Source organism: Anser cygnoides, chromosome 1, assembly GCF_040182565.1.
Source record: "Anser cygnoides isolate HZ-2024a breed goose chromosome 1, Taihu_goose_T2T_genome, whole genome shotgun sequence".
Classification (NCBI taxonomy): domain Eukaryota; kingdom Metazoa; phylum Chordata; class Aves; order Anseriformes; family Anatidae; genus Anser; species Anser cygnoides.
In genome coordinates, this window is record NC_089873.1 from 58,023,449 (window position 1) to 58,145,344 (window position 121,896).

Below are 121,896 nucleotides of genomic sequence, written 5' to 3' on the forward strand. Positions count from 1 at the left end.
ACAAAGACTTGGGGCTTTGTTGAAACCAAGAATATCACCCTTGGAGTGTGAAAGTAAAGCTTGTTGATTTGAGAAAGCATATGAAATACCGTCTTTTAGTGCCATGAAGTTCAGTTGTTTGTGCTTTTCCACTTCCTTCTTGGGAAATATTTAAGAGCCAAACAAGAACATTTAACTAACAAAGCACAGTGGTGACTAAGATGGCTGGGTTTTATTCCTCAGTGGGAATGAAATTCAATGAGAATGAGGTACCTCACCTAGGAATCTCGTTAGATAGATTAGATAAATATCTACGTACTTTAATGATAAAAAATCTGTCTTCTGTTGTTGTTGTTGTTTTATATTGATTTTTAGTTGTCTGTGAAGGAGTAGCTAGAAAAAGCTACATTTGCAGGAAAAACTAGGACACTTTTTGGAACAACTTTAGGATTTGTGACTCCAGCTGTCTGTTTTGCATAACGTAACATTGCTACTTTAAAATAATTCTTCATTTTGTGTCAGTTAAAATAGAGAAAACCAAAAAGGCGTAAGAACTAGAGATGGAAAGACCAATTAAAGAGGGATTTTCAAAATTTGTCAGAATGTGGATTGTGTTTTCAGATTTATTCATTTTTCTCCTGAAACCACTTCTTTCTGCGTAGTATATTGGGGTAATTTCATAAGGATTCCCTCAGAGAACTGATATCAGAACAGGACTGATGATGCATTTTGTCTCTTACAGTTCAGAAGTCCCTTGAAGAGCAGTATTTTATGAGGTACTTGGTAGATTCTGAATTTGCAGCTGTTTGGAGTCTGGCCTCATCAGTCACAGCACAGTCACAACACAGAAGTAAGACTATTAAAGGGTTGAGGGGTTTTGTTTCCTTGTTTTATTTTTGTTTGTTGGTTTTGCTGTTTGTTTGTTTTATGCATTTGTATATTTTCTGACAGATTTGGAATAAATTGTTGAAAGGTGATCAAGACAATGTAGTGGTTACTGGAAATTGAGGAAAGATCTTAGAGGCCTGATTACTTTAGAAACTAGCAAGACCTTTTTGCTACTCGTTGGTTAACGTGGTTTTGTTAATGACAGGTACCATGATCACATTCTTAAATCTTGGAAAAGGGTGTGCCACTCTCCTCAGTGTTAAGGCCTGAGTAAAATTACCACTGTAGGCCCCTAATAAACAATTCCCTAACACAGCACTTGAAAGACCTAAAGTTGCCTTGAGAAACAGCTTTGTTTCTATGGAATTGAACAGTGCCTATCACTGTTGGTGAAAAATAGAATGAATGCAAGAGTTTTGAACAAAGGAATCTTAATTTTGTGCTAGAAAAGTGTAATTGAGAAAAAAAAAATCATTTGTCGCTGCTTTTGTGAAGCTGTTTTATGTGGTTGTGTCCCACCACATAGCGGCTCAATGTCTTGCTTTGCACTCATACTATGCTACAGTCTCTTGCCATGGCACCCTTCTCTCCTCCCATGTGATCACAGTGTAATTCTTGTGTGTGTTTTGAATTTACCATTGCAATCCTTTCTCATGAGCTGATTTGATCAACTGCATGTATCAGTGTTTGGATTAAGTCAGAGGCTTATGTGTATATATAAAAAAAGGATGCTGGTTTTTAGGACAGGCATGCTCCTCCTCAACAGCTATTGCTCTGACATATTCACTCTGCAGGAGGTAGGATATAGTAAAATAAACCAGCCAAAACATGGGTGGGAAAGCGTAGGGTAGAGTAGAACCATGCAATTTCACCAATAGCTGATGCCTAGCAAAGTGCTATCCATTAATCAAAAATCTCTCTTTGCTCCCACATTCACTGCTTTGTGCAGTAGACCACTGGCTAACCATCCTGTGACTATCCACCCTTGTTCCAGTCTCTTTGAGGGAACAGTGATAGATACAGATTTTTTGTGACTCATGGTGTGCATCATTTACAATAACATTTGCATCATAAATGTTGTTAACAGGTCCCTGTGACAAAGGTGAGAAGATGCTAAAGATGTGGTATTCTTTGCTGCTGTGTTTGCTGTTTTTACAACTCGAAGCTAATCCTGGTCTTAAAGTGAGGATTACTCAGAAAGGGCTGGACTATGGTACGTCTTGACATTGCCAAAAGTTAATTTGGGATGAATGTTCTATGTACAGAATATAGTTCCTTAATAAAGGTGCAGTGTAGAAACCAAGTCCTTAAATAGTGAAATAGAATAAATTCCTTCTGTCACATCGCACCAGGAACATCCTTTGTCTCTTCTCTCACTTACTCTCTTGCTTTTTGTGCACCCCAGGTGCAAATTTATCCTTATATTGGTGATTACATTCTCCTACAGTCTAACGGTGTTTCTATTACACTCATATTGATCTACTCTCTTAGAACCAGAATGAGATGGTCATATAATTGTTCCTTTTGAAAAAGTGCCAATATCTTGATTGAAAGTGCAATATTTAATCGAAGATAATGAAGACATAATTGGAAAAAAAAAAAAAGCTTGCAATTTTGGAACAGTCACATAACTGCATACTTTTACTGTCAATCCTCCATTTGGGGTGGGATAGCATCTGCATGTGTTGTTCTTTCGAAAAATCTTAACCGTCTGCTGTAATTCTGCCCCTTAACAGAACATCAGCAAGCTTCTGCATGGTAGTCCTAATATCCACAAAATATTTTCCTAATTCGTTCTATTCAGGCTAGCTCTCACTGTCTCACTTAAGACTTACTCCATGGGTGTGGAGAGCACTTAGTACAATTTTGATTGTTTACAGAATTAGTGTTAATAATAAAGGTTAACAAGGTACAAATTCAACAAAGGCTGGGTCATGCTAAGGATTAATCGTTACTTATGTGCTGAACACCCTGACAGGTAGACAATGGACTTGTGAGATGAAAAGTAGAAGCTTGGGGTTACGACTTCAAGATGAAAGCAAGGATCAGGTCCACTTCTTTCTCTGTATAAGCATTGTTTTTAAGGCTTTTGAGAAGTTGAGAAGTGCAGGGCAAACATCAGTCATCCAAAACAGAACTGATCTGTGTATCTTTTTATGACACAGGTGAAAACGCTCCCTAGGCATCTCTGATACCTTTAAAAATGAGGACTCAGCCTGGTGTTTTTTTAGTGTGAGCCCAGCAGTAGTTGTGACATTCAGGATGGCTTTCGAGTGCCAAAGGAATAGACCAACCCTGCGTTAGTAGTTGAGGATAAGGACAGATGTTAACAGTGCCCCTCCCAAAGGTATTTCTCATATTTGCAAAGCATGGTACCTGTCATGCCTTTTCCCTTAACATGAGATTTGAGGGCTGAGGCAATAAATTCTGCCTGCTCACTCCTTACCTTCTTCCAGAACCTTTACAGATAATCCATCTGAGGTCACTGGCTGCTTTCATTTACAGTGGTAAGAGAACTTCGGGTTATTTCTGTCAGACAGAGTCAATTATTTTGCTTTGGAGGCAGAATTCGCAGGGAATCATTGTAAGTTATCATGGATCTCAATTATTTGCTTTTTTTAATACACTGAAGTCTGGGAAAAAAGAAAAAAAAAGTTTTTTATTCAGCAACTGTGAGGCTCCAAAGCTAAAGAAACTCAAGTCAAAAATATGTTCTGAAAGCAGGACATCATTCGGTATTAAAATTTTAGTGGTGTCTTCATCAAAGTTGAGCAAAAAGGAAGAAAACAAAATGAATTTGGGCTTTAAAGATGTAGTGTTTGTTGATGACTTATTCTACATGTGTCATCAATGCACAAACAGCATTGAAACATTCAGGAAAACACGGATTCCTTTAAGTAAGGAAAGAAGGTAACAAAATAAATCAGAGATCTACAGCATGCTGTAAAATATGTACTCTGAAAGAAAAGGGAAGGAAACATTTTAAAGGGTTGGATTTAAACCTCAAACAATTTCCTCTATACAAGCAACAATTCAGATAGTTCTCCATTTTACATACCAGCACTTCAGATGCATATATTGGCACTTTTTATGAAAGCAAGGACTACATATGTAAGTCATCTTGCAAATACCTAACAGGCCTTTTTATTTAACAGATGTAAGATAATCTGAGATAAACGCGATGACCAAGTGTTTCTAAAGCTATTCACATTGTGTGTGAAGTGAAAGAAGTATAACAGTTTCAAAAAACAGATGAGAGTTCTGGAACATAAAATACAGGTCAAAATCATCTTGGGTTAAACTGTATGTGGGCTAATAGAAGCTAAAATGTGGATGTGTAAGGGGTTGGAAGTAGGTCTAGGTAAGGGCTTAAGAACTGAAGGTTTTTAAGAACTGAACATTTTTAAGAACTATGTTAAAAGTGATTAAATTATTTATCAGTATATCTGGACCTTTGCATGCCAGAATCTGGCCTGCAAGGTATGTGCTTTCCTCTGTCCCCTTATAGGCAGGAAGATTGGGATGGAGCTCCTGAAGCAAGCAGTATTGAAAGAGACCTTCCCAGGCTGGAGTGGGCAGGAGAGTTTCTTAGCTATGAAGATCAACTATATGATTTCAAAGTAAGTGAAGGAAATGCATCTCAAAGTTCTAGGATGAAACAGTTTATTATATTATTACTGCATAGTAATAATTATGCAGCCATTTTTTTTCCTAAGTGCAAAATTATAATGGTTCATCTAACTCTGCTCCCTCTGCCAAAACACTGATTTGTTTTAAAAGTACTTCCTCATACCATACTCAGAGATGAGCTTTAGAAAGCCTCTGAAAGAGCACTTCAGCTGTTTTATTAGTCGATTCGTCTCAGATTTTGGGGCAGGACAGTTGTATGCATGGCTGTGACACACCAGGTGAAATGGATGGGAAAGAGGGAAGAACTGGTGTTATTAAACATCTGCTACTATGAAGGACATGTAGCAGTGAAAGGAGTTTGTTTCATGAGGAAAAAGCCATCAACGAAGGCTAGGATGAATATGTGTGCATGGGGATGATGCGTTTGAGCTGATGAGGCAGGAAGATGGCTTCTGCAGAATCTTTTTGGGTAGATTTACAACGGCTAAAATAGAATTTTGATTATGTAAGTCTCCACTTCTATTTCCTGCTGAGGAAAATCATTGTACTAGGAACAGCCAGTAGACTAACAGGTTTATGGAGCTTCCTACAACATCCCCAAATGAGGAAACTAATAGAAAAGCAGAGTTTTTTACAGCCTTCATTCCCATCTTCCAGTTTAATCTTTTCCAATAGGCTGTAACCTGAAAAACCGTAACTTCTGATCCTTTAATACTACTTCCGAGTAAAGCTCTGTTGCCCAATAGTATTTTACTTTGTTTTCCTTATAAGTTACCCAGGGCAAGAAATAACAGTCTGGGAGACTTCATGATTTTATGCTGGATAGGGCCTGCGTCCTGTATCTATACCTAATATTTTGCTAATATTATAATATTCATTGTATTGTATCATCCTTGAGACCTGAATCCTTGCCCATCCAAGAAAGCTGAGTTTGGACAGTCTGGAGAAGAAAGGACTATGGGGGTAGTAGGATGTCTTAGTGCATGTCTTCCACATCTGCTGGATGGTGGTTATAGAGGATATGGAGCCAGATTCTTCCTGGAAGTACCCAGTGAAACGATGATGGGCATCAAGAAAAACTCTAATTAGAAGTTAGGAAAAATGCTGGGGCGCACCACAACAAGAGCCCAGAGAGACTGAAGAATCTCTATCCTTGGAGATGTTCAAGACTTAAGTGGACAAGGCCCCGAGCTGGCCCATCTTGTAGCAGGAGTGTGATCCAGAAGATCTCCTAAGGTTCTTTCCAACCTAAACTATTATATGATCTTCAGAATCCAAATTCATTCTTCCAGCCAGATCTTTAAATCTTCCCAACAGACAATCTGATTTTAGCTCACTGAAAACAGGTTATTAAACGCAGCCTTACTGCTGCCCAAGATGTTATTGGAAAATTATGGTCATTTTAACTAAAACTAGCTGGTACCTTCAGCCCCAGGGAAAGTAGATTAAAGGTAGTTGTTTCAGAGATCTCTGCCAGATACCAGGAAACAATGAGGAAAGTCAACTATGTGATAAGGTTGCAGCTGATATCTTTATGATGTTCAGCTTAATTCAGCACACCCATTGCAAGACAACATCCTTGAGTATCAGAAATATTTCTTTTCATGGGGAAATCTTTAAGATTTTATTTAGAAATACTGAGCCACTACAGAGCCCTTTGCTGAGGCAAGGAAGGGGATATAGAAGGGGAAAGAGAAACTTTGATCTTCTTAAGCAAATGCAAATTCAGACAACCTGGGTTTATTTATAGATGTAGCATATGGGTTTAACACACACTTATTTCCCCCAGCGAGCACATTTCCCCTTAAGGACTTTGTTTTTCTCCCAGGAGGAGGTTTTAGTTTTGGCCAGGCATCCTTTTTCCCTGATCAGATATCAAGGATTCTTTTTCCAAGGATGCTACTCAGTATAAGGGTATAAGTATCTTTCCTAAACTTTCTGAGAAATACTGCAAAATTCTTCTACCAAAGCATAGACTTTGCCTGTAACAACAGAAGAGTAGTAGTCCTTCTTAACCTTCTAACCTGCTATCTAATATCCCACGTTCTGTTTTTTGTAGACTCAGAATTGGTGCTGTAGATTTCCCAGAAACTGCTGCTTCCTTTATTCCTGGGATTGGCATTAGTCTATCCATGGCACATGCTTCTGCTACGATCAGTGCAGACTGGAGAATGGAAACGTGGCTGCTGTAAGTATTGTACAGTGCTTTGGGAGTGGGGGAGACAGTTCTGGGAGAGGATTAGGAAAGTAATTCAGAAATTTAGTTGCTAGTTTTAATTTTTTAAGTCAGATATGCTTTATCATTTAACAGCAGTCTGTTTAGATGAACTTCTCAAGAAGGAAACATTCCCTGCTAACTAATATTTAGTTTGGTTGGTTGGTTAAGTATTCTACACCGAAGTGTGTCTCTTTGGGAAGTCTCAAGTCAGACAACTGTTAGCATGCTCAGTTTGTCCAGACTGTATATGATATGAATATTCAGAACCATGGAGTTTGTGATGACAACATTTGTTACTTTTTTGACTCTGTAGCCAATTATCTATTGGCTAGTACAGTGTATATTGTCTTCCAAAGTGTTCATATTATAAGGAGAGTACTGTCAAAATGCCAAACACTCAGAAATTAGGAAATTATACAGTTCAGGTCACTGTGGAAAACTGACTTGGCTTCAGGTGCCTATGCAGTATGAGGTTGTCTTCGATTACATGATCATATACTGATTTTTCCACTTTTTTATCTCAGCATTTTTGCTATAGATTTTTAATATTCTAGATTTTCTCTTTTGTTTCTTTTTTCTTTCTTTCTTTTTCTTTCTTTCTTTCTTTCTTTCTTTCTTTCTTTCTTTCTTTCTTTCTTTCTTTCTTTCTTTCTTTCTTTCTTTCTTTCTTTCTTTCTTTCTTTCTTTCTTTCTTTCTCTTTCTTTCTTTCTTTCTTTCTTTCTTTCTTTCTTTCTTTCTTTTCTTTCTTTCTTTCTTTCTTTCTTTCTTTGTTTTCCTTCTTTTTGGAGAGGGAGAGCTAAAACATCTGGGGTATCAGCAAAGGTTGCAAGGTGCTAATCTCTACCATTGGGGTTAATGGAGTAACTGATAACAGCAGTAGGCAACACTCTATTTGTGAGAGAGATAGTAGAGAAAGATGGATCACCAAGCTGAGTTTCACAGCGTGCCCTGATTTCAAAGCAGCACACAGCTTTGCATTTTTAGTTTTTAGTACTGGCAGCTGGAAACTGCTGTCACAGTGGCCCCAACCTGTCTGTTGTTCCTTCTGTCATACCAGCATTGTGAGGAAAAGGATACCGTGTTCAGCAGGGCAAATCAATTGTTCCCAAACACAAAGCCACCTCTCCTTCATGCTGAAGGGCGAGGACCTGGGCATAATCTAAAGGGACCCCAGAATTATAAAACTCTGAAGGCTTCACAAACTGCAGTGGAGACAGGGAGCTGGCATGCAGGGTTTGGGGGAGGAGGTCAAAGCCACCTTTGTTGGAGTGCAGGGTTGTGAAGGAGATTTCTTGCCTTTTTGAAGGGCAGGGAGAACACTCTATGCTCTCTGCTCAGTATGTTTTGTGCATAGCTGTAGATTTACATAGATCCCAAATATGCCCCATTCTTCAGTCCTACACATTGTTTTCAGCTTAGAATAAGAGGGTGCTGCTGAAAATAAGCTTTCCAAGGGAGACCCTTGACAACCCAGTCTTCCTGGGCTGTTTCCAGGGTCAAGAATTCACAGAATCACAGAATCGTCTAGGTTGGAAGAGACCTCCAAGATCATCTAGTCCAACCTCTGTCCTAACACTAACAAGTCCTACACTAATTGGGTCTTATCCTAGATTCTTAGGTATCCCTGGGTTCCCAGATCTCACTGTTGCCCTCCTCTCTACAGTGTCCCAGAGCACTCTGCCAGTCACAAAATCTCCTGGCAGGCCCTTTGCTCCTGGAGGTCTGGAGCAGGGACCCTGCCTCAATGAATCATGTCCTGGAAACTCATGCGTATAATCTGTTTTCAATGCAATGTGTGTCCCTAATAAATGTTAATCCCTAAAAAAAAGCAGTCATTCTAGATGGTAGAAGCAAGAAGTCCTTTCAAAGTGGATTTATAGATAGTTTCTTGAATTATTGCCTTATAGAACATGTTTCCCTGACTGATGGTCTGGTTTTGTTTTGTTTTGTTTTTCTAAGCAGCAAAGACCAAGGAAGAATTACAGTGTCCATCTCAGGACTGTTTATTGCAGTTATCTTCAAAGTATCACGGGACAGCACAGGCCACTTGTCCATATTGCTACAAAACTGCCAGCTGAGAATTAGTAGGGTAAAAGTCAAGTTAAATGGAGGATCTAGGTATGTACAGGAGAATTTCTAATTGCTGTGTGGGAAATAGTAGAGTTTGTCACATGAAGCCACTTTCAGATTTTGACTTTTAGGGATCCAGTTACAGGATACAATTATCAAAGGTTATCAAAATAGGTTTTTAAAGGTCTGTTTTCAAAAACAGGCTCCTCTGCTGAGTGTGTGAAGTGTGGTTAATCTACATTTCTCTGAGCATGTGCCAAAAAATGAGCTGACTGGACATAGTGCATATGAAAAATTTGCAGCTTGAGTATATTAAAGAGTACAAGATTGCAAATAGAAATATTCAGAAGGGGATCTAGATTGATCATGCATTGTTACAGTCTGACCTACAATTTAAAAATAAAACTTTTTATTCCAAAATAAAATGCGAAGTAATGTTTATAGTTCTCGTTATTTTGATTTTCTAGAGAGCTTTATGTCGTACATAAAGAGAAAATATGGCTAATTGTTATCATCAAGTTTACATGAATATTCTCAACTTTGCAGATCGCCTTCTAAATAGCTCCCATGAGACTGAGAACAACTAGCATTTTTCTGAGACTCACAAATTAATAAAAACAATTAATTGTACAGTCTACCAATATTGCTGTAATAGCATTTCATTAATCTAAATGATATTAATGTTCCAGTCTGGTAGATTTTATATTTCAAAGATTTCAATCCATGATAAAAAGTCTTTGTGTTTGTTTCCTTTTCTCCAGCTGGATAGCCAGCTTCCTGTCTGGTTATCTCGAGAAGCCCATTCAAAACAAATTGGATGAAAATGTAAGTTTCTAAAGATAATTTCAGCTAGTGAAGGGAGGATTTCAAATACAGACCTTACGTTACTGACGTCTCTCTCTTTTCATATAGCTATGCCTAAATATCAAATACAAAATACAAATGATGGATGTACAGCTTAGAAAACATAAGGGTGAGTTGTTGAAAATAGGTTTTTAAGTAATTTTCACAGTGCTCAGTTTGTACCATTTTTGTTAGATGCCAAACCTTTCCTGTGTTTACCGCACAAAAAAGCAAAGGGATAAAAACAGAGCCATTTTTCTGTACCTTATCCTGTTCCAGACTCTTAGAAATCTCTTGCAAGAACCTTATATACAATATTCAGGTTTCTTCTATGCTCATAGCAGGTCACCTGTAATCCTTCTCAGTTTGTTCCAGCTGAACATGCTTAGATAGCTTAGATTTTCAAGCTGAACATTTTCACACTGATCCTTTATGCTCTTGGTACTGTGGCCATAAGAAAACCTGAGTAAGTAGTAACCCACTAAAAAGCTAATAAACATCCCATCCTGCACTGCAGTCCTGCAAGATCTTGCAAACTTATCATATCTTGTTTTAAACTTGTCTTCAGTGAGATAATAAAATGCTGCAGGATGACAGTGTCACCTTAACATATTTCTGTTCACATCAGTAACAATTCCTGTGTCACTCTTGTAGAGACATGGAGACAATAGATAAATATGTTCAAAAAGCATGTAGGATTTTCATGATTATAATCAATAAGTATCCCACAACTTTTCTTTCTTTTTTTTTTCCAAGACTAAGAATATCTAACTGTAGCTTTCACCAATTCAAATTTATGTAATTCTGCTGTTGTATAATTCATGTCAGATAATTTGTTTCTGCTCTTCAAAACATTTCAATTTGCATTGTGGATATAGCTGTTATCAGCTTCATATTCAGAAGCAGTGTATGTAGAAATTGTTTTTTCCTACAATGGCTTATACCCACCATGTGCCAAGCACTGGCAAATATTACTGAAGATCATGGTCATCAAGAACATTATCTTACACAGTTGTTACCCAAACACTTCAGGCTGTGCTGTCATACTGAGGAGTTAATAATCTCTGTGTGAATTCACCATTTCTCTTTAAAACCATCTGATTGTATTTGCGGTATGAACAGACCTACAATGCAATCAGAAACAGCAATCAGTCTGAAGTTGCATGTGAGCACCTTTCAGAAAAAAGGTCTTCAATCATACTGTCTGATAAAGAGCACTCTATTGTTGTGAGCAAACATCTCTTGTCTTCAACACTGATATGCATAAAAATGTGCAAACGTCATCTTCCAAAGTATTTAGTACTATGTAGTATTATTTAACTAACCATATAGAATTTTATTTCTTTTGTGCAAACAAATAACAAAAAAAGGGGACCCTGCCTAGGTATTTCTTTTACTGCATGGAAGCAGATTTCTGAGGGGTGTATTCAGTTGTGAAACAAGAGAACCATGCCTTCAGCTGGAGGAATTGGTGACTTTCTCTGAGGGGATACTCTCCCTTTTTCCCTTAAAACATTTTTTTAAACTTTCTTCTTCCTTCTCCCACTGTTCTCCTTCTTCAGATTCATAATTTCTAGAACATCTTTGCCTTTAACTAAACAAAAGCAGTTTGTGATATTTTTGTAATAATGCTTGTTTTGTTTTTGTCCATTATTTTTCTAGTCTTAAGCCAGATAGATGCCTTTGCACAAATAGACTATTCCCTAGTTAGTTCTCCAGCAGTCTTGAAATCACACATTAACTTGGATTTGAAGGTAATTTGCCATTAATATTTCTGTGCTCTCTAAGACTCTTCTGATACTCTTTTGAATTGATTCATTTTCTTTCACTACAGTCTTACTCAGCCTCTCTGCTATTTAATTAGAAAAGCCATAAGACATTTGGACGTTTTGGGTAACAGCCATTTTAGAAACCAGATACAATTGTTTATTTAATAAAATAACTGCATTGGTTAATTAACCAAAGTTATTATTTAGAATTAAATTATTTCAGAGTTGGAACTTCTTCAGAGGTGCTTTATAATCAGTGATATATAATCCATGATGGCTACCAATGTGACTGCAATTCTGAGTATTTGTTGTGGGATGACTTAGGTCTTGTTTATGTACAGTCACACCCCAAAAAAAGACTTTTCACAAAGAGTTCTTGAGCAGCACATAGCAGGTCCTCCTTCATTTGTTTTTCACGTTCCCTGGCAAGAGATATCCCAGCAACACCCAGTTGTTCCAGCAGCTTCAATAATCACAAAATCACAGAATCATCTAGGTTGGAAGAGACCTCCCTATTGCTCTCAAAGTGGCTTCACTTTAGATAGATGTGCTAGAGTTACAGTTGAAACTCTCCCTCTGGTTATTCTGTTCAAACAACTGTTACCATCTAAAAAAAATAAAAATAATAATACTCTACAAACGGGGTATACACAGCTTAACAGTACTAAGCAATTATTATTCAGCTACTGTAGCTAGCTGGAACTTACAGGATAAACTTTTTAAGCTGACACCCGTGATGAGATACCAGATGAGTCTTAGTCAGTTATTAATAAGGTAAGAAAGTTATTAGCCTTCAGTGTTCCTTGGATCAGGCTGATTTTTAATGTTTTTGAGTTGCTATCTTCCAACTCTCAACTCTCGTTTTAGAGTTAGGTGGTTTAAAAGGTTCCTTTGTGTCCCTCTCTTAAACTACTTCCAGTGCTTTTGGAGTGCGGGGAGGGGTTCCTGAAGATTTTAGTTGAATGTCACTCTTAGAATTAAGTTAACAAATATATCTTTGCAACAAGAGAGAGAAAATTCTGTTCAAGAGGATTTTTTTTCTCTCTCATGGTAGCAGTTCAGAGTATTCACCTGAATGCTCAAATTCAAATTTAGAAAGGGCAGAAGCCAGTTTTTTTCTGTGATTCCTGTGTTTTTCCAAAAGTACTTTCATTTGCTGATTTTCAGGGCATATAATCAACTCGCTTGCTTGCTTCAGGTTTTCTTTAATATCAAGTTTTTCTTCAGGTAAGAAGATGGAATAAGAATTCTTTCTGTTGAACCACTGCTAATGCATTCTGACAAATACAAATGTTTATAAGTAGAAATATTTGTTAATAACTCATTGCAGGGCACAGTTTATCCAGTAGGAAATCACACAGACCCTCCCTTTGTGCCAGCTCCATTTGGTCTCTCAAATCGTGGTGATTCCATGCTCTACCTGGGAGTCTCCAATTATTTTCTTAAGTCTGCTTCACTGGCTTACTACAGAGCAGGGGCCTTTAACATCACCATTTCCAAAGAGGTGAGTGTAATTTGCATGTAGCAGAATTGCAAATATCAGGAGCATGGATAGTCAGCAAAGGAGATTAATACATTGGGTTTGCCATTTCACACAGATCTGGGTCATGCTTTTACCACTTGTAAGAGTGATCCAGGACATTCATTCCATATTTCATCATTTTAGATAGTCAAAGCCTCCCTCAGACCTGGGTTTGCTGGCAGCTCTAGGCAAGGAGTGACAGATACAAATGTCACAGAGTCAGTGTGCAAGGGATGGCAGAAAGAACCAAAGAAAGCTTTTCTCTGCATGAGATACAAATAGGAGAGGAAAACGTAAAATAGGAAAAAGCGTACTTAAGCCACGGTCTGCTGCATCGAGGCCCACAACAAACGTATTGGCTGTGCTGAGAGCTAGAATAAACCCTCAGATTTGGCAGCAGAACAAGGCAAGAAGAAGGTACAAGGAAACTAACCTTTCAGTTGCAGGTGAAGAACGTATAAGACTTCTCCCAGAAATGCTGTTTCCACAGTGACAGTAGACTGGGATTCCGTCAAGTTTTCCTAATTGAAACATTGCTAAGAAAGCCTTTATAAAAAGTGGTGACACAAATGGCACTGACAAACACTGTCATAGTGGTCAGCATCTAAAGGGCAAATGAGATTTTTGAGTCTTGTCTCCAACAGATTCAGTATATTCCATCCAAGAAAGTCCCAAAGGCAGGAAGTAAGCAGCATGCCACGTCGCTTCTTTCAAAGAATAATGTCTACTCACTATTTGGTCAGTGACCCAGAGACATGAGAAAGAAGTCCATGAGAAAGAAGTCTGTCACTCTTCTGTCCTGCAGAACACTCACTTCCCTAAGAATGATGTTGGGGCAAGGAAATGCTAAATTAAAACATGGTTTATTTAAAAACAAAGTAAACAGAGTATGTTTTTTCAAGGAAAACCTCATTTTCAAGCTCATATAATGATGTCAGGTTGGAAATAAGGGGAAATTTCTTCTCATAAAGAGTAGTCAGACATTGGAACAGGTTGCCCAGGGAGGTGGTGGAGTCACCATCACTGGGAGTGTTTAAGTAAAGGTTGGACGTGGTGCTTCGGGACGTGGTTTAGTGGGTGACATTGGTGGTAGGGGGACGGTTGGACCAGGTGATCTTGGAGGTCTTTTCCAACCCTAATGATTCTATGATTCTGTGATCTAATTTATTTAATTTGTTTACAGCTTGCTGCTACATTTAACCTAAATACAGCCATACTTAAAGATTTTGTTCCTGAGGTGGGTACTTCTGCTTGTACAGACCTTTTAAGAAAGAATGGTAGCTGGTGTGTCCTGTGGATATCGTCTGTGTACTAGCTCATTTGCAAAAATTTGGAGGAGATAAGGAAACTGAGCTGGTTTACGCGTAGTGGAAGATTCAAACGTACATGTCTGGCCCCTCATAGCTCTATGTTCTTCTTAACTATGTCACACTACTCTGAAGTCATTCTCTGCCCCCATAAGTGCCAAATTTGCTCTCAGTCTCTGAAATAATTAAAAAGAGTATGTAGTAGACATCTTCAGGGAAATCAGTCTCCTTTCCAGGCATCGCTGTTCTTGGCAGCCTGACTTCTCTACGTCAAGATATCTGCTGGCTGCTGGAGATTATATCCAATGGGAAGTAATGGTCATGAGGAGCACAGTTTATAAATGTGATGCAAGTCATTAAGATACTATGAGATGCTTTAACAATTCCTAACGCGACAACATTTACTATGAATTTATGAAATTAGTCATCTATGGCACTGTAAACTAAAGTTTTGTCCTCTAGGAGTTTCTCTATTTTTCAGAAAATTGGCTGTTCTGGAAGGCTACCTCTCTTCCAAATTCTTTATATTGGCAGGGTCATTACTTTTTTATTTACATGAATCACTCATTTCTTTAACATGTGTTGCCAGTCCCCTCCGTCTGAAGTCACTTAAATTATTTCTTCAGATATGTTCAATATTGGTGTGTCTAAAGCTTCATTGTTTATGAGCTCTGAAACTCAGAGTATATGCCATACTAATTTAAACATTTAACTTGGTGTAATTGAAATGGAGTATTTTGAATCTAGTTTAATTAACTGTATTGCTGGATAACACCTGATTATGATGTAGCCACAGAAACTATAGTTTAAGAAAAGCCTAAGGTGCAGGAACGCCACATTCAATCTTTTCTTCTCTTTGAAACCCCACAGATTACTCTGCATTATGTAACAGCATGCCCAGTGCTTCTGAAACTGATGGCTACATCACCACCTGTGGTCAGTTTGCAGGCAGACAGATGCAGCCTACAGATCTCTGGCTGTGTAGAAGTGTTTGCTGTTCTGCCAAATTCAACTTCCCAGCATATCTTTACAGGGAATCTAGTAAGTAGCATGAACTAGAAGGTAACATTCAGTGCTGGAGCTGAACAAATCACACAGGGATTTTCCAATTCCTTCACAAAAATGTATACTGTTCTGTTGCATTTCACGGGGAGGAAAGATGCACTACATATTGTAGAATTTAATATGCAGGTACAAGAAGCTATTTATGAAAGCTCTTCTTTCCATGTGGGGTGTTGAGTGATTATTCAAGAATAAATTTTACTATATATAAGTGATTATCTGATTCCCAGTCTTCCTAATTTATTTGTTATAAAACAGTTCAATGTGTCCCCATGACTCTCTTCATTAGGTTGAAAATGAACGAATTATGTCAGCCATGAAGGAATTTAAATGATCCTAATGATAAGGAGGCAATCAGGGCAGTACTATCACGTCATTCAGACAATCCCTGTTGCTGTCAGAAACTGGCAAATTCACAAATGATTTCACTATCTACGCATACTGACTAAATAAAATGTTTAGACATTGTGTTTCCAATCACAAAAAGCAATTACATTTGCGCCTGTATCTAGGACAGTATCTGTCTGTGTATACAGTCACAGAACACTATTTTGTTTTTCCCTTGCAGACAGCAAGTACCAGAGTTGATTTGACAATAACCAAACAGAAGCTGATAATCTCATTACTTCTGAAGAGGTAACTAAGGAAAATTCAGAAAGCAACATTAATGATCCCAACATTAGGACTTACCAGAACTTCATTGTGTCAGCCTGACAGTGTTTGTTTCACTGTAAGAAAAAGAACATTACCCTCTTTCTCACAGGGGCTCTAAGATACTCTGACTGCTTAATCTATATCGTGCAGATGAAGTATAATAATACCAGGGAACAACAGTGTGTCTTGTGCGACATAATATTACCCCTTTCTCAAGGTTAAACACCCCTCAAGATGGCAATGTATTAGTTACCTTAAAGGCATCTGTTTAAGTCTGTGCTAATGCTGGAGAACAGGGTTCAGTAGTTTATTCTAAACCTTCTACATGTATTTCCCATGCCATGTCAGCATCATAAAAAGAACTGCCACCATGAAAACACTTTACAAGAGCACTACAGCCAGCTTTGTATGCCTTTACATGAGGGGAAGGGAAAAGTGAGACTACAAAGTAACCACACTTGCTGTTTTTGTGGTTATATACAGTTACGGGTCTTCTCAGATGGCTTACAGTAAATTTTATTCACACTTCAAACTGGGCTATATTTTACAACTCCTTTCTCCCTAAAGACACAGTTGTGTAGAAGCACAGACTCTCAAGCAAGTAGTCCCTACCTGTGTTTCTTCTTGGCAGTTCTGCACTCCACGCTGGGGCAGAATTCCAGAATATTCAGAATACATTCCAGATATTTTTTAACCGATTACATTTCCATTAAAGAAAAATGTAGGCAGCCTTTTCTTAGTTTTGATCACTGGGCCTTTTTAACAGGAAGAGGGGACTTGGAGTGATCAGAGCCTGTCATATGAGTTCAAGAAATAATGTTGCCACTCAGCCAGGGCTTTTGACATGAGATTGTGTTCTTCAATATGCTGTCCTTTTTTATGTGTTTGTTTTCCCCAGAATTATGTTTACAACGACCTGAGGTTTATCGAAATCATAACAAACACTTGAGGAATGTGCAGTTCAGCCATTGCAGGAAGTAGTAATTCCAGAGAGATTTTTCTTCCCAAGTCTTGTAGTCACAGCCCAAGACTACACATGACTGTCGAAGGAGATTGTTATCAGAAAGATCCTAGTAATTCTACAACCAACTTGTAGTTGTGCCAGTTTTGATTAAAAGCTGTTGGGAAACAGAGTCTTTGGCAAAGTGAATTAGCGTGAAATCAGTAATTGCACAAATGAGATGTAAAAGGAAATGCAAATTCTCACTGCCTACTATACTTTTGCATTTTATTTCTGTACATACATTATGCAGCACTTAAAAAAAAATCTTTTTTTTCTTTTTTTTTCTTTTTCTTTTTTTTTTTTCTGGACTGCAAAGGTGTGTTTCTTCAAGACTGTTCACTTCAGATGGTCTTTCATCTTCAAGCAGTGGCTGTGCATAACTTGTGCCTTCATCCTTTCTCTCAATCCTTTTCTTTTGCTTCTTCCCCTTAGGCTCCAGTTCTCCCTGTTGAATACTACTCTTGGCTTCTCTGAGGTAAGTTGATGGCTTCAGTGCCTAGGAAAGGTACCTGATCTCTTCAGAGATAAAAGCAATTCAACAAAACTTGTTGCTGGAAAATTCTTGGTCTGACTTGGATATCATCTGCCATTGCTCTTTCTGCTTTGAAATAGTATATTCTCTGCTTCTCTTTTTCTTTCCAGTAAGAGGAAATACCTCCTGGAGTGTTTTCTTTCTCATCAGAAGCAGCAAATGTTGTTATTACCAAGTAATATTAGTTGAAACAGAGAGGCCTGGGGCTGCATGACCTAGCAAGCTAGTTGATTTTGCTTCTTTCTGTATCCAGCAACACAAAGGCAAGCATGGGGCTAGAACATCTTCTAGCTGTTTGTCAGCCAACCTGAATTTACAGGTGGATTAAGAAGGCCTAGCAGTAGGAGTAAGTACAAAGTCAAGCTTAAGCTCAGTTTCAAATATCTTGAATCACTTCAAACAAATAAAAAGGGAGTAAAAAATAGGGGTTAAAAGAAACAGCAAGCCACTGGTTAGATCTTTCACCATAGGCTGAGAAGTGGTCAGGGTGACTCTGCAGCAGCTCAGCCCAACCTACATCTTTAAGTGGTGGGAGGAAAATGCTAATCACGGTAGCTGAAGACAGAGCACCGGAACAGGGGCAGTTCTTGCCACACAGAACGAAATTCAGTTCTGAGAACTGAGACTTGGAAGCTGAGATGAGGTTAAACAGATCATATTCTTACAGTTAAGGTTGATCCCAGATACCTGACATACAGAAAAAAAATCACTTATATTGCAAGAAATGTGAACACCCCACCCCGTTGCCTTGTAAATTTTGCGTTGTCCAAATGCAACTTAAAACAAAAAAAAGTTCTTTTTAACCTGAGATTTTCTTTGCCAATTTCTGTTCTGGTGTTCTTGCATGTTACTTCAGTTCTAACCCTCCATCTCCATCCTCAGGTTACAATCCCCTAGGCATCACACAATAATCACCAAATGTGTTTTCCCCCTTACTGCAGGTCTCACTGGTAAAGAATTTTCTGTCTCACGCTTTACGGAATGTAGTGATCCCAGTAATCAATGGTAAGGATCGTGGCCAGTTCCTGAGCACAGTTGGTGGGAAAGCAAGACTGAAACTGTGAAAGGGAGTGCCCAGTTTTAAAGAATGTTACAGGAGGTTTTTTGTCAGTTTGGCTAAATCTGGACTGGTGTGCTCTGTGCTGGACTCTCAATCACCTGAATCAGGCAAGGGCTGGAACAGAGTGAGTCTCAGCATCCTTCCGAATGCTGAGCCTGGGTTTCCGTCTCATTGAATGCAGTGCAGCAGCAGAGATGAGACATTCCTGAGTCTCATCCCCACAGAGTCAAGCCATGACCAGAGAAGGGCCCAGACTTGGGAAGCTCAGAATCACATCTGCATCCTGGGGGCTACAGGATAGCATCAGGAACGTTAGCACTTCCCTCTGCCTTTGCACTCCCCTGCTGCCCTAGGCAGGACAAAGTAGAAAATGGGCTCAGTGGGACACAGACAGTGAAGGATGATGAAGAAGGAGGTAAAGGTGGAAAGAAACAGATTGAAGAGTACAGAAGGTGCCCATGGGGTAAACAGAACCAAAGAGACTGCTGAGGAAGGAGGTGAGATATTAATGAGGAGAAGGGAAGAATGGAAAGAAGAGACACAAAAGTCAGATGGCTGGAAAAGCATGTAGCAGTAAAGCTGGGACTTGATCCACGAAAGTAGGGATAAATGCGAATAAGAGGGACTGACAGGATTAAAGGATAAGGTAGAGAAGAAAATGAAAGGAAGAGAGAATAAGTCAGAATGGGAAACAGCAGAAAACAAATCCCATGGGGCAGTTAATCTGAAAAGGAGCGGAGGCAGTCAGGTCCCATTGTCATACAGCTGAGAGATGTAAGAGTGCTACTTTTTCACAGGACTTTTTAAATTTTTAGCAAACACAAGTAACAGCTCCCTTGCAGAGGCACAGTGATGGCTGATTAAAGGGAAACTGTAAAACTAGTTTAGTTCCTACTGAAAGATGCTTCTGAAGTGTATTTTATTATTACCTAAAGATATATTTGTATTTGTCCTTTTCTAAGATAAACTAGGAAAAGGATTTCCTATTCCTAACTTCGCCCACACTACCCTGATTGGACCTGTAATAAAAATGAATCAGGTGAGAATCACAATTTCTTGTTCAAGAAAAATGCTTATTTTTCAGGCCTGTGAATTTGTGTGTATTGTCATGTCGGGTTTCTAAATGTAGTTAATAGTAAAGCTTTAGTGTAACTATACACTAGATTTAAAATCCAGACTTTGGATGCACCCCACTACCACCACCACCTTAGGGTGCTTTGGGTAATTGTAGGCTATAAAGGGTTCTCTAGCCCTTTGGGGAATGCCAACGAAGTGAAAACACCACAGGGATAGCTCTGCTATCCCCAGTAGGTCTTAGGAGCTTTGAGTGCGTGAGTTCTCTCTACTCTGCCCTTTCTGTAGTGCTAAGAGGCAACCTGGGGTTAGCATTACCCAGCCTTCTGGAGGGGTATGTTAACTCACATTAGAGCCTGTTCATACACTGAGGTCAATTAAATTGCAGGAAGCATAAAGCTACCCTTATCTCCTGCAGTGCTGAGGGGTTTACCGTGGAATCTACTAACCTTGAATATGTCCATCTGAAATTTACATGTTCTTCTTTCCTCAGGGTCATCTGTTGATTTTCACTGATGTTCACTACAAACACGAGGAAGGGGAAGATGAGGACCTTCACAGTCAATCCTAATGTCCCTTTATTTTCAAACAACAATAGAGAAAAATGAAGTCTTCCTTCTGTTGGCTTGTATGGAGTAGTTGCTATAAGATTAGAAGCATGGCTCTTGGTCACTATTTTTGGTGTTTTGTCACTTTTCATGAACTGAATCTGTTGTTTTTTAGTATAGCAGGTGTAGCTGACTGTTATTGATATTTTAGAAAACTTGTTGCAGTATGATGGAAAGGAGTGACCGGTTCTTTTTACTAGTGCTATAAACACCAATGTTTATTAATTTCAGATACCAGTTGTTGCGTTGTTCAACTTATCTCCATTAGTGTTAGCAAAACTTTATGTAGAGTGAGACCTTATTCTTTGTAATATTTTCACAATGCGTCCCTTTGTAACTGTATTCCATGAGTGGGAACAGATTATGAAATCCAGTGAATTATCATAGAACTGCAGAATCATAATTTATGTTGGAAGTAACCTCCAGATCTAGTCCAGAGACCAGTTAAGAATAGGACTAGGTAGATCAAGTTGCTGAGGGCTATTTACAGGTGAGTCTTAAATACCTCCAAGGACAGAGATTACACAACCTCTCTGGGCAACCTGCTTTGCTATTTAACCCACCTCAAAGTAATTTTTTTCCTGACATCTAATCAGAATTTCCCATGTTCCAACTTATCTTCATTGCCTTTTGTCCCACCACCATGCACTTTCAAGAAGTCTGTCTCCGTCTTCTCTGTATCCTCACATCAGGAAGTTGTAGACAACAAAAAGGTTGTGCAGGCGTTCTCCCCAAGCTGAACAGACTTGGTCTTTCAGACTCTCCTAGTAGGTCATGTTCTCCAGCCCCCTAACCATTTTCATGACACCTGCTGGACTTGATCCAGGATGTCAATATCCTTCTTGTACTGGGGAGCCCAAAGTGGACACAGTAATTCAAACACAGTCTTGCAAGTGCCAAATAGAGAGTAAGGATCACTTACCTGGATCCTGCAGCTTTATGTTCAACTTGTCCACTAAGACTCCGAGATCCTTTACTGCAGAGCTGCTTTCTAAACAGCCCCAAGCCTCTACTGATGCAGGGCATTACTCCCTTTACTCCCTCACAGATTCAAGACTTCATGCTTGCTCTTGTTGAACTTTATGTAGTTCCTGTCAGTCTACTTCTACAGCTCATCCAGCTTCCTCTGAATTGCAGCCCTGCTCTCCAGCGTATTGAGTGCTCCCCCCAGTTTGGTGTTGAGCACAAACTTCCCAAGAACATACTCTGTCCCCTCATCTGGGTCATCAGCGAAGGCATTGGTCACAGTACTGATTCCCGTGGGACATCCAGTGGTTGCCAGTCAATATTTGGACTTTGCTGATCACAACTCTCATTCTGGCAGTGCAGACAGTTTTCAACCTACCTTCTCTAGCCTATATGTCACCAATTTAATGATGAGACTAACTGATACTGTTTGAAAGGCCTTAATGAAATCAAGGTAGACAACATCCACTGCTCTCCCCTCATCCACAGAACCACTCAGCTCATCTCAGAAAGTAGCGAGGTTGGTCCGACATGATCAGCCCCGACAGGGAATACTTGTGCAGGCTGTTTCCAGTTACCTTCATGTGCTTTAGAAATGTCTTCTAAGATATTTTGCTCCATGTCCTTTTCAGGGACTGAGGTGAGACTGACTGTCCTGTATTTCCCTGAAACATCCTTCTTGCCCTTCATGAAGACAAGTGTGATGTCTGCCTTTTTTTCAGTCATGAGGAACTTCTGACTGCCATGACTTTTCAAAGGTGATAGCAGCTTCTTGCTGACATCAGCTGTGCAGCACCTTTGGATGCATCCTGTCAGGTCCCATGGATTTGTGTGTGGGACAACATAAATTCTGTCTTCCTCTGCTGCAGATAATACCTCACTCCCACAGACTCTGCAAGGAGCCCAGGGACCTGGGAGTCCTCACAACAGATCTTGCAAATGAAAATGGCTTTCTCTACATCTCTTGTCACCAGTCACTTGGCCCCCTGAGCAATGGGCCCACACTCATCTTAGCCTTCCTTTTGTTGTTGATGTATTTACAGAAACATTTCTTGTTGCCCTTCACCTCCCACACTTGTTTCAGCTCCAAATGAGCTTTGGCTTTCCTGACTTCATTCCTACATGTGCAAGGAATGCCTTTGTGTTCATTCCAAGTAGCTGATCCCAGTTTCCATCTTCTGTATGCTTCCTTTTTGTATTTGAGTTCACTCAAGAGCTCCATGTTCGTCCACTCTGGCCTTCTGCCACACTTGCTTAACTGTCTGAACATTGCAATGGACTGTTCTTGTGCTCTGAGGAGGTTGTCCTTGAAGATTAGCCAGCTCTTCTGGGCCTCTGCTCTCCAGGGCAATTTCCCACAGATCCTGCCAAGCAGGCTCCTGAAATCTGCACATCTGAAGTCTACAGCTGTAATTCTGTTCTTTGTCTTGCTTACTCCTCTCAGGATCTGAAACTCCAGCCTCATGCTCATTGCAGCCAAGGCTGTCCTTGATTTAACATCATCCAGCAGCTTTTCCTTGTTTGTGAGTAGCTGCAGCTCTTTAAGGATATCAATCTCCACATAATTCTATAGCTCTCCTATTTCTAAAATGGAGCTGGAAAGTTTATTTTGTCCTATGTTAATGTCACTGTAGAGATGTAACCAGGAGATAGTAAAAGTGCATGGAAAGAAAAACTAGTCTATGAATGTCACACTACAGAAAGTACTGTTCCAGCTTAGGACAGAAATGTGGCCAAGGGTTGATTTTTCTCTGTATCAGTTTATGTATCTAGCTGGCTGCTACAGTTTTTTTACTGGAAAAAAAAAAAAAAAAGCATCCTGAAACCTAACAGTAGTAAATCACTACAGGACTTCCAGTTCATTGTATTCTATGGTAGGAGAAGAGTGACTATAAAATAAATAGAAGAAAAGAACTCAAAAGAAATCGAGGTTTTAAAATAGTTTAGTGTCCCTCATTGCTCCAGACACTTCTTTCTGCCTGTTTGGGGGAGGATTCATGAGACAGGGGAAAAAAAGAACTAACGCCCTGGTGCCCATCTCTTCCCTCTTCCAATGGGACATGTTCTCCAGTACAGACTGAGTGCCATGGCTGGATGGGCCTTTGCAAACCAGAGCCATGCCTTAGTGTGATGCTGCCCCTTAAGCCCTAGGCCTGTGACTTTTGTTCACAAAGTGATAAAGCAATTGTTTCTCTGAGGACTAAAGAGGACGCTGAATATACCAACAGTTCTGCCATATCATCCTGTACTTACCTACTGGTCAGTACACCATTTTTGATCTGGTCTTATTTCCCAGTTGACAGAACAAGGGAAAAGATACATGTGCTTCAATGTGCTGCAGACTAGAGAGCATAGAGAAAGGGGAGAATTAGGGAGCCAGGGAAGAGGGACTGCTGGAGCACCAAGCTAGAGGCAGCAACTGGAATCATGCAAAGCCAGAGTGATCTGCAGAGATGCAGCAACAAGCCTCCATTGACTGCCATGCTGATAAGCTCATTGGGTTTCCTGTATATTGGGTAAAAAGGATTGCAATCTCCATTAACATATAGATTGAAATAAATGCTTGATGGCTCAATATGGAAAATCAAAATAAAATATTCCTCACAGAGCCTCTTTCTAATGCCTTGAAAGGTGAGAAGTTTGGATTTAGAAACAATTTGCAGCATATTTGAATATGTGATCTGAATATATTTGTGAGCAGATATTTGGCTTTTACTGGTATGTTTGTAGAAAGAAATGATGAAACTGTTCTAGATGCCTTAGTTTTTCTTTATTAACTTTTGCTGAAAGTTTTATCTGAACCAGGTGGTACTCCATTAGAAGAACCATAAAATGTTAAAAGGATATGAAGAGGATAAGCTGAGATAGTTTTTAGGCAATACAGTTGTTTGTAAATCTTGGAGATCTATGCGGATGGAAATTGTGGAGCTTTTTCTTTGCTCTGAAGGAACTGTGAGACTTGTACAAAAAAGTTAAAGGAGAGGTTTATGTAAACGGTGTTGTGATTTTTATTCATCCTCGGTTGCCAGAGGTATAAATAATGGAATGATTATGCATGTACTGCCTGCAGTGAATGATGGAACTGTGTATAGTATGAGTAGTTGTTGACTGACTGACAAATGTCTCTCCCCTTTTCTATTCACGATTGCACAATGAAGTGACTCAGATTGTCCAGCAAAGTGCTCCATGCCTGAGGGAATTAGCTTGGCTTACATGCAAGCTAATTGATTAAATCACCTCTTTCACAAGCCAAGTAGTACTGGTCAGCTGAAGGATAGGCAACCAGAAGAAATAGAAAATGTTGTCTGCAAGGACTTGACACTATGTATTTACACTATAGATATACACTAAATTATACATACGGAATAGTATAAAAACTATATAATTTATGGTTTTCTGTATCCTGAGCAATTTCAGAACAGGTGGGCCTAGACAGTTGTTTCCATCTGTTTTTCCTAGCAATAGCACACTTACTTATTTCATTCCTTGTTATGAGTATTAGTTTTGTGGAACTACTGGAATAGTTTCCACTAGAGTATCCTCTCAAGTCCATCTGAAAAGCCAGCACAGAAAACGGCATACCACAAGAAAACAGCACACTACCCTGATCTCAGCATCCTGGCGTCTGAGACCCCCACCCTACAGTTTACACTGCCCTCCGGTTAGTCCCTAAATTAAATTAGAGTGATAGATTTTACCTGTGACACCCAAAGTAGTTCAGGACATGATTACCCAAGAGACCCCTCCCTGTGTGATACTGCTAAAGATGGCAGCAACTGGCTGTCTTCAGCCTCTCAGCTCTTTCCTTTAAAAGACAGGGTTGGGGCTGCAGACTGTTTTCCTTGCAGCGCCCTCAGCCCTGTGGTCTGGTACAGCAAAGCTTCTCTTTTCAGCTTTCAGAGGAGAGGTATGGTAACAAATATTTTGTGATTGCTCTTTGTTTTGAAGCGCTCTTGTTGGGAAGGGATAGATGTGACTAAATCTGGCAAAATTCTGGGATTTTAAACTATGAGAACTCTGCCTACACAGAAAACACATTTCCTTCCAGCATTTTGTTTCAGTCATACATGTTAAGCATATGTTTCTTTTGCCTCTTGATTTCTGTCGATTGATATTGAAAAGAAAATACTAGTGTTACCAAAAGGCAAGGGTGTTCTGTGGGGTTATTTAAAACTGTCTGTTACAGTAAAGTTAAGCTAATGTTATATTATAATTTTGCAGCTTGCTTAAATGGTGATCATGACTGAAATTCTTTTAAAGTTTTGAGGTATATTATTATCTTTAATAGATAGTTAAAATAGTTAATACAGCAACACCCAAACGCCTTTTTCAGGTGTTAAGGGAGAGTGCTGTTGTCTGCTTATAGATGGCTTCATCCCAGCTCTACAACAGTGGTTGCCCACTCCTGCCGGGAGACTGCTCGCAGCAACAGTTTCTGACTTTCACACTACATGCAGCTTGTGGCTCATGCAGCATAGCTCCATCTGATTTTAAATCATGTCATGAAATTCCCTAGAGTGGGAATTAGCTTTGCTAGTTTACCACTCTGTCGTAAATCACACAGAGAAACTGAAAATTACTGAGGAGAAATGGTGGGCCATGATCATATCATGTGTGTGTGTGTATATATATATGAAGCTAGCATAAGTTTAGGTTACCTACCTTGACCTCGTCAGAGGGACATTGAATTCTGTAGTCACAGGAGGAAGCTAAACATCTCCAACAGGGCGACTTGCTTTACTGTAGGCTGTATCCCTCTACGCTGTAAAGATGATGGTCCTAGATAAGAGGCCTAACTTTTAAATGGCTCTAATTAAATAAGACCAGTCCTATGCAAGTGTTCTAGGGAAAGACAACCTTCTGTGAAAGATTTTTTTTGTCCTGGACAGTAGGTTAAGGTTACTGTCCCCAGCTGTAAGTATCCCCTTAAAATTTTGTGAGCGGAAATGATTAAAGAACAGAGTCCGTTACTGATAAGCCCGAACAAATTAAGCAGAACAAATCACCAGCAATAATATGTAAATTATTGTCAAAGGCACTTATTTTGCTGTCATTCATTTGGTTTTATAAGATACTTTGAACATGGATGTCCTTATTTATGAATGGAAAATGAGGATACAGCATGCTGTAGACAAGAGTATTGAAATCTCAAGTAAAAAAAAAAGTGGGGAAAAGCATGATCAAGTACCCAGACTGCATGTTTAAAGAGGTCCAAAACAACCAGTTTGAGAAGCTAGGTCATGATGTTCGATACTATTAAAAAAATTAATGGTGTCATGACCAAAATAACAGATAAAACTGATGCATTTATTGCATCATTTTCCTAGTTTCCCACAATACATAAAAAAAAAAATCCCACAGAAGCTTAGGATAAGAAATACAAGCCCTAACACAGGCCAGAAGTTATTTAACAGGAATGAAAAGAGCAAAAATAAATGTCCATTTAACCATGAAGTTTGCGAGGAGATTTTTTGGGGTAAAACTTAATGCATTTATTAACATGAAAACACTGCCTGCTGGCACAAATTGTTTTCTTTAGTTGACTGCCAGAGGGGTCATACAGGGCTTTTCAAAACTGTGACTAACATCTTAATAAATTGTTCCTAAGGTGGGGGATCTATGTTTATAACTAAATAACCCGATGGGTTTTTCCAAAATGTTAAGACCAGTGATACCTGTTGATTCACCAGCAAGCACTGAGAGCTCTGAACTTTTGGGAAAAATAAGGTTCTTATTTCACTAATTGGAGGAAAAAAAAAATACAGCCTAAAAATTCAATGTGACCTCCCTTCCAACAGAGTTTGTCCAGGTGGATGTATCCCTGCTGCAGTGAATAATTTGACACTTCTCCTATGCCCTGAGGAGAATGCTTCCTCTGCTGTGGTTGCTGGGTTTTTCACTTTATTCATTCTGGAGGGAAAGCTGGTGTCAGAACAGCTTGCTCTGTGGGGGAAGAGGGAGTATGGCCACACACAGCACAGCATGAACTTCTACTACCATTACAAATATTTCTTAACAGGTCCTTTGAAAAACAAAGATGAAGGTTTGCTGTTCTCTCCTCCTCTTAAGTTTGGTCTGTGTGCAACTCAAAGCCAACCCTGGAGTCAAAGTGAGGCTCACCCAGAAGGGCCTGGAGTACGGTATGTGTGCTGTTTTCAGAAGCATGTGGTGATACTGCATTTAATCCTGATATGATGAGCATCTTTAGTAGTAAAGGCAGCGGGAGGAAATGAGCTGGTCACAGGTGGTAAAGAGAAGAAAGTCTGAAGGACGTCTTAAGAGCACAATAATGCATTCCTGCGTCAAATTCCCATCAAATAGAAGCAAGCATTGTTTTAAAGTCTCCTACACTGGTAGCACATAAATATAAACCCACTGCCAGTATCAAAGGTAACTGAACTACCACTTTCATCCTGTAGCCAAGGAGGTTGGGCTGGAGATCCTGAAGAAGAATATGGAGAAGGAACGTTTCCCTGATTTGACTGGATATGAGAAATTTGGGCTTGGTAATGTCAAATACAACATCTCAAGGTAAGTAACAATCCTTCAAAATATGCTTTCTAATACAAAAGTTAGATGCTACTGCTATATTTAGCACTGTGCATGCATTATAATGGGAATGTTGATGTGTTTTATGTTAACTATCACTTAAAGGAAGACACGTGTGACTTTCATTCAAACCCTGATGAAGGCAAAGCGAAAGCTCTTGATTAATTTCTGTTCAGATAAAATTATCTGGTCTATCTTAGTCAGCTAAGAACTTGCAATGATCAGCTGAGAAAGATTCACATACCTGGAGGGCGGTTACACCTATGGTTTAGACACCTATTTTAGGATGAGATTAAATGTCCTCTGCAGGTGTTAATGTTTCTACGCTGACCACAGAGGAAGCCCAGAGAAACAGCTTACACCAGACATCCAGCTTCCAGGTGGTTGGAGTAGAGGGGAAGCTGGATCAGAATTAGCTGCAGATCATGAATACATCTATGAGAATGGATCTTAAATTCCTGCACAGCATAACTTAGCTACTGGTCCAGGTAGCTGTCCCCTCCAGTTTTGTCACTGGAGTTAGACTCCCTGGAACAGCTGCTGGAAGAAAGGACATCAGCACTGTATTGTGCTTGTTGGTAGCTGTACTTGCTGGAACCACCAGGACTTCCACCCGAATAAATTATCGCACTCTGTAGTATGATTCTGAACACCAGTACACATACCACATAGCAGATGCCAAGTCTCTCTAAGGCAGCCAGCCTTAAGATGCACAAGAGATGCAGAAATACTGCGTGATTTGAAATAGTAAAATGGGAAAAGCTGCAGAATATTTGGGGTCCTCATGCACAAACACATAGGTCAGTGTCTAGATATTACACTTAAGTATTTAGTTTAGGGTTACTAAGTTCATTAGGTGCCTTGCTGATTGTTCAGCACTTAACCAATTTGCCTTAATGACTGATTTGCGCTAAGTGACTGTAAAGCTACATTACAATGTAAGAGTGGAGTGGCAGTTATTGTAGCCTGAAAAAGTACAAGCTAGACAGGAATAAATCAAATGACAGCTGAAATTACATGAATTTAGCAGCAACTTCGAGTAAAGTTGAGTAGAGAGTTCAATTTATGGCTATGCCTATTGTTGAATGAATACTACGATAATTGCATTTCAATTGTTTACTTACCAGTTGAAGTACAGTAAACTGTGACTGGATGCTTCCATAATGCTACAGAAAATAGATTTGATATTAATGAAGGAAGTAGTCTTACTAGAAAATGAGTTCTAAGAGAACGTAATTCATGAAAGCAAGAACTAGAAAAAGTTGTTCAATATAGAGTTGTGATACTTGGAGTCAAAGTTATCCTGACATCCTACCATTTCATTCCCTCTGGGGGCAGTTTGCGTTTGACTTAAACTTGAATCTTGTTTTATGTTCATCCTGACTCTTGAAATATGCATTTTTCTTTTTCTCCCCTGTATCTCCCTCATGCTCTAGAATACGAGTTGCTGCTGTTGAATTCCCCAGTGCTTCCATCTCCCTCATGCCCAGGACTGGGATAAAACTGGTGATTGGAAATGCTTCTCTAACAGTTGATATGAACTGGAACATAAGGACCTGGATGTTGTACGTACAGCCTCATGTGTCCTGGGATTTTTCTTGATGAAGAATATCAAAAAGCAAAGATTAGTTTGTCTTGTGATCTCTTCATGGCAAAGATGCTCTTTAACAGCTGAGAGCAGAAACCCAGTAATGGATTGGTCCTCACCAACAGGGCTGCTGCTGGGAGGCAGCTCCTGCCCATTCATATACTGAGCCCATGGCTGAGGAGCACCTCTGCAAATAGTAAAGGATAGAGGTTCTAGCTGAATGTCCTGTCTGACAGCTAATGACACATCTAGAAAAACTGGATTGTGGTCCAGTACAATAAAACTTTGCGTATTTCAAGTGCAGCTGCACTGTTAGAAATCCTGTGCTGTGCCTCCAGGCAATGCAGCTCAGAAGTTGATGGAGAAGGGACAAGCAAATGGCAATATCCTTAGAGCAGTCTCCACACCTTCCCAGTTGTAGGTGGCTTCAGAAGAGAAATCCTTCCTCATCTTTCTTCACAGCTTCCATTACCTATATTGCTAAACTGACTGAGTTGCTGCAGTTTGGAGCTTCTGCTGTCAGGGACAGGGTGGGCTGGCTGCTGCGTGAGGGCAGGAGACCTGGGAGCTGAGGCTGAGGGCACAGCAGGAGGGGCAGTGCCTTCACTAGCGAATGCCCAAAACACTTCAGCAGAGCCTGTCAGTGGCAGTGATCAGCATCAGCCACCAGTTCAGATTGCCAAGCCAGTCCATAGTGATGAGGCAGGGCTGAAGCAAAGACAGCAAGTCAAGCCAGCAAAGCACCATCAGGATTAATGAGGAATGAGGTTGTACATTGGTGTACCTGCAACATAGCTCAAGCAAAGGCATGAGCTTCAGTGCAACTCACAAACGAAGGGTAGAGACTCTCAGTGAGGTGTTCCTCTCAACCAAGCTATGAACAGGTTGATCCAAAATAACACATCTTTGTTATGTTGGGGCTGGTCTTGAGTGTGAGCTGCCAAACCCCTGGGAGGGTGGTGGGGAGGAGGCCACAGAGCACACTAGGGCACTCCAGGCCCTGAAATGGGTTTGCATGGAACATCCCCATATAGCAACAGGTGAGATGGCAGTACAGCTCTCTTACTCCGTCCTTTAATAGATGTAACCCAGTTACCTCATCTGTGGGCATGTCTTGTTACTAGAACAAAGTATATTAAAATAGTGAATTATATACTCTTCCAAATGCAGAATTTTCCAGAACTCCTAGCGAGAAAATCTGCATAGAATACTTGATTCTTTACTGACCCTTCGTCTATTTTTTTCTATGAGCAACACAGTAAAGTATTCAGATAAACAACTTCAGTGGAAAGCAAAGAGTCCATTTGAGAGTTAATGAGTCTAAAATGTTCGCTAAAATAGGTTTTACAGTTTTTATGTATTTTTACTTTATGCAGCAGAGACAGTGGAAGAAGCACAGTGTACATTTCCAAGGTGTTTGTTACTGCAATCTTTTCAACACCCCTGGATAATACAGGCCATACTTCAATATCACTTACCAGCTGCCGGACAACTTCTGGTGATATAGACATCAAGTTGAATGGAAAAAGCGGGTAAGTGCAAGAGATCTGTATACATGCTGGGAGAAAATAACTGTCAGTGAATGGCACAAAGACACCCAAAACTGCTTTTAGGTGTCTATAGCCACCACAAGTGAGAATCAGGAAACTAATCCTGTGTTCAAATGGCAAAGTTTGACCTTTGTTCTTTTATTTGTGCCCCCTGTCATTTGAGTAGAGAATAAATACAGCAGTTTTGGTCAGATCATACAATCCCTTGTGCTTCTTTGACACAGTTCTTTCCAAATACTGCTCTAATGTTCAGCTCTAGGTAGAAGTTACATGCTTGTACTGTGCTTTCTGTACTTCTAGTCAGAATGCTATAAAAACCGAACAGAACCAGACTGCTGTCTGTTGTGCCTCTGGTTATAAACCTGTGCAACATGATCTCATTGTTTTCTTGTACTTCTGTCACTTTCTGAATACAGCTCGTCACATGGTTTTGTTCTTCTGTTTTTGTTGTTTTTTACTTGCAGTGGAAGTCTCTAGAACAGAACGTTTATTCTGTTTTTGTACATATGTGATGGTGGCAATGTAAAGAATCTTTTCGTAAAGATGAAACTTCATCTACCTAGTCTAATCACTGAGGTGCCTAGTGGTGAAATGATCTTTTAAGTGGTGGCTCACTTCAGAAAGCTCCTACATGTGCTAGAGTATCGCACTTGGAAGCCATTAAAAACTCTGTTCTGCAGAGATCTGATTTCCTGTTAATGACTGGAGTACTTGACCCATGAATTGCTTTTTTCTTCTCCTGTAGCTTCCTGCATAACTTCTTTATCAAGTATCTGAAGAAACCCATTCACAGGAGTTTGGCCACTAATGTAAGCCTTTCAGATTGTGTAGGGGAGGGGTGTAAGGAATATCACTTTCACAAGTCAGCACTGGGAACTTGACAAAGGCAGAACTAGAAAAATAATGGAGTCTGATTCTGGTCTGGTCAGCATAGTCATCACTTTGCCGGCCAGAAACACTTTGAGATAGTGTTGAGTTCATGGCTGAGATACCGACTGATCTAGGGGTAAGCTCAACCAAGGCCAGAATGTGCGGTTATTTTCCTGTTCCAATGCAAATAAGTCTGTGCATGTGTACATATGCATTCTGGTTATTGGGAAATTTTCATACTCAGGAAGTAAAACGTATTGGGTGACACAGATCCTGTAGTATGTCACCTGACAGTATGACTTACCTAAACCTCATAGTATCAAACAAGTGAGTAGTTCTGATGGCAACCCGCCCGTCTGTGAGGAGGCAGAGCTTGAGGCAGGTGTCATTCGGCCCCAGGACAAGGATCTCTGCTGTGAGACCCGTGTGAGATCTGTCTCCTTCTCACACTACTTAAGGCTGTGGTTTTGTCACCCCCATCAGGCTGCTTTTAGCAACTTCCCACTTACCTGTCTTAAGGCAGGTCTAACACAAGACGTGCTTACCTTGCATGGAATAGATACCATGGGGAACCAGTTAGCTGAAGAAAAGCAAGCTTAGATGTTTTGACAAATGCTGCAGTGTATGTCACGTATGTAGACAGACTTGCTAGCACACAGCTAAGAGGTGCATACAGTTCCATGCTAATCAGTCCATAACCTGAGTGTGCTTTTATACAGTCTTGTCCCAACATCAGATCTGGAATCCAGTTGATAAATGAAGACCTTCAGTCACTGAATGGTGAGTCCCCAGTGATATGTTTTCCTTCTGCCTTTTATTTTCTATTCAGTGAAACTCTGTAGCTTCCTTAACAGCAGCTGGCTAACAAAGCCTCCAGGAGCAGTATCAGTCCCCACATTCTGTCAGCTCCTTTTCTTAGAGGACCACAGGTGAATAAAAGGAGTGATACTTGGACATGAAAATGACATTTCTGAGAAGCCAAGGACTTATGAGCTATTCTTAACTTGCAAATGTGCCAGGCTGTACTTTTGATGTCGGAAATGCCACACAGCACTGATAAGGCAGTTTTTCCTTCCCTTCATGCTGTGACTCCTCCTGTGCATGTAGCACTTGACAATCTGAAGCCTGCTCTCTTAGCCTGCCTGGAAATTTAGGTCTTACTTGGTAAAAGAAAAATAAAGCTCCTTTTTTATTTATATATATATATATATATTAAACATTAGATTTGCAAGAGGCACTCAAACTGTTGAGCAGATACAATCTGCAAAACACAAGTACTTAAACAGATGATGATGCACCCACCTTTTCTGGGAAAGTATTTGCAGATTAGAGGCACTTTGGATGCCCTGGATGCCCTCAAACTGCTTAACAGGAGAACCCAGCCCTGAAGTAATACTATGGCCGCTTCCTTTTCCATTTGGTTAGACTAAATTCACTTTTCCCCAATGGGAAAACATTAGACAAATTTAAGAAGATGCTTTGAAGAAAGTGCTAGTAGAAAGATCAAGTTTGAGGTTGGAATATGTGTTAGGATGTCCCTGGTTGCGCTCTTCCCTACCCACTGAAACAACATGTATCATTCTCTTTCAGGAACTGACTTAGTTTTAATACACACAAAATTCTTTCTGTGCTTTTATAATATTGGGTATTTTTCTTTATCTACCACCTTTATAGTCCTAATGCCGATTGATGATTTGGCTGAAATAGACTACTCCTTAAATAGCTTGCCAGCAGTATTCCGACCATACATTGACCTGGACTTAAAGGTAATTGCCTGTTGTGCTTTTGCCAATATTGGTGGATTTTTTTTGTTATTGTATGATCCTCTTTCTAAGATGAAGATGCCTGCTGTTCTGAACACTAAAACACTAAGCACTACTGCATTTGTTATTGTAATATTTTTAACAAGTCTGTTGTAAAATGAATTATTCAAAAAATATTTCTTTTTAACTGCTGTTGACTTGGTTATAGAAAATAGTGATAAAAAGTTGACTAAGCAAGTTAAGAAAAAAGAAAGGAGAAAAGTATTCAAAGAGGAATTCATTCATCCTTCTCTCACTGTTGATTAACATCTGGCACTTATTTGCTCTATCAGTCAGGGGAAGATTTCTACACTTTGCACTAACTAGATGAGTATGCTGCCAGGTGAAAAAAGAAATAGCAAGACTATAGAAGCAGGAAATGAGCCTCTCCCACACAGAATGGAAAGAGAGAAGACACTTGAAAAAGAGTGCAAGTCCAAGGCATGCTCCTGAGTTTGAAGGCTTGAAAGTTTCTTTAAACTAAAGGAAAAGGTCTCCTTATGTATTTAGACAAAAAAATAGACTAGTTTCTGACTCTAGAATGTCTTTACTGCCATTCTGGGTAAGGTGACTTGGCTGAAGGTAGTTATGGTCATAGTATCTGAGATGCTTGATTAAGTTCAAGATGCCTTACGCTAGGTGCTCTAAACACAGAACAAAAAGACAGTCTTGTCTATTGTTTATACTTAATTTATAAGAACTTAGTGACAACAGGAAAATAAAAGACAGGAACACAAGGGAACAATAAGCCAGTATCAGTGTGGTAGAGACTGTTCTTGGCAGCAGCCACAGAATGTTTGCCAAGTTCTTCTCGGTATTTTGGTGACTAGATTTTATGTAGAGATTTGAGTCAGACCAAAGAGGTAAAGTCATGGGTGTCTGCAAGAGCTATTATCCCACAGAAGAGGCAACATGGGGAAAACAGATAAAGCCAGCAGCTGCTAAATCGAGCAAGTGAGGGTTGACTGGGGAGGTCATGGGCAAAGAGACTCAGCACTTTATAAGCATGTTGATTACAAGCATGTTGACAACCCTTAGAAAGTAACAGGAAACTTAAAGATAGATGGGCAATAGTTGAGGAAAATACAGACACACAGAATACACTTGAGATGAAACAAAGGAGGAAATGAGAAAAGGGATATAAAAAAAAAATCTTAATCTGAGTACTTGCCTCACTTTAAATTAGTTTTACTTGTTCGTTTCATCTTGATGTATTTGGAATTATTAGATCTGTGAGCTTTGGCTGGCATCACGGGTGCTGCAGAAGACAAATGTTTTTTAGGATTGTTTGACATAACTTTTTCTCTTGCACATTTTGTCTGAACACCCTACTTCATTCTCAGTAGAATAAGGTGTTGATTGTGACCTAGGAATGCCTCTGTAATTCTAGAGATCCATCTTGAAATTAAGGCCATTGGCTAGCTCTGGACAACAGTTCTCAGGTCTAAATTCTTAGAGGTGGGGAAAGGATAAAGTAAGGCTTTTCAATAAGAAGGAGCCTTACTCATTCAATAGGTAAGGTCTTAATTGTGTTTTCTGAGTTGGTAGACTGTCTTCAGTAGGTGATCAGCATCTCAAAAGATAGGTCTCAGATGTCATCTGTGAAGGTGTCCAATCTCTGTAATTTGTCTTCACAGCCTGCTTGAAAGCACTAGGGCTCCAGGGTGTACTACAAGTCCTGTGTACTTCTTTCTACACAAAATGAACAGCTTATGCAAGGGAGAGGAAAGTAGCAATTAATTGTCTGCAGTCACTTCAAAGCCATGTTTTGACTGACTTTTTTTCATCTCTGAATATCTTTCAGGGGATAATCTACCCAGCTGGAAATTATACTGACCCTCCCTATGCAGCAGCTCCCTTCACCATCCCAGACCAAAGAGACTCCATGCTCAACCTTGCTTTCTCTGAGTATTTCTTTCAGACTTCCTCATTTGCTTACTACACAGCAGGGGCCTTCAACATAACGATTGCAGAAGAGGTGAGTAGGAGACAGGAACAGAGTCAGACTAGCTCAGGTTGTTCAAGATGGGGCTTTCACCTGCCAGTTGTCAGCATGAGGCAGATTGGGCTACTAATTGGGCTGTAAAGTCCTGATCTATGAAGTGCACCTCACTATGAAGCGTGCCCCTTGTTAACTCATTTAATTTCTTCTCTTTTTTTTCTAGACTTGCAGTTATTTTAATATAAGCACAGAGATATTTGGCAGTATCATCCCTGAGGTGAGTACCAGTACTTTCACAAATACATAGAAAACTGCCCGATGTAGGTGTTGGACACTGGTGTATCCCAAAGGCCTTATAGCACCAGTCAGAATCTTCCACTGGGGAAGTGGACGTATGTATGCATGGTAACAGCAGAGCAGATGGGCCTTGTCACTTCTCGCCTCCACAACAAATTGAATGACTTGTGCTGTTACCAAACTTAATCCATAATCTTGTGCATCGATCTTTACTCTGGACGCTATGCCAAAGCTACAGCTGTTCCCACCTCAAACCAGCCCTGGGCAGGAAAAAGCTTCGTCATGAGTCTCTCTTTGAGAGGTGGGGCCTCAGCTCAGAAATAGCTCCTTTCTCCTCCCAAAACTTGTGCAATTGCCTTTGCTTCACTGTTAGCCTGTGACTGACTAGCAGAAAGCAATCCAGTAAAGACCCAGGAAGGGACTCTAGTGGCCATGTGCAGGAAAACATGCTAACAGATGGGCAGGTAACATCACATCTACGGGAAAGACAAGGCAGGTGTACAGGGTTTCAATTTATTTCACATGGAGAAGATGAACATAACAGGAAAGATGGTGTAAGCATGCATGGCTTCTACCAGAATTCCTAGACAAAATGAGAAACCAAAAATGAGCATAAGAGACCCTAGCTCTTGAATGCCACGGGTGGATCAAATCGGACTCACAGTTCCAAGAACTTCACATCCTTGTTTGTTTCCTGGATGATTTCAGGTTCCTTCCTCAGAAATCTAAAATTGCAGGGCAATTGTCATATGGTCTTCATATAATGCCATGAGCATTGATGCTACTATCCCACCCCCTTATTCTAACTAATGAACTTGGTGAACCTACTCATTCCTTAGGCAAGGGACAGAGTGCGGCTCCTCAGGGAACAGTCCAGAGCAGGAACCCATCTCATGAGATAAATTAATCTCAAAGTGAATTAATGACTCCTGAACTCCTTTATTGTCACTTAAATGTCACATTTATGCTCCATTCCTTTCCTGTGTTCACAAACTAATTTCTTTCAAACCAGCATAGAGAAAAAAAGTATTCTTAGAGTGGAAAGAACTTTCTACTGCATCCCTGTTAGCCAAGATTATTGATTTATCACCACAGTTTTCTATTTCCTGCTTGCATGAAAGAATCTTGTTAGCAGCTGTTCTTAACCTCATCTCAAAGAACTACTTCAAAGTGATCACTTCAAGAATTAGAAATTGTAATATTCTGACCTGTTCTACAAGCATTTCTTTTTTTTTGGATTTGCCTTGGAACCTTACAGGTAGCCAAATATTCAGTAACACCATATCCAGTGATGTTGAAGCTAATGGCTACTGAAACACCTCTCATCAGCTTGCAGCAGGATTCCTTTACTCTAGAGATTCAGGGATCCATGGAGGTGTTTGCTGTTCTGCCAGACTCAACCACCCAGTCACTGTTCACAATGAACATAGTAAGTACAAGAAACAAAATGACACTTAACTCAGGGCTAAATATGTTTGTTCCTTCCTTCTGTTAAAACTCTGTATAAGAAACCAAGTACCAGATTTTTAATACTTAAACATGCAAATTCCCTTTAGTCACAGGTGGTGTTGTATGGCCACACTAACCTACAGGAAACTTTTATGGGGAAGAACTCTTTCCTATAGGCAAATGAAAATAGAAATAAATAGTGATTCTGATTAACCAAAGATTTCTTCTTCAGAATGATTGTTCTGCAAGCATGAACAGTCATATCTCATGGCACTTTGCTCATTTATCTGAAAATGATTTTGATTAGTGAAATCTCATTACCCACTTCAGTGCTTGTCAGTGCTATTCAGACAAGCAGAAACTTACTGCATGCAACCTCGCATGGGCCATTGACTACAGAGAAACTCCAGCTCTGTGAAACACTTCTGTGTACAACCAGGAAAATGTTTCTGCATTTGTGATGAATTTCCAGCAAGGGTCCCATTTTCTATGTCTGGCAACCCATGGTCTCTTTCTTCTGCAGGCAGCCAACACCAGCATTGCTCTGAATATATTCAACCGGAAATTGATGGGCTCACTCTGTCTGAACAGGTAATTCAACAGGGGCAGGACGGCCTGAGCCTGTTTGGAAAATAGGGCTAGCAATCCCAGCATTAGCAGTTTAGACACATGGCCAGATAACCATAATTTAATGAATGTAGTTCCCTAGTGAGTTCATCTGTAGGAACTCCCTCAGGAGAAAGGTTTGCACTTCTGTATTTTTCTTCATGCTTGGTGATAGGTTAAGGATCTGCTGCTTCTCTTGAATCCTTGGTAAACTTCACTTATCTGAGCTGGACAGACTTTCTCAGCCTTAGGCAATGTGGTTGCTATGACTAGAGCAAATAATGAATGTAACAAACTAGTCATTCTAGAGAGCTGGTTTAGTATCTCAGTTTAGTCTAAAATCACTTGCACAGATTTTTGTCTTGAAGATCTAGCTGTGATTCTCTAATTCTCTGTGTCTGTACTTGCACAGCTTAGATCACTCAGGAAGTTTTTCTGTGACAATTGCCATGGTCCCCAGGGGACTGCCCACCAGCTGTGGACTGATGCAGGACCTATAGTAATTTCATTGCACTTCTCTGCTCCTGACATCTTCTGTCCCCTCTGAGCTACATAAATGAAGCATCCAAGGTAGTTATGATTACCATAAAATACTTGAGACCTTCCCTCATCCCTTTCCAGCTAGTAAGATGCAATTGCTTTCTAGCTCACCTGTGCAGAGGGGTCCAGGACACGGAAAAGAACCTGGACCCCTGCAGTTTCCCCTACATTAATATTCTCATAGCAGAGATGCTCCAACTCAGGCACTGCAATTCCCAAGCTTCAGGCTTCAGAAAGCCAGAGATGGCTTGGGCACTTAGAAATCTAGCATGTCATTTTACAGAGAGAAGTTCTGTATACCACAACCTCATAACTGGGAATTGAGACCCTTATTTCACAAAAAAAAATCCTTTGGGAAAGATAGTTATAGGGTTATAAATATGCAGATTCTCCCAGGATACAGATGTTAGGAATGTAAGGATAATAGTGTCATTAGTATATTTTTTTTTCAGCAATATTCAGAGAAAAAAGTCTGAAATGTGCTGGAAACTGGCCATGAAAGCTAGGGTGCTGGTGCTGTGGAAACCTAGAAATCTTACTTTGAATAATTATTTGGATACATGACTATGTACTGAATAAATATTTGAATTTGGAAGAATAGACATTAGCAACGCAGCCATCAGCAGCAGCACCATGCTGTGAACAGAGTTATTCTTCCATTCCCTAGAAAGGTTTGTACCATAGTATTATCCTGATGTACCTAAATCCTTGCAAAAGATCTGAGAGCCTGCAAGTCCTTAATGCTGGCGTTGGTGAAGTCAATAACCAGCAGGATTTCCAAAACACAGCACAGAGGGAGAATGTACACATGTCCCTGGCCACAGCCCTTCTAGCGTACTCTTCCTGCATGCATGCTCAGCAATGCCCTAAGAAAACCACATCTTTCTCGATAAGGCAGTATGTGCTGTGTAAAATATATAGCTTCAAAAGTCTCTCTACAGATGCTTCATAAGGCCTAGAGCTCTAAAGCAGTGACTGTTCATCGAGAATGTGTTTATCCTTTCTAGTGACTCATCTTGTTTCACTTCTTTCCCTCAGGCTCCAGTTCTCCCTAACCCATTCCAACGTTGGTTTTTTTGAGGTAAGCAGACAGTTTAAGCATATAGGAAATGCAAACCAGGAATATCAATGATATCAAGGCTAAAGAGTAAGCGCCTAAATTCCATCTATATTTCTAAACCATTTGGCTTCATTCCTTGACAGCTTTTTTCCCACCTTCTGGCTGCCACCTCTCTGCTGTTGATTTAATAAAAAGTGTACTCCTTTGGGGCAAGTTAGTCTTCTGAAAATGATATATTCTGAAGTTCCCCTGACTGGTATATCATATTTTATCAGTAAGCTGAAAGATCACTAATCATAGCCCTGTAACACAGCAGTAACCTGAACTGTAGCGGTAGAGGGAGCAGTGTGCTGCTGTCTAAGCAATTGCACGCATGACTGAGGCAGAGGCACTCCATGTGTTGGTGTGCACTCATCACAGATGCTCAGAATTACAATAGGGAATGGGAGCCAAAATACTATTCTCAGATGCCTGAGACTCTGCTGTTGTAGCCTTCCAGGGAAAACTGCCTCCAGAGAGTCATTTCATTCTGAATACAATCACTCAGTTCTGAGTAGGTGAGGAGAAAAGACTAAAACTACTTTGGTCCTGCTTTGCTAATGGTGACATTGTTTCACAAGTAAAGGAAGTAGACTGCTTTAAATTAAACTGTTGTCCAAGCATGATGAGAGCTATTTGCAATTTGCATCTCACTTCCTTTGCATCTCTTTGAAGGCATGAGATCCTTCTGGGCTAAATGAGAGCCAAAAGCTGAATGTGGGCCTATAGTCCTCATTCAGGATGAGGGCATGACGATTCTACTCCTATCAGAAAGTGGTGCTGAACTCAGCCTTCTTGTTTGTGGCAGGTCTCACTTCTGGAGAACATCCTGTCCTACATCTTACAGACTGAAGTAATTCCATCAGCTAATGGTAAGGCTACATTTCTAAGCATCAGCAAAAACCCTCCAGCAGAGTGGGTGATTGTAGGAACTACTGCCTTTCTGCTTAAGTTGCCAGTTCTATTAACTTCACTGGGACATGATCATCAGCCAGTAAGCAGTGGAATGGGGAGATTGATTTGTAGGGCTGTAAGTATGGTCTCTCACTAGCGCTGTTCTGCAGTGTCAGCAGAGAAGTCCAGGGCAATAAGGTCTGGGAAACTCATCCACCTTTACCTCATGAAAGGTGACCTTGATGCATCGGTACAGAAGCATGTCTCTAGTTTGTATACCTGATTGCTGCTAGTGTGTGTGAAATGTATTCCTCTCTGTTAGATTAGCCTCTGATATAATCTTAATTAAGGCCCCAAAGGGAGACATAGGTTTGTGCAAGCACTCTGTACTGGGATGAACTTTGCCTTCCTTAATTAATGGAGACAAATGGGAACAGGTTCTAATGATTCTATAGCTGTATTGACAATCCCTCAGGTCATTAAGGACAAATCAGTTAGTATGTGATAATGCATTGAACAGGAAGTGCCTTAATTTGGCTGCAACACTGCCAAGAGAAGAGCACCTATAATTCTTTCCCCCTTTGGTAAATGAGCATTGTATCTACCTCCCAGGGTTGTCTGTGAAGGCTAAGAGGTTAATTGTTTTAAATGACCTAAATCTCTGAATAAACAGAAGGTTGTTGAAGGGCAGGTATTTATTATCTTCCTAATGCATCCCTAAATCATTGTTTGTCTTTTCTTAAGCTAAACTGTCCAAAGGATTCCCTCTTCCCAATTTGGCCAACGTTACCTTGACGAGACCTCATATTACAATTGTACAGGTGAGATTTTGACACTTATGAAAAGGTTATTAATTTTTTGTGGGGGTGACGGAGCTAGGCACTTATTCACCTTCTGCTTGTACAAGAAATCTGCTGGATCTTTTTTCTTTTACTGCTACTTAAGAACAAGATTTTTTTTACTGTTTACAATGAGATCTGTTATAATGGTAAAGTCTTATTCCTCTCAAAGACAAATTTGTTTCTAATAACTTGAACTGGATTACGTACGTAACCACTGAGTGATCAAACACACAGCTTCCTCAGCCTTGGAAGGTGCAATTCAGTGTGAAAACAGGTTTACCTCTTAACATTTCATTGAAGTTTGATAACATTTCATTCAAGTTTGACAAACCAAATTAGAGCTATCACTTTCCATGCACTACTACTGAATCTAATAGGAATAGTTGAAATATGGGAGGGAGCCGAATTTGATTTTGTGCACAGTATGACTGGATTTTAACAACTGCTGATATTGGCTGAGACTATTAACCAAAAGTAGTTAGCAAGCTCTCAGGAAATATTCTTTGCCTTCTGGTTATTCTCCAAATCACACAATACCTGCTAAGCACAAAGCACAACTCAGAAAAGGAAATGCCAAGATTGTGTTGCAAAGAAAGAGTGAAAAATATGTACCTTGCAGCAGCCTGGTATGCAATCCCTACAAATTATTGTTTGGAGACTGCTTTAGGTAACACTAGTTGCCAACAACCTTATAGACTAATTATGAAGGATTTTAGTGGTTTTGTGGGACCCATTCCACACCTCACTTTCTCTAGTCACTCTTCTTGTCAGTAACGAGAATTGAGAGGACACAGGAGAACTGTTCAGTGTGAATGGGTTTCCCAAGTAAAAGGTAACTCTATAGTCTCCACTTCCAGTTCTAGTCTGTTGGCTGTAGTTGAGAGGAAGGAAGACAGTTCTTCATGCTTTTCAGAGATAAGTATATTAGACTGTGGTGGACTGCTCTCTGAAGGTTTGTTGCCCTGTATGCACTGACAATGGGGGAAGCCCAAAGGGCAAATTTAGATTACATGACTAATTCTAAAATGGCTCAAATTAGGTTTAAAAAAAAGATAATCCCACTTTGTGATGATTGTCTAGCTGCCTCAAGGCTCAAATGAACTTTCCTGGGTAGGCTGGATGATCTTTAGATGTCTCTTCCATTGCTAGCATGACACAAAGGGATAGCACACTAGGCGATGAAAGTTTGAAGGACCGTTTAGTAGAACTTGGAAGTAAAAAGTCTCAACTGTTTTCAGTATTTTTTGTTTGGTTTTTTTTAACATTAGGATAGAGTTGAATTTAATAAATAACTAAAATATTCTGTAATTCATAGCATTCAGTGACTGTTCTTCTTCCTGCAGGGCTATGTGTTGATTTCTACTGATGTTCACTACAACTATTAAAGGAGAAGAGTGACCATTTGTTAGGCATGAATTTAAATCAATAAAGTGACTCTGAAGGCTGAACAACTGTATACTTCTCCTGAAACATCTCACCTGAGTCCTGATGAGAGCAGTGGCCTGGTTTGGTGGGGTGGGAGGGAGTGCTCAGAAATCTGGAGAAATGGTTAGGCTTCACAAGGGTGATAACAAGCAGACTCAGGGGCAAGCAAGATGCATGCCTGGCATTATTTATTCTGGAGTTTATCTGATGTAAAACTGTTTTTAAAAAGATTAATGCCTCTCTTGAAATAAAGTCTTGTCTACACACTTCCTGGAAGATGCTATAGTCTCTCAAGTGAAGAAAAAGTACATTGTCAAAATGTAGCTAAGGCAGGCATGTCTACTACTGTTTTGACTATAATAATCTCAAGTAACTTCCTTTTCAAGGTGATGCATTAAATACGTTGTGAGCACTCTCCAGAGCTACACCAGATGGGGAACTGTCCTGCCTACAGTGGGAACTAAACTACTACCATAAATGTTAACAAAGCTGCAAAAGCGATTCTATTATATGGGTTCAAGAGACCAAGGGCTGACTGTTTTCATGTCTTTAGGGCTTTTTGATAGCCCCTCTCCCCTGGTGGCTCCAAAATCCCCCACATGACATTGCTTAGCCACCTCAGCTACAATCCTTGAACGTTTCGGTGCGCGTTTCTCTTAAAAGCCTAATTCTGCACCGTCTTCGTCAGCGTTCCCCGGGGTGCAGAGGTACTTTATTCTCCCCGCACTTCGGTGCGAGGCCTTTCCCCTTCCGTGCCGCCAGCCCAGCGGGCCTGCTCCGCGTTACCTCCCTCCATCCCCCACACAGACGTTTGGGGACGGCGGCAGCCCGGCCCTACACCGCCAGGGGGAGCCGGGCGGAGGAGGATTTGTCCCTGGGCGGCCGCCGTCCGCTCTTACCGGCGGGGCTGAGGTGGCGGCGGGGAGCGGGATCGGGATCGGGAGGGCGCCGCCATGAGCCGCAGCTACAACGACGAGCTGCAGTTCCTGGACAAGCTGGACAAGAACTGCTGGCGGATCAAGAAGGGCTTCGTGCCCAACATGCACGTGCGTGGGGAGGGCTCGGGGTTGGGGGGGGGGGAAGGCCCGGCGGGGCCCGGTCGCGCTGACGGCTCTCCACCCCCCCCATCCCCGCAGGTGGAGGGTGTTTTCTACGTGAACGACCCGCTGGAGAAGCTGATGTTCGAGGAGCTGCGCAACGCCTGCCGTGGTGGGGGTGAGTGCCGTGGTGTGGTGTGGGCCCGCTGCCCCCTCAGAGCCAGCCCTGGGCCGGCTGTGGGGGAGCCCCGGGGTATGAGCAGGCCACGTACAAGGTGCCTCGTTGTAGTAATTTATCAGATTTTTTTACACTTTTTTCACTCTTTTCTTTTTTTTTTTTTTTTTTTAGGTGCGGGTGGGTTTTTGCCTGCTATGAAGCAGATTGGGAACGTGGCAGCGTTACCTGGCATCGTTCACGTGAGTAACTGCTTCGGAAAATGCTCTTTGCTGCTCCATTGTGGGAAGAGCTGTGGACCAAAGCTGGTTTTAGGATGGTTGGCGTGTTAGGAACCTGTCTCTGAGTAAGGAGTGATTGCAAGGACAGGCTGTAAAATTAGCTTGTCAGAAATGAAGGTATTCTCTTCACTTACTTCTGTGCGCTTGCAGCCCAGAAGGCCAAGTGGATCCTGGGCCACATCAAAAGCGGAGTGGCCAGCAGGGTGAGGGAGGGGATTGTCCCCCTCTGCTCTGCCCTTGTGAGGCCCCACTTGGTGTACTGCATCCAGGTCTGGGGCCCCCAGCACAAGAAGGATGTGGGGCTGTTAGAACAGATCCAGAGGAGGGCCGCAAAGATGATCAAGGGGCTGGAGCACCTCTCCTACGAAAAAGGCTGAGATAGCTGGGGATGTTCAGCCTACAGAAGAGAAGGCTCTGGGGTGACCTCATTGCAGCTTTTCAGTACTTAAAGGGGGCTTATAAAAAAAAAGGAGAGCAGCGCTTTGCTCAGATAACGACAGGACAAGAGAGAATAGTTTTAAACTAAAAGAGCCGAGATTTAGATTGGAGGTTAGGGGGAAATTCTACACTCACGGGGTGGTGAGGCACTGGAACAGGTTACCTAGAGAGGTGGTGAATGCGCCATCCCTGGAGGTGTGCAAGACCAGGTTGGATGAGGCACTGGAACTAGGTGGTCTTCAAGGTCCCTTCCAACTCGAGCCCTTCTAAGATTCACCGATTGCCTTTTTACACGAAGCCTGTTTGGCTTTGCTATTTTTGGCTATTTCAATTTGCTTTAGCCGCCTTTTCTCCACTGCTGGTACGGTCAGTTTGTTGTTTCTGAGTCGTCCCTGCTGACCTGCAGTGCCTGGGGAAGCGAGGAGACAGCAGAAGGTGACAGTGTTGTCTGTGTTATCATCGCTGCCCTAGCGTTGGCAGTGAGCCTTCCCCTGCATTCAACACTCTTTTACCTGGCCCCACACATTTTAGAAATGAAGCAGAAGGATGTCGGAGGAGCGTACTAAGCTGTACCACTCTTCAGTAAGCTTAAACTACAGTGTGAAAATTATCTTTTTCATGTTCAGTATCGCTTATATTAATAATTAACAAGTACCAGAATTGTGGTGTGGTTTTTTTTAATTGTTTCTTATGGTGACTCAGCAAAAGTTTTCAATTTGTGGCTGCAGTAAAAGGTTGCCTGTCATTCTGCTGAAATGGGAGTTACAGCTGACAGTTTGTAGGAGAAGTGTTAGGATCATCTTTCTATTTAGATCTTCACTTATTTTTTTAAACAACATTTTTCCTTGATGGGAAGGGGGTGCAAAAGAAGCACGTAATCCCCTGAAAAACATGCATGGTAACAGTTTAACACAGTTGAAAAGTTCCAATTTCTGACAGTTTTCTGGGTGTTTGGGACTCTTTTTTAATTTAAAAAAAAAAAAATTTGGAGTCCTGTTTGTGCTGCCCTAATTTAAACTTGCCATGCTTTGAAATTGCACCATTGTGTAGAAGCACGTTCTCACTTTTTTTAATTGGTAGTAATATGAAAAGGTTCAATTAAAATAATTCTTTTATAAATTAAAGCTACACCACTCCTATCTTATTCTATTGTATCAAACGACGTTTTCTCACTTAGAGCATGCAGCGTTTGGCCAATATTTAATCGCGTATGTAAGAAGGAAAAACACTGACTGTTATGATATCATTCAATAGCATTGAATGCCTTCCTGGTTACATTTACAGTATTTAAGTATTGTGGATGTATCTAGATGGAACTTGGCAAAGAGAAACTAATCTTCACTCTTACATCTCTGCTGCATGCTACCCATAAGCTATTGCCTACGTAGGATGTGAATACAAGGACTCTTGGGTCCAGGAAAAGGCTATGCTGGAATTCAGTGTGAGATCACAGCTTCTGCATTTAGGTGTTAAGTTTTCTTGATCCAGTCAGTAGAGCCAAGGGGGCTTCTCAGCTGCCTAGCCACGGGGTGCTCACTTCAGAGTGAGATCAGCTACTCTCTGCTTTCTTTGACAGTCTCTCCTGTAGCTGTATGTGTTGGGATACTAACCCAAATTCAGGTGTCTACTCCATCTTCATCTGAACATCCATTCTCTGTTTGGTGTATTGGTCTGTACGTGTGACAACCGCTACCACAAGGCAAAGCATAACCAAGATGACTCTTAGTGCTGTACAGAGTTTTGTGGGACTTAGAAATTTCCTTCATTTTCTTTCAGAGATCAATAGGCCTGCCAGATGTCCATTCGGGCTATGGGTTTGCCATTGGCAACATGGCTGCCTTTGACATGAATGATCCTGAAGCAGTGGTTTCACCAGGTAAGGATTCTTCAAGACTGACTTAACCTGCACTGAGAAATGTAAGCGGTGGCTGAAAAACAGGTGAAATGGCAGGTCTTTACACTGCCATAAACGGAGGACCAAGGTGAAAGATGTCTGAATTACAGAGAGTTAAAAGGCACTTAAATTCTTGCAGTCAGAATCTTATGGAGCAGGTGGTTACACTGGAAACATCTAAACAGTACAGAGAGGATTGCCCTTCTTTTTTTGGCTTGTGCTTGTTGTAACCCTCAGTCTTGAAGAGACAGCACAAGACTTTGAACATGTGTTTCTCCAGGTTGATAAGGAATTGACTCTTTTATTTGAGCAACATTTGTAAACCCTTTTTGAGAATATTTCTACAATTTATTAAAAATGTAACCTTACAATATTTCTGACTTTTTAATAAACACCTTGCTTTCAGGGACTTGCTTTTAAAACATCTTATCTCAGAGAACTAGGCTAAGATTTTCATCCGTCATTTTTCTTCTGTCCTGAGGCAGGAGAACAGGAGTATCCTGTATAATTTCTGTGGACAGTATACTTCATATTTGTGTCCACTTCTCTTTGTTTACTTGTTGGGGCAAGTAGCATATGTATAGGGCATATGCTTGAGACAGGAAAGCTGTGTGTGTCAGTTTTTAGTGTTCTTTTTTTTTTTCTGCAAGACTGTGTTGAAATCAGAGGCTTCTTGTAAATCTGTTAAAATGAAACTTGTTGTTCTGCTTTATTTACAGCATTGTGTCAGAAAGAAGGTGTAAGACCACAGCATTTGGTGCATGCTCCCTCTCAGCCAGGAGACTGAGTTAAGATGAATATTCAGCAAATGCTCACCATCAGCACTCTCTTTATTAACTCCATGGCTTTCCCTACGCTTCTAGGTGGTGTCGGATTTGACATCAACTGTGGTGTCCGCTTACTGCGTACAAATTTGGATGAAAGTGATGTGCAGCCTGTGAAGGAGCAGCTCGCCCAAGCTATGTTTGACCATATTCCTGTTGGTGTCGGCTCCAAGGGTGTCATCCCCATGAATGCCAAGTGAGAGAACGGCTTTGCGTGTACATCAGGAGAGGGGACATCTCTCATGTTTATTCTGATGAAAGATTCATCAGTGGCAGGCTTTAAAAAAGAGGGAAAAATTCTAAACCTGTTCATGTTCTTTCTACACATGTGCTTCTCCAGGAGGAAAAGCGTAATCATCAGTGTACAGTCACCTGTTTCTTCCTCCATTTAAAACCTTGACGTAACTAAAGGTTCTTAAGAGGTTCTTACTTCCCCCGACTGAAAACTTTCTTACATGTAAAGGTATTTTTGGAAAGGGGTGAGGGAGGAAAAGCAGGATATTCCTCAGACAACAAAGAGGAAAACGCAACGATCTATCTAATGTTAATATATTTATAGAGCTTGATTTTCATGAATTATTAAGAAGTTGGGCTTCTTATTAGGGGAGTTGGGAGCTAATCATAAAATCATAGAATAAGTTAGGTTAAATGGGAAGTCTTGAGGTCATCTCACCCAACTCCCTGCACGAAGCAGAGCTAACTCTGAAGGCAGGTCTAACAGCAAAATTGTATCAGGTTGCTCAGGGCCGTATCTGGTTGAGTTTTGAATGTTTCCAAGGATAGCACTCATGTAGGTGTCTGATAACTGCAGGGATTTGGAAGAGGCACTAGAGATGGGCGTGGACTGGTCTCTCCGGGAAGGCTATGCCTGGGCAGAGGACAAGGAGCACTGTGAGGAATATGGAAGAATGCTGCAGGCCGATCCCAACAAGGTCTCCTCAAGAGCGAAGAAAAGGGGCCTGCCTCAGGTAATGCTGTTTCAGGAAGGTTGTGAGTGCTCCCAGGGCTCAAATGTGAGATGCTGTGTAGTTCTCTGGTTTTGTATCTTTTCTTGAAGCTTTGCCTAGCAGTTCTGGGCAGGGGGAAGTGTGAGATGGTGGTACTGTTTCTGAATAATTCTTGACAGAGCTGGAATACAAAGAAACAATAAGTGCTGAGCATACCCAAGGTCCCTTGGGCCATCAGGCTTTCAGCAGTTAACTCCTAGTACTGGAATTCATGTTTGCTGGCATTTTGCTATCCAGATTTAGTTTTAAGAGACAGGCAAGCTGTTCTGTAACTTTTCAGTTTGCTCAGCAAGTTAATAGCAGGGCAAGGAAGGATGTCTTAATAAATGTGACTAGCTCAGAACTTTGAATTAAAGTTCAAGGGTTGGATTTCATTTCTGCACGTAGTATGTCCTTGCTCTGGGTGGAACTCTTCTGAGATGGCTGTAATGATGCTACCATTTCGGAAGTTTTCTTCTGTATGACTTCTTGAGTTTTATGAATTGTGGTGCTGCAATAGACTACAGCATTTTAACCACAAAATAATGTTAAGTCCTTAGTTTTCTCATTCACCTAGCAAATAAGGAATCAGCTGTTATGGAATAGGAAAAACTGGGTCTTGGAAATGAAAAATCTTGCTTTAATCTGCTGGAGAGGTTTAAGAACCTAGTTAACAGGATATTGTAATTTCCCTGTGGGGTTATTAGCAAGTATAAGACTGCCTTTCCTATACAGACTGAAGGATAGGTTCTCAGTGCTCTGTACATTTTCTGTCTTTCAACTAGGCGTAAGTCAGTTGCAAAAAAGTGGCAACACATTCTGTAGATCCTGGTCCTTTCGTTTATTTGCAGTCTTGTTCAAACAGTAAAAATTGTTATGAATACAAAGAGGACTCTGATGATGCTACTTTGTTCTTCTTTCTTTTAGCTTGTCATTTATCATCACCCCCTTCCTCCCCACTCCCTGGGAGAACTTTACTAAAACTAAAGCCTTTCTGTAGCAATTTGCCCTATTTTCCATACTCTGTGTGTGCTCCCAGAGGCTGCTTTACTGGCACTGTCTGATCCTTGTGTTGTGATTGGCAGCTGGGGACCCTGGGAGCAGGAAATCATTACGCTGAGATCCAGGTCGTGGATGACATTTACAACGAATATGCTGCCCGGAAGATGGGCATCGACCACAAAGGGCAGGTGTGCGTCATGATCCATAGCGGCAGCAGGGGTTTGGGCCACCAGGTTGCCACAGGTATGATCTGACTGGAGTACGTGACTGGAGTGAAGCAAACTCTTCAGCACGGTCTTGTCATTGACAGTAAATTCCAGCACCAAAAATAGCATTTTTTACAGTGCAATTGTCACGTCTGTTCCGAGTTGCCTTGCTAGGGGTTGTCTTACGTTTTGTCTGCTTGATTTTGCAAGCCTTGCAGCAACGATAAGTTTCAAACCAAAGTGGTAATTGTCTTTGGGCTTGCAGAGTATTGGTCTTGCTATTATGGGACAGGATAAAAGATGACAGACTCATACTAGAGCATGTAGAATTCCAGTTAGATGCTAGATTTTTTTTATTTTTTTTAAAAACATTAAAATGTTCAAATGCTGGAAATGTCTACTGATGCTGTAGAACCAGCATCCTTGGACATAGTCAGCATTTGGCTAAGTCCCTGAGCAACTTCATCCAGCTGGAGCTGCTCTGAGCAAGAGATAGGACTAGGTAACTCCCTTCTAAATCTTCCAAACTAAATTACTGTATGGTCAAAAGTGAGATTTTCACTGAATCCTGTGTCTGGTTCAGGGGCTGTCTTTAAACATATTTGCTTGTGATTGTGAGGTCGTAATCTTTGGTGTAACAGAGGCAGGCATTTTTGCAGAAGAAAAGACTAAATTCTTAGGTCACAAAAAGGTGCTACATCTACATTTATTGTTTGTGTGAAGTGCTTAGATTATTAGAACATACCAATAGGTTGAACTGCATTTGTCTAAGTGGAGAATTCTTTCTGGTACACCTCAGGACCTTAACTTTTCTTTCTAAAAATAGCCTTGAGGAACATTGTTTGCAAACAGCAATGTTCTGCCGCAAAATTACTTTTGCATTTAAGAGGAAACTGTAGGTTTGACCCCTGGACAGATATGTTCAGTTTTAGAATGTAAATTATAGACACCCATGTTAATCCCGCAGACTGAAATAAAATGAAGAAGTCACTTAGAAATCTGTTTATTTCCCAGATGCGTTGGTGGCTATGGAAAAAGCTATGAAACGGGACAAAATCATAGTGAATGATCGGCAACTAGCATGCGCCAGGATTGCCTCTGCAGAGGGGCAGGATTACTTGAAAGGAATGGCAGCTGCTGGAAACTATGCGTGGGTCAACCGCTCTTCTATGACTTTCCTAACGAGACAGGTAGGAGCAGAGTTGTTGCTGATGTAAATACTGTGATATGCATGTCCTGCTTTATCCTAGGTGTATGGAATACAGGGAAGCTGCAGTATTTAATGTAACTTTTGGTTTTGTGCTTCCAAAGCTGCATTTTCTGGACAGACTTACATAAATTAATAGGCATGACAATCTGTTTAAAACCTCTCAACATCACTTGGATTGCACTTGCAGAAGCTACTTAGGCAGTATTTTTAGCATGCCTCATACTGGAAAAAGAGAATACAAGAAAAGCCATCTTTTCAGAGTTGACAGAATTTGTCTAATTGATACTGGGTTGAATTCCAGCATTAAAACTGCTGATGAGCAGATAAACAGTCTAGGCAGTCCATTTCTGTCACACTCAGCACTGTTGTACTCAATTCCACCATGGCTGAATTTGACTGAGGTTTTTCACCCGCCATGCCAAGTGTTTTGGTCACTAAATTAGCGGTAAGAAACATTTTCGAGAAAATCTATTGCTTTTAATTACTAAGAATATTGTATAGCTTCCACATGTACACAGCAGTTATCGTCTTGTATTTCACATCGCGGTTTGCTCTCTTCTTAGGCCTTTGCCAAAGTCTTCAACACCACCCCAGATGACCTCGATATGCACGTTATCTATGACGTGTCTCACAACATTGCCAAAGTGGAGCAACACGTGGTGGATGGGAAGGAGCGAACTCTGTTGGTGCACAGAAAAGGGTCAACCAGAGCCTTCCCTCCTCACCATCCTCTTATTGCTGTTGATTATCAAGTAAGTTTAGCTGTGGGAGAAGGAAATCAGGTGAGAATTTTGGATGAATCAGACAGTTTTAGAGTCCTTAACAGATCTGAATGCTCTGAATTCTTTATTCGAGCTAATGGCACTGGAAACCTAGTAGGATGGCAACATTTTGCTTGTCTGTTAGATCTTTGGGACATTGACCTCCCCCTTCTGCTCCACTCCTACACTAGTTGGAAGATTCTTTAAAATTTCATATCTAGGGCAGGCTGCAGTGATTTGTCTGTCTGTTGGACCCAGGTCTTTTGATAAACTGGTCTACATCATTCAGTGCAGTTAGGTTTCCAGAATCCTTGATATCAGGCACTCGAGGCAAGCAGGAATGTTCTGAGAGAATGTGAACCTGGCCTCTTTTTTTTGTAGATGTGGTTCTTCTCAGACATTTATTAAGGATGTAGGCTTTTGCTGGGTGAGTTAAGACTTGCTTGCATCCACAGCTGACCGGACAGCCTGTTTTGATCGGTGGGACCATGGGCACCTGTAGCTACGTTCTTACGGGCACAGAGCAAGGCATGACTGAGACCTTCGGAACTACTTGCCATGGAGCCGTAAGTCAAAAAGCATTTCAAGAAGGGGTTTGAATGGGACTGTCATCCAGCAAACAAAGTTAGTAAAGGGTAATCCAGTGTATGGTGCATCTGTTGGTAATGCAGGTAGCCTTGCCACAGTAGTCCCAGGCCAGGAGGATTGCACACTCAAAGTTTTTTGTCCCTTATGGAATAGTTTTGACTACTCCTGGAGAAAATCTAGGGGGTGCTCCTTTATACAAAGCAAAGATTAATGTGAAGATGTGGAGAATGAGCTCCTCTTAAAAGTCCTGGTATCTCTGAGCTAACAAGCATTAATAATCCTGAGGTTGTCCATATAAAACTCCTCAGTAGTTGGAAAAAGGGACTTTCTCCCTTTTTATTTGTGATGTGAGACAAGATGACTGAGGAAGAGAAATAGCTTCCAGTAAAACTCTGAATCGTGAACGCTGACAAGGAGTTCGGGTAAGAAGACACTTGCAGACTAGCATGTTTACATACAAAACTTTCCTATCCATCATGCCAGATGTGTGGTTATGCAGAAGCCAGTCACTTAAAGTCTAAATTCATCTTCCATTTTGTGGCTTACTGTGCTCTGTGCCCTCAGCTATTCTGTATTTGCTTATAATGTAAACTGACTTGGGAGTATGTCCTGGGTATAGCACCAGATGTCAAGCTTTACCCCAAAATGTTCCAGGGGTTCTGTTGTAGAAGTCAACTTCCTTCCTTGTCAGTGCTTACAACCACTTATATTTGTGGACATTCTGACAAACATTCTTTCATTTTCTTCAGAGCAGTTGGGAATGTAGCTTAGTTTTCCTGTGTGCATCTGTTGTTTTATTTTTGATTTAGTAAGAGAGAGTTCTGTTTTTCCAAACTGCTACGAAACGCAGAACTAAATAAACTACTTTCTAGGGTCGTGCACTGTCTCGAGCCAAATCTCGACGTAACTTGGACTTCCAGGATGTATTGGACAAGCTGGCTGACATGGGCATTGCCATCCGTGTTGCTTCTCCCAAACTGGTCATGGAAGAAGTGAGTTTAACGTTTCATTATCTGAGAGGGAAAAAGGGGTCTTGCTCTGTGGCTGTATGACCCTACCTGACTCGGTTCTTGACACTGCTGAGTAATCGCTAGTTCCCTGTTTATACAGCTTCTTCAGTTTCTGACAGAGCTATCCAATTTTCTGGAAAAAAAAAAAGTGAAGTCTTCTCTGTCCCCAAAATCCTGCTGAAAGGGGAGATGCCTGTCTGACAAGTTTTGAGGACTATGTTTTTTTCCCTTGTTCTCATGCCTGGCAATAGGGTTAATTAGTATCTAACCTGAAAAATCTTTGTGAGAGCATCACAAAAGTAGTTACGTTTTGTGGCTTCTCTTCCTTCTGAATGATATTCTCCCAGCTTTAAATTTACTGTACTTTGTAGCTGTCATGTATATTCATAGCAGTGTATGACAAGTTCACGTCTTAAGACAAATTCCTACATTTGCTCAAGACGAAAAAAACTTGAAACAGCTAGGAAACCTTGATTGTTAAGACTTCCAGCTCTTCTACATTAACACGATAGGATGTCTGTTGTGTTGACAGCCTCGCTCATGGAAGTACGTTTAATCGTTTGTAACTGCTATTATGGGTGCTGGTATTGCACAAATGTATTGATCCTGCTAAAATCTTTGTTCAGGGGTGGCTTCCTAGTGCTCAAGGGGGAGCTCTAGAGTTCAGCCCTGGTTCCTGTCACTTAGAGGCAGCGAAGATGAATCCTAAAGGCTATTTGTAAGGAGGAAGTTGGAGTGACTTCCTGCCAGGTGCTGAGGCCCGACGTTCTCACCTGCCGGGGGTTTGGATTATCTGAGGATATTGGGAAAACGGAACCAAAACAGATAGCATTTTATCTGAAATGGGGTGAAAGCTTATTTGTAAAGCCAAGTATCTCTTAGACTTTACGTGTGTAATATGGCTGGATTCTCAATATGTTCACCTACTTTTACATCCTCAATTTCCGTGATTCAATTTCCGCAAAGAAAAGAAGGGATGTCGAAAGCCTGTATCCAGCTTCCTGTGACTTTGGGTTATTTATAATTTTGTCTTTTTTTTTTCTTTTCCCCCTCCAGGCACCAGAGTCTTACAAGAACGTGACAGATGTGGTTAATACCTGCCATGCGGCTGGCATCAGCAAGAAAGCCATTAAATTGAGACCTATTGCTGTTATAAAAGGCTAGAAATTGACAAGGCAGCAGAAACCCAGTGACATCTCCAGGCCTTCTTCAAAACTGACTAGAATCTTCCCATACCTCTTGGACTCTGTAATATGCTCAGATATCACATCCCTGTTCTGGAAACACAGCAGTGGAGGATACCCCTATTTTTAATGACTTCTACACAAAATTAATGCCCCCCCCTCCACCTCCTTGTTATATGATGTTCTTTTCTTGGGAGAAAAGGGGAAAGAAATCGGTCTTAGCTTTTGATGTGCAGTCTCTCGCCCGTTTGGCTGATTATTCCACAGGCAGGACTTCAGACTTGCCTGAGTTCTCACTAATTGCTGTGCTGCAAGACCACCTCCATCAGCAAAGACGGCCTATGAGCCCGACCTCCTGTCTCCACACACAAGTGCGTGGAGCTCTTTCTGCATACAGAAGTGCTCTGATAGGCAGGGAATAGTGCTGCTGGGCAGGGAGAGGTCGCTCTGTTTGCAGACGGGTAAAAAATCGGGGAGTTGGGAGTGGTCTCCTGCTTGGGTTGAGAGGGATTAGCTAGGCTTGAGGCGCAGTCCTCTTCCCCCACCCTCTCCCATGCACCGCAGCACCTGGTGTACTTGGCTCAGCCCAAGTAGGTGTTCTGCAGTCTTCTCTAAATGGCAGTAGGATTCGGTTTGTTACTTTGAAAGGTTTTGTTTGCCCAATAAAAGTTGTGACTTAACAACTTAGAGATGTGCCAATCCAACGTTTTGCAGAGTCCTAAGCATGTGGAAGTTGGATTGGATAATGTTTGCTGTGTCCCACAACTGATTGAAGTGGGTCGTGTGGCGGGGTCAAGCCCAGTAGGATGTAACTGCTTTCAGCCGATGTTTCTTTTATGTTCATTAAATGAGACCGGACGGGGGGCTGACCAGTAGATCATATTGGGAATTATAAATAAAATGGGAAGATGGACACTGCAGTGTGTCTGTGTCATGTTTATTATGTGCCTGGAATGTCTGTTGTCCAGCTCTAAGTACCAGCTTGGTACCCGCAACATCTTGTGGCTTCAGCCGATGGACCTTGCAAAGAAACGTGCAGATGGCAGGATACAGGTGAAGGGCAATGCAGTGCTGTTTTGTCAGCTTGGTTACAAGTGTGGTAGCTATGATCCGACTGTCTTGGGGCTAGCTGGGTTCTGAGTGGGCAGGTGAAGCCTTGCCTGTAAGCCTGCACGCAGACACAAGAGGGCAGCCGGAGGAAAATCTCAGAGCGAGAATGGAGCCTTGCCAGGGACTCCTGTAAAGGGAGCAGGCAGTGATGACTTGATTGCCATTTGAGGAAACATTCCTTTAGGTTTAGGATCTTAGCAGACACCTGTTGATCCCAAGATGCATAATGGCATGTTGCTGTCTTAATCACTCTGCGTATTGGTTCCTTAAGTTGCAGTGTTGTATTTGTTGCAGGGTCAGAGGCAGCACATGCAGTACTAGTCGCTGCCTTGACTCCTTTTGGTTGCGACTTTAAAGGCAGTGCCTTGTTTTCTGCTTTCTCCTGTGGAATTGCTCCAGATTATCTCTGAGGTCTGAGACAGACTCACTGAATTTCAAACAAATATAATTTCATGTAGCAATGTGAATTAGCCTCACGGAGCCGCTGACTGAAAGACAAATTGTTGGTCTCAGTCTTCTGCAGAAGTGCATGTTCCATTCAGCAGCTTCTGTCTATAAATATTACAGACTCTCTGATGTCAAATGCAAGGGAGCTCTTAAAACATTCATATTTTAAAATAAAGAAGCATTTTGAAACAGTTTTCCTTTCCTACTGTTGCAATCTTACCTACCTGTGCAGTTGAAGCAAATTCCAGTTTCTTAATAATAAGCAGAAATCCTGTGCACCACGTAGGTGCTTTCTCAAATATATGCCTTAAGCCTCTTCTGAGCATCAGCATTCATGCGCTAGCCTTTACGAATGCAAAAAGTGATGGCAATTTTGGTTTCCTGTTGCAGAGCTACTCTTAGTTTTGGTTATATATCATGCTGTACAGAGGAGACAGGTGGTTTCCTAACCCCCTAAAAAGTGAGAGTAAAAATGTAAGATGTTTCCCAGTTCTGTTACTTGTATTTAAATTTGGATGTTCTAATTAAAATCCGACTTTTTCTCCAGATAGATCCAGTGGTTCTTTTTTCTATCTGTGTTTAAAAAAATAAATAGGTAAGTTAGGATGGCAGGCAATATTAAAATTCACATGCTGAAATACAGGTGACTGCAGAAGCACCTCTTCAACACCAAAGTGCCCATGTGTTCACCTTTGGTGAACAATTGTTAGGGGTCTTTATTTATTTTTTTGGTGGAAAACCGTAGGTAGGAGGTATGGACCTACCCTGCACCCCTGGAGCTGTCGCATACTCCTGTCTAACAGCAGGCACTTGGCCACTGCCTGCCCAGCAGGTCGATCCTGTCACCTGTAGCATGACCTGCAGCAGAAAGTTTGCTGGCCTTGAGGCTTGCAGGGGGCGTCTGCGTTATACCTGCTTTTAGCCAGTGCAATAAAATCAGCTCTTGCATGCAGGTTTTGTCTTTCAGTGAGGATAGCTTGCTGCATTTACCTTGCTCTGTGCTTGAGAACAAGACGGTTTAACTTACGAATTGGACCTGCCAAAACAGAGCTACTTCTGCCTCTAGGAAGCAGAAGGCACCTTCCTTTCTCCACTGGCAGGGCTCAGTGCAGCGACTCGTGCTGTGCAGCGAGCATGGGTGAGCACTTCCTTTCTTGCCAGGAGCCTGCTGTTCGCGGTGTGCTCAAAGGCTCGTGCAGGTGCTGTTCCTGTCACTGTTAGCACAGCATTAAGAAGCGAACAGAAAATGTACTTCATTTTTTTGTTGATGCTGGGTGATTGAGAGTCCTATAAATCCATCCCCAGTTTGCTGGAGCACCCCTGGGCCCTGTGAGAGCCCCCCAGGACAGGCAATTCCTCCCTGCAGTGTTTTAAGCAGGGGACGCTATGCTTTATTTGCCAAAATATCCATTTGGCAAAATTTTTGGTGGCTCTGGGGTCCCAAACCAGGGTCCAGCAAGGTACGGGCTTGCACTGTTATTTGCCACGGTGTGTTTTTGTGCTGGTTGGGAGCGCAGTGTCTAACCTGTGTCATGCTTATCGATATCCTGAGTTGTTTGGGAATTTCTCCCATCTCTTTGCTCTCCCGGTTTTAAACACAGCTCCTCGCACACGCTGCTTCCTCCTCCGCTGGTGGTCCCGGGCTGGTGTCCTGGCCCAGGAGGAACAAGTGATCTCTGACACATCTCTGGCGCAGGCACCCCCGGCCTCTCCTCCGCTCTCCTTTGTTCCTCTCAAACATAAACACACTTAACTGGCCTCTTCTCTTCTCCCTCCGCCCCCCAGCCTTCAAAGCAATCTCACAAAGCGATATCCCTCCCGCAGCATGTGCCAGCACGCTCCCTTGCTTGCAGAGGGAACGCTTCAATTACGCAGAGGGCCCTGCCCGGAGCTGGCATTTGCTTTGCTCTCTTGAGCCCTGTCCTAGCTTGAGCGGTTTTGATCACCACCGACTCCGTGTTTTTTTTGTTTGTTTGTTTGTTTTGTTTTGTTTTTGCCTGGAGAGGTGGCAGCAGGAGGTTTGGGGCAGAAAAGGAGCAGGAGGGCTGCAGGTCCCCAGCCAGAGGCTGAAGGCATCTGCGGCAGGTGCTCTATCCCCTGCGCTGCGGGAGGAAGGGGGAGGTGGTAACTCCTGGCATCCTCAAAACACGGAGAATTAATTCGTGTTCCAGATTCTCATGGGGTTTTGGCTACTATTTTTTAATAATTATTGTGATACGTAGAAGGAGTGCTGTGCAGGTCAAGGGCCGGCGGGAGAGGAGTGGGCACAGCAAAGCCCCCGAGCTCATGGGGCAGACGTGTGGGTACACCGGAGCAATCCCCCGCCGGCGCTGCTGCTGGCTGTGGTGGTGCTGAGCACGTCCCTGTCTCACTGCCTGCTCCCTCCCAAAGCCCAGAAGGCTGCTTTGGTTCACGTTGTATATAACATCCAGAAACCAAAATAATCACTCATCTTAATTGCAGAGATTAGGACCAGGAAAGGGAAATGGAGCCTTCTGCCAGCATTTGATCCGGCATTTACTAGCTTAGCAAAGGAAACGTGGGGACTGAGCTGCCCTCCCTCTGATGCCGAGGTGTTTGAGTCAGCCTTGCGGTGAAGCCTGTTCCTAAAAGGAGGCGCCAGGTGCACCCGGGGTTGCTGCTTCCCCCCACGCTGCTGAGCTACAGCCTGCACCCTACCTTCCACCTGGGCTCAGCTTCGCCCAGCACAGGTTGGGAGGGAGGGAAGCGTTTTCCTGCTTCCTCTCCTCCCTCAGTGCCTGGGGAAACCAAGGCACCAGCTCCTTTCTTACAGCGTGCAAGATGTGCCTTGAGCTGGGGAGCCGGGGTGGGGATCCTGGGCTCTTCCCGCTCCGGTCTCGGTCCAAGCACGGGGTGGGAGGTCAGGCCGGGCTCCCAGCGCTGCCCGCTGAAGTCAAACCTGGGGAACCTGCTCAGGAGGGGAAGAAGGAGCAGACGGGAAGGAGGGGCGCAGCTCCCTCCCGCAGGTGAAGAGGTGGCCGTGTGTGTGCACGTGGTGATGCCCAAGCCCTGGTGCATTAGAGCAGCAGCTCATTATCTGAGTCAATTAAGCTGCAGGAGATAATCAAACCTGAGCATGCTGGCAGGGAAGAGTCACCCGTGGGGAACAACAGGCTGCCAGCAGTTGTGAAGGTACGTGCCTGAGGACTAGACAAGGGTTTCGTGACAAAATTGAAAGGGAAAGGAGGGAGATGAAAAGCAAGCGTTTGAAATAATGGAGGAGGGTCTGGATCTCTGAATCCTTCCTTGTCTGGAGTGCTTGAGGGACTGCATGAAGCCTGGCCTCAGCTCTTCTGCATCAGCACCAGCACCCAAACGTGCTTCTGCCCCATGCTGTTGCTTTTCCATTTCCTTGGTGTGCGTGTGGTCATTCACACGTGAAAGGCAGCAGCCACAGGCACTGCTGCTCACGGGGAAGGCCGTGGCAGCACCGACCGCCAGCTCCGAGGAACCGCTCTGAATGGGGGCTGAGAGCAGCTGCCGGGCAGGGGAAGGACTCAGACCCACTACCAAAGCCTCACCGGGCCTTCCAACTCCTGCAGCTTTCCGGGAAGCCTCTCTTCAATGCCGTGAGCCATAGCAGAGGTCTCTGGAAACCTGTGGGCAACTGCATCCCCGTGGAGAAGCAACCGGCAGCCCTTTGGGTTATAGCGTTCGGGTCTCGGGGTGCCAGCACTGCTTCGCATTTCTAATTCAGTCCCCAGGCAGCAGGCTCCCTGCTGTACTGCCAAAAATAGTTACACCCCATAACTCCTCGTTACCTTTTTTACAGTTCCAGGCAGAAGGAAAGGTGGGTCTCCCGTCTGGAATAAAGCCTGCCGATAAATCACTCTGTTAGCCAGCGCCTGGCTTTTAAGAACCGTAACCTGTTTGCACTTTTAATCTTTTTTTTTTTTTTTAAAAAAAAAAAAAAAAAGCTGGTTGTTTTATTTTTGACTAACGCTTATTATTGTTGGGCTATAAATCTGTGACATTCACAGACAAGTTATCAAGCTTTAAAATCATAGATAGACCGATCAGTTCCTCCACTGTTTCCCTGCCAAATCCTTAACCACTTCTTGGACGAGGAAGAAAAAAGCATCACTGTAAATTATTTCTTCCCCAGAGGGTATTTACATCGTAGCTGTCGCCAAAGGGATTTTCTCCATTCACCTATCACAGGAGGGCTTTTTTTTTGGCTTTTTTTTTTTCCTTTTCTCCAGGCAGATAGAGAAAGGGCTGTGATGAGTGCTTTCTTCCCCATTTTGGCTGTGTTTTGAGCCTAGCCCATAAAGGGCTTTGTCATTCCCCTTCCCACCATATGCCTGTGCATGTCTGCAGCAAAGGGCTGAACCCTGTAGCGGAAGGGAAGCCTCTTTGCCCAGCCAGAGGCCGTGACCCGGGGCTGTGCTAGCAGGAGGGTACCCCCGTGGCACAGAAGCAGCCCTGGAAGGGGCCTGTGGTGCCTGTTTGGCAGCCAGCTGGGAAGCAGGAGGGATATCCCTGCTCACAGGCATTTGGGGTGACAGGGGCTGCTCCAGAGAGAGTTTGTCCCTCTTGTCCCTGCCTCAGACCCAGGGCCTCTGAAAGGCCTCCAAAACCATCCTATTTCAGAAAACGCACAGGCTCCTGGCTGCTCTTCCTGTCAAACCATGCAAGCTCTTCCATTAATGGTCAGTGGATGAGGCAAAAGTTTTATCTTGATTGAGAAACATGAAGCCTTGTTTGTGAGACAAATACTCATTTCCTTGTCTCCTGGGCAGGAATTCAAACTATTTGATTATTATCAATAGCAGGCAAGAGCATCGCTGCTGTCTTCTTCCCTCCCTATTCCTCTGGCAGAAAGTGAATCCTCCATCACATCTTCCTGGAGAGGAAAGTTTGGCATAACGCTGAGGCATCTGGGGAGAGCTTCAGAGAGCAGCTTTCAGTATTGAGCCACTGGAGACTTGTCCTACTGGTGTCAAGTAATTTCATTTTCCTGTGTCTTGGTGCTCTATCTGACAGTGGTCTTTTATTAGTCTTTTTGATTTACATACTAAGCTCTGAATCAGGGACCATGCCTTGCAGGCATGCAGCAGCCCGAGTGCCCATCTCCACCTCCTCCTGGAGGGAGGGGTTCACTCCTGTTGTGATCTAAACTGAGAGCATGAAAGCTTATAAACTGTCCAGTTTCAATTAGTCACTCCAGATTTTGAAGTTTTTCATAGTGCCCTGGTTACAAAGCAGAGCCCCTGAGCCACATCCTTACCTTGAGTTCAGTGCCGGAGAGGTTCCTAAATTCCTCCATACTTCGAGGGTACAGGACCTAGACTTGTGTGAAGTGCTAAATGCTCCTCCTCGCTTTTGCCATGTGCATGCATTCATGTGCTAAGGGACGGAAGCTGAGGGAATGACAGAAGCTGAGGGAGCGTCAGGTTGCTCATGGGGATGTTTGGGTTCCCACTGTCGCCACCAGGAGGAGGATGAAAACACAACCTCTCCTTCCTGGCATAAAAAGCTCACTGATTAGCTCTATCTAGGTGCAGCCTTGACTTCTCTTTGCAAAATAAGAAGATAGCACATCTGGAGATGCACACATAACACAAGAGCAGGCTGAAGGTGGCGAAGAAGTGAGGCATGGACGAGAAGTGCCAGGAGGGCAGCCTGAGAGACCAGAACTGCCCTGCGTGACCTGCGGCATGCCCCATGAAATGCCCAGGAGCTGACAAAGCTGCTGGGGAAAGTCACTGTCACTCAAGAAAATACCCTGCTGAGCCTTCAGCTGTGCTGCTACTCCCCCAGAAAACAGCCATGAGGCAAGCAGATCAACAAGGGAGAAATGAGATCTGTCAGTCCAATGCAAAACCAAAAAAACGCAGAGCAAGTGATTGCTAACTCTTCAATTTCCTCCGTGGTAGCTCCCCCACCAGTTGCACTTCCAAGCTTATGACACTCCTTGAGGTGGTGCTCACTTGCTCAGGAACTGCTGCTGTGTGTCATGAGTTTAGAAAGCCTCTCCAACACAGGTGAGTGTGTCAGTAGCACTGACATGCAGCGTGCCAGCAGCTCCACACACCTGGGCAAGAGTGAGTGGAATCTCCATCTTCTGTCACGCATGCTTGCTGAGCTCCATCTGTGGTGCAGGATGGTGCAGTAGATAATTGCCAGCTACTTTTCTACTGGTTTGATCTTAGGTTTAGCTACGGGTGAACTAGATAGTCATCTTGAGTCACTAATACCGAAGCTACTCCTCTGCCCTGCTCTGTTCCCGGTGTGCTGTGGAAAAGTAAATCCAGACAGACTCATAACTGAGTTAGTCCTAATATTAATGCCAACTGCAGAGTCAGGGAAGTCTTCTAGGGACCTCTCCCACCAAGCTTCCACAGGCCTGCCTCAGCAGAGACCAGCATTGCTTGGAGCAGGAGATTCGGGAAGTGGGGCTGGGACAATCCTGGAAGATTTGAGTCCTTCTTTACCTAGACCCTGGACACGTTCTGGGTGTGAAACAAGTTAACATAGCTTCTGGACATCTTCAGTTGTCCAGCAAAGGTTCTTGGTGTACTTGTCCTGAATGCTCCTGTGTGCAGGGCAGCCGTAAGCAGGGAGGCATGCACCAGTGGCCTACACCAGCTCCTTCTGGCTATGTCCCAGCAAAGGCAGTTTTCCAGGGCAAGCTGGGGTGGGCTTTCTCCAACAGTTTTTTTTTTTTTTTTTGCTGATGAACCCTATTTGCCTCACCTAGACTTCCCATTCAATTCATCAGTTTGCTTTGTCTGGGGGGCGAGGAAGAAGATTGGAGTGGGCAGAGGGACAGCTCTTGACTGACTTTTTTAGCAGGAAGCATTTCAGCAGCACATTTCAGCACAAGGGGCTTTGCTTCGGTGTATTTCATGGAAGACTCCAAAAAATCCTGAGATCAAACCAAGACATTGCACGTCTCAGCCCATGAAAGGTGAGGAGACCTCCGGGTGTCCCCAGCTGGCACCTAATGGCTGACCCAGCATGCAGGCCTCAGAGGAGCTGTGGTGGGGCTCCTCGTGCTGGCGCCTCCTTCACTCTGCCCTGGTCGCCCCTCACATGGCCGCCTTCCTCCCTGGTCTGTGGAGCCCAGGGGATGAAAGGCTGGATTCGGCGTGTTTCGTGTTCAGCGCGTGTTTCACAACACCGGCTTTTCAACAGGCCCACCTCCCCCCTCCCCGCCTGTGGTGACTCATCCCAGGAATTTTAATCTCCGTGGTCTGTCTGTAGTTGTAAAATATAATACCAACGAAGTTGGGCTTATTTATCCCGAAGCCATGAAACTGTTGTCAGAAGAAATTGATACGCACTACTGAGGGGAGAAAAAGGGCTGCTGCTGGGGAGGATTTGACTCAAACGTGGCTTTGAATTCTCAGCACTTCAAATGGAAATTTCCCTTTTTGAAGTGGATCCATTTTCATCTCCATTCCTTTCTTTTCTTTTAAACTACAGGAGCGAGGACTTGGAGGGCTTATTTGTGGGAGGATTAGCTCCTGCTGTGGCTCTCATCTGCAAGAATTTTCCATCACCATGCCACAGGTGCCCAGGCGCCTAGCCTCTCATGGGAGCCCTGGAGAAATGGCTTGGTGTGAAGGTCCTCCTGCCAAGTGGAGCTGATCTGCTTGGCTTTAGATGGCTGTTTACCTGAAGCTGTGGCTCTGGAGGACCTGTGGACACGGTGGCAGAGATGCTGCCCTCATGTGAGGATAGTCCAAGCACTGCCTCCCTCGCCTTCCTCCTGGGGAGCAGCCTTTAATCCCTCACCCATGGTATTGCTGAGACCCACCACCGTCCCGTAGTGGGCATTCCCTTGGGGGACCCAGTGAGCTGTATCTGACCGCGGCACACATCTGAGCTGTCCACTGTGCCAGATACTGCCATGGTTTCTTCTCCAGCAGCATGCCAGCGCATTTCTCCCAGCAGTCCGGCCTGAGACACACATCAGCTCCTGTCCTCCTAAACCAGGAGCCAGCATCCCACCAGCCACAAGCCCAGAGCGAATCGAGGTTCATTGTGTTCCTTGTGGTAAGGAAGAAGGACAAGTCCTTTACAAAGTGGAGAGATCTGCACTTCTGCTTTCTCTGTGGGCTGAGGGAGCAGCTGAACCACTGAGCACATCAGTGCTGGTTTTCCATTAGTTGTGTTGCTGAGAAGTTCACAGTAGGTGTTCCTGCAAGGCTCTGTCAAGGGAGTTCCTTTGATGGAGGTTTTTCCATGACTATGGAAGGAAGAAAAAATCGTACTCCAAGCAGTGAGAAGTTGTGTGGCTGTCACCACCACTTTCCCCATGAACAGCGTTTTAGAGACACCACGCAACACCTCTTAAACCCAATGTATAGACCTTCACCAACACAAGCAGGAGATGGATCAGCCTCCTTTCCATCCCTTAGACATATTAATTTCTGTACCACCATCTTGATGCTTGATGGCTTTTAAAGCTGGGCTAACCCAGCAGCTGCTGGATTACCATCCCGTGGACCTGTTTCAGCCACTGAGCTAAGCATATCCCCCTGGGCCCTCAGCACCTGACCAGCTCTGGACACGGAGGATTTGCCCACGTAAACACCAAGCATATCCTAGGCACTCTAGATCAAATCACAGGGTCTTCCCTTTCCTTCAAAGACATCTGAGGCCTAATGTCTAAAAGAAGCAGATCAAACATGTAAATTTGAACTGAGATTAATTACACATTTGCAACTTGAGGAGAAAAAAAAAGCCATTTATGTTTGTCTGCATTAACTATGCCCGTGGGGGTGTTCCTTTGTCTTTGTATGTGATGATACCCCATGAGAGATTAGGTCTAGTTCCACCAGATCTCTTGAAAAGCCTTAAAGGCTTCAGGAAACTCTGCAAATACGTTTCAGCAGGAGGTAGACAACGAGAAGGGAAGTGTCGGCATTGCTTCCTCAGAGCACTGGAGAAGCCTTTGTTGAGTGGCTTGAGGCTAGTTCTCAGCTCCTGGATTTCAAACAGATATAATTATCACTTGGATAAGGTTCAGGACTTGGAGGGAGCTGCCAAATCTTTCATGAAGTGATGAGTTTGTCCCACTGGATCTGGGATAAAAAAAAAACAAGAAAGAAAGGAGGAAAATGATTTAACCATATAGGTGTTGTCTTACATACATAATGTGCCAAGTAGAATATACTCTTAGCGCTGTCCCGTAGCCTGTCTTATACACATTTTCCCTTTGGAGCATCTGTGTAGTAATTTTATTTATTTTTATTTATTTATTATCTCTCTGAAATCAAGAGGTACTGGAATTGTCTCTATAAAATCTATTGTCCAAAGATCTCTATCCTAAGTATTCTCAGAAAAAAATAAAATATCTGATCTTCCAGGGTTCCCACTGATTCTCCAAAGCTTTTGAGTTGTTTTTTTTACACAGCCCTGGAACTGCCTTTCCTTAAACATTCCTGAGTAAATTCTAAGTCCAATGGATTTCCATTCATACTTTTCATGGTGTCTGCATGGCTTAGAACTTCAGATCTGCCTAAACTGCAAGTTGCTTTTGTAATCTTTGCAATGAAGTCACTGTCAATATTTGAGCTTGTGGCCTTTGCTCTCAGTATTAAAAATCAGGGCTGACTGAAAAGAGTGGAATGCTTTAGGAAAATAAATAAATAAATAAATAAAATAAAAGCTGCCCCTGTTTTGCAAACGCGGTTCAATATACATCCATTTTTACAGTATTTTTACTTGTATCCTTTTGAACTGAAAATCGCCATTAGAATTATTCCAGAACATTTCCTTATCTGTAAAATTTGACTTTAGATATAAAATAAAATATATCATCCTGATGATTCATGGAGATAGGTTGCTGATGCTGTTGTCACACCCAAGTGGCACTTCATACCAGATACCCCTCTGCCCTGCTTCATGCTCCATGCTCCAAGCCCCCAGTTCCCAGTGCTTGGGACCACTGTAATAGGTTCTTGGTGGCATTTGTTGCATGCACGTCTGTGCCTACACTTTTACCTAAACTGCTACTTTAACTCTTGCAATTAAGAACCACGAAGAAAACTCACCAGTGACCTTTCCAGATGTGTTATTAACACATTTCAGCCAAAGGAAGTCTGGCCAGAGACCCCACTTTAGGCTTCCTTCTTGGAGAAGAAACCCTGAAACCATGAACGTACTCTTAGTGCCCCCTTTCTGACAGTCTGAACTCAGGCCCACATGGATGAAACCTTGGGCTCCTTTCACACCAGCTTTCACCAGGCATCTCCCTTAACTCTGCCTAAACTCTTTTCCAACCATTCTTGTCCAGCTGCTGTCCAAAAATGCCTGCTCTGCACAATGCCAATGCTGACAGTCTTGTTCTCACCTAGCCCGCACTCTGCACAGCCATCTCCTGCCCAGCCACAGTTCCTGATACCCTTCACTCAACATAAACTGTAGCTTTATTAGTTTTGCAGTGGTTATCAGGTGATGGAAAGACCTAAACCGTGACTTTTTACACCGAAGATGCAAATGCAAAATATGTTCCTTAAGACAATGACCTCAAAACAGAGCTTTTTTTTTCCAATTAAAAAGCTCTGAAAGTGCTGACTGTTCCTACTACAGAGTAACTCATCCATTGCACTGTGATTGAGTTGTCGTTCTTTTTCTTGTCCTTTCCACGTGAGCTCCTACAGCACATGCAGATACAACTCGGCGCCCTCCTGAAATTAGCTTTAGTAAAAATTGAGCCAGCTGGTAACTGAATGAGCTTCTCAGACAGGGTACTATAAACAACATTTAATAACCTTATGCTTTATGGGCTCGTTAATGCAAATGGGGCTTTTGAAGCTTTCATAGCACTGAAAAATGCAAAGCAATGGAGCACACAGCACATAAACAGAGGCGAATGCCCCGCATTTGTGCTGCACGTGTCGTGGTGATATGCTGCACGGCCCAGCTTCGATCTGTCCAGCAGGCCCCTCGGGATGTGCCGCCACTGCTTCCACCGGGCATCAGCATCCCTGCGAAGCGGGACTGCAGCCTGGGTAACGCTCCCGGGCAGGCTTATCTGTGAGCTCGGGGCACGTGGGAGCGAAATGGCAGACAGGCAGCCGGGTGATATTTTCCAGCAAAACAAAGCAGGATCTGCTGCTGTTCCCAGCACGGCTTCAAGAAGAGGGCCACGCTGTTGCTGAAATGGAGGGGAAACCTGGGGCTGAAGTAATCTGGGTTTATAACTTGATTCCCAAGCCTCCTGATGGTGGGCTGAGCGCTGTCATCAGCCCCTGCTCCCCAGCTAGAGCACAGCCTGTTCACAGCAGCTCAGTGCTTTGATAAGGAATACGCTCAGAGGTGCTTGGCAATGACTAACAAGGAAAGATGAATGAGGGGTGATGGTAGGCAGATAACTGTGGTGTGGCTGACGTGCAGGCAGACAGATACACTGTCATGCAAATGCTGTGGTCTCAGCCTTTTTTTTTTTTGCACAATGACTGGTGGTAAAATCATATTGCTGCTTCTTTTTTGATACTTTTATTTATTTATTTATTTATAATTTTGCTTATTAAATAGCTTCCTGCCCATCTCCAGCCCAGCTGCTGCTGTGATCTGTCTTCACCAAGATCAGCACATAGTGTGGTCAGCAGAGAGGTGTAAGGAAGGAGGGATGCTAAGGTCAGGCTGCTGTATGAGAAGGACACCAATTACACAGCCAGGCCATGGCCCTATACCCTTGAACCTATAGAAACAGCCAGAGCTACAGGGGCAAACAAGACAGAGAGAGGAAGAGAGAACTACAGAGACTGATGGACAGTAGCAATATGTAAATAAACTTCTGACTCCCAGAGTGTGGGACAGAGAAGGAGGAGGACGGAGGAAGAACGGTGCCTGTGGAGAAACTCCTCATTTAAGAGAGAAATGTCTTGTGCTTGGACTCTCCACATGCTCCATGCTCTTCATCATAGCTCTCATCTTGGTGCTGGGCTCCTCCTAGCCTCCCTGCTATTCTGTGTTCCTCCTCCAGGATGCAGGACCGCTGTGTCGTTCAGCCCCAGCCTGCCCCACCTCTCATTTCTGGCTCATGACAGAGACAGCAGATGCAGCAGGCCATGGCCACGTTTGTGAGGGGTGCCCAAAGTGAGCACAGCCTCAAGACGGAAAGCTGAGTCCTCCCTGAGCTCAGGGCACCCTGAGCCACGGGAATGAGGAAAGCACTTTAAATGGTAGAAAACACTCACACTGGCTGGTGGGGTGTCAGGCTGTCTCTCCAGCCCTGCCTATGCTTCCCTTTATGTCCTGATCGATGAGGGTGACTGCTTTGCTTGCTCTTATTAGCATTTCATCTATGTAAGATCTCGCAGCTCTTTTTCAACTCCACAGGGTTTGCCTGCAAATGTGTTATATGTTATCATGTTATCTTCAAGTCTTTTTTTTTTTTTTCATGAGTTAATCCTCCCCAAAGGTGTCATATCTAATTTGCTCTTATTTCCCTGGTTTCAGCCATGCAGCTAATTTGATATCACACAGTGTGCCACACTTCAAAACCACTTTCTTTTCTCCCTCTCATCCTTCCTCCTTCTCCTGTGTACAAACACCACAGCACACATGCCTGTGTTTGTACATCCACCTTATTTTATTTATACATTACACAGTTTATTATCAGTTTCATTCATTAAGCATCAGTGAGCTTTAATACCACTGGGTGTGGGGATGTACGGATCACCTCCATACGAGCGTTCCCATGGGACAAGCCTTCTGCAGCTGAGTCCGGGATTTCTGCAGTGCTTCTTAAATTTAAAGAACTACATCTAGAGAGTGGCATAATATATCATAATGCTGGCAGTAAAGCAAATACATAAAAAGACCTGAAAAATCCATTTATTTAAATTTTCAATCTGTCAGCCTCTCACGGTTCACTCATTCAGTTTCCTCCTCTCAAATCCAAAACCCCCTCAGAGTATTTATATTTTCATCCCTTGTCCCCAGTAGACAGGACAAAAGGCAGCACGTTCTACTAGTGCAAAACATGTTTGCCTGCTGATGCCCATGGGCTGGCTGGCCATCAAGCAGGTCAAACTGAAAAGAGAATTTGATCTAGTGGCAATTACAGAGATACGATGGGACAGCTCACATGACTGGAATGTGGTCATGAATGGGTATGTCCTGCTCAGGAAATCCACAGTTTTAGGGGGACTGGCCCCTTCAGCCATATCTGAAGACAGTAGTGGTAATGAACCAGGGTCTTCAACCACCCAGCTTCATAGATGGATGCATCGACCTTGACAAATCTCCTTGGTTTACACAACTGCACCAAGTTATGACTGGAGGTGGCCAAAGAGCAGTCGCACCACGTTCTCTATGTTGCCCCAGGGGTTATGGCCTCTAGCAGTTGGGTGGCATGGAAATCTGACCCAGCATCAAGCACCACAGCTCATTAGCCACAGCCATAAGCCCTCAGCTGGGCTCCCCACCTCTGCCTAAGCCCTATTTTGGCAAGAATTGGAGAAAATTGATTTGTATTTTGATACTCTCTTCTCATGGGGGGTTGTTGAAAAACAGGCAGAGGCTCAGAAGCTTTAGGGGATGGGAGCTCTCACACACAGAGTGTTGTCTAAGCTTTGTTTCCATTGGAAATCAGACCAAGAAAAAAAAAATTTTACTTTGCTTTGTCTCAGATGTGCAAGGTGTGGGACTGCGAGCGTGCATGCGGCTCCTGGTCTCCCCAAGAAAAACTCAGTGGTAGGGCTCTGCTTCAGGGCTGGGCTGTGGGTACCCCAACATTTCCAGCTTGTATGCATGCAGCTACTGTGTTTCTTAGGAAAGAACAGTTCTTTTGTAAGCTATGAGAAATAAAAGGAAACCAATTAAACTAACCTTTTCTTGTGCTTTTCCTTTGAAGTGCATCCAATAAACCCAGCCCGTGCATGTACCTGCACTATCCATTCCTGAGCTGGGTTTTAGTTGTTATTCACTTCATTTTTCATCTCAGTTTGTAAACTGGGGAAAAGTTTTCTCTTCTGAGGCTGTACCTCACTGCCATGCTGGAGCTCTAAGCCGTTGCCCTCACCTCAGCCCAGGCGTGGCGGAGGCAAGGCTCCGCAGCCTTCACGTGCGCGCAGGTAGCTGCCGTGGTGCTGGGCCTACCCTGAGAGCATGCTGCATGCTCAGGCCTTGGAGGGACGAGTTCTGGCAACTGAGGTGATAACCAAGCATACGTGGGCCACCAGGTGACTTTCACACAGGGCTTTATCCAGCAAGAACAGCTCCTTTGAGCCCAGTGAAAGGTGTGCTCCCGTAAAGGCCTAGTGGGAAGACCGCAGTGGAGCGGAGTGCTGTGGCACTGCAAACAAGGACTCATGTCTTTCCCCAGGCCCGCCTTTTGACTTGCCTTTCAACATGAGATTTTTTCAAGCGATACGAGAGGGCAAGGCTACTGAATTGTGGAAGCTAAAATACGCCCTGTTAAATCCCACCCGCAGACAATGGTAGGTCAGAAAAATAGGAATATTCTGACGGGAATAACCATGAAACGTGGATATGAGTGGGTAAGGGAAGGATTCTCTGATGACTAAACAAGGGGTCCCTTTCACTCCTGAAAAGCACTACCAGCCTCTTGCGCAGAACATTAAATGACCATCTTGTTCCCTGTTGACTTTCCAGGGTCTTGGCTCAAGGTAGCTGCCCTCACTCCCTGGAAAGAAGTATGTTTTCAGTTCAATCAATGGAATGCTAGTCATAACATTTTCAGCCAGCTCTGGAGCATCTTCTGAGCACTGCCACCTTGCCAAACTGCTGTAAATTGCAAACAAATGCTCTTGGCGATGTGTGCTCATTTCACCAGCATCCTAACCTGACTCCTCTCTGTATACGATCCTCCATTGATTGCGTGGAGATCCACTGAAGTATGGAGAGAGAGACTCTCCTTTAGAAACACCTTCACTCCTCCGTTTTGTTCTCCCTGGCTTGCTTATCTGAGAGAAGTTTTCCATTGCTCTGGCAGTGAACATACCCACAGTGAGGTAGAGAAAAGGTGTAAAAATCACGTGGGAAATACACAAGTGAGCATTTACAGATTTGTACCTGTGAGCATGCCTCTTGCGTGTAGGTTGACAAAGAATGTTGCACATCTTCCTTTTACAGGGCTTTGAGATCTACAGCTGGACAGCCCTGCATGAGAGTACGGCTGGGTACGGCTACTCTCTTAGGACTTTGCTGCTTCCCATTTATCTAGAACAAATTTCTCTCTTACTTTGCAGCTGTTTACCTGCATGCTGAGGGTTACTACTGACGAGGTATGGGCTGAGGTTATATGAGCTTAGACTCTATTTTGCAGAGACTGACTTGAAACCTTTTGCAGCTATAGGGATTGACCTCATCCAACCCCATCAGGGCTCTCCTGTTGGTACCACTTGAAATGTTTCAGACCTTTTTTTTTTTTTTTTTCCCCACTTCCAAGTGTGCTGGTGGCAAATGTTTTCAAAGATTCTTTGTTTTTGTGTGGCTGTTCCTCGTTCATTTATTCCGGTGGGATAAAATTGACCCTGATTGCTTTACTGCCTGAACATGACTTCTCCGCAGTGCCTTCTGGTTTTCTTTGGCCACGTTATTGACACTGGGTAATATAACATGAAAGGAGTGCGGACAGGCTTTTACGAAGAAATCAGCTAAATAGCTATTAGAGGATTAAAACCAATCCCATGGCCAGGATTACACATCTTTAAAATGCTGATAGGATCAAGGAGCAAATGGATTTGTAATTTAATGGCAGAAGAGGGAAGATGACAGATGCATATGGTTTTTTTTTTCACATTCGATAGAAAGATTAAAGTGTCTGTATTTCATGTGCAGGAGTTTGATAAAGCTGCAGCATGGTTGCCTAGGGATATCAGTGTTCAACTCTCTTGTAAATAGTGACTGCACCACATGGAGAGAATCCTTCTGGTCACCATTTTTATTAAAACTTTAACTCTCAGGGTGACAAGTTGGATCATTGTCTGCTTTCAAAGTCTCATAATGATACACTTTAGAAGCTTTGAAGAAAACCTTTGTCTAGACAGAAACAGCTTAAGAAGCTTTTGAAATGAAGTATTCACTTGAAACCTTTGTTGACACATGTAGGAAGTGCTGATCCATATTTGGGAAATCTTTAGCTTTCTTCTACTTCCCTGTGCTAGAAGTGTGCAAGAAGTTTGCATGCCAGCAGGAACCGGGAGAAAGGAAATGTACAACCTCCCTAGGAGTGGTTCAACCTGTCACAGATTTTTTGCACAGAAAGAACTTCATTTTCATCCAGAAACTCATTTTCCTTTAAAATTAAATTAAGCTACCTGTGATAATCTAGTTTTTGCAGCTTCAGCATTGAGGTTGGGTCAGGAGGTACATTAAGGACATCTCCAGAGCTGTTAAAGAGTGAAATGTAAAATCTGAAATGTGCATATAAAAATATTTTTATTAATATATAGACTTTTTAACCAGTCTTCTTGACGTGAGGCCCGGGGGTCTTTCCCAAAATATTATTTCACAAAATCCAGGCTTGGTTCTGACTGCAGAATATTAAGGATATACAAGAAATAAACCAGTCCCATCTAGACATGCAGCAGATCAGCCTGCACCTCGCATGGGAAGGGTGACCCTACAGCAGCAATGGTCAAGCACAGGCCCACAGTCGAGATTCTCCCCCATCGGTTAGACGCCCCTTGAGGCACATCCCACATGAGATGAAGCTAAAGGGGGCAGAGCCATGGCTCAGTCTGCTTCTCTGTCCAGCTGGACTAGCTGATCACTGAGAAGGCAGCATGCCCTACTCTCCCTCTGGGATTTGGAAACACAGGATTATGGCTCTTGGATATGTCAACGCAGAGGTCAAACCTCCGTGATAAGCATCTGACCGAAAAATTTATTTGGAGAGTTATCTGATGCTTCCTGCCTGGAAAGTAACAGGCATTCTGGTCATTTTTATTTTTACTGGTTTAGTTTGATTTGGTTACTTACTGTCATTATACATATGTACGTTAAGTGCTTTTCATCTTCGAAGTGCTTTACAAACAACTATGTGTTTCACAGAATTTGACTCAGGTACTCTGAGGAAGCATATATTTTTTCACAGATAACAGAGATTTAATCTCTGTTTAGAGGGAGAAACGCAATTCAGGCTTGCTGATAGTTACCACTGGTTACCATATTTCCAGAAATCTCAAAACTAAGGCAGAGAGAGAGTTTGAATCTCTTCTCAGAGGCCACAAAGGGAAGAAGAAAACCTATAAAAATAGCAGAACCTGATCAGATATTCCTACCACTACCTTACACTTCTCTTCTTTCTTGGATAACAAACACAAATGCTTGTGCACCCCAAAATTAGTGCTTCAGCTCTAGATCCTTAGCGAGAACTGTCCAGGTAACTGTGCTTAAACTCTTTGGGTCTGGGAAACAGACCTGCAAAAGTAACAGCTCTTACAAAAAATGAAATAGTCTTTAGAAAAGGAACCTGTCTACCACCCAAAGAATAAAGGACAAAGCTTGTGACTGCCACTGACATTTTTAACAGTGCCACTTCAGTATGCTCAGGCTGAGTGAATGATCTGAGCCACTTGCTCACTTAGGCTCTTTCAATTTCTGAATTGTGTGTGGTTTGCCTAAGTGTTTTTCAAAACTATTGGCTGTGAATTAAGAAGAAATAATTGGGATCAAAGCTCTAGCAATAGCTAGACCCAAGTAACTCCACTGCAGGTACATGAAAGGAGGCACTCGATAGATAAAAGTGCGCAAATGTTCATAGCAGTATGCTAGAAATCAGCACATTATTTTTATACCTAATAATTTTGATTAGATGCCAACAGCACAAACCACCTCCCTATCTAGGTTTAAAAACCTAGGCTAAAAATTTAGTTTCATAGGTAGTACTTTGTCTGCACTTCCTATCCATTATCTTTATTCTTTACTGAACATTCATTGTTCCTGCAAGCAGTGATGTCCCATTCATTACCCACTGAAAGTGAAAACAAAAACAAAACAAAACAAAAAAACAGACAAACAAACACCACCAAACCACAGCCAGAATATATTCCTTTTTTTTTATTATTTAAATGAAATTTATGGACGCATAAAATTGAGGTATTTAGTCAGTATGTGTTCTCATTTATACACAAGTATTTTTTTCAGGTGGTCAGTCAGCATATGTGAAGGAAAGACAAAAAGATACAAAACCATCTCACCAACATGAGGCCAAAAAAAGCAGATGTTTGAAAAGTTTGTGCAAAATGTAAGAAGGAGTTTACCCCAAATTCAGAATCGGATTTAAGCACATAGCTAAATGTTAATTTAATCTTGCCTTAGAAAAACAAAGATTTTTTGATCAATTTGGAGAAAAGTTCTCATTTTAAGTAGACATTGTTCAAATTGTAAGTATTTCATACATTTTGAGATATCAGTTTGAAAAGGTATATTCTTTGAAAAAGTAATGCAACATTCTGATCAAAAGGAGAAATACCTACATTTTCATGCAGATATAAACTGATATATTTAATGTTACCCTTTCTGTACATTAATTTAATGTACATTTCTGGACCTTTCAGGACTTAACCTCTACAGGAACACGTTTCTAAGCATATAATTTCTGACCTGTCAAAAAGACACAGTCAGGACTAGTTTGTGTACAACTCAGTTTTCAGAAAATAAAGAAACAGACTAGCAACATTTTTCTGTATCACGAATGGAGCTTTGCTTTTATAGGTGCAGTTTTACAAATCTCTGTCTACCACTTTCTAGAATGGATTCGAGTGAAAGAGTCCAACTTTCTTTTCCTGAAAATTATCCTTTGGATAATCACCGAATAGCCAGAGTCCAATGCATGAGTTGCTTCTTTCACTTTAGAAGAAGCCGTAAAAGAAATTAATTCACAAATGTAGGCTTATTTATAAAAACACTGTCTTTTCAGAAATAGGAGCATTTCTTTGGGTTTTCTAAAAAAATGTAGGGAAAGATGTGTTACCTAGATCTTACCTTTCCCAGTCCAAATGTTTGTAACCCGGTATTTGTCAGGGTAGCACTCAGGAAAAACAGACAATAAAACTTAAAGGAGGAAGCGGGATAAAGCAGAGGGGAGTTTCCTGAAATGGATTTATCTGGTTTTGCTGTCTCCTCGAGTGAAAAGCAAAAGAAAACAGACAAACAGGATAAAAGCTAAATGAAAAGTAGAAGGCAAACGTTGCTTTGGTTTTAACAAGCCAAATTTTAGTAACACAGCTGAAACAACCTAAGCAATATCTATTTGCTTAAGAATCATCTTTAAGTTTTGTGCAGACAACATTTAAAGTCCTTCGACAGATTGAAAATACCTTTATCTTTTTTTCCTAGCTGTTTTCCCTTTTCCTGGTACTCATTTTAATCCGTAGAAAAATCCCTGGGGTTTTAGTTTTGGTTTTCGGCTGATCTTGAAGGCTTCTGTCTCCAGGGGGCCATTTCCTAGCTGCCTGCCTCCTCAAATTCACTGTAGGGGGATGAAGCTGAGGAGGTTTTAGACTCTCCATCACTGTTGCACTCCCGCAGGGGACCAGGACTGGGACCATCAGGGAGCTCCTTGGCAGAGAGCGTTTCCTTACTGTTAGACCCTAGGGGATGGCAGTCCAGCAAGCTCTGCAGGTGCTTGATGTAGCTTATTGCAGCTCGCAGGGTCTCCACTTTGCTGAGGCGCTTGTCAGCAAATTCTTTGGGCAGGTGCTCCCTCAGGCGCGTGTAGCCCTCGTTCACGCAGCGCACCCGCTGCCTCTCCCTCTCGTTCCTCTTTCGAATGAAGGCAGGCTCAAAGGAATAGTCATAGACGCCCACGTAGCCAGGGAACGGGATGTAGGAGATGCGACCTGCGTGCCCACCGTAGGCTTGCTCCCAGTAAGACGGGTCCAGGCGGAAGGGAACCCCGAAGGGCTCTCTCAGGGGGACCCCGTGGGGATGCACATGGCTGCTAGCCAGGGACATCGCTCCTGGAAATGCAATCCTGTTCAACAGTCCATCATCCTCTTTACCGCTGTCCATGCTCTGTCTTTTCTCACCAGTGCAATGTCAGCTCCTGAATTTTGCTTCCAAATCTTGTATCAATCCAAACGAGGAGGAAACATTTGTGTAGGTACTCTGCCCCGCAGGCTGCAGATTCCTCCTGCGGTGTGTAAAAACTCAGATCTCAAAGCACCGCGAACAACTCATGAAGTCCACTCTGTGCTTGGTAATCAGCTCTAAGGCTTGATGTTTTTATAGATGCAGGATGCCAGCTAATTTACAGACAGGTATCGAGGACCATCACTCCACACATTAAACCCTTCTTTTCCTCTGATCTTCATATTTCAAAAGATAATAAGAGGGTTCCTGTGTATTCCTTTTCTCCCTGCTTGAAATTATGACCATACGAGTTAACGCCAAACATAAATAATCTTCCAGGCTCTAAACACTTCTCATGTATTGTAATCCACAATATCGTTTGATATAATTGTCTCCAAAAGCTGGGTAATTTGCAAAGTTTACAGGGATCTTCAAAGTTTTGGCAGAACTCCTCCCTTTCAGGAACCAAGGATCTTCTGTCATCTGAAAACTACCCAAAGGCTTTTCACAATGAAATCCAAAAGACAACTGCAAGCTTTGTTGTTTCGGCTGCTCTGGTCTAACTGAAACAGCTCACGAGCAGTTTGCAAAACTTATACGGCAGGTCTCTAGCTTTCTGGAGAAGCTGAGAAATCTTCAAAGGAAAGAGTGCTCTCTTGTGGTTGCAAGTCATGTCAGATCAAGAATGCATATGTGCAAGCACAAGAGGAAAACTGCTTTCTTCACCTGAACAGAGGCCTTTTTAAGAAGTATGAGTTTCACAAATTGAAAATGAGCATTTTCAGAAAATATGCAACATGGTGCCTGTTTCTACTCGTTGCAGAGCTGTTCTGGTCAGCACTATAAGCACCTGCCTCAGATGATCAAACACAGAGATTATGCCCCGACTGGCTGCCCCAGTGTAGCCGTTACTGGAAGTTCACCCAGATAGGGGCTTACTAGTGGGACCCTACAAAATGCTTTAACTGGGGAGCTGAAAATCCCTCTCAGTTGTGCCAGATCCTTGCTGCATCCACCAGTTTTCCTGCAGCTTGCTAAGAAGTGGAGGTAGAAAGAAGAAAAGGGCATTTGGCAGCAAATTTCCTTTTTTTTTTTTTTTCTTTTGCCACCATCAGTTTGGTGAGTTGAACATTTTGTCTGGGAGTGCTGTGGGAAGGGACGTACGTGAAAAGGTACAGGCATGCAGGCTCTGTTAAAACTGTTCTTTTGCTCAAAGTGAAAGTTTCCGCCCTGCTCAGTCTTTCATGCCAAACAGTCTCTGAAGCGTGAGTAACTGAAACAACATCCTCCCCTCTGAGAAACACATCTATGTCTCTGCTGAGTCAGAAACCTGCAGCAATGATGTCAGCGTGCGTTTTCAAGTCAGCTTCTGTAAACCTGCTGGCCCGTTCTGCAGCTTCAAAAAACAATGCTGCAGGAGCAATCCAGATTGTAATCTTCAAAGTATGGTGAACGTACATGGAGACTGTTCCAAACAGACGCAAATGAGAACAATCCTCTACTCTGATTTATGCCAGGGGCAGGATCAGCACCAAAATGGCTCAAAATCCCGGGCAAGTATCCACCTACTTTCGCCTCCGTCACCAACGTTGACTAGCAAGAGACGATGACTCAAGCTGAAGGTTTCGTAGCATTACCTAATGGTTAGCTAATGCATTTTAGGAGAAGTTGAGATCTTATCCAGTCACAACTAAACATCTTTCTAAAATGTCTGCCATTGTTCAGATGGGAGGGATGGGTGTGGGGCCAGAATTAGTGGGGAACACCCCGTGGTATGTACAACTCATTTCAGATCAAATAATCAAGACCCCTTTCTGCCTCTTAAATATCTGTGGAGACTCTTGAATGGCATTTGTTTTTCAACATCACTTGCACTATGAATTTTGCTGTCAGAGAGGTGTCTAGCAGATGTGTTTTCAGAACAGAATGCTTAAATGAAAATATTGCATTCACTGTAGCACTAAGGTAGGCAAGGACTTTAAGTCTTCTTAAAGCAAAGAAGATGTTGGCCTCTAAGCAAATACCTGAAGTAGGAAAAGGACATTTGATGTGTGTTATTATTCTATTGAAAATGCTGTTCTCTGTCATATGCAGCACAAGCAAAGACCTTCCCCAGTCTAGGATCTTTGCAGCAGCACGTAGGGAAATAGCAGCATGCCTCTTGGGGCTCTCAGGTAACAAAACTTTTCACAGCTCTCTGTGACCCTGCCAGAAGTCTGGCCACATTCAAAAGGCAGGGTTAGGTTTCAGTTCTGTCGTCAAATGCACTAGTCTTTGCTGCCAGGCTTCTTTACCGTGTTTACTGTAAATGCAGGTCACCTGCACTTCTCTGGGGGTCAGATCTGCACCTGTGCTAAACAGACGCTTGCACCTCCTGCAGAAAAACCCACCTTGTTAATTACTTAAAGAAATAAATAGAAAAAATATTACAGGTGAATGTGATTTGTTAACCCGTGTGGCTGAAAGAGTTGGTCTCATAGCAGAGTCTGCAGGCTGATTGTGTTTCCGAGCAAGAGAAGTAAGAAAACACGCCACAAGCACTCGCTGAGCGTCCTATCTTGTTGACAAATCTCATGTCACTCCCTCAGACAGGGCTTTGCCCCTGGGCAGGGAGCCACACAAGGCAACACGCCACATGTCCCGTGGCAGGTCCCCTGTGCGAGTGCGAGCAGGGTGAGGGCGATGCGTGGTGCTTGTACCGACCTTCACACGGTGCAGGTCCTTATTGACGTGGCTACGTGCACAGGCTCGGGAAAGCTGCAGGACTGGCCCACATGTTCCTTTTAATCTGACAGGCAGGTGAAGACTGCATGGATAATAACCCTCTTCTAAGAAAAGCTTTTGATCCTCGTTCTTAGGCTGTTTCCCAGATTAACTTCTCTTCACACCTTTGCCTGGATGATGCTTTGACTCCAGAATGCCACATCCTCCAAGCTGAAAGGAAGCAGAGGGCCTGGCTGGCTTTCCGTGTGGTAGAAGCCAGGTGTTATTCACTGCTCTACGATTGCAGAAAAGTCCTGCTTCAGAGCTGTTGCAAGGGGATATTCAGGCTCTGAGGTTCTGGAAGCTGTGCTGTTTCCACTTGTATCACATGTTTAGCCTTTTTTTTTTTTTTCAGTACAAAGTTTAAATGGGGACACTGGGACATTCCTTACATACTCTGTTGCCTGTGGCATTCGACTAGGTTTCCTTCTTTCTCTGCTTCTTTCTACTTCACTATATGGACTTAATTATCCAGTCAAAACTAAGAGAAAATATTTCCCACATACATAAAAATAAAGCATCGAGGCGTCTTCCTTCCAGATATAACTTAGTTGTGGTTTTAATTGCATATATCCTAGCACAGTATCTACAAGAACATAATCTTTGTACAAAGGAACCCTCAACTTGTTCACGCTCCCACAAGAATCATGAATAATACTACTGACATTTTTGTGTTACAGAGTGACTGCTTTGAATTACTTTGAATTACTCAAAGCAACAGATTCTCCTTGACACCATGTCCCTCGGTGTCTGAAATGAAAGTCATCATTGGAAATATTGTAGTAGAAACACAAGCATCAGCTGAACACATGCAAGTTCACCTACTTCCCGAAAGAAGAAAACACATAAGGAGTTAAAAAAAAAAACACAACCCTCACAACATTATGCATTTATTATATTTTACTGTTCTGTAATTATACTGAATTCTAGTACTTATTATATATATTGTAGATTGTCTGGGCTGTTACAGTTTATTAACAGATATAAAACTGAAATTAACAGTTTCTTGTGTTAACTGCATATCACAGAAATACTATTAATAACTGCAATTTAGATTGAGATTGAGGAATATAAGAATGAATTTGTGCATTGCTAATAGTTTTAGCAGTGTGGGCCATCTCTCTCCAGCTCTACAGCTAGAAGCGAGTGCTGCATCTAACCTACAGAGGCTGCATACCGTGACTATCACCAAAATATGGGTGGGCATGCAAGGCGTCAACAAGCCCATAAAAAGTGGAAGGAAATCTGGGTATTTGATATTAAATGGCTGGCCTCAACCACAGTTGTTTGCACAGTCTTCACCCAGTGTAACTCTGCTCACCCTGAGAAAGAACCCCAGGCAGGTGAACAACAGCAGGAGAGAACCGATAGCTGTGACATGTGGGCATGGTCCTGCAGGACTTCTCCTCACGCTGCAGAGAAGTACTAACTCATGCTAACTGCATCATTTTCTCTGTGACTTCAAGAGCCCCCCTTATTTTTCAGGATGTCTCCAGGATATTAATACAACTTGAAAAATAGCTCTGTAATTTGTTCTCACGCAGCAAGTACCACACAGCAAGTCAATAAACTAAGCTTTCAGGGGACTAAGCTTTCAGTTGTCTTATCAAAACACTTCACATATAACACGTGTTTCATATATAAAAAATATCTTCCCTTTCAGAAGAAACGGTTCTGAAATGTGTTTTATCACAATACCTTGGGCATGCAGAATATGTCTCTGCAGACACAGATTAATTTCTCATTCAGTGACACTTCATAGTACCACTGGCTTCCTTTGATACTGGTGCTTTATGCCAGCAGTTAAACTATCACTTGTTCAAGGGAGGAAAGTGGCTACAAGAAAAGCTGAAATCTTGAAGAAGTCGTGCTTGCCAGTCAGAGAAAATACTTTCGTCTGCCTATGACTACATCCAATCTGTCTCCTAGGTTCAAAGTATTACTGTCAGCTCAGGTAGTTGAAATAATGTGAGGATTTCAGCGCCAGGCCAGTTCTCTGGTAGGACTGCACTGTCATAATTGGCATCAAGACAAGCTCAGGGCTTGGGCTAACCTGGTGTTTCAGGATGGAATTGAGATGTATTGAAAACAACTGCGAAGTCATAAGGATGACAAAGGAAAATGTAATGTCTCCGGTCATCTTCTACATATTAGAGGATTAGTGTGATTGAAGAGACTTCGGGGCTTGTAGTTGTTCACCAGAGCTTCTAAGAAAGATGCAAAGTATTAACAGCAACTATATGAACGTGTGGCACTACACTCAAAAAAATAATTACAGTTAAACCCCCATCACAAGCTTTGCAGTCCGTCAAAACCTGAGGCTTTCCTTCTGACTCGGTGAGACTGGTTTTTGGCTGACTCAGAAACACTTGGTCATGGTTAGAGTATTATTTGGCTTAGTGGAGAACATGAGAGACTCTCACATATGTGGTGCTCTAAAAGATGTCTTTCTTTTGGTCACGGATGACAGAGGCCTGGATTTACTCCACCTAAATGCCGTCCTCTAGAAGTTAGGTGTCTGGTCTAAACTAATCACATAGGTCCCAGTTACAGGCCACAGACACAGGGAGGCAGCTCCACGGGGGATCCATCTCACACATCTTAGCCGCTGACCTCGGGATGGGATGAAGCACTCTGTATGGCAGGCTATTTCCTTCACCTGCAGAGAGAGCATGGAGGTGTCTAATTTTCAGACAGTTAAAGCCAAACGAGAGGCTGTTTCCACCACTTAAAGGACTGATTGCTTTGTACTGAACTGAAATCATCTTTCCAGATCATACAGTTAGTTTTTTTTAGGGCACGAGGCAGCAGGCAGAAAAATACCTTAAGCTTCCCCCTGTGCAGACATCCTATCAAGGCCTGTATCACGGGGCATCACTTAGGAGTCAGGCACGACCAAATTGCAAAGCATATTATGGTGTTTTGGGAGAACAGCTGCTCACCCCTGCACTTAAGCAGCTCGTGCACCGATTTGAGCAAGTGTGACAAATGTCCACGTGCCCCAGGTGACCGTGAGGTGCAGTATTACTGGTACACATCGAGAGATACCATTGCTACGCAGCCTTTGGCAGAATGGTGCAGCATTAGGCCGTAAATCCGAGATGCCGGAGGCACAGCAGCTCTCCAGGAGGTAGCTCGGGAAGTTGTGCAGATGGTACCAGAGGCCACAAGACGCGGCCCCCTCACGGCAGCAGCGCTGGGAGCGCGGCGAGAGGGCCGGGAGCGCCGTGGGGGATAACGGGGACATCCCAAAGCCTCGGGACGCGAGGCCGGGCCGGCGGGGCCGCGGAAGGCAGCGCGCTGAGGGGCCGCGGGCACGGGGCCGAGCCCCGCGGCGCCGCCGCTTCCTGGATGTGGCGCCCGGCGGCGGAAGCGGCTCCAGCCCCCTCCTGCCGCCATCTCCTCCTCCTCCTTCCTCCTCCTCCTCCTCCTCCTCCGACCGCGGCCGGGCCCGCGCCGCTCGGGGCCCCGCCCATGAGGCGGCGGTGGCGGCGCTTGCGGCCGGGCCGGGGCCGGGGCCGGGGCCGGGGCCGGGCGGCGCGGCGGGGGCAGGCGCCTGCCCGAGGGGCGGCGGCGGCGGGCCGGGGCTGCGGGCCCTGATGCGGCTGCGGCCGCGGCCGCTCCGCCGCCGGGAGAGGCCCCGGCCCGGCGCCGGGCCCCACGCAGCGCAGGTGAGCGGCCTCGCGTCCCGCCGGGGCTCGGAGCCGAGGGGGTGCGGAGCGGGGACAGCCCCCGGCGGCGCGGGGCTCGGCCGTGCCTCTCCCCGGGGCGGCAGCGAGGGGCCCTCCCGGCGGCGCTTCGGGCCGGCGGTGGCGGTGCTGGGGCTGCGTCGCCGTGGGGAGTCGCCCGGGGGCAGGGGCTGAGCGCGGCTCCTTGGCGTCGCCGTCCCCGTGGAGCGGTGCGGGGCAGCGCCTGCAGCTTCCGCAGCTCTGCCGCTGCTGCTCGCGTGCCCTTCGCCCGCGGCGCCGGTGTTCACTGTAAATGCGTTTGAGGAGCGGGCTGAGACAGCCTGTCAAAACTCCTTAAAACGGCTCGTCTGCAGGAGGTGACGCCTGTCACTGCGGGCCTGGTCGGGGATGATGGCGAATTAGGGGTTTTGCGTCCCTTACCAATGTCGAGGGATCTTTCCCCCCCTCCTGTCCCCGTGTTTTAGTCTTTGGACTTGAATGTGGAGCCCGGAAGTCATGCAGTACAAACGGGACACCATTGTCCAAGTAATTGTGACATTCAGCTTGCAAACTGACCAGCGTTCATAGTACTTAATCACAGGGGCTTTGACTGGAAGGAATGAGACTTTGCTGTCTGTATGTAGAAGGAAAAGCTCTGGTCAGATTTGTCTTTCAGAACCGTCCTTTTTAATCTTGGTCATTGCTCTCAGGTATGATAAGTATGCATTGATCATGGTGTGGTCACAGCCCGAGTGGTTGGCGTGCTTTATGCTTATCTTTCTAAGGCAGAGTTTTTACATGTCGATCTGAGTCTGAGTTTGTTTGCTCAACCCTCCTTCACCACAGTGCAGTCAGGAAACAGGAATGCTCTTGCTTCTGTTTCTCTCTTTTTTTTGACCTCTCTTCTCTGTTCCCTGCCCTCCAGAATGAATGAAATGAACCTGAGTCCTGTAGGGATGGACCAGCTGACCTCGTCCTCTGTGAGCAATGCCCTGCCCGTCTCGGGGAGCCACTTGGGACTGGCAGCATCACCCACTCACAACGCCATACCAGCACCAGGTAAGGGCAGAGCTCCACGAAGGGTGTTGCAGCTGATGCTGTGTGTTTTACTGTCATGTGAGAGCTTATAGCTGCGTAGCTAAAGTCATGTCTTCAGCAGGTAATTAGGTGATGTAGAAATGGGGAAGGACAGACCATAAACCATCCCTTACGTGGGAAGACAAAAGGGATGTGTACTTACTGGGCTTATGCCTTAGTGTGAGTCTCCTTTTGTGGGGTGTTTTGCGCTGGGTGGGTGGGTGATAGCAGAGTCCTTTGAAATACAGCCTGTCACTGCAAATCCGTCTCCATCTTTGTCTATCTTCACTCAGCTGAAAATGATGGTCTTTCACCTGTAAAGCAAAACTGTTTTCCTAGGTGTTCTTTCAGGGGACACAGACAGAAGTTAATCACAATTGGGAAGTAGAAGCAGACCCTGCGTAATGTATTCAAAAGATCTAGCCACATTCAGGCATACCTCTCAGTGTTGTGATAACTGATCTGTTCCTTGAAACTTGTTGCCTTACCCTGACAGTTCCATGTTGTACTTCCATAGTGGGCTCCTGAGGAATTGGTAACCTCTTTGTGAGCGTGGTTGTTTATAAGCTCAAGTAGTTCCACGGAATTTAAATTAGCATTTTCTTTTCCAGGCTTGCCTGTTGCGATTCCAAACTTGGGCCCCTCCTTGAGTTCCTTGCCCTCTGCTCTGTCTCTGATGCTCCCAATGGGTATTGGGGATCGAGGAGTGATGTGTGGTATACCAGAGAGAAACTACACCCTACCTCCACCACCATACCCTCACCTGGAGAGCAGCTATTTCAGACACATTCTACCTGGTAAGTGGTCTGTGCTGATGGGTGGGAACAGAGAAGGAAACTGTTTTAAAGAGCCATCTGGTTTCTGTCCTGAAGCAGCCAAGCCTGAATATTTAGCAGAGCTGTAAATTCTCTTGAGTTTTCTTGGAGTCTGGTGTGTCATTGACACACCTTCGTTTTGAGATCTCTGTTGCTATACGTGTGTATTTGTATGTGGAGAGAATTGCAGGGCAATTGCTATTTAAACTGAACCTTTTATTACTCCTCCTGCTGCTTTCTTTTAAGGTAAACCAGAAAACAAGGCATGACTGGTTTTGATCTCAGATGGCTTGTTGTAGTTTGAAAACTGCTGCTGTTTTGTTGTTGTTTTTGTTGTTGTTCTCCTGTAGTCTGAAGGAGCACCTGATGTACGTGTAGTGGTTACGGTAGTTCAGAGCTCAAATTGAACAAGTCGTTGGTTGAGGAGTTTGTGCTCTTTCCCACCCCTATAGTCCATGGCATAGTTTTTCTTCATTTTTGTTCAAGGTTGGTTTCCACAGGCCTAACATACTGATTTCTATCTTGATTCCCCTATAGCAGGCATACTGGAGTATAAATGGAGCATTTTACATGTTAGTATATGAAGACAGAGATATTCCAGCTTTAAACGTAGACCTTGTTTCATTTTGTAGCTAAGATTGACAGGGTGGAAGGGGTTAGATAAACTCCAAGGTCACCCTGTGAGTGTTGTTGGTTCAGCCTGGATGAGGAAATGAAATACAGCAGCCCGGTTCTCGTCCAGCTGCCTGACAGCTAGTGGCTGGGCTTGCCAACTGCTTAGCAGTAACCTTTCCTACCGCATTGCATGCCTGCCCATTTTGTGGGCAAAGAGTGGAGGAGGAGACAGTGCATCTGAGGGCCAAAGGTATTTGCAATTCTTCTGAGCTGGAATAATGTGTGCAGAAATTTGTTGTTTGTTTGTTTGTTTTTTTAATAGTCCACTTGATGCTTGGTCAGATATTTCTTAATCTTCTGTCAGTCATCTTGCTGCCTTCAAAATTCTCTTGTTCAAGCGACAGGGCACCACTGCTTACAGAAATGTCTGATGCAGCTGATTAAATTAAACCATCCATTTATTACTAACTTCTTGGCTTAGCCGTTTTCATGGGGTTGTGTTGCAGAAAGAGTAACCATACTTGCATGCTTATAGTAACAGACATGTTTGAATGGAAAATTTTTACAGAAACAAATGGCTCATAGGGTTCAAGGCCAAAAAGAAACATGCTGACTCAGGTCTTGCAGAATCTGTAAAATCTCTCTGTCTCCACTGGAAGTAGTGTTTACTTGACTGTGCTGATGAATTTCCTCCAAAGATTTTTCAGCTTTGTCTACTAGGAGAAGTTGGTACTATGTAAATGTATGTTAGAGTTTCTTTTTATCTTAAGTTCCGAGGTTGTTTGATGTTGAGGAGCTTTCCAGAACTACCAGAAAAGATGTTAAGGTTTCTAATTTATATTTAACCAAGCTATTGTTTTGAGGAGAAAAAGCATGCTTTTCATCTAAGGAAAGAGAGCAGATGACTCAGGATACCTTTGAGAGACCTTATCATGGTCCTTCAGAATTGCAGCTGATGAGCTCTGAGATGGGCAGATGTGTCATTTAGTCTCAGAGGAAGGAAGTCGTCATTGTTAAAACTTAAATACCTAAGCAAAAAAGGATGTATCGTGGGCAACTGTTTCTAGCAAAGATGAAACAGGGTTTATCAAATGTTAGGTACTACTAGAAACCCTCCGTTGTCCTTTCTGAGCTGGTTCTCAAGAAAGAAAAGTAATGCCCAAAATGTGAAGAACCCCTTTCTGGTTCAGAGCCTAGCTTAAATGCTGCCAGAAACTTGGCTCTTTGACAGAGAGACGGAGACACATAACTAGAGACTTGTTCTGTTGGGTGGAAGCTCTGTTTTTGTTGTCAAAAGGTAGTCTGGCAAGAGTGCCGGCTTGCCATATGTTTGTGAGTAAGGTTTTAGAGTCAGCGGGTTTTAATTGGCCATAATATAAGTAGCGTGTCTTCAGGAATTTAGGTCTGAATGTACTACTCTGCAGCGATGGGGTATTTTTGTGTAAGATTTGAAAACCTATGCCATTTCACCCTCTTCTCTTCTCCCCTCTCGTCCTATCAGGTATCTTATCTTACTTGGCTGACAGACCTCCGCCTCAGTACATTCATCCCAACACTATAAACGTTGACAGCAATTCAGCGTTGTCGGTCCCCAGCAACCCCTCAGCCCTAGACCCCTACCAGCCCAGTGGAGCCGTGGGGCTGGAGCCAGGGATCGTGTCCATGGACTCCCGCTCGGTCAGCGCGCACGGTGCTCAAAACCTGCATCCTGGTGAGAGCCACGAGGTAGCGCTGGATACCACAATCACCATGGAGAGCGTGTCGAGGGTAACCAGCCCCATCTCCACGGACGGGATGACGGAGGAGCTTACGATGGACGATGTAGCAGGGGATCATTCGCAGATCCCCAACGGCTCCCGGAGCCACGAACCTCTAACCGTAGACGCGGTGGGAAGTAACCTGGCGTCGGACGCGGTGGGGCACGGCGGCGTCATCCCCATTCACAGTAGCACTTTGGACCTCCCCGTCGTCATGGAGCCCGACCACATCGCCGGGCGGGTGACGGGGATATCGGACAGCACACTAAATGACTCCATTCATACTGTGGCCATGAGCACCAACTCTGTGAGCGTGGCGCTCTCTACCTCACACAACCTAGCTTCCCTGGACTCGGTAGCCTTGCACGAAGTGGGCCTCAGCCTTGAGCCGGTGGCGGTGTCTTCCATAAATCAGGAAGTAGCCATGGGGCCAAGTCACGTGGATGTGTCTGCAGACAATCTGGCTTTCGTACCGTCCTCTCTGCAGATGGAAGACTCCAACTCGAACAAGGAGAACATGGCAACCTTGTTCACCATATGTGAGTGTGCATTCGCTGCTTTCTTTGGGTTGGGCTTGTCACGTTGCCGTTGTCTGGAGGGGTGGCAGGACTCTTGCTGCCAGTCTTACAGATTTTTGGTGAAAGAAACCTTGCTGTTTAACAAGTCCAGAAAAAATGGGAACATCTGCAGTGGCCGATTAACCTCCAACTCGTAGACATAATAGGATGTTTTCGCATTGTTCTCTTTGTATCCCTCTCCCATGCTGCCTTCAGGTTGGAAGCTTAGCTCTTTATGAGCCTCATGCCTTTGGTGGATATGCTGGTACTGCCCTTTGCAATGAGACTCTTGTTTTTTAAAGTCCAATCACAAATGACTTCTGGCTGTGTTTAAAGAAAAAGACAAACACAGGCTGTACATTTCATCAGGTGGGCATAGCTGTTGAGTTTAATGTTGCGTGACTTTGTAATAGTTTTATTAAACCATGAACAATCACCATGAAAATGTTGTTCTCAACAGGACCTACTGGAAAAAAAGTGCAGAGAGGGAGGGAAGTTTTTAATATTTCTAATTATTCTCACCAAAGGACTTCAGTACACAGGTTAGTTGATCTCCTAGGAAAAGAGGAGCACTGGACATTGTATTCTCTCAATCCTGTTGTAGTTGAAGGAGGGGTGTTTGAGAACCGTGAAGTTCTCCTTCACAGGGATGGAGATTTGAACTTCCACCCGCAGCTTGTCTGGCTTCCTGCCACCGAAGCATAAGACCAGCTTTTACGTGCAGTTGTGTCAGTCGTGGCAGCATTGCTGACTGCTGCTCCTGCACGCGAACTGGCCCTACAGCTGCTTGTCCTATGACAAGCTTTGCCTGCAGAACAGTTTTAAGAAATTGAAAGAAATAGTGCCTGGCTAGCAATGGGAGAGGTGCAGTTTACTGCATTGTCCTCCCAGTCTAGCGAGACACTTGAATTAAAACTTTTATTCTGTGTGATAAGATAGAACTTAAAATCAGGTGGCTGTAGACTATGGTAAAATCACAGCTCTTAGAGGAAAGGTTTTACAGGTGATGCACTCAGGAGTTGTTACTAACATCTGTTGCCTGTTGAACGCATAATGATCAAAATACTACGATACGCAGCATGCTAGTGATGAAATCTCTCTCATTCACCCCAGTAAGATGTGGCATGTCATCTTCTTATCACAGTACTTGAAATGGTCCTATGCTGTTTCCCAGCTGATGTTCCCCACCAGTAGGACATTACAATGGCTGCTGCATGCCCGGTGCTTTCATGTGATTTGCAACATAATCTTTGCCTTGGGAAGGTTTACATTTTAACTTTTTGTTAGTTGTTTCAGAGCCTCTTGCTGGCTCTTCACTGAGGAGGCAGAAATCAGGGCCTTTTTCAGAAAGCTTTTTTACCATGTTCCGACATAGGAAGAAAAAAGTGCGCCTTTGATGCAGACCTAAATGTTTGTGAAACAACGGACACTTTTTGGTCATCTTTGCTTACAGTTATGGCTCTCTGAATCAGAGCAGTAATCACTGTGATTTTTATGCATTATTTGGCAAGGACAGAAGCAGAAATTCATATGCTGTAGAATTTTGTTTTGTTTTGTTTTTATTTTTGTTTTTCTCTCTCCAAGTTCTTAAAAAGGTAAAAATAAAAATCTTAAAAATCCCTAAACCTTTCCAAGTGGAAGTGTCACGTGCCTAGAACTTGCATTTCTTACTTTTTGCCTCTTCCTGGGGCTACTCCACAGCTCCCTGGTGGTGCGTGGTAGGCAAGGCTTAAAAACAGCTACTACAAGTAGTGTTTCTCATTACTTGGGTCTGGTTGTTGTGGCTGCTGTACTCGTACATGTCACTTGCACACATGAAGCAATTCTTATATAAGCTCTACCTGCTAATTTAGTGAGTACCTTCCTGCCTGTAATTGTAGAGTTGTTTGAACTGCACTTTGTATGGGGTCAGGTTCCAGTACGCCAATCTCTCTCTCCCCAAAAATCTCTTAAAAAAATAATAAGGGAGCTGTTGTTTATGCCTGCTGAAGACTGCTTCTGTGATAGGTGTTTGTACTGGAGTTGGGCCATCAAGGGGCCAAAGAAGGTCTTTGTGGAGATCCTGCTTAATTAACTGAGCGTCTTTCTTTAGAAGAAGAATGACTTATCAGGAGAGTGTTTCCTGAGTAGGTGTTGGTTGCTCCATTCATGGAGAATTAAAATGAGGTCGTTTTTTGAGGTGAGAGCGTTTCATGGTGTGCTTTTTCCTGAATTTATTGGACTGAGGACTTTCAGTGGTTTTATTTTTTTGGCACTGCATATGCTGAATGACAGATTGAGAAAGCGGTGATACTGGCTCTTCTTGGACGCTTATTCTTGTTCCAATCAGTGGCATCTCATGAAGGTGTACTCTAGGAGTTTATTGCAGTGTGACCTTCAAAAGCAACAGCGAGGTCAGGTTTTAGCTGCTGCATTGATTTCTGCATTGTCTGAATTTAAATGGAAACAAGGGGGTATAATTGTGATATCGTAGGGGAATAATTGTGGGTTCAAATTAGAAAAAAACTGTAGAATGAAGACCTTTCTGTCTTACATTGGTTTTGCAGTAGTTGTGATGAAGAGTGGGCTCTGTCCCGTTGCTGCTCCTGTAGGGACAGCCTAGAGGTCATCAGGAAGGCAGGTTTTCCTCGTGGTTGATCTGAATTTGATAGGAACAGTGACGTGTTGGTGCCCACCTGACTGTAACAGTAGGGTTCGCAGTCTTCTGAGCAAAAAGCTCCTAAAACTGATGAGTTAAAGCAGGTAGAAGCAGCCTTTGGCAGGAGCTGAGCTAGAACATGCCGGCAGGGAGCTGGTCGCACCACGGGGACTGTTTCATCTTTTTCATCCCTGCTGTCCCTTCCCCTCTCTGCAGGGTGCACGCTGTGTGACAAGGCATATCCATCGGACTGCCCGGATCACGGGCCCGTCACCTTTGTCCCGGACACCCCGATAGAGAGCCGAGCCAGGCTTTCTCTCCCGAAGCAGCTGGTCCTCCGGCAGTCTCTCATGGGAGCCGAAGTGGGTAAGAATCAGATGACTGTTTGTTTCTGCACAGCAGTTTATAATATACTCCCCACCTGAAATCCCAGACTGTAGGGTTTTTAATGTGGGAAAGAAACACTGCAAGGCAGAGGTGGTTCCCTCTTCCGTAATCACCCTGACTTCTCTTGTGCAAGAGCTTCTTGTACTCCAGTTACTGTTTAGACTTCAGCTAGACGGTAGGGGTGCTGCCACGCAGCGTTACTCTAACACTTGATAAGGTCAAGCACAAGCAAGGTATGGTGTTTATTTTTATCATGTGCTAAACAGTCCAGGCACAGCTTTGATAAGAAAAAAAAACTACAGCAGTTGCAGTTTGGGGGAAGATACCAGTTAGAAATAATGGAAGAGATTTCTGTCTGCTTGTTCATCAGCTTGGTTTGCTACCTGTGGGTCTTCAGGATGGTGTCATTGGAGAATTGATCACGAGTGCATTTACATTTGGCATGTAGACTGTGACCTTGTCATTGGATGTGGACCTTGTAACTGTATTACACGCCATTGTCACCTGGAAGTCGAAGAGTACAGTGCAATACCCTAAGGACCCGAAGGCTAGAGAAGAATGTGATTATCGGCTTGCTTAGTGTTGCTGCTTGTTGAGCGTAGATTACACTTGTTCTTTTCAAGCTCCACTAGTTCCCAGTTTATTCCTGAAAGCTATTCAGTGTGTTCATGTAGATCTCTCTATATAAATGTTTAATAATAAATAATATACACGCAGGAATCCCTCTGCCCATGACAGAAATACAGCTGCCTCTGGGGAGAAATGCAGAAGCTGCTTAACAGTGCCCAGCAACAATTCTGGAAATTCCGGGGGATTAGGTAGGCAAAATGTAGTTACTGAACCTAGTATTTTCTGCTTCTGCAGAAAGCGCCACGAAAACATTGGTACAAGTGGCTAGGCTCTTAGTTTTGTAGCTTACTAAAAAGTAAATTACCTGCTTTTGACAGACAAAATGAGTATTTGTAATTACAACAAAGCGGCTCCAATAGTGTCATGTGGTGGTGGTGGTTCTTGTCTCTGCATTAGGTGTGTTCTACATGTGAAATAGAAGCTTTGATGATCTTATGCCTAGATAATCCCCTTGGAGCGTTATCTCATAAACCTCCCACCTTTTTGTTAAGCATCTTTCGTTGTTTAAATAACTGATTTCTGCAGATGTTGGTCTTCTACTGATAGGTGTGTGGACACGAGAAACCATTCCTGTAAGGACTTGTTTTGGACCTCTGATCGGGCAGCAGAGCCATTCTCTGGAGGTGGCTGACTGGACGGACAAAGCAGCGAGTCACATCTGGAAGGTCGGTGGTGTTACGGTTACGGGCTCTGCAGGCATGACTTTATCTGGTGAAATGACACAGCAGCTTTCACATTATCATCCTTGCCAAAACCAAAAACTAATGGAGTTTGATTGCTTAACACTTAAACTCAGCAGAGCAGAGCTGTATATCATGTGATATATGCTGGTAGTCAGTCTTGACCTACACTGAACCTCTTTAATGCCTTTTCTTTTAAAGGGCTGCGTGTGGTTTCCAGTATTTGTGTGGAGTTGCAGCTGAGATTGTATATTAATTTCTAGGCAGCACTTGTTTGTTTTGTATTGTTTATAGAGAGTTTCCACTGGTGATAAATCATTTGTTATAGGGAAGCTGCTTTAGAGCTTTCTTTTTCACATCATTTCATGTTGAGAAAATAAAATCGATCTACATAAATAAAGTAGGTACCGTATGCCCAGATACTATTATTCAGAAGATTTGGCTTGGAAGAAAATGAACTAGATGCATTTCTGCTGGGAGCTGAAGGTGGTGAGTGGGGAAAGCTGCTGATAAACAGTTTTTCTAGTCTCCTGGGTTGCAGAGAGGTCAAGATGTCTGTGTGAAGGGGAAAGTAGGGTGTAAGAACAAGACTGTGGTCTTGGCAGCAGCAATGGTGACCTCCTGGCACATTTTAGTTAAACACATCCTCTTAAAGGAAGAAACTGTCTTTCACTGAGTTTGTTGCTGCGTTTCATCCTAAGATTGCATCTGTTTTTCCTTGTAGATCTATCACAACGGTGTCTTGGAGTTCTGCATCATTACAACGGATGAAAATGAATGTAACTGGATGATGTTTGTACGCAAAGCCAGGTGAGAGCCACCTATGCTGTGCTGAGTAGCTGGGAGTCTGGGCTCATAGCAGGCTGTGCTGGCTGCCCAGACAGCTCGTGAGCTTGGGACCAAGGGACCTGCAGGAGTTATCCAGGCGTCTTGGAGTGAGGGGAGAGCAGTGAAACAGGACCCTGTGGAGAATGTAACAGGGGAACCAGTAGACATGCTGTAGTAAAACGGCCCCAAACCTGTCTGCGTAGTTTATTTTTCTTGTGCTAATGCTTTAAACGTTCTTTTTGTATTGGCTTAGTGTGTGTTAGCTTGTTATTGCCTTCCTTTTGTCCCATTCCTTTTGGATACGTCTGTGAAGACAGTGTTGATTGTTTTTTTGGTTTTGACCTTTATTAGGAAAGCGTCCCTGGATTCTTTTGGCCAAGTTCCAAACTCTTAGGGTTCATGAGAACCGACCTTTTCAGTCTTTTATCTAGAGCCTGCGATGAAAACTATCCAGACTGGCTTCCATATTGCTCCACATGTGGGCCAGTGAGGAGGCTGAACCTCTTCTATAGCTCTGTGATGGGTTTCCCCTGCAATTCATTTCATTGCTCCTGTATCCAGGAGTCAAGAAGTCAGTTCTTGATCTCCCTTAATCTCTGAATGCTTTTTCAGATTTCATATACTGGGAACCAAATATGTGTAAGGTACAGTCTCAGAAGATGAGTTATCACATCTTGGAAATGGTGTTCAAGAGTTAGGTTTGAAGATAATTTTGCTTTAAGTCCTGCCTGGTATCTTCTCTCATGTGTTCTTTATTGCTTAAGGGGGTTATTATGAAAAATATATGTATTTTTTTTAGTTCCTTAAGCGATGCTAAACTCTCTTCCCTCAGCCCACTCCAATGCTTATTAATAACTTTCTCAGTAAGATACCAGTTTTGTTTGGTGGAGCAGATTGGTTCTCAAGGTCCAGTTTTCCTTTCCTTTCCTTTAAAATAAAGAAAGACAGAAATGACAGATGTGATTTTTTTTTTTATAACATGCTGGCAAGCACTGAAGTTCTCTTGTAATCTATTTATAGGAATCTCCTCTGTTTTTTTTTCCCTCTTTCTGTATTTCTGGAGCACTTTTTTCATAACTCTCTCTATTGCTATAGGAACCGGGAAGAGCAGAATCTGGTAGCTTATCCTCACGATGGAAAAATTTACTTTTGCACCTCCCGGGACATCCCACCTGAACATGAGCTTCTCTTTTATTACAGTCGGGACTACGCACGCCAGCTCGGTAAGGAAGCACTCGTCTTTGTTGGCTTCGCAGGGAGTACCCAGCATGAATTGCCTTTTGGTGCCATCTCTGGGTATTGTGACTTGGGAGTGCTTGGTGTTCCTTGTCAGTTCCTAGCGGTGCACATCACAGTCTTCTTTTACATTACTCCTAAAAGAGCTGAAGGGAGCTGGAGTGAAAAATGGCTCCAGCTGGCTTTGCTACCACAAAGCGTTAGCATAGCTCATGCTCACACTCGGTTAAGCCTTGCCATGCCGCACTGAAAGCGATGTTTTGTGCCCAAAGGTGTCCCCGAACATCCAGACGTGCACATCTGCCACTGCGGAAAGGAGTGTGCTTCCTACGCGGACTTCAAGGCCCATTTGAGCAGCCATATTCACAGCCACCTCCCCAGCCAGGGCCACAGCAGCAGCCACGGGCCGGGCCATGGCAAGGAAAGGAAGTGGAAGTGCTCCATGTGCCCCCAGGCTTTCATCTCCCCTTCCAAGCTCCACGTCCACTTCATGGGGCACATGGGCATGAAGCCGCACAAGTGCGATTTCTGCAGCAAAGCTTTCAGCGACCCCAGCAACTTACGGACGCACCTCAAGATACACACAGGTGAGGGCTGGGGACCTGTGCTAATAAAAACACTGGGGCAGGACCTGTTCTCTGATCCCTGGGCCAGCTGGCAGGGTATAGCTCGTGTCAATAATGCCAAGCTCTTGCCCCTGTTCTAAGACCAGCATCCTGACTGTCTGCGGGAATGATCTCTGTGCTGAGTCCAGCTAATTGCTGGGCATCATCTAAGAGAGCTCTGGTTGGCATGGGATAGGACAAGCTTGTAGGACAGTCGTTAGCCCTGTGTTCTAGCTGACAGTTCAGTTCTGTGCCTAAAAGAGCGTTTGGTAAGTTGAAGTACATTACATTTGGGAAGAACTGTCAGGCTTCATTTGGAAGACAGAAATCCCTTGTTCCCTCCCAGCAGCTCCAGTGCTGGCAGCTCTGGTATAACAAGGGTTCCCTTCTGCTTATGAGCAGCAGCCAACTGGGTTGGCGAGCTTGTAACGGGGACAGTTGTACACTTAACTGTGGGGCTGAGACCTCTCCCCTCGTTCCTACTTGGTTTTTCATCTTAAGCAAATGGGACAAGACTGAACTTGGTGACTGAAGTAGAAAAAACTCAGTGCTGTCACTCATCAAAACTTAAAAGTCTGAGTATGCTGTTGACTTCTGTGTGCATTTGGATATCGCTAGGGGCTTTGGAGATAAAGGAAGAATTGTCAGAAGATCTGAGAATGAAAAAGAGGAGGAAAAAAAAGTGAAAGATTTTTCAGCTGTGTAAGAACATGATAGAGGGTAAGAAAATGCATTTAACACAGGGTGAGAAGAGGGGAGAGGGTGAAGAGCAAGTACAGTCCAGCAAGAGGCATGTGGATATTTTTCTTCTGTTCTTTCAGTAAGGTTGAAATAGCAATTGGGAATGAAGGAAGGCACATCACAAAGCTGGAAGTGGAGTAAAACTGGGAGTTCGGTGCACTCGAGTCAAGTATAGGAAGCTGCGGGCGCAGTACTGAACTGTTGGAGTGCAAATGTAGAGTACATGTGACCACAATGCTCACTGGGATAGGGTTCAAGTGGTATTCAAACTTAGTCTGGATTCAGTGGTATGTGGGGGTTTGGGACTATTTCTGGCAAAGAATAATGGAGGAATTACAGATAAGTAGAAAAATGGGATAGAGCAGGTTACCAAAGAGCCAGTGAGCTTTGTATGTGTGTGTTAGATAGATAAGAGAGCTTGTTTTTTTTTCTAGACAAGATCTGTGTTTGGGGTCCAGTAAGGCATCAGAGACAGTTCCTGGGGGAATTAGTGGAGATGGGGATGCCCTAATGTACAGTACCTAGATGGTAACCATTAAAAAGGTGTCTACCATTATTTTTACTCAAGAATTCATCTTGGATAATCCTAGTCCTATTAAATGTTTGCGTGACTCTCTGCTGAAATATTTACTAGTACCTTGGTGGTGTTTTGAGACCCCAAACGAGGAGGTATGTTTGATGCAGACAAGCAGTGGAAAGTTTGACTTACAGGGAAGGCTGAATGACTGCAAGCCTGGGGAGAAGAGGAATCAGGCAAGGGTTTTTAGAAGGACAAAGCACAGTGCTGTGCACCATGTAAAGGGTTCAGTGTTTCAGAAGCGTTTGTAGTTTCAGAAGCGGACAGGCTTGTTTGCTCACTGTCAATCTGTGGGTGTACGTATGTAATCGCAGGTCAGAAGAATTACCGCTGTACCCTCTGCGACAAATCGTTCACCCAGAAGGCTCACCTGGAATCGCACATGGTCATCCACACGGGGGAGAAGAATCTGAAGTGCGATTACTGTGAAAAGCTCTTCATGCGGAGGCAGGACCTCAAGCAGCACGTACTTACTCACACGCAGTAAGTGGTCTTCGGGGATGTGTGGGACTGCAGTAAATAATGAAGCTTAACGGCCTGAGAATTTGCAGCGTGCAAATAGTTTGGCCCGGGGAGTGTAGGTTCATCCTCTGAAATAACAGAGATGTCGGTCTGGATGAACGCCTCGTTACTTGGCCTGCTGCTGAGGCTGGACAGTTCTGGCATTTTTTTTTGCAATCCTTCAATGACAAAGGAAATTCCAGGCACGCACCCTGTCTTGTGAAATAGCATTCTGGAGCGCTCATCACTTTGAAGAGGGGGGGGGGTCAGTCAGTTGATTTACATTTAGTTCTCTGCTGAGAACTGTTTCTGAGTCCCAACACAACATGAAAAAATCATGAAGTCCTGAATACTGTTATTCCCAGGTGTTAGTGAAGTCTCTCACTCTGCACCTGGGGGAGTGCATCTGCTCCCACCTGTTCCTTCCCCCCAAGCCTCATTCGTGCACTTTGCCCCTTCTGTAGGGGGAGATGCCCACAGGCAGGGCAGGGCAGGGCAGGTCTCCATCCTCCTCCCCCTTGTATCTGTAGCTCCCCCAGGCCCTCAGCTCTCTGCCAGGCCCTTGGCTCTGAGAATTTCATCCATCCTGTTTGGAGTTACTCCCAGTCCAAGTTCCTCCCTTAAAGGCTGCTTGCCCAAACCTAATCCCTCTGCTTGTTTCATTTTCGGCATCTGGTTCTTGTATGCACTTCAGATCAGCTTGCTGCTGCTTTCCTGCTGTCTAGGAGACAGCACAGTGCAGCTAGCACCAGGGAGGGAGGGAGGGAGGAAGGGACTTGCTTTGCTGCTTGATCTTACAGCCAGAGCTGGGAGCACTACTGGTGGGAAGCGTTTTGCACAGTCATCTGCAGAATTTGACTGCTGCGGTCTGGTAATCCTCCACTTAGCAGTTACAGCTGAGGTTGGCTGTAACACTCAGCAGCTTTGTTCTTTTTTGTTGTGTTTTTTTTTTTTTCTTCCTGTTTGTGCAGGATGGGAAGTGGGGAGACTAACCCTTCCACCATGGCAACACCTCTGTCCTTGCCAAAACATGGAGTCGAACCAGGGTTTGGTCTTACTTCAAAAGACAAACAAACAAAAACCCTGTAGAATTCTTTTTAAACTTACCATCAGAAAAGATAAACATTGGTCGCCAGCGAGGAGTTAACCCGAAAAGCTTGACATTTGCCAGTGGTGGGGGAGCAGAGAAGAAGGGCTTTGTGAACATGCTGCTTTTTGAGAGAAAACTCAACAGCGTTTACACTTCAGTGCTGCAGTAATGCTGGCAACCTCCCCACTGTTTAATACAGCATCAGCTGCCTTGCTGCAGAAGCAAGCTAACATTTTTTTTTGTCTTGCAGAGAACGGCAGATCAAGTGCCCCAAGTGTGACAAGCTGTTTCTGAGGACAAATCACCTGAAGAAGCATCTCAACTCACATGAAGGAAAGAGGGACTATGTCTGTGAAAAATGCACCAAGGCTTATCTAACCAAATATCACCTCACTCGCCACTTAAAAATATGTAAAGGTCCCACATCCAGCCTGTCAGCCCCAGAGGAGGAAGAGGAGGATTCCGAGGAAGAATTAATAGACTCAATGAGGACTGAAGACTGTAGGATTAACAATGGAGTCTATTCAACAGGTGATACCCTCACTGGACACAAATGAAGAAAACAGAGAGGGAAATTTTCTTGGATGTTAAAAACTGGGGAAGAAAAAAACCACCACAAAAAAACTCTCGTTTCCCCAGTCAACAGCGTATGTCAAATGAGGAATTTTCCTTTTTGTTTTGGTCTCCCCACTACCGCCACTTAATAAACTCTGTAGCCAAAACACTGAATGAGAACGGATCATGCACGTACAGTTGCTAAGAAGGAAAGGTGAGGAACAGAGATTTTTCACACACGCTGTGCATACTTCTTTTCCAAATCACTCAGATTAATCCATCCAGTGCTAGGATACATGACACACCTCGCATCGTCCTTTGAGTGAAGAGCCACAAACCAGAACCGTAGTCGAGTGATTGCCATAACCTGTAAGCCAACTGTCCTTAACTGCCAAAGCCCTGACAGTAAGAAAAACAAACAGAAATGCTAGTGGCAGTTGATGTATTTTTCTTTTTAATACTTTTTAACTGAAGGATGTGGTTTGGCACAGAGCAAAGAACGTCAATGCTCAGGGTTCCTTCTAAAAATAAAAAATAACAATGCTTTGGTTGGAAGTCAGTGAGATCAGCATGTGCAGACAAAGCAATTACCCTGCTACAGAAGTGTTCAGAAAACCAAAAATTGGCTATTGGAGTACAGTTATTGCCTCTTCTCACACTTGTTCGCTAGAATAGGTATGTGAAGAGGTAAAGGCTGCAGACTAGTAAGGAAGAGGCTTACAGATGATCAGTGTTTACAGTATGCATTACGTCTTATGCTGTAAACCTTTTACCACCTAGAGTGATGGGAGGGTTTGCTGCTACTATTATTTATGGAATGAAAATGTATTTCATTCACTTGTTGTTTTTTTCCTGGAAAAAAAAATTAAAAATGTGGCTCTTTTCTAATGTTCTTCTTTAATATTTACACATTCTGAAAAAAAACAGCACTTTTTCATCGTCTGCCTCTCCCAGGCTTTCCTGTGTTTAGTCAAGGGAGAGCTGGGCTACGAGGTGCCTGCTTGCAATGAACAATTCCTCCCTATAAAACAGGGCCCAACTTCTAGAGCCAATAATACCCACAGGCAGAGCTAGAGGAAACTACTACCCTCAAAGAGCTTAACATGAAGCATTTATTTCAAAGGGAAGCTTTGAAAAACTTACAGCTTTTCACTGCAGAGCACTTGAACAGAGGTGGTTCTGGTGCTTTTACCTCTTCAGCTTCACAAACCCAGTTGTTCGTTTGTTCACACACCGTTCAGTGGTGCCTGGCAGATAAAGGATGGGGAAGGGACTCGACACATCCAAGGTATTCTGGAAACAGCTGACTTGGAAGCTTAGAACCACTTAGGTTGCAAAAGACCCTTTTGAAGCCGAATTGGATTCAGATGCAGGCACTTTGAGGAATGGAACAGAAACCCACAGCCCTGCCTTTTCCCACGTGCAGCCTGTACTGATTAATTTCTCTGCTTTACCTCTCCAGAATAAGTTCCAGTGAGCTAGGGTGGAAAGCAGCGTTAACAGCTTGTCAGCTGTGCGCACAGACACCAAAGCTGCTTTGACACCGGTTGTTTTAACACCCAGGGCATTTTTGCTGCAGTAGTGCTTTAGCAGACACCTTCTGGAATGTGGAGAGGGAAGCACTTCACAGGAGGATGGGTATCATTTAGCTTCTGGCCTCCAGGAAGGCACTTGGTGCTCATTTTAAAGGCGAGGAACCTTGATGAGGTTCCTGCTGTTACAAATGAATTCAGTCAGTGGTTAGGCTGACACTCAGAATGTTCCTCTGGGCCTTCAGGTTTCAGGCAGAAACGCCTGCGAGGGGTTAAGAACACAAGCAGGTAAAATGGATAGCAGTGACAGGGACCAGCTGAGATCCCCGCTCCCACTTTGCACCCTGACAGCCTCTTAACCCTCTTCTGAATAGTAGCTCCTTATTTCAATTCTAATTCTTTTTACAGATATCACATTTAGACTTTAAAATAAACAAACAAAAACCCCAACAGCAGCACACGTGTAACATCAGTAAGATTCAGGTGCTGTGGAACCAGAGAAAAGAAACCCTTGATCTTGATGGGAAAGAGCGGGGATATTTCTGGTTTGACACTGGTGATCTGAGGTGTTACATTTCGTGATTCTACTCAGGGACTCCAACTTACTATTCAAGAAATACTCTTTCATACATAACTTTAAAAAAAAAAATCTTAAAAACTTAATCTGTATAACAAATCTGTAAATTCAGTCCCAAGGATAAATCATCTGTCTATTTACATTTGCCCTTTCTTTCAGCATTTGCTTGATGTCACGCAACTGTTGACTGAAGTACCGTTCCTTATGCCATTACAAGTTATTTACCTCCTTTGCAGTATCTGACAAACTTCTGAGAGCAGCAGAATGCTTTTCTGGTGACAATCTCATATCTCAACTCTACACGCAGCAGCCCCTAACTCAGGGATCATAATCTCAGGCCCACGGAAGTCATTCAGTCTTTCACAGCTGGTGATAGAGGCAGAAACTCCCGACTTAAGAGCTTAACCACATGACCACGTTTCTTTGAGATGAAGAAGGCTGCAGATCGCATGACACGAATCATTTCTATGAACTATTTCCAAACAGGGGAATTTGTAGAATACACGAGTTGTAGTCCCTTTAATTACTTTGATTTTGTGAGGTTTGGTCCGTCATGATTCCATTGCTGTCTCTGAATTGTTGCTGCTACTGCTGGCCAAGGAGCTGCAAGCTGCAGAGTTTGCCGCGCCAGCCAGAACAAGTCTCTCTCTGTTTCCAAAAACTTCATTCACTGCAACACAGGTAAGGCATTGCTTACTTGTTACTTTCCCAGAGAGAAGAGCATTACAGCAAGTATATAGCATGGCAAACAAATAGAATGGAAATCCTAACCTGATGCAGTTTCAAAGCTTTCCCCCATTACTCAGAGTAGAGATTTTAAGCTTACATATCAGAACAAGTCATCTCCCATGCATGATAATAAAAATCACAAGTTGTGTTATTTGTCCCCCAGAGAATCTCTACGTTTCCCTGTGCGTAACTCCTTTACTTAAGTACTGTGAAATGGATGAGTTTTGTAGAGCAAAACAGTTTAAATTATTTATTTCTGGTTTTAGTCTCTGGTTTCCACCAAGCTCTTAAAAGCCTTCTCAAAAAAAAAAAAAATCACATCACTGAGTTATATGCAACTAAGACAACTGATCAAAACCAGTCCTCAATTTTCTTCCTACAGGTACTCAGGAATGTGATACTTTTTTCTTTATGTTCCTGGTGTAAACAAGTATGACATCGGTATTATAAGAGATAAGGTATTACACTTCAGCTACAAGAAAATAATTCATGGCAAACACAGTTCTCCAAGATAGAAAAAAAATAACAAAACAACATTTTTAAGCTCAAAGTGTGAAAACATCTAGTCTTTGGGTACTTCATTAAAAATGTTAACCGACAGTTTCTCTCAAAACCATACTACATTACTCTATATACAAATACACTCTGGGGGTAGGGGGGAGAACATCAAGATTCCAGAAAATTATAATGTTACCTGCAGAAATGGTGCTTATATCCCAAACACGCAGCCCTTCTCGCTCTCCTCCAAAGGCAAAAACAAAGGGGAAGTCAGGGCAGCAAGCTGCACAGAAGAGAACACCCTGGGAAGGAGGAAGAAAGATTTTATTTATTTATTTATAAATATCATCTTAAAACAATTTTACCATCTGCGAATACTTTCACCAGGCAAGTTTTAACGAATGTAAGTTCTCTGTTTCTTGAAAACTGACTTTAATTTTGTGACTTTACAAAATTTTAAGAGCTGTTAATTACGAGTAATAAATCACATCTTCATCTTGAACCCAACAGATACACGCTGGAGCACCCCTAGTTCTAGTCCAGAACATGGTACCTAATTTTCAAGTCTAAGGCTTTGAAGCAGTTTGCCAATTACATCTTGAATTGAATTGTAACAAGAATTGCATTGTAATGAGAATGATTTACACAGAATACACAGATGGGATTTTTTTTCCCTAAAAGATGTTATGTAAAACAAGATTCAAGTTAGAAAACAGATTCAGCAGACAGTTTATATAAAAATCTTCTTGGAACCAAGAAATGAAAGTTACCATTTTCATATCCCTGGAATGGATTAAACTTGGTTTGTCTCCCAGGATATCCCAAATTTTCACATATTTGTCCGCAGATGATGTCACAAGGCACCCTTTGACCTGACTGCTCAGCTGTAGCCCTGGAAGATTAAGAATGCATGGCTGTGAGAGCATCACCGAATCACTGTTTCAGAGATGAAGATACATTTTAAAGTGAAATCATAGGAACAAACCTAAGGTTCTCCTCACACTAAGCTCTGTTCCAGCAAAAAGATGCAAGTAGTTATTAACAGTTTTATGTTACCACTGCTCCCTACCGGGAGAGAAGTAACAATCTTTTGAGAGCAAAATAACTTCATGCAGGTCTATTTTGTTTCTCGATCTAATGACAGTAGCAGTACGAAGTTGCTTCTTTCTGTTACTTCACCTAACCTGACTTCCCCAAGTAGTTTTTTCCTTCATTTGCCAAGGAACATCTCCGTAGCCATACAAGACGACGGGGCATACTCATATGATCTCATTTTAGGCACTTAATCAGGTGCTTCAAGTTGTGTTTTATAGCTCCTATACTGGCCAAAGTAGTCTAAAGCAGAGTGTGTGAAAACCTCCCCATGTGCCATACCTAGGTCACCACCAGACTGAATGTTGGTATAGAATAATTACGGATACAGAAGGTAAACATTACAGTTCATAGTCCTGGACCAGAGTCCATAGTTTCTGTCCTTCCTCACCCAAAAAGCACAGGGACTGTGTCCCAAATGAACAGACCTGTTTTGACATGTTTATTCTTCACAGTATTTGCTGTGAAAAGTTCACCATTTTTAAAGTCCGTCTCTTACAGTGGCTTCTCAGCACAGATTGTTTCACAGTCCAGCTACACATGATCACTACGCACAACCTTTTTTTTTTGTTTTTGTTAAGGAAGGATTCACTACCACCTCAGTCATATCAGTTGAAGACATCTTCCAAATAAGCCTTAGCACTGGGAACAAACACGATACACGCTCAACTTACCTGACACCTCTTCCTCGTGAGCCTTCAGAGTAAACAGCGGCTTATCAGAGCGAGCATCCAGACAGTACACAAAGCCATCCTCTGTGCTTGCCTAAGGAAACCACAATACTTTAAAAACAAACAGCTGTAGCCATTCATTTGAAGAAAGCTTCTACGACATAACACCCACCCTCTATTAAATCCCTGTAGTCTGAGACGGACTTACAGTGCTTCTCCGTCGGGCATGTAACACATAGCTCTGCACCTCCCAAGTCAGACTCCACAAGCCTGGTGCCTGAGCTGTTCCACGTATCTAAACTACACTGCACTGACATACGTGGAAGACATAATCCTGGTCAAATTTCTTAATTATATTTTGATTTGAAGACGTTTGCACTGCTAGGGTTGGTTGTAATGCTAGGCACTGAAATACAGAGCCTTGCATCTCTAAACCAACAGTTCAAACTTTCTGGAGCCACCCAGTAGCTGCCCAGTAGGCCTGTGCAAAGTTAGTGTGAGTACACTGAGAGAGATCTACATGGCAAACCCAACAGAACTGAGCAGCTGCTCTTGTGGGCTGTATACACAAAGCAACAGAGAACGAGGCAGATAACTGAGATATCAAAAAAGTTTTGTTTTTAAATTCTGTTCAAAAGCTTTATTGTAAAAATCTTGATAAAAACAAGCTATTTTTACTTTATACCAGGTAAGAGAACAGTGCCCTCTAGTGCTGATGTGAAACACTGAATCAGTATTCAGGATCTTAACTCTAATTAGCTACTTCTCAGCTGCAATTGCCTGGTTGCAAGAAATGTAACATTAACTACGCACAGGACAATATATCCCAGCCACTGAATGCTATGAGAACATAGCAAAGATGCCACCTCTGGCATGAAAAAGCATCAGCATCAATTGCTTTCACACTGTCACAACGAGAAGAAGATACCAAATAAGTAACTGATTTCTATATATATGTTGAAAAATCTACCTAAGAACAACCTCTGGCACGTTGTGTTTTGAAATAGGGAATGCTGGCAGCCCGACTCCCCATCAGCTCTATTATCCAATTCAGAAACATAAACACAAAGATACAGGCTAAACGAAACAGCCAACAGGCCAAGAAGAGAAGCATATATACTCACTAAGAAATTACAAGGTGAAAAGTGATTCCAAGTTACTCTTTCAACCTGACCACTAAACCGCCAGATTCGATGGTTATCTTGTGGACTTCTGCAATCATACAGCACAGCTGATCTATCAGGAAAACAGATAGGAAGGGGAAAAACAATAAAAATCACAGCAGAACGCTTTATGAAGTTTGTTTTACCACTGGCACCTATAGAAGGTACGTATAAACTACAATTCAAAAATTAAAATGGGAACTACTTCAATACTTAAGACTTCTAACTAAATAACAGATGTTGAAAACCTCTCAGATAAGCACAAGCTTTTTGCATAAGCTTCACAGTTGCACCTTGGTTACATTCAGTGGGGCTATGTGAGACTAAGCAAACAGAGCCCAGACTTGCTCAATACATTAGGTGCTTATTATATAGGAGACCATAATGCATATAAATGAATTATGAATGCGCTTTATTAAAGTCAACTAATTACTGTTCAAAAATAATGCTCTAATTCAGAAAGCAATTTATGATACATATACATTTGCAAACATGCTTTAACCAAAATAAATAAATAAATGAATAAATGTAAATTTGGTTAGGTAAATGCTAGTCTGAAAAGGAGAAGGAATAGATGGGAGTTAGCAGGTCCTCTGGGATTCTTTACAGACACGTGCTCAGGCAAGTGGTGGCAGAATCTGTCCAAACCAAAAAAGCTCCTGGATGCAAGCACAAGAAACGAGCAATGCTGTCACTCTTGCAACATCTCACTGCAACCAACATTCACAATGTAACTCATTCCCACTCTACCTTTAATTAAAGCCTAAGAAATGTGAGATCTAGTTTTCTCAGTTCCTTTACCAGGCATTTTCTAAAACTGTTTTAGTACATACAGAATTTTTTTATGGTCTAACTTTCAGGTTTTGAAAGCATCTGCCATCATTCACTGAATTGCCTGCAGTCCTTGGATGCTTTACAAGAGAAATCCACAAAGGCAGTCTACTAGTTTATGGACAATATACTGGTTTATAGGTGTGCATGGGATTAAAGGGCTAGCTAAAAAGGAATTGAGAAGCTGAAAGAAGCCCAAACGCTGAGACCATATTTTTATGGAAGAAAACAAAGGGGAAGAAAGTGGACAGAAGCAGGTTCCCAACAACAACGCAAGGTTTTTCTCCAATACTTTTACTGAAGCAGACGTAGCAACAGCATAAGACAAGCCAGAGAACATAAAGGCTTGGCCAAAGACCAATGAGTTTTTAAATACCTTAACACAAGGCAAAACCTTAAAAGCAGAATAAAAATTCATTTAAAATAAAACTCATGGTTATAGCACAAAATTAGAAGTTATCCCTGTGAGATGAGAGAACAGAGAACTTTTTTTGGCTGGCAGGATGTTTAAGTAGCTAGTCCAAGTGAGCAGACAAACCATTTCACAGCAACTCCAGGCTGCAATTACAGGATTGCCTGTTAAGTTTTGGCTATGGCACGCCTGTCAATAGGGGCTATGCAGAGCTGACTGGGACTTGAAAGCCCTTTATATCTCCAGTCTGGTCTTACAGTTTGGAAAAACATAGATAAGTTTTTGCAGGGATGAGCAGTGGCACACTCTTAATGCAGAAAATGCCAAGATGCCAAATTATGAAATAAATTCAGTTTGGAGCAGACACCTGGCACAGGAAATTGCAGTCCAGATGGTTAAAAGATTTAGCTTAGCTGAGAAAGAGGTAAGGAAAGCAGCATTTTGGCCACGTACAAACCTGGCTACATTAATGGAAAAAAATAATAACCTTGCTAAAATTTGGCAGTGCTACAAGCAAGTGAAAAAAAAGAAAGAAAACGTGAGACTTAATTCAATATTAATAGCCACTCTAAGTGTAACATTTGAAAATATTACCCTGACATACTTATCGTAAGATCCAGAAATAAGGGTCTGAGTTTCAAATGGATGAAATTGCAAAGTCTGGACCTAGATAACAGGAGATTTCATTAAAAAATAAGTATCGAGATAACACATACAGAGACTTCCTTTGAACAAAAATAGCAGACACACACACACAAAACAAACAATCAAACAAAAAACTCTCAGCACTTTCACCAAAAGAAATGAGATGATTAGTTCATTTCTGATGTACCTATTACTCTACATATATATATTTCCTAAATTATATATTTGGTAAAATTTATTATTTTAAAGCTTTCTTACCTAGAACACACTGTAAACAACACTCGTTTCTTTACACAAGACTTACAGTTCGACTTATGTTCAGAGATCTACTTTTTGTAGATTATAGCAGCACTATCAGATTCCCAGCCTTCAGGGCTCTTACACAAAAGGCATTTTAAAAAAAAAAACAAGCAAACAAACAACAAAAGCCTACTGCAAGTCTTCCCAAAACTTCCTTAAGGGTACGTAAAGTAACACTTTTAAAATCAAACACAGTGTTGTCTGCAAAAGCAACTAATTCAGAAATCTAAAGAATTCTGCACAGTTGGCTGGAAAATTATAGACCTGTTGTTCTAAGGGTTCACTACCAAGCAGCTAGTGAAAAAATGCAGTATTTTTCTCTCTGTTTTTCACAGTGGAAGACACATCGCAATTACTACATACCTTGTCTGTGTGTAGTGTCAGGCTGGCTGCTGCCTTACCGACAGACATATCCCACAAAATCACAGTGCTGTCAGCGGACGCACTTGCTAAAACGTTCCTGATAATGCATCAAAAGTGAAGTTCAAAAAAAATCTTTATACAGACACAAACAAATTGTGGTCAAAAGTCCTAAATACATACAGAGCCTGATTAAGCACACTGGTCTATGGCCTATGCATCTCAAGCCTAAGGGGTAACTTCCCTGAAGGTAATTCTAAGTTACAAGTAAAGACTACAAACAGACCATGTTATTTTAGTAAAATACTTATATTATAACACTGACATTTTTGCTTGCATTTCCCTCCCCACACCACTTAAAAATATCATTTAATGGGAGACTTTCTGAGCAAAGCAAAGTGAGAAAGGCTTTTAGCCACTTTGTTTCCTTTAACAGAAAGTTTTTTTAAACATTACCTACACAGCTTCAGTTTGTCATCATATAAGTACAGCTAAGAGCTGGACAAACCCATTTTTAACAAAATACTTTGCTCTCCGGTATCTGAGTGTTATATAATATAATTGTATATAAGTATATATATTCATTATTCATGTATATTCATTATATATTCATGTATATATATTCATTATATATATAATATAATTGTATATAAGTAATAAAGACCCAACACTGTACACCCATCCTACAGCGTTCACAGGAACCACTAACATTTAACAGTTAGTTTACAGACCCCACATTTCAACTTAAATTTGATCAACTGTGTCAATAGCAATAAAAGTTTTTAAGTTTAATCAGAAGAAACTCAAAACATTCCTAGAGCTTGTCAAAAACACTCTACAACCACTGCCACTGCATTTAAAAAACAGATCTATAACCTCAACATGCTGCCCCTGCTTGAAACTGCTCTTCTTCCACGTTCCCCCCTGCAAGGAAGTGTTTCTGACTGAGAGACCTAACAATCTCCTGGAAAAACTGTTCTCCCAAACAATGTTTCAAGAAAAAGTTACAAAAATGCATAGTGAAGGCTATGAGAATATGTTACATTAATGTAAGTACCATTAAGACCTACAGGCAGACAGTTATTTATAGAGAGCTGTCACAGCATGTCTTGCTTAAAGAAGAAAAAAAAAAAAGCATTCAAATATAAGCAGCTCCAAGGAGTTCTTTGTTTCAGCCCATGAGGCTCCCATTTCAAAGGCTGCTTTTATTTCTTGAAAGATCTATCGGTATCAATGTGTTCATAACTCTGTATATTACTGAATTATACATTCCAGACACTTTAATTCTTGTAGCTGTAATTTCTGTGATTTGTCTCTATATTATCACAAGACAATCATTTCCAGATAGCATGAAAGCTACTCTTTTGTCAGACGGGTAGAATGAACAATAACTAACACACTCTGCTCCTATGCATAATTGAAGAACAACAGACTGCACTGTAAATTAAGGGTGAAGCCTATGTATGTTTATCGTATGTCTATGTGGGTGTTTCCTCCTTTGTCTAAATAGCAAGGAACTTTAAGTAAATGCTGATACCTGTTGATTGGAAGCATGCAGAATTGACTTTGTGCATCTTCAGAGACATTTATGACAGCAGGAAAAAAAAAAACAGACTTATCAGTCTGTATCTGACTGGTACAGTTTCAAGGCCCATTCTGAAGATCCTTTGACAGCTGAATCGTTAAAAACCACCTAAGCAATAACAAGTGGCATCTTTATTTCCATCAGCACATCGCCCTTGACCTCTCCCCCAGGATGGGCCAGCTTTGTGTTGCTTCAATAGCACCACTTTATTGCTAGCTCGTTCAGGCAACAGAGAATTCCCAAAAGCCAGAGTCATTTCTATAGCTGTGCTGTCAGGGCTTTCACACTGGTTTCTGTTCACAGCTCTAGGGCAAAAGGCAGAGGGGAGAGAAAAAAAAACCAACAACACAAAAAAACACAAAGTACAGCAAGGACTTCCTTCTATAAAGCTACTTCCACCTGTTGAAATGGTGTTTTAGGTCATTGGCAGATTGGCACAGATCAGGGCAAACCTTGTGCTATTCCAATTTGTCCATCTGAATTAAATGTAGCTGATCTATTGAATGGCTTGGACACCCCTTAGCCCTGCCTTCACCTGGACAACTTGCAAATAAAAATGATCTGCAGCAATATATACATATTAAAGAAATTAACAGAAATAATAATTTAAAAAATAGCTTTGAAAAATAAAAAGGGGACAGGTATTTCTGAGAACTGATTCATTTCAGCCCTGCTTCCAAGTTCAGTGTTATACTACATAAAGTTTTGAATTTGTGAAAAAAACATGCCTACTTAAGTATGCTGATTTGTATCCAGCCATTGCTATTGACGTACTCGTTTACCTGCTTTGTTTGTTCCATGAAAGATCAAGCACAGCATCAGTATGTCCTTCCGCCGTTCCTTCTGCAGATAAATTCTGTATATGCAGATACAACATCAACAGGCTTTAGAATGCTACACCTTCAACGGAAATCAAACATTAACAGGAATTCCTTAAATGCCTGCACAAATAACTGTATTTTCTCTTACTTGCTGCAACAAGGCTTTTGGTAGAACTGCGCCTGCAGTACCTGCACTTCTCCTACTCCAAGTCTACTGCTCCATCCACAGCAGGAGAGCTTACAGAACCAATAACTCCCTTCAGGCTATAGAAGAAATTTCATTTTCACCAGTTAATGTGCAGCTTCTTCAAATTTTTTCTTAATGCTCCTGGCAGTTTCCTCTCTCTCCTCCCAATCAACCGCACTTTTGGTCCTTGTAATTGCCAGCTCCTGCAAATTCTAATTTAAAGTGGTTAAGCTTCGAAGGAGTCTTCCAGGACAGCAACTGGAAACCACCTATAAGTCACCCCAATCTTTTTCTGTTCTTTCCTCCAGACCTTATTTATCCATACACAGGGCAAACAGCTTTTCAAATTGAGGTAACATTCATGAATGATTACCTTCAACAGCAATTCTAATAACTCAAGGATTTTCAGAAGCAAGTTTCAAAGAACAAATTCCCTTTCTTGGGGTATTTTTTTCTATTTTTTCTAAAATGAGAATGTTTGAGAGCTCAAGAAGTAAAACCCCTTCCCAACTACACACAGCGTGTTCTACAACTGACTAACACTGAAGTGCCCCTTTGAGAAACTATGATTAGCTATATATCAAGTGTTCACATCCGTATTTACTTTAAAGAATCTTTAAGTACTTTATGAAGAATCTATTATAAATAAATTATAGAAGATTAAGTTATGCTATCTTCCATACTTGCTCTACATACCCAAGAATTCGGACAAATCACCAAGGCACACACAGGTCTACAACGAGGGTAGGATTCAGATCACAGAACTTGGCATCGAGTCGAAACCTACGCCTTACTCTTTCGTAATTAAGGTTTTCTCCGCAGCCCACTAAAAGAAACTCAGCCATTCTCCGGGCGTGTCTCTATGCATTCACCCTAGATAATCTCGATGACTACCTTAAAACATGCTTCAGTTTTAGATGGATAAAGCTAACAGAGGTGAATCCTGACTAACAGTGGTTTATTAGAGTAAACCCTGTCCTTTATTGCTCAACGCCTTATCAGCTCTCTAAGTCATGGGAAAATAGCAGTTTCAGCCTCCTGTATACTACCCTAACATTATTTTCTGTAACCTGTCTAGACACCATCTTTCAACATGACAGTGGGAATTAAACCAGACTACCTACGGTTTTATATTTTTCATTGTAGGAAAGAAGTAATAACAACATTATCCTTGCTCTACGTTTCTTCCATTTAACCAATACTTACTTTTTTTCCTTTCTTTTTCTTCTTTTTCTCTTTCTTGTTGCCAAGAGAAAAGACTGGTTCTAAGCAGTCCACTATATCGAGGTCCCAAATATCAATAACTGGGGTCATGTTACCCACTGCAACATAATTTCCTACACAGAAAAATGCAAAGGCAACCATTTTTAGTTATAAAAACAGTGCATCTGGCAACCCAACTGTTGCTGCTTTCTTTGATTAGGTAAGATTTATGTTTACATGCCAGAATTTTCTATCTGAACGTTTTTGGTGATTAGAACTGACAAGAAGTGGTTTAAAAATACTGACAGCAGATATTGCCAGAAAATTCTGACTTGCTCGTTAGTACACTTCCCCTTGAGTACAAGTAACTTTTTGAAGAAGACATATAAGGCACCACATGTAAGGAACACAAAAAAAACAACACTCTACGTGATATGGAAAAAATCTGTAAAAACAGGAAAAGGGTTACTAAAAACATCAGTATATATAAATCTCATTGTGTTTTAAAGTTAACCAACTGCATTGGCCATAATGAGTTTAACAAAAGCAACCTTTCATTTACAAATGTAAAAAAAAAATCAGATTAGAGAAGAGCTTGTTTTGGTCTGTTAATTAACAATAACTATTTCTAATTAAACCAGTATTTTAGTCACATGACTTGTTATGCCAGCAGCACCAAGATTAAAACTGTTACACAGTTTTTCCCTCTTAACATCTTGGGTTTATTTCTTAGTCCCACTGGAGAAAACTACCTAGTAACAACATGACAATAACATACTTTTCAAGTAAAAAATACTCTTACTTGACAATTACAGTATCCTTTGTCATTTACCTGATGATTCATCAGGATTAGGATCAAAATTCAACCACTCCAAACTTAGAGGGTAAGCAGGCAAGATAATATCATGATGTACATAAAATGAGTCTTCTTCGTGATTATAAACTGAAAAAGAATTAGAGATATACATGGCATCAGTGAAGAGGAAAACCTGCCAACTTATAGTTCACTTCTAAAGAAGGAAGATGTGGCAAACACTAAATTCCCAAGGTGATCTGAAATGCAAATTTGCGATGCGTTCAGAGTTTCAACGCAGAGGCCAGAGCCTCCAAATACTAATGTTATGGCTCACAAAATTAAACATAATGAACTAACATTCACCTGCATACTTTAGATAAGGAAGTGACAAGTTCAGCAAAATTTAGACAGTTTGTTCCTAACTTTCCACACTACTTTGTAAGAATCACTTCAAAATAAATGCTCTGTACTATCACCATTTTCTACACGAGGAGACATTAATGATGGTTTAAACATTAATTTTACAGAATCAGTAATTAAAAAAATGAAATAAGTCTAGATTCAGTCACATGGGAAATCAGGGTAGAAGACAAACAGTTTTCACACAGTAGGGAGCCGAAGACTCCAAAAACCAACCCCCACTCCCTGTTCTACACAGCCACATGGAACAAACGGGCTGGGCAAAACCTATTTCCTAGCTTCATTGTAAGGAACAAATCCTGTTACTTACCGTGGACCTCCAAACTACAGTAGTCTTTATCAACTCTGCCACAAAGGACAAGATTGTCACTGGATTTAATCAAAAAGTCTTCCTGTTCATATTGATCCTGAAGAGTGAAAAGGAGAGGACAACAGATGTAAGCAAGGCACGTACACACACACACGACTGCACAAGTACAAAAGGCTGAATCAGTAATATTTTCTAACCAGAATTGAAAGCACTCGAAAACCAACGCCCTGCAGCCCACCCACCCAAAAAAACATCTTCTGATGGTAAATGCAGAAAGGCAGGAACCAGGCTCCACCGTGGGGATACTGAGTAGTTGTTATGCAGGCTGAAGGAGCATTTATGCGGACCTAGCTGGATTTAGAGAAATGTTTAATTACTAAACATGAAACCATCTCTTGAGGCTACCACGATGCAACCCGTTGCTGAAACGAAAATCACCACCGGGGGCCCACATTTATTTCTTATTTCCCTTGGGCTCTCATGCCTGGGGCATTTATATAATGTAACACAGTTTCACACAATAAGCACACTGTGGCTGCTCTTCACGCACAGGAAGCAATTCCAAGAGCATTAACGCGTTGTCCACTTTCTGGAAAATATTTCCAGAAAAGTGCTGCCTGCAGCTATACTGGGCATTCAGCTGCACCAGAACAGTAGCCTCCATCCAATTTCCATTGTTACTGAGGAATGGAAGGCATTCCGGGAATTTTTCTTAGTGGAAAACTAAGAACTGTACGTAAAAGTCAGTAATCTTACACAGACCACCGCCCTTCAAATATACAACACATACAGGACCTTTTGGCTTTCAAGTTGCAAGCTTTTAATAATTTCTTTTTTATTCACTCCAAGCATTTTTTCAATATTTGAATTCTACTGGGTATTGCAATTCTCTGAGTTAGTCAAGTTAATGCTGTGCAGTGCTTGGTCCTCAACAGCGGTGGTAATAAACACCAATAACATAAAATGTATGCTGGAGAGTACAAAAAAGTATTCCGAATCTGTGGAAAGGATTTGAGCATAGAGGGATGAGAAAAGGGAGCTCCCCTTTTCTGTGTATGGAAGAAAGCCAGCTTTTCTGACACAGAATAAATAGGATCATGGAATATTCCGACTTGGAAGGGACCCACGTAGCTCACGTTCTCCCAGGGCAAGCACCTCTGACTATAAAACCCCTTTCAAAGCGTTTATCTTCTCTGCTGGTACATGCGAGCAAGAAAAATCACCAATGGCTCAGTGGAACACACGTAAAACATACAGTGCCCCAAAATGAATGTAGCAAGTGAACTCGTTTTAAAGATGCACATATACCTTCCTCCCTGAGCTTTGTTATGGTATGTGAAGCCACCACAACAACTTCTCGTGTGATATCACACGTTTGACAAGGGTCCCTTACAAACAAACTGGACATTGTGCCAGGAGCCTACAACTAGTCTTACCTTTCAATTTTGAAAGCTTTGTGAAGAATCTAAAATAGTACAGAAACTACAGCTACCAGAAAAAAAACAGAACCTTTATGCTTAGCAAAGGTCTCAAAAATTCACCTACCCCACCCCCCTGCCCCAGATGATCACAGTCCTTGCAGCTCTCTAAATTATATTGTCTCTTCGCATGAAGCCTCTCCTTCTAACTGACTTCTGTAGCCTCTCCCTGTACATTAATTCAGACAGCAGTCACAATCCATCTTTCTAAATTAAATTGCTGGATGTTCTTTGAAGTCTCTCCATATCACTTCTGAAGAAGCACCCCACATTCTAGGTAAGGCAACACCACTGTTACATACAGTGGAAGGATTACCTCGTGCCTCACACACTGCATCTCCATTTACCACAAAAAGACAAAGAGGCTGCGCCACAGGACAGCGCTGACACTCAGCCTGTGGTAGACTACAGCTAGAGATGATTTCTTCCCCTGCAGAGCTCCTACGAAGCTCCTGCCAGGATGTTCCCCATCTGATATTTGATGGAAACTGATACAGGCAGAAATAGGCGATTATGCTTTAATTGATGCTTATTTAACGGGGATGTGTTTCTTCAAGACATAGCCCTAATATAACACGATTACTTTTCTTTGTAATCCTGTTTTCTAAAATAGCCTGGGTCCATCTCAGCTTGATTTCTTCCACAAACTGGCGGAAGATGTAAGAGGCTTGTAATCTCACAAGTCGTCTAATTTTGGTCATTAGTGACCTGCGATGCTGAAACTTTTTATTTCTTCAAGCACTTTCTGTGTCCTATCAGAGAGCTGACAAGCCACTCCACGTACGGAAGTACACATCCTAAATCATGAGCCAGTTCACCTTAACATCTGACTTAAAGGTAAAAAGTGCACAGAAAGGGGGCTGCACAAAGTAGCCTTAAAAGGAAAAAATCTGTCTGAGCAAAAACCTGGCAAGCCTTTTAAAAGTGCTGCAAGCACCTAAGACCCCAAGGCAGTCTGGCAGAGAATTAGACTTAAATGAATTCTAAGCTAATGCTGTTTAAGATATTTAGCATTTGTATAGTACTTACAGTGTTTTTTAGAGTGATGTAAGGATCCTGATCATTGCTCCCATACACTGCCAGCCCAGCTAAAGTCTCTCCGAGCTTTCTATCACCTAGATGGGAATTTCAGAACATTTCTTACATGTGTCAACGACAGGTGAAGTTAGACGCTCCTGTACCGGTACCTGTATTGCAAAATATCAGGAGTGGGCTAAATGAACTTCCAAGTCCCAAACACGAGGAGAACCTCAGTAAGCTACATTGCTTAGTGCTTTCAGGGACTCTTGCTGCTGTGCTCCGGCACTGCAGCAGGGGGTGTGACAGCCTTTCCAACGCTGCTCAGTTCTTGCATCAGGGAGGAGGACACTAAACTGTTTCACTCACTAAATCACTTCCTAAACTGGGACGAGGAAACAATTCAACACGTGAATTTCCAGCACTTGAAACTCTGTAGTTTTAGGGTACTCATGCCTCAAGTACCACAAGAGCTGAAAAGGTTCCTCATTTGCAATGCGTATCTGACATTTAAAATTTCTCTTACCTGTGTCTTCCTCTTCATCATACTTATCCAAATCATATTCAGCCAGTTCATCGTCAGTCAGCTTTTCGGAGGTTTCCTCCTGGTCTTCATTTTTGGGAGAAGACTCAGCTCTTTCAGCAGTGGCAACGTCCATGCCATCTGCCGTCTGGCCCTGCTCATCTTCATCGCTATCATCAGCACCTTCCCTGTTTAAAGACAGACATCCCCTGAGGAAGCAACACGGACTGGATGCTTCCAGGAAATCATTCAGCGGATTGGCAACAAGATTTCAGCACGCAGTCCTGGCTGCTCACATGGATTTCCAGTCTTTATGCCAATAATTTGGAAACCTACTCAACTCCTTTCCTGACTTCTCCCAAAACAGAAGATGTCGTTATTCTCAGGCTGATAGGGAAAGTTTTTTCTTGCACATTTTCCTGACAAAGCATGGCATAAGTTTTGTTTGGTGGAACTAAACTGAAGTGTGTCTAGATCTCTTTCTCTTGCCTTTCCTTGTGGATAATTCAGTTTCTGTGAATGCTTGCAAGGAATTCAGCAGAAGGCGCGCACAGCAGACGCTGACTGAGGGCCTAAGGCGGACGTGCCAGGCCTCTGAGTGCAGCACGCTCCACAGGAGCTCAGCCCTGCCGAACGCAGCGCGTGCTGCCCTCCTGCACACAGTCCCCAGGCAGCAACCAGCCAAGGTGGCTCCCACAGGTGGGGGGACCAGGTGATCTTGGAGGTCTTTTCCAGCCTTAATGATTCTGTGATTTCTAAAGCAAACACCAGATGTCTGTTTAGTAGAAGCACTTTGTGTAACAGTGTGAGAACTGGAAACGAGATAATCAGAGATCCTAAATTCAAGCCTGATTTATGACCTTTGCCCGGGAAAAGAAAAAGCGGTCAATGTCATAGGACCATCAAGGCTGGAAAAGGGCCTTCAACATCACCTGGTCCAACCACCCCCTCGCTGAGGGTGCACTCAGCTCCCTCACCCAAACCACCGATAAAGACGTTAAAGAGGGCTGACCCCCCCGTTAACCCCTGGGGCACGCCACCGCTGACCAGACGCCAGCTGGATGTCACCGCGCTCACCACCACCACCCCCCGGTCCCGTCCGTGACCACCGACGGGCGCCCAGCCCGCCCCGTGCCCACGCCCCCCCCCAGCTCACCTCAGCCGTTCGCGGGCCTCCCCGACGAGGCGCCGGAGCTCGTCGCGGCTCAGCTGCACCTGGGGGGGGACACGGGGCCGTTAGGGGGGGGGGGGGCGCTGACGCTGAGGGGGGGGGGGCGCTGAGGGGACCGGGGGGGCGCGCTGAGGGGGCGCTGAGGGGACCGGGGGATCCCGCCCCCCCCCCCCACCTTGTCCGGCGTCTCCTTGGCAACGCCGCGTCGCACCCAGGCTGCGCACGGCACCGGGCAGCTCATGGCGGCTCCGCGTGCGGGACCGGGGGCGCGCGGGGGTGACGTCACGGGGGGGGGGGGGGAAGGAGGAGCGCGGTGGCGTCATCGCAGAGCGCGCGCGGGGGGGGCGGGCAGAGGCGGGGAGGAGGGGCGGCGTAGGGGGGGTGCGTGTGGAGGGGGCTGTGAGGGGAGGTGCGTTGGGCGTTAATTAGCGACTCTGTGAAGGGCTGTTGTTAATTGTTCGCTGCCCAGCTCCCCGTGCAGTGCTCCGTGCCCCCTGAGCCAGCCTTGTGTTTACGGAAGCACCGCCCAGAGGGGGCGCACACGCGATGCTTCCCTCCCTCCACACGCGCGGTCACAGAGCAGCAGGGTGCTGTGGGGGCGCTCCGCGGCCGGCGTGCAGAAAATGAGGGGAGGGGAGAAAAAAGGGTAGGAAAGCTGCACAGACGGCCTGCCGAGCTGCAGTTATAGGAAATAACTTCTCTTTTGAATCACAGAATCATTAGGGGTTGGAAAAGCCCTCCAAGATCATCTGGTCCAACCCTCACCCTACCACCAATGTCACCCACTAACCATGTCCCCAAGCACCACGTCCAACCTTCCCTTGAACACCCCCAGGGACGGTGACTCCACCACCTCCCTGGGCAACCCGTCCCAGTGCTTGACCACTCTTCCACGTTTCCTCTGGAGTTGTGCCTGGAATCTCTCTCAGACCCATTTCTTAGCCTCTAATGAGCAGAGGTGATTTTCATCCTGAGGCACCTCTGCAAAGTAAGGCAAGACTTGATAGCAGCGACTTTCACTGTTTCAGTTTAGTCACTGATTCTGGTGTCAGAGCCTTCTGCCTGTCTGACGAGAAAAGCACTGAAACAGTGTCCCTAATTCTGGATCCACTTATGGAGAATTTGAGGCATTTGACCCATCCCAACCTATCTGAGGAGGCAAGTGCTGGGTAGTTCTCATCCACAGGAAATGTGTGTCCCTGTCTTGTTCCAGGTGTCATCATGAAGGTTCAGCTAGGTGAAGGTACCTGGCTAAGCAGAGCAAACTTTTATTCTGGCATGGACTTACCAAGCAAAGAAAAGCAGGGTCAGTAGGAAAAGTCAGTAGGAAAAAATGGCTCCTCTGAAGGGAAGTGCCAACTTTTTTTTTTTAGGGTATGTGTCAAGGTGCTCGGAGAGTATTACCTTCCACACTAAGTAAGGGTGGAGGAGAGAGGAGACCTGAAGAGATACAGAAGCCACCGGTGCCAGCAAGCTCCCCAATACTTATTTGAAAACTTGCAGAAAGGGTGCTCCAGAGTCCAAGGCTCTGCAGAGACCTTGAAATACCTTGAAACTGTCAGAGACAGTGTAAGCATGTCTAGTATGGCAGCTGGAAGGTACTACAAGGCCATGAGAAGGTTCATACTACAAATCATACAGGCTGCAAGCAAGAAAACAAAGGGAATTTTATGTGTTTTGAGAGAAGCAGGCTTGTTGCTGTGGTTCAGCTCACCTCTTCAGATGAGACAAGGGTAAAGGCACTGATACACTAACACTCAAAAAAAAAAATCTTCTCTCAAATGAGCTGAAAAGTATGTTTTGCAGTCCCAGAGATGCTGAACAGCTAAAAGGGAAGTCACAACATCAAGAAATCCTCTAACTTTGGACAGACATAAAGAAGTGCTTACGAGTTGCTTTCAAACACCAAGGGCAGCCACAAAAGTCCTCAAGGTTACCTTTTGATTCTCTATTTGCATTCCCTGGGTGATTCTCTGAAATGAAGAGCATGAATTGGAGGAAACCAAAGGAAGATCAGATCCCAATAGGGCAGCATCTTGTCAGGGGAGACAACATACCCTGCTTGCACACAGCAGTGTAGCCTGGAGGGAAGAACTCTGATAGCTAGGCACAGGTAAGTTTTCAGGTGGTTGAAACAAGGCCGCTTTGGTTTTCTTTCATCTAAGATCTCAAGGTCTTGTCTGGGAGATAACCAACCTCCCCGCTTTAGAAGATAACTCATTCTTGCGCCAAGGCTTATTCTCCAAAATCTTAGGTTTTGCTTACCTTTATGGAATAAACTGGATCTGTTATTTATCCATTAATTTACTCTTATTTTTTATTGCTTATGGAGCATCTGTTTCCCCAAAATGTGCCCTAAGAGTTGATACAACTCTTACAAACGCACAACTACAACTCTGTAAATGATACAACACACTAGGGCTCCGCTAGTAAAGGAAAGTCAGTAAACATATGGGTATGGGAAAAACCAACTGGCAGTGCTCCAGGTGCTGTGACTCTGCCAAGATATGCAAGTTTTACTTATAATTGTTGTTCTCACAGCCGGCAGGGAGTGGTGCCTGTGTGCCTTCGTGTCAGCGTACACATGGGTGAGCACTCGGAGGAGAAGGGGTACGTGCGAGTGTGCCGGGGCACCATCACATCTCCGTGGGCAGATGCACTCGTAAAAACACCAGAAGACTCCCACCCCTCCAGCTGTGCTGCACCACAGCAGTGAGGGGAGATGCTAGGGGCTGTATTTGTCTCAATGGTGGGGCGTATTTGCTACTTCAGTGTCTAAGAATATTGCCCAATATCAGCTGCTTCAAGTATTCATGATTTCAGGAAGAGACCCTTTTTTTTTTTTACAAGCTTCTGGGCTTGTAGGGCAGAGGGGTTGGGAAGCTCCAGAAAAGCAGAGAGGCAGTGGGGCTGTGCTGTGTACAGCAGCATCCTGGGCTGCCAGGCTATCTGTGCAGATTTGTGGATGTCATCTTTGTAGCAAAGCTTGGAGATAGACAGCCCACCTCTTACTCTGGAACAACAGCCCCCTTGAAACATTCTTTAAAAAAAAAAAAAAGTAATCGAAGAAGCTCTCATTAAAATATAAAGCTCTCTTGACACGGAAAAGTTTGGCTGATACTGCTACACACCTACAAATATGCCTGTATAAGCCACTATGCAGTTTTCTTAAATTTGTTATTTCTGAATGGCTTAAATGATAGTGTTACTTTCTAAATAATCTAATTTAAGCTGAGATATACAATGATTTTTTTGTGTGTGTTACACAGATGCCTCTGCTGCTTATGCCCCCAGTAGACCTACATCAAGCACTTCAGACAGACAGTGGTCTCCTGTTTGGACAATACCGGAGGCTCCTCTTGGGTAAGCCTTGCTGTGTGGCACTGGTGGTTTAAGACATCGCTGCCCACTTCTGCCTTGTAGAGGAGAAGACACAGCAGTGGGCAAGACTGTCCTAAACCTTAATTATTTTAGTGAATGTGCGCCAAAGCCCTCAGTTTCTACATGTTAGGGTTGTCCAGAAAACCTACAAAAAATGTGAACTGGCCGTAGCAGAAACACAGATGATTTTGCAGAAAATGTAGAGCAATGTTGTTAATGGGTATGTCTGAACTTCTCTATTTTCTCAGGGAAGAGTTAACTCAGATGCCCAGAAATAATACTAAATTGCGCCAGTATCGATATTCTCCTTGGGAAAGGAAACAGACCAGACCAATTTGCTACAAGTGAAGCTTGCTTTGCTTTTTTTCCTAGTGAATGACACTGGGGAGGAAGGCAAGGGGGCCTACATCTGCTACTAAATTTTGATATTTGTAGTCTTGCCACCTGTCGTTACCACACTCAGCTCCTGGACGGCTGGGCTTGCAGAGCCTGCAGGCACCTGACTGTGCCAGGATCCTGGTCTGGAGCCACCCTGTCGCTTGTAGCAATGTTTAACTCACATGACTCACATGTATGGATTTTTCCTTCTAGGCCATACTTGAAGGGATATTACCATTTTTTGCCTCCTGGATCAACTTGTTTTGTAATAATCTGATACATTATAAAGGAAGGATTTGATTCTAAATCCACCAAAACTTACAAGGTACAATTAAATTTAAAAGTTAAAAAAAAACAACACTCAAATAAAAAGATTTTTTTTTAAAGCTTGATTTTACTGTCATGCTAGAATTAATCATTTCCCTCTATTTACTTCTGAATTCTCCTTGATACCCATTTGGCACTTAGTTGTATGCACTTACAGCAATACTGCATAACAAAGCAAGCTCCCAGACTTTCGGGTCTTCACAAATCCAAACTGGCTGGCTACCACACATCTGCAGATGCTTGATTTTAAGCACCATGGCACTCCATTCCCTTGTCTTACAAGCAGTTTTTTTTTAAAAGATCAAGGCTCAGACAGAAATTTTTGGAAACAGCCTCCATGTCACTTCGTCAGAGGCACAGTGGCCTTACTGACAGCAGTGAGTGGGGAGAAAAAGCACCAAAAGTTCCCGATGCAAAACACTGGACACAGGTAGTTTCTGAGAGATGCTTCTTGGGAGAGCCCCCACAGTCCTGCCGCTGTCTGAAGTACACCGAGAAACACCTGAGCAGGAGAAGGAACAACAAAAACACTCACAGCAGCCATTGTCTAGGCTAGAAAACAATGGAATTTTTATTGAACAGAGATGGCTCATAGACACGCTCCAGAGAGTTCCACCTGCTGTTCAGCAATACTCATTGCCATCTGATAATAACCTATGGGGGCAGCTGTATAAAATAGGAATAAAATACCAAATTGCTATATTCATTAATAACTTTGCCTTCCAAATACAGAACTGTATGTTATTTAAAGTCTGAAAATAGACTACAGTTGTTAGCATTTAAACCAAACCTTTATGATAACAAATATACAAAAAGGCAGTCAATATATTAAACATTTAAATCAATAGCATACATTTCTCAGAGGTAAACATTGAGCAAACAAAGCCACCAATGATGTTCAGAAGTCAGGTAAAAGTTTTAAGGTCAAGCTCCAAACACTGTAGCTTTCCTAAAGCCATAGTGGTATTACACTTGCATCTAGCCCCTAAATTGAAAACTACATAGCATGAACATTTGAAAATACGACATTTGCTATCCGACAGGAAATTGGAAGTTTCTTCAGTCCTCGTTGTATTTATATTAAAGCACCTGCGGAGACAGAGGGCAGTAGGAGTTAAGCAATTTGCTTTGCTAGGTCGAGGTTTTAGTTCTGGTACAGGTGAGGGCAACAGCATCCTCACATCAGACACAAATTCCAGCACTGATGGAAGAGAAGTATTGCCTGACAGATAAACTGCGTGAAAAATCAGCCTTGCAGCTTGCATGAAACAGCATGGGATTTGCATACCTGTCTATTTGCTGAAAGTCTGCGCTATTTCTACTGCACAGAAAGAAGTCTCCTTCAGTAGTTGATCTAATGCCTGAGTTTGAAAGCTTGGGATACATACATACGGTCAAAAATAATGTGACAAATTTACTACCAATAAAAACGTGTTTTAATGCCAACAACTGATAAAAGTTCATATTGCAATATTGCTCACAACATAAATGTACAATTTGCACAAAACATGGCTCTTCAACATGAATATTTTGCAAGCTACAATATATATATATATAATATGTATAATTTCTTTCCTTAAAGAATTATATGCTGGAGTGCATGCAGAGAATTTCAAAGCAGTAACACAACAGGAGCAATCACTTGTTTACGGGTTACTGAAACCATTCAATACGAAACACCGGGATATTAGATAAGCAGACAGACAGATAAGTAGATGTACGGACACACTGCTTTTTCGCAGGCCTTCCCATGTTACACAAGAAGCGCCGGTTCCTTGTAAGCTCAGGTTCCTGCGAAAGACTGATCCAAACCGGGCTCTGAACGTCCCCCACACTCTTCAACCATCTGAAACCACAAATCACTTCTGCTGGAGGTGACAGCAAAAGAGGCACTTGTCCTTTAGCCAGGAGCGGAGCCAAGCGATCTTCTCCATGGATAACACCTGTTC

General features: G+C 43.0%; 6 protein-coding genes across 14 annotated transcripts in view; 4 read left to right on the plus strand and 2 right to left on the minus strand.

Moving 5' to 3' along the window:
- Positions 1 to 20,687, plus strand: part of LOC106035941 (BPI fold-containing family C protein-like) — a 26,159-nt gene extending 5,472 nt beyond the window's left edge. For 5 of the 8 annotated variants that reach the window (XM_048070549.2, XM_048070626.2, XM_048070680.2 and 2 more), the window contains 16 exons: positions 722 to 829; positions 1,955 to 2,080; positions 4,376 to 4,487; positions 6,557 to 6,685; positions 8,679 to 8,834; positions 9,548 to 9,611; positions 9,699 to 9,759; positions 11,292 to 11,383; positions 12,729 to 12,902; positions 14,104 to 14,157; positions 15,098 to 15,268; positions 15,858 to 15,925; positions 17,379 to 17,421; positions 18,420 to 18,483; positions 19,501 to 19,577; positions 20,106 to 20,687. In XM_048070549.2, coding sequence (XP_047926506.2) covers positions 722 to 829; positions 1,955 to 2,080; positions 4,376 to 4,487; positions 6,557 to 6,685; positions 8,679 to 8,834; positions 9,548 to 9,611; positions 9,699 to 9,759; positions 11,292 to 11,383; positions 12,729 to 12,902; positions 14,104 to 14,157; positions 15,098 to 15,268; positions 15,858 to 15,925; positions 17,379 to 17,421; positions 18,420 to 18,483; positions 19,501 to 19,577; positions 20,106 to 20,183 — 1,577 coding nt within the window. In that variant the 3' untranslated portion in view covers positions 20,184 to 20,687. Of the gene's footprint in view, positions 1 to 721; positions 830 to 1,954; positions 2,081 to 3,032; positions 3,215 to 4,375; positions 4,488 to 6,556; positions 6,686 to 8,678; positions 8,835 to 9,547; positions 9,612 to 9,698; positions 9,760 to 11,291; positions 11,384 to 12,728; positions 12,903 to 14,103; positions 14,158 to 15,097; positions 15,269 to 15,857; positions 15,926 to 17,378; positions 17,422 to 18,419; positions 18,484 to 19,500; positions 19,578 to 20,105 lie in introns of those variants that run through there. The other 3 variants (XM_013181091.3, XM_066996966.1, XM_066996958.1) reach the window with 3 other exon arrangements.
- A 4,269-nt stretch (positions 20,688 to 24,956) lies between these two features.
- Positions 24,957 to 42,976, plus strand: LOC106035898 (BPI fold-containing family C protein). The gene is made up of 16 exons (XM_013181014.3): positions 24,957 to 25,093; positions 27,206 to 27,326; positions 27,606 to 27,717; positions 29,172 to 29,300; positions 30,700 to 30,855; positions 31,619 to 31,682; positions 32,463 to 32,523; positions 33,418 to 33,509; positions 35,350 to 35,523; positions 35,711 to 35,764; positions 37,043 to 37,213; positions 37,757 to 37,824; positions 39,418 to 39,460; positions 40,287 to 40,350; positions 41,117 to 41,193; positions 42,558 to 42,976. Exons 2-16 carry the CDS (start codon positions 27,224 to 27,226, stop codon positions 42,597 to 42,599), a joined length of 1,410 nt encoding a protein of 469 aa, XP_013036468.2. The 5' UTR covers positions 24,957 to 25,093; positions 27,206 to 27,223; the 3' UTR covers positions 42,600 to 42,976.
- A 546-nt stretch (positions 42,977 to 43,522) lies between these two features.
- Positions 43,523 to 55,153, plus strand: RTCB (RNA 2',3'-cyclic phosphate and 5'-OH ligase). The gene is made up of 12 exons (XM_048071268.2): positions 43,523 to 43,685; positions 43,776 to 43,854; positions 44,026 to 44,093; positions 46,347 to 46,446; positions 47,328 to 47,484; positions 48,100 to 48,256; positions 49,360 to 49,519; positions 50,497 to 50,672; positions 51,256 to 51,444; positions 51,909 to 52,019; positions 52,914 to 53,033; positions 54,108 to 55,153. The coding sequence occupies exons 1-12, from the start codon at positions 43,593 to 43,595 to the stop codon at positions 54,213 to 54,215; spliced, it is 1,518 nt and encodes a 505-aa protein (XP_047927225.1). The 5' UTR covers positions 43,523 to 43,592; the 3' UTR covers positions 54,216 to 55,153.
- An 18,490-nt stretch (positions 55,154 to 73,643) lies between these two features.
- On the minus strand, positions 73,644 to 79,524 carry ASCL4 (achaete-scute family bHLH transcription factor 4). The gene has a single exon (XM_048071512.2). The coding sequence runs from the start codon at positions 75,758 to 75,760 to the stop codon at positions 75,194 to 75,196; it is 567 nt and encodes a 188-aa protein (XP_047927469.1). The 5' UTR covers positions 75,761 to 79,524; the 3' UTR covers positions 73,644 to 75,193.
- Positions 79,525 to 82,021: 2,497 nt separating this feature from the next.
- On the plus strand, positions 82,022 to 98,428 carry PRDM4 (PR/SET domain 4). 2 transcript variants are annotated; one of them, XM_048070405.2, is made up of 11 exons: positions 82,022 to 82,254; positions 83,177 to 83,310; positions 83,940 to 84,125; positions 86,260 to 87,054; positions 89,927 to 90,076; positions 91,253 to 91,392; positions 92,132 to 92,217; positions 93,331 to 93,458; positions 93,744 to 94,058; positions 95,709 to 95,877; positions 97,236 to 98,428. In XM_048070405.2, exons 2-11 carry the CDS (start codon positions 83,178 to 83,180, stop codon positions 97,540 to 97,542), a joined length of 2,409 nt encoding a protein of 802 aa, XP_047926362.1. In that variant the 5' UTR covers positions 82,022 to 82,254; position 83,177; the 3' UTR covers positions 97,543 to 98,428. The 2 variants fall into 2 exon arrangements, with proteins under 2 accessions (XP_047926362.1, XP_066853134.1); XM_066997033.1 differs by having other exon boundaries at positions 82,027 to 82,254; positions 91,274 to 91,392.
- Positions 98,429 to 98,634: 206 nt separating this feature from the next.
- Positions 98,635 to 116,148, minus strand: PWP1 (PWP1 homolog, endonuclein). The gene is made up of 15 exons (XM_066997039.1): positions 116,037 to 116,148; positions 115,847 to 115,905; positions 114,694 to 114,878; positions 114,180 to 114,265; positions 111,673 to 111,769; positions 110,979 to 111,089; positions 110,150 to 110,280; positions 108,718 to 108,791; positions 106,354 to 106,450; positions 105,650 to 105,711; positions 103,764 to 103,875; positions 102,643 to 102,733; positions 101,647 to 101,768; positions 101,073 to 101,178; positions 98,635 to 100,319 (listed from the first exon to the last, which is right to left on the minus strand). The coding sequence occupies exons 1-15, from the start codon at positions 116,100 to 116,102 to the stop codon at positions 100,201 to 100,203; spliced, it is 1,518 nt and encodes a 505-aa protein (XP_066853140.1). The 5' UTR covers positions 116,103 to 116,148; the 3' UTR covers positions 98,635 to 100,200.
- Between the last annotated feature and the right edge of the window lie 5,748 nt (positions 116,149 to 121,896).

Excerpts from the sequence above, each read along its gene's own strand:
- LOC106035898 (XM_013181014.3), top strand. The coding sequence starts at position 27,224 with ATGAAGGTTTGCTGTTCTCTCCTCCTCTTAAGTTTGGTCTGTGTGCAA. Across the intron at positions 29,301-30,699 it reads AACATAAGGACCTGGATGTT|CAGAGACAGTGGAAGAAGCA; the intron begins GTACGTACAGCC and ends TACTTTATGCAG. Across the intron at positions 35,765-37,042 it reads TTGGCAGTATCATCCCTGAG|GTAGCCAAATATTCAGTAAC; the intron begins GTGAGTACCAGT and ends GGAACCTTACAG.
- RTCB (XM_048071268.2), top strand. The coding sequence starts at position 43,593 with ATGAGCCGCAGCTACAACGACGAGCTGCAGTTCCTGGACAAGCTGGAC. Across the intron at positions 44,094-46,346 it reads CGTTACCTGGCATCGTTCAC|AGATCAATAGGCCTGCCAGA; the intron begins GTGAGTAACTGC and ends ATTTTCTTTCAG. Across the intron at positions 49,520-50,496 it reads GGGCCACCAGGTTGCCACAG|ATGCGTTGGTGGCTATGGAA; the intron begins GTATGATCTGAC and ends TTTATTTCCCAG.
- ASCL4 (XM_048071512.2), bottom strand. The coding sequence starts at position 75,760 with ATGGACAGCGGTAAAGAGGATGATGGACTGTTGAACAGGATTGCATTT.
- PRDM4 (XM_048070405.2), top strand. The coding sequence starts at position 83,178 with ATGAATGAAATGAACCTGAGTCCTGTAGGGATGGACCAGCTGACCTCG. Across the intron at positions 84,126-86,259 it reads TTTCAGACACATTCTACCTG|GTATCTTATCTTACTTGGCT; the intron begins GTAAGTGGTCTG and ends TCGTCCTATCAG. Across the intron at positions 93,459-93,743 it reads GGACTACGCACGCCAGCTCG|GTGTCCCCGAACATCCAGAC; the intron begins GTAAGGAAGCAC and ends TTGTGCCCAAAG.
- PWP1 (XM_066997039.1), bottom strand. The coding sequence starts at position 116,102 with ATGAGCTGCCCGGTGCCGTGCGCAGCCTGGGTGCGACGCGGCGTTGCC. Across the intron at positions 114,879-115,846 it reads GAGGCCCGCGAACGGCTGAG|GGAAGGTGCTGATGATAGCG; the intron begins GTGAGCTGGGGG and ends GTCTTTAAACAG. Across the intron at positions 101,769-102,642 it reads TCACGAGGAAGAGGTGTCAG|GGCTACAGCTGAGCAGTCAG; the intron begins GTAAGTTGAGCG and ends TTAATCTTCCAG.